The sequence below is a fragment of the Polypterus senegalus genome, chromosome 4 (assembly GCF_016835505.1).
Source record: "Polypterus senegalus isolate Bchr_013 chromosome 4, ASM1683550v1, whole genome shotgun sequence".
In the NCBI taxonomy this organism is placed as follows: domain Eukaryota; kingdom Metazoa; phylum Chordata; class Cladistia; order Polypteriformes; family Polypteridae; genus Polypterus; species Polypterus senegalus.
In genome coordinates, this window is record NC_053157.1 from 153918166 (window position 1) to 154062344 (window position 144179).

At 38.1% G+C, this 144179-nt stretch overlaps 1 long non-coding RNA gene across 1 annotated transcript; it reads left to right on the plus strand.

The window, feature by feature from the left end:
- The first annotated feature begins 44109 nt into the window (after positions 1-44109).
- On the plus strand, positions 44110-106604 carry LOC120528625. Its single transcript, XR_005633567.1, has 4 exons — positions 44110-44364; positions 48893-49114; positions 103572-103629; positions 106278-106604. It is a non-coding gene; the product is annotated as an uncharacterized LOC120528625 (long non-coding RNA).
- The last annotated feature ends 37575 nt before the right edge of the window (positions 106605-144179 follow it).

A 144179-nucleotide genomic window follows, 5' to 3' on the forward strand; every position in this document is an offset into this window, starting at 1 on the left:
TACATTTGATTTCAGTCTGTAACAGCCGGTTAAATTTAAGATACTTGTAAAGGTTAGCTTTTTTATTTTTATTTTTTATTAGTCAGTTTTATTATCTCAGCCGCGTTCACGGGCCCAAACACACCCCACCCCCGCATCTGATACTGCTGTTTTCACATAGACGCGCTATAACAGAGGTAAACTCAGCTCCCTTCTACATCGGAGCAAGAATGCACATACCATTGCTTGCATACTAAAGTGTCAGCAGGCACTTTTTTTGTGGCATTACACATATTTTTGAGCATGCCCTCTGCACACTACTTGTGACTTTAGGCTTTAGGAAGTAAGTAAATGAATAAAGGTAAATCGTGTCATAAAATGATTTCTTCAAAACGTCACATATATTTGTCTCTTTCTTTTTTAAAATGTGCGTTGATCACTGCCAGCATGTTGTAGCATACAGCATCTGGCTACCTGCATGTTCTTGCGTGCACTGAATAAGAGACAAATATACAGTCTGACTGAGAGAATCAGACTGAAAAAAAGCAAACATTTAAAAATGCCATACTTTTACAGCTGATCGGACGCTGTTCGTTTTCAAATAATATTGCCTTTCTCTCTATGCTGTGGTTTCTATTACACACCTGAAAGAAAGAGACAATACTTGTGAAAACATCATCGCACAAATGCAGAATCAGTTGCCGTTACTAAGGTCATCTATATCTGGAGCTGTCAACAACCATTGCTGTCACTTTACTGGTATCATACACCCCATCTTTAAAGTTCTGCATAGTCATTCTACACAATAATTGTCTAACATTCTTCTTTTGCATAATCACACTTCTACCCACCTGAAAAATGTTTGGATAGGACATTACTCCTTTGCTTCTGAGTCATTTTACCTGGTCCCATTTGTCAGCATGCCTGTGTCGATCAAACACAGGAAGCTCAGGCAGTCTACTTGTGACATTACACTGTAAGGAGATAAGGAAATAAGTCAAGGTAAATACCATTTGATCTGGCTTTTATATAAGTAGCATATAACTTTCAGTCAGTCAGTCATCATCCAAATAATTGTTTTTTATATAAAGACCACAACAAAACATAATCAAAAGCAGGACTTTGCATGATACCTTGGTAAGCTCTGTAAGCCCTGCTGCTTCATTGAAGGATGTGTGTGGCAGATTGACTGGCAGGATGACGCCCAAACTGTGCCATCTTTCACTTTTATGCATGGCGCAACTGCATTGTTCTTATGTGTGAATGGACATTTCTTGCAGGGAGGTCTTATTCTCTTTCTCCGATGTTGAACTCTCATCCTCTTCTGAGTTCACCTCTGTCATAGCACGTCTTTATTTGAAAACTAGCAGAGACACATCGGGGGGAGCGTGAACGTGACTGAGAGAATAAAAGTGAATAATGAAACAAAACGTTAACTTTTACAACTTCCATAAATGTACACCGGCTGTTACAGACTCAAATAAATAAAATGTATATTTTTATTCTGTAATAGTAGCAATACATAGCCGCTCACTACTCAAAACAGTGAATGCATGAAAGCCCTGGGATCAAACCCACCACCTCTCGACAGCAATTCTTACCTTTACACCAGCCAAGCAGACATGTGTGTTGTACCCTATCTCAATTTCTCTTACTTTGGTTAAATTCTAGAAAAAAGCACACTTGTTTTATTATATCTGTGTCTTTTGTGAAAATGTTTATTTAATATTTGGACTTCAGTCTTCACACATTATACACTTCACGTCAGCATTTGGCTAATTATTAGTAGAACATGAAAAAAGCTTCTGTTTTAGCTATGTGTTCAATATTTCTTGCCTCGCATTTCCTGTCACCCTACGTTTCACACGGATCATTGTAGACACGGAAGACACATGAAATATATGTTTTCCAAATAATTATATATTATTTACCCTATACAACTCCAGGCACCTCACGCCCAGCTGAACAGATTTGAGCTGGGAGAACTTTTTGACCCACTTGAGCTGCAGCGGTGCTGGGGGATGGGATAGCAGGCTGCTTGCTGCTTGTGTTGATTGAAATAATAACAAAACAAAAGTCCCTGATGGATAGGTGCAAAGGAAATTTAAGATGGCCCAGGATTACAACTTTTTTCGTAGGCTTCGGGGATTCTAGTGTTAAAAGCATGATAATAAAACGGTTCGTTTTCCTGGCAACATCCAGGCAACATAGTAAGATAATATGATTTAAGCCTAATGTACCAAATACTATTGTAATGAACATGACAACAAAAAAATAACATTGACACATTTTGTCTGCTTTATAGAAAAAAAAACTGAACAACAATATCCAGGATGCTCTACTTGTACTAAATGATTTTTCAATAGTTTAAACCAACAGGGAGTTTCCAAAAGTATGTCTAACCAGAAGGGATGAAAGAGCTGTGGCATATCCTCACAATAGCTTTGTTAAGAAGTACCTTTTAATTTTGGTGGAAGATGTGAGATGCTACTATTCTTCTGGAAAATTTGCCCATGTATTTATTGTCTCACAACATATTTGTCCATCTACAAATACCAATATTGCCAATAAGAAAGATTGTAAATTGTTTTCTAAATCAAACACTGCACTTTTTATACTAAACTCTCATGACTTCATGTTTTACTGCCATTGAATCTCATACCAAGTCCAGCATGAAATGGAAGACATTTTCATTTACTATACATCATGTGAAAGAGGCATACCTGTCAAAAACATTGTTTTCTGGCTTGTTCCTCTAACTGTATGATCCACTTACTTCCCAGTCTGAGTTTAACCTGGCAAAATTGCCTGCTCCATTGGTGTGTGTACACCTCAGTTTTATGAAAGACAAGGACTGAGCAGGTCTATTGGAGTTGTTTTTTGAAACATTAAGGATCGGGTCACAATGGACTAAATGAACCTGCTAATGAGTCTATGAATGCATGTTTTCTCATGCCTGTGCCTAAATAGCGTATGCACTGTTTCTCATATAATAGGCTAGTGGTTCTCAAAGTGGGGGGCATGAATAAAATTCTTGGGGCTGTCACAAGTGGTACAATGTTTCTGTAAAAGCATTATGGAAGTAATGGCCTGCAGTGCATCAGTAGTGTGTTGACACTTTCACTGTTTTATTCCTCCACCTTTTAGATAGTGGTGTTTTCTTCAATAAATTTATATTTGTACTGCCGCTCATTGTCACAACAATACTTTTATACTGTAATGAGCGAGGTTATTATCAAAACTGAAACTATTTTTAAAAAAGACATGTTTGTAAACTGAAATAAAATAATTAACAAAACAGAAATGAAAAACTAAAACTAAACAAAACTATTAAAGTAGCTGGAAAGACTAACTGAAATAGAACAATAATATACTAAAAATATTTTTAGTTTTAATTTTTGAATGAATATTCTCACTGTTAGTCTTTATCCCTTGTAACTTTTAACGCTAAAACAGAAAGCAATCGACCGCGAGCCATCTGCATATATTCATTCAGTGAACAGTGGCTGGTGAAGGAGGGCGGGCGTTCACACAGCATTTTTGGTGACAGGCCAAGCTGATAAAGGGCACATAAAGCGTGTGGAATATAAAGTAATTTACTGCATTGCCTTTGGTTGCGCTTGTTGTATATGAAGATGTATTTCAAAAGTCCTGAAATCAGAATGTGCTGGTCAATAAAATCTATACCGTATGGGCAGAAAAATGATGAGTGAGTAATGTTTCAGTTTTTTTCTCAGGTTTCTGCCATTTGCTGACAATAAATCACCTGCCACTTTGCACAGGAGAAATCCTTTCTGAAAATAAAATGGCTCTGATCGAGAGACTGACAGTCATCATACAAGATCAGCATATTGTTACTGACCAATCACTTTTGCTTTAAAAAAAGTCGTTTTAACAACAAAATGATACACACCTTGTAAAATTCCTGAGCTGGCAATGTCTCTACTGAACTATAGGTAGGTAGGAAAAAAGAGTCTCCGCCAACTGGTGAAAAGCTAAATCACTAATGTGTTTTAGTACGTATTCTATATTTATTAATTTATCTTTGTTTAGTTTATTTTCACAGCTCGATGCCTGAGAAGTGGAGACAAAGTGTACTGGTGGTGATATTTAAGAATAAGGTGGATGTGCAGGACTGCAGTAACTACAGGGGAATAAAACTGATGAGCCACTGCATGAAGTTATGGGAAAGAATAGTGGAAGCTAGGTTAAGAAAGGAGGTTTGATGATTAGTGAGCAGCAGTATGGTTTCATGCCAAGAAAGAGCACCACAGATGCAGTGTTTGCTCTGAGGATGTTGATGGAGAAGTTTAGAGAATGCCAGAAGGAGTTGCATTGTGTCTTTGTGGACCTGGAGAAAGCATATGACATGGTGCCTTGAGAGGAGCTGTGGTATTGTATGAGGGAGTGGCAGAGAAGTACCTAAGAGTCGGACAGGATATGTACGAGCTAAGTGTGACAGTGGTGAGATCTGCGGTAGGAGCGACGGATGCATTCCACGTGGAGGTGGGATTACATCAGGGATCAGCTCTGAGCTCTTTCTTATTTGCAATGGTGATGGACAGGTTGACAGACGAGATTAGACAGGAGTCCCCGTCGACTATGATGTTTGCTGATGACATTGTTATCTGTAGCGATAGTAGGGAGCAGGTTGAGGAGACCTTGGAGAGGTGGAAATATGCTCTAGAGAGGAGAGGAATGAAGGTCAGTAGGAACAAGACAGAATACATGTGTGTAAATGAGAGGGAGGTCAGTGGAATGGTGAGGATGTAGGGAGTAGATTTGGCGAAGGTGAATGAGTTTAAATACTTGTGATCAACAGTACACATGAATGGGGATTGTGGAAGAGAGGTGAAAAAGAGAGTACAGGCAGGGTGGAATGGGTGGAGAAGAGTGTCAGAAGTAATTTGTGACAGACGGGTATCAGTAAGAGTGAAAGGGAAGGTCTACAGGATGGTAGTGAGACCAGCTATGTTATATGGGTTGGAGACGGTAGCACTGACCAGAAAGCAGGAGACAGTGCTGGAGGTAGCAGAGTTAAACATGCTAAGATTTGCATTGGGTATGACGAGGATGGATAGGATTAGAAATGATTACATTATAGGGTCAGCTCAAGTTGGACGGTTGGGAGACAAAGTCAGAGAGGTGAGATTGCGTTGGTTTGGACATGTGCAGAGGAGAGATGCTGGATATATTGGGAGAGGGATGCTAAGGATAGACCTGCCAGGGAAGAGGAAAAGAGGAAGCCCTAAGCAAAGGTTTATGGATGTGGTAAGCGAGGACATGGAGGTGATGGGTGTAACTGAACAAGATGCAGAAGACAGAAAGATATGGAAGAAGATAATCCGCTGTGGCAACCCCTAATGGAAGCAGCTGAAAGAAGAAGAAGTTTATTTTCACAGCTGAAAATGCCAGATATTGTGAAAATAATCCAGTAGCATAATTATGTTTTAAAATATTTGTCCTTCTTTTTTCAGTTTCTCTCTCTCTGTCTCTCAAAATAAATAGTTGAAATATCATATTCTTTTTTTTCTTAACATTAACCATATCATACATATTGCATACCAGGGACTTTTCCTGCCTTGCATCCAGACCTGCTGGGTAGGCTTCAGGTTTCCTGCGATCCTGCTCTGGATAAACAGGTTTAGATAATGTATATATTGTTCTTAATGTCAGATGCTGTCCCTGTCATTTTGTGCCCATCCAAACTCTTATTACCTACTCTTGCTCTGTTCATTAAGGGTTTACTCTTCTTATGATGGGCTATTCAAGTCTCACTGCTCCTATCCTTGACACTAAATGCTTGTTTTTCTTTGTTTCCTCAACACAGCTAGGAGGGGTCTGCACACTGATTCAAGTCTAAGAGTCCTGTTCTTCCTAAGTCATAATGATTTTCAACCTGTCAGAACACAGTAGAATCGATTTTCAGGCCTGCAGGTGACAACATTCTGTCTGTAAATTGTGTGTGCCTGAGACGGAATCAGACATCAATATGGCTGGTAGAAAATAACAAAGCCCAGTATGGGAGTTTTTTGATTGCAACATTAAAGTCATTAATCATAAGCATATTGTCTTGGAGTAGGATATGATGTGCGCTGTACACATTTACAGTAAAAAACCCTCAAACCTTAAAATTCACCTAAATTTCATTACAAATTGGCCCATTCTGGACAAAAATAAGAGATGATGAAAAGTGTCAACAGTCAGCACACATTTGTTCAGCACAAATAACATAGAAAATATTTTAAAAATTATAAAATTGTTTATATTGAGTATCTGGTTTTGATTATGCTTGTTGTTATCAGATATAAACAAAACCAGATAGTAAACTATGTAGTATAGCAAGCTTCCACTAACATTAAACTCATATTATATCCAAATCTGTTAAGAGTACAGTACTGTCTGATTGTGACACAAAACTAAATTCATAGCAGCTCTTTAACCACACCATAATTACTAAAACTGAAACTAATAGATATACAAATAAAATAGAAACGTCTTTGTAAAATAAAAACTAAATTAAAACTAAAAGATGAAGCAAAACTTAAATGAAAGTGAATTTCCAAGTAAGGTCAAAATAAACATAGAAATAAAAACTAATATAAAAAGGCAAAACTATAATAACCTTGGTAATGAGCACTGGGTAACAACAGTGAGACACAAACACACATTGTAGTTAGTCATCTTTATTTCAAATCAACAAGGCTGCAACTTAATACACCTACTATGCCTTTCTTGTTTTCTGGGCCACATGAAAGGACTGCCAAAATAACAAATTCTAATAATAGATATATTCCACTGACCGCCTCTCTTAACTCTTCACACCATACTACTCCAAACAAGAATACTCAATCTTACACGGGTACCTACTTATTCTTTTGGGATTCAGACTTTGCCCACCATCCTTCTTCTTCCTGAAGGCTCCCTAAGAAGCACTTGCCTGTCCTGCCTTTCTGTCTTACCTCTGTCAACAGCCCCACCTTTCCTCTCAGGAACCCTCTGCTAAAACATGTACACAGTAATCAAAAGTGGCTCATGTAAAACAAAAGCCTAATAATCCAAAAAAAATGATTACAAATGTAAGGAAAAACAGTGATGGGAATGGAAGTATATAGTAAGAGAAAGTAAGGGAGGCCAGGTAAAGGTGGATGGATAAAGTAAAAGAAGATCTGAAAAAAAGGGCTTGACTGGTAAGGAGGTTTAGGACTGTGCTGTATGGAGATGGTTGAACAAGCACATCGACCCCACCCAGAAGTGGGAAAAGATGATGAAGAAGAAGTGCTTAGAGGAATTTCTTCTCCTGTATTGTATGTTCTTCAGTGGGAAATTAACATTATATGACACTATGTTTTTAGCAATGGATGAAGAAGAAGAAGAATTATATACATAAGGCAAAGAGTAAGCACTTTTTAGAAAAGAAATTGAAAAATCACTGATTTTCTATAGAATGGATTTATATGCTTGCTTACTTAACGTGAACCCTTATCCACTGTGTGTTTTGTTGTCAAAATTCCTCGCCTAGAACGCCTTAAGGCCTGTCAAATCCAAGAGATATTTTGAAATAAGGTATTACACATCAATCCATCCTTTTCCGCTTATCTGAGATCGGGTTGTGGGGGCAGCAGCTTGAGCAGAGATGCCCAGACTTCCCTCTCCCTGGCCACTTCTTCTAGCTCTTCCAGGGAAATCCCGAGGCGTTCCCAGGCTGGCTGGGAGACATAGTCCCTCCAGCGTGTCCTGGGTCTTCTCCAGGGACTCCTCCCGGCTAGATGTGCCCATAACACCTCACAAGGGAGGCATCCAGAAGGCATTCTGATTAGATGCCCGAGCCACCTCATCTGACTCCTTTCGATGCAGAAGAGCAGTGGCTCTACTTTTAGCCCCTCCCAGATGACTGAGCTTCTCACCCTATCTTTAAGGGAAACGCCAAGACACCCTGCGGAGGAAACTCATTTCAGCCGCTTGTTTTCGCGATCTCGTTCTTTCGGTCACTACTCATAGCTCATGACCATAGGTGAGGGTAGGAACATAGATAGACTGGTAAATTGAGAGCTTTGCCTTACGGCTCAGCTACTTTTTCACCACAACAGACCAATGCAGAGCCCACATCAGTGCGTACGGCGCACTGGAGGTGCTGATTCCCATCCCAGCCACTTCACACTCAGCTGCGAACTGATCCAGAGAGAGCTGAAGATCACGGCCTGAGGAAGCAAACAGGACAACATCATCTGCAAAAAGCAGAGACCCAATCCTGAGTCCACCAAACCGAACCTCCTAAATGCCCTGGCTGAGCCTAGAAATTCTGTCCATAAAAGTTAGGGACAGAATCGGTGACAAAGGGCAGCCCTGGCGGAGTCCAACTCTCACTGGAAATGGATTTGACTTACTGCCGGCAAGCGCTGACACCGTTTGTACTTGGGACTGAACAGCCCTTATCAGGGGATCCGGTACCCTGCCTTCGGCCAACACCCAATTCACACTGCACCTGACCTCCTTGGCCCCTCCCATAGGTGGTGAGCCCATGGGAAGGGGGACCCACGTTGCCTCTTAGCATCACACATACAACTGAAAAAAATAAATGTTTTCATTGTTAAGGTCTATGGATTGCATAGTTAGCGAGAAATCAAAATTAAAGAAAGGAACATTCCCAATGCAAAAAAAATCACAAAATTGGTAAGAGCTTCATTCATCTAACTGCCGCTGCAATGAGTAATTTCACACGTGCTGATTGAGTTTGAACCCCAGCTTGATACAGTTGCACAACACATTCATGACCTGGCACAAGATATTAAAGGGTAAAATGACTGAATAAGTCTTGCAGAGTGAAAACCTCTTCCTCCTGTTAAATGAATGAAATAACAGAAGTTTGTCTGCTGAGCAGCTTGTATTTGTGAGATGCTGCTTTGATGCATTTCAAGTCAATCAGTTGCTAAAGAAATAACATTTAAGGGTGGGTATGCCAGTTATTACCTTCATGTTAAAAGGGGGGAGAAAATGTTTGAGAACCATTGCAATAAGTTACTGATGCTGCAAGAAAGGATTTCAAAGATATACTCAACAAAAAAGAAAATACAAAATGAAGAAATCAGACAACTGCTTTAAATAAATGCAGAAATCAAGATGGCTAAAAATAATATTATTAATTTGATTTCTCTTATTTAACAGACAACCAGCAGAACAATACAACTAAAATAGAAATCCTCAATTGCATAAGGAGACAGAGGGTGTGCAAGTGAATTAAATGCATTTTGATGTTAACGACTTGGCAGGAGAGTATTTGACAGGGATTTGTTACACGGAAATGTTGCAGTGGGACAGCAAAAGTGGTTTCAATGTAGTGTTCGAAAACTAGTCACATCAAGCTTTCACCTTGTATACAGAATTTGTGGACTTTCAGACCGAGTCTTAAAAGATCTGGAATGTTTCCATGGAAACACACCTGCATGAAAGGGAAAAAGAGAAAAAGGAAAAGAGAAAGGAGCAACCAAGAAGAGGACCTAAAGGACCAACATGCTTCACTGGGGCTACTGCATTTCAAAAGCTGCTCTTTGCGAGAGTGTTATAGTGAGTTAAAATGCTGCCATTTACAATCTTGTTTTCATGAATTTCACAACAAAACAATGAAAGGGAAGTTTCCTCAGACCTTTGCAAGTCTCCAAATGTGTTCCTATGGCAACTTCTTCATGAGGATGTACTGCAGTGCTGGTTTATGTTGGAAGCCTTGAATGTGTGAGAACAGAGCTGAACCACATAAATTCTGTTGTCATTATTCCTTGAATGTTGAGTACTTATGGACATCAGCTGTTTTATTTTATTTGTTTTTGTTTGCTTGTTTAATTTATTATGAACATCTTATTCCTTTCTCCAAAAAAAATTGTGCATAAGAAACATCCACTCTATCTAACTGTATTATATACCAGAAGTCCTCACCTTACATATCATGGAGATATTTATGTAGAAAATTGTAGCACACTTGAATTTGAGTAATCCCTTTGGAAAAGGCTGAGATCTCAATGAAAACCATGCTTATTCATTTCTTAATTATACTTTTTAACTGCTTTTAACTACATCAATCTGCATTGCCTTTTTATTTGATTTACAGAATTTTAGTATTCCCCAGTGGGAGATTGTATTTTCATATGACCTTTGAGGATCACAGCGCAGGGTCAGTCATTGTACAAGGGGGGAGTAATTTTCAAGTTAAAGGCCATGCTCAAGTGCCCAACAAAGTAGGATCCCTTCTAAAAGTAATGGGGAATGGGAATTGAACTGACAACTTGGCATCCAGATACAAGCACAGATCCTTAGCCAAAAGGCCACCACCCTGCCCTCCATTTGGTGGCAAGGCCATAATTAATAAGTCACAGTGGTTCTGTTCTATGGCTTTATTGAGGTGGCTAAGGACACTGCCCCTTTCTTTTTCACAGTATACACAGTGTTTTCAATTATAATACTCTTTCCAGTCACTTTAACAACATTGCCTCTCAGGATAATGATTTTGAGAATAAAAAACTGATTAGGCAGTTTGATTCTTCTTTTATTCAGCTTATCATTTGAACACATAAAAACTGAATGCAGACTTTAAATGGAATAAAGCATCTGCTATTCCTATTAACAGAAGTTTCCCATTTTTGATATTGATTTGGACAAACGCCTAAGGACCAAGCTAGGCTCTTTTTCTGTAAGAGTTGTTTGTAGAATAATTCACTGCATTTTGTTTTCCAAAATGCATTGTGGCTAATGTATTTTTTTTTATTGCATCTGTATATTGAAGAAAGCATAAACAGTCTCTTGAATAGATTTTTTTGCCTGCAGTCAGTCATGAAAAAAAAAGTTATTAAAAATCAATGTGAATCAATGACTTCCTTTTCTTGTTCCATTTCCTACAAATTTTCTAGTCAAAAATTTAGAGCTCTTGTAAAAATCTAAGGCATCATTTGAAAAAAATAGGAGGTATATTGTAGATGAAAAATTGGAATTATGCCTGTATCACAAAAAGTAAAGCTGTATCTTTATACATGTTAATCCAATCTGGCATAATAAGAAGTGGCAGCATAGAATTATGAATTAATTTTCCACATGAATAAATTACTATTTAAACTTCTAAGAGCCTGTCAACTCAATGTCCATGGGTAATTAAGAGTGAGAATACCAATATGACCTTTTTCTAACTTTTTTATATTTCTGCTTCTAGTAATATTCTGAATAAAATTATGTTACTTACTTTCACTATTTCATTGAAATGCAAAGCACTAAATGTCACCATTTGTATTATTGTAAATAAAACACAGTTCTGGCAAAGTGCTGGGTCTCCCATAGGAAACCCTGTTTAATTGCCAGCATGGTTAGGCAAAAAAGAAAAGGAGAGTTGACAAAGTTGCTCAAAAACAGTCGCAGATGGGACCATCTTTACTGTCTGCTGTCTGCCAGTCAAATGAAGACCATTTTCTGTAACTGAATACTTTTATTTTCCTGAGTGGAAGGGGAGGGGCTAAAGGTGGTATGGAAGTGACACTAGCTGTGTTCTTCTGAGCATTGTTCCTTCATTCTATGGGGTGAAAAGGAGACTGTGTATATAATTGCTCCATGTCAACTCTCCTGCCACAATGTGTCCTTGAATCAGCCCCTGTAATCAGAAAAACTTTATGAATCTCAAAGGAAATTACTTATGTTATAACTTAACAACAGACAAGGGACATGTTACACTAAGATCAAGTATAAAGAAATCATGTAAATATAGATAAAGTATAATAAATGTAAGTATCAAACTAAAGTACAGAGTGTTGCACCTTAAGTTAATATTGCACATTTTGAGAATAAAATAATGTTATTCTCATGTGAAGAGCAGACATTTTATTGCACAAGAACAGATAGTATGTTGCACATTTCAAGTACTTGAAAAAATGCACCTGGATATCAAATAAAGAAAAAGGGTAATAACTTAAAGTGTGGGTGAGTGACCGAAAAAGGAGTTATAGAGTCTGATGACTGTGGGCAGGAAGAATTTCCTGTGCCGTTCAGTGGAGCACTTGCTGCTAGTCAGTCTACTGCTGAAAACGCTCATCTGTCCAACCACAACACTATGAAGTGGGTGATTAGCATTTCACCTTCACTATACTGCCGTATGCAATACTATCTGTTATTTGTTCCGTACTGACCCCTACTCTCTTTTCTGTTTCTTTTTTCCGGTTTCTTTGTGGTGGTGGCCTGCGCCACCTCCAACTACTCAAAGCTTCATGATGCTCCAACAATGATGGATGGATTAAAAGGCAGAAGTCTACGTGACCATTATCATCATCAAGTCCTTCCGTGAGAACCCTAAATCCAAAGAGGACTGTTTGGTTAGGTAGAATGCCCAGAGGGGACTGGGCGGTCTCATGGTCTGGAATCCCTACAGATTTTATTTTTTCTCCAGCCGTCTGGAGTTTTTTTTGTTTTTTCTGTCCCCCCTGGCCATTGAACCTTACTCTTATTCAATGTTAATTAATGTTGATTTATTTTGTTTTATAATTGTGTCTTTCATTTTTCTATTCTTTAATATGTAAAGCACTGAGCTACTGTTTGTATGAAAATGTGCTATATAAATAAATGTTGTTGTTGTTGTTGTTGTGATTGGATTTACTCACCACAGATATTCAAAAGATGTTTTAGGTGTGATTAACAAGAAAGATTGTCAATTTCCATATTCTGCTCAGTTGAATTTATTCTTATTGTTATTTGCTTTTGGGCATCTTCTTTACATTTCTTAAATTTTGCTTTTATGTTTTAGTTGATAGGCTATGTGGTCACAACACTACACACCAGTTAAGCCCTTACCATTTGTGCTGACTCTAGGGTCATATTTGTGGCCAATTCCAAAGAATTACCCAGGGCGGGAGATGCTGAACTAAATTACTAGAGGTGTTATTTTGGAAAAACTATCACTTCTTCCAGAATGTATTGTTGTGGCGTGATTACTTCTCACTGACTCCTGAGAGCTCCGGTCATTGTCAGAAGGAGCCAAGCCAACATAATGCAAATGAATTTTTCCGTGCTGACGTTTATTTTAGTGTGCATATATAATACATTCACTTGTACAGACTTCACTTTACGTTAATAGATAAATTATGAGATGATGCAAGAAGCAATATGAATGATGCTTACTAAGGAGTAGTTTTCTAGAACTAGTAGGATGTATTTGACTGAAACAGAAGTACTGAACATACTTACCTACCCAATATAACCCTCATACATAGGAATAGATGTTCCTTTTAACTTATTTTTGTCTCTCAATAGCATCTTTTACAGATGAAAACTGATGTATATAATATCTGATTATTATGCAGGCACCAGACATACTTACTTACCAACCCAGTAAAACCTTTGTGTACATTAGAGGAATAGATTCCTTTCAAAATCGAAGGATTTTATCTCATGTGTCTATGGACAATATTCCATCTAACATTACGCCTGTGTGTTTTGGCTATAATGTTAGGACCCAAAAAGAAAATACAGCATAAAGGATACTTTGTGGCACTTAGAAATCTCCATATGAATCTACCAGTCATGGCATTCATCACTTACCAAACATATTTACTGTAATAACTCTACCACTGAAAAGACCAAGTTTGCTGAAGGAAAGGGTTAATTTCCATGATGGAAAAAAAGGGCAAAGGAAAGCAGAAAAGCACTAAAGTGTGAGACACACAGTGTGACCATCGACAAACCAACTGACTCAGGGAGGGAAAATGTCAGCTGTGCTATGGGGTATGTCACTGTGGGCCTTTCTCTGAGAGGAGGGGAAGATTGCCGGGAGAGATTAACATAGGATAACATGGCCTAGATGGAGGTATGTTCCGAAGCCAGATTAAATATGCCCTGGGAATGTTTTATGTGTGTACCACATTCATACCTCCTATATGGTGGATACCTAGACTCCAGTCCGAAGCCATATCTCAACCCTCTCTCTGACTATTCGAACTGGTAAAGCCTGCTGCTTGCAGAAGAGGATCACAAGACCTGCTCTGAGAAATCCTGGGAAGACCAAAGCAGTGACTGGCACACACATTTCTTGGATCCTAGTGGTGCATATCCAAACCATCTCTTGCAGGGAAAACAAGGAGACTCAGGACATGTGTTGGGATTCTGATGTTAAATTGTTTCAATCAACTGATCAGGTAGACAACCAGCCCTAACTCCAGTTCCCATGACCCTTTAGGATGCCCAGCTTAGTATGAGGCCTGTGCCACCTGACTCACAGAGCTGTCTGAAGCCCTGGGAGAAATGATATACTATTTTTTAGGGAGCTTTCAAGTTAATGCAACAAGGGCAAAGAAGACCTGCACAATCTGACACGTGAATCACTCCAGCAAGAGCACAAGGGCACTTCTCCATGGGCATCAACAACAACATAGCACGGCAAACTTAGTCAGATCTACTTTGACATTCCTATTGATGCCTGGAAAGTCAAAGAAAATTACATTCTCATTTAAAAAAATATCATACAAATCATGCAGATAACTATATATAAATTGAATGAATATAGATTTACATTCTGGTTTTATTTCATTCAATTCTCCTCCACAAAATAACACACTGAGGAACTTATAAAGTGAAAAGATGAGCTTGATTTTCCCAGCAGTCTAAGAATGTTACATGGTATTATGCTATTTTTCAATCAGACATGTTTTGGCAACATTTTCAGATGAAAACTTTAGGAGTTGCAAAAACTGGTAAGCTCATCGTCAGTTTTCAAGTACACACGTTTATGGGGATTTTTGTATTGCGTATCTAATGTTGCTGTCTTAACATCTAGGTCAGGTTTCCACTAAAAAGGATGAATAACTCCCAATTGACATAATTTACTAAATGCAAAACATATATTAATATATAGGATTGTAGATGTATGATGGGAAACCAAACATATAAATAAATGTCTTAACTATATACTTGATGCAGTTATGAAAGATCAGGTACCCCTACTCTAACACTTCCATTATCAACATTAAATGTAATAGGGCTATTCACGATAATGTCCTGATTAAGTAATGTGGGAACAGCAAGAGACAAATTGGGAACGGACATTTGTCAGAACTGCAGCAAAAGTCATTGTGCACCTCAAATGGGACAGGATTTCTACTTTCAGGTGAGTGGGGTTTCATAAAGTAATAGAGCTGAAGTAATTTCAGTGAATAGTGGTCACAAGTATCATCATTGTTCTACACTTTCAGGATATAATGAACCATGGGACAATTAGAACTCAGCTGTCCCCTGATTCCATGCCAAGGTTCATCAAAAAGGAATCCTGAACATATAGTGCTAATTTGAGGAAAAAGATCAGTGCAACAGGGAAGAGAGTCGACACTGACCCATTAGTCATCCGTTACAATGCTGAGAAGAGATTGCAGATACAGTACCTATCAAAACTATTCACCCCTTTGGGAGTCTTCGCATTTTATTGTTTTACAACATTGAATCGCAGTTGATTTAATTTAGTTTTTTTTTATACTGATCCAGATAAAAAGACTCTACAATGTCAATGTAAAAACAGATCTCCGCAAAGTGATTTAAACTAATTATAAATATAAAACACAAAATAACTAATCACATAAGTATTGTAAGTTATAATTAAACCTAATGTATGGCTATGATTATGACTTGGACCATTGATAATCTAAAAGAATTCGACTGAATTTAACAAATAAGTAAAGCATTTGCTAAAATTGTCAGTTTACACATCAGTGTGTACATTAAAATGTCCCATCAACAATACACAATCATTATTTATAGCCAAATCACATAAACATTTGCCAAAATCGGTCATGAACAATGAATATGGCCATGGTAGTCTGTAGGCTACCACTATAGTTGTGCTGGAATCTGTTTTATTATTTGAAATGAGTGCCCCAAAGGATGCAAAGACACACATATTTTCAGAAGCAATTTGAATTTTTTCACAATGAACTATTCCAAGGCCTCCTCCTTGACCAGTATTTCTAGATTTATGAAGGAATGTGTATCCATCTGGTAACACATCAGCTAGGGGAACAGTGTCAGATTTACTAAGCCAGGTTTCAGTGAGAAGACACAAATACACTACAATTTTGTACTTAATATAATATCATTAACCAAAGCAGCTTTACTTTCAAGAGAGCTAATGTTTAATAAGCAGCATTTAAAACTATTATACTATGTCACACATGCGTGATTAGGAGACAGCTTAAGGGCTTGAATGAATGTAATTCCACGCCGGGCCAGGGTGTGGCGAAGTGTACTAATTCTCTCTCTCAATCCCTTGCAGACTATTCTCGGGAAATCCCGCCTGTTTCTGGGGCAGCCAGCAATGTCACTTCTGGTTCTGGACCTGCTGACATCACTTTCCTTACTGGCCTATAAAACTGCCATCTTGCCTTCAGTATATCAGTTCTGTTTTGGACTCAGTTGTGTGAACATGTCTGTTCGTGATAAGCATTTTTGCAGCCAGGAAATATTATACAGGTGGCTGCCCCAAACCTTCGCAATGTCTTTGTGTCGTCCTTGTGACAGCTATTATAAACTATTATAGGTGCCCCTAGCGGAGGATCTAGTTTTATGTTTTGGTCTAATTATACACATTACTTTTTGGTTTTCAGGTAATTTAAAATTTGCATTAAAACTAAATTTATAAGATGCTCCACAACAGGAATTATGGATAATATCTACAGCATAGTAACAGATGGGATAACAATAGCCTGTCATTTAAGATTACACAAGTGGATGGGGTTATGATCAGTCAGCCAGGCAGTTTTGCTGCCATATTTTGGGAAAAAAAACCAAAAGTTTCCCTCCAGTTAGGATGAAGACCTTCTCTTTTGAAAAATCCATGCCTTTCCCAAAAATCATCCCAATTGTTCACAAAGGCTATGCTTTTATTTTCTCACCAGGTTTCTATCCCACAGTGAACGGAATGCTATCTTCTATAAAGCGCATCCCCTCTATATAATCTTAGTAAGGGGCCAGACACAGTTAAATTCAAACATTTTCTTTTTGCTTTGGAGCATAAAGAGATGAAGTTCCCCATTAATATCTCAGATTGCTGTAAACAAATATTGTTAGAGCCGACATGCAGCAATAAGGTAAATACTTCATTGTCAGCCAGAAGATCCAATTTAGCATCTAAGTCGTTAACTTCTGGTTTAACATAGTTTGAAATTCTAACATTCCTCAATATGGATTCAGCGAGTATGATGATGATTTTTCTCAGGATCTTCAGGCATGCTGTAGAGTGCTGAGAATCTGTTCTGGGTCCAAATTGGTGACCTGGGTGCTGAGGGATTACATTTTGGTTTCTTAGACCCCCGTCTCAATGTTACTTACCTTGTGGCTGAGTTGGTGCTGCTGATTTAGCCATATACTGACTACAGTGGGACCTGGAGAGACTGAAGCCGAATCAGAAATAGTCGAATTATCTAAACAAACTGAGTCGATGGAATTTTTGGTTTACCTAATCACTATCAAGTTCCTAACATGCCCTCCCAGCCTAGCCAACTCTAATTTAACTAAGAATTTTTGGCAGGTGAAGCTATCTGTACTATTGGCCAGAAAACCTAAACTGTACAAGCTGCAGGTCACACAACATATAAACGTGCCCTCAACGGGCAGAGAACAGATGCAAGTGACACTCAGCAACAAGTTCACCTTTATCTCTTTTTGCTGGAGCTTTACTCTGCACAATTATTTTTTACAACATCCCTGCTCAATTTATATTAACCTTTATACTGTATGTTGACTTGCCTAATATTGACCTTTATGTTTGATTTGTCTAAATCTACTGAATGTAATGAATGTAATCAATTGCATCTTTTAACTCAGTCCAAATATATTTCTTAATTTCAACTTGATTTAATTCGTTTCTGATAATTAATATTACTTTCATTTACTAGTATAGCCAAATGCAAGAGACCACATGTATTACTCAGGTTCAGTATGAGTTTTGAAAACAGCAAATATAAAATAAAAGAAAATCTTTCATCTTTTTAGGTTGTAAGTCAGTCAGATATGAATTTTTAAAAAAAACTGTTGTTTTTGTAATGAATAAAACATAAAATATCTAAAATTGATGTGCTTGTACATGACCACAGGAATACAGCTTTATATATTATTATTCTGGAGATGAAAGTAAACATATGGGCAGAACTACACTTCACTTGTCACAGACTGCATTATAAAGCACTTGTTAAAAATATGACAACTTAGTCCCAGGCTTTGCTAAGAAAATAAGAAGTTGAAATACAGGGAAAAAAGACTGAAGGGATCATTTTATAATGTACAATATGGTCAGGCACCAAAAGAACAATATCTTGTTGAAACAAAACTATGTGGTGAAAGAGCCTCAAATGACCTGTTTTATATGCAAGCTGTAACATGATATTCAGAGAAGCAAGCCAGAAAGATATGGCCAGAGTAAGAAACAGAGTATTAAGCTTGAGTTGCCTGCTTTGTAAAATAACACATAAATTTGCATTATTTCTATTTTTTATATTGCTATACTCCTTTGTGTAATTTTCAGTACATGTTCAATTTACATTTTTCCTGCAAAAGCATTTGAGGGACTAAAGATATGCATGCAAATGTACATTCTGTGTGGAAATTAGCTTTTGATATTGGGTTTGCATACTGCTATGTAATATTTTCTGTTAAAAGGTATTCAATTTAATTCAGAGTTATGATTATGTAATTTTAATGAGTGTTTAAAGTGAAATACAGTCAAACACCATTTGTGTAGCCCCTGTCACATTTAAAATAACTTATTTTGTAAATTAATTCCAAATGTATACATTTTTTATACATTTTATATTACTCCTTCACCAGATGTAAAATGTAGATCAGGAGAGAAAAGAGGTCTTTATTTTCAAATATGAAAAAATGATGCTAAATGAAGCAAACTAAAGTTAACATTTAATTTAAATAAGAGATGGAAAACAGGATACAGCGATAACCCATAGAATGTAGAGTGGAAAGAACAACTGGAAGAAGGAAGAGAAGAAGTTAGATGCGGCAAAAATGAGAATGCTGAAATGGATGTGTGGAGTTACAAAAAAGGACAGGGGTACAACAAAAGTGGGAGAGATCTAAGAAAGTACAGGAAAGTAGGTTAATGTGGCTTGAATATGTGATGAGAAGAGACAATGAATATGCAGGCAAAACAGTGATGGGAATGGAAGTGCAAGGGAAGAGAAAGCGAGGCAGGCCAAAGCGGAGGTTGGTGGATAAAGTAAAAGAAGATCTGAATGAAAAGGGCTCGACTGGTAAGGAGGTACAGGACCAAGCTTTTTGGAGAAGGTTGAACAAGCACATCGACCTCACATAGAAGTAGGAAAAGATGAAGAGGACGAAGAAAAAAAGCAGCAGACAAAACACACATTCAAATTTTATTGAGAGGTTTCTTATACAAACAATATAAAAATACTTTTTACAAATACCTACCTTAACTAAACAGTATAAAAATATACGTTTTACAGATTTCTACCATGACTTATAACATTCATTACTTATCTGTTGTAAAATAAGGTAATAGTAAAGCAGCACAATAGTATTAATGAGAGAAATCATCCTGTAATTGGTTGTGTGTTAAAGGTGATGATTGATGAGACAAGCCTCTTAAAAAGAGCAGTTGTGTGAGTGGTAGTTGAAAGAGAAATGTAAGGAGCTAGTTAGGAATCATAGTTCTTCTTTCTGGACATCTTTCTGACCAATTGAACTTTCATTCATTTTGCTCTTTTCTTAGTTTGCTGCCCTGAAAAGGACTGCTTATTATTCTACACTAGGATGGTGACAGAATGGCTGCTGTGGTTTAAAGGTACTTGAATAATGGTCAGATAACTCTTCCAGTCTCGGACCTACTGCTGTACATGTTTCTTGCCTCCTGTCACTGCTAGTAGAGTTATCACCTTTACACAGCTCCCTCTTCATGCTGGGAGCTCAGCACCAGGAGGTAGACATCTCCTGTGGAGGTGGTGCTGCACCTTCATGTAAGTGAGAGTGAGCTATGTTGGGGGCTGAGTGAAAAAGAGTTTAGATTTTGTCACCAAGAAGATCTCCACTTTTCATTGCTTAGTCCCGGAATGAACAGCCATTGAAGTTTGCCATTAGCTTAAGGTTTAAGGAAAGTGTTTCTTAAGGCCCTTGTAATCCAGACATTCCTGGTTTACGTCTGATCACTGGCAGTTGCCACAATGCAAAATTCGTGACCTGGGAAGAATCAGTATATAGCATTGGTTTGTCGGTTAAGATATGCTTTGTAATTGTTATTTTATTGTAACATCTTAACCTACTGCCATGTTGTTTTTTTTGTGTGCCACCATTTTGTAGTATTTGTTTACTGGTTAGCCTGGTTGCTACCTTCTGATAACCACAAACATTGTACTGGTTTAAAGATTGTTTTTGCAGCTCCCTCATTGCCCAAATATTCAGGATAAACAACAATTTTTTACTGTGTTAGATGTGTGTGTTTCACTCTTTTGGATGCAGTATTTTGCTTTTTTCTTTGTTTACATTTGGGCTTAGATATCATGATAGACTTTGATCAAATCTCTTAGCACAGGTGGTTGCATTCTGGGGTCATATATGCCTTGGGCTGCTTAGAAAAAAAATCACACGGGCTCCTGTCTGAAAGGATTTAACAGGAACATTTGACTGAAAGCTATGGCACTTTCGTGCAGTGCAGTTGTTACAGAAGTAGACAAACAATTAACTGCCTGTAGCCTGCCTAGTAAAACTGCTCTGTCTGTTGCCTCAATATTTTTGATACCCCAAAGTGCCCCAACCCCTAGTGGTCATTGAATACTGTGGAGTACCTGGTGGTGGAGGTACTAGCTGTTGTAGAGATGGGCATTGTGGATTTTGCCTTCTTCATCTCTAAAACAGCAGAAGGTCTCATAGATCCAAACTAAACCATTTTTAACCAGTATGCTTTCACTCTGATCTCATGTGGTGTTACTTCAGTGAGTGCTGCCCTGCTACTAGCCATCCTCTAATTGCCACTATCAATGGGTATTTCTCCTGTATGTGCTGGAATTCAGCACACAGCAGTTGCATCTGTGTCCTGGTGTTGTTCAGCTGTAGCACAACAACCAAAAGGCAGGGACTGTGAGAGAAAGAGAGGGCACTGGTGTTGGCATGGTGACTCTCGGCTCTGTGATGAATGGTGAAAACATATCCTTGCAGTGCTTCCAACCACCTCACTACCTGTTTCTCCAGCTCTAAACTCTAGACAGAACTGGTGACCACCGAGGCAGAGCACCTGGTAGGAAATGCTGTAGACTGGAAAACACTGCTGGAACATCAGTGTATGTTAGCAGTAGTTCTGCTCTGGTCTTTTCAAGAATATATAATAGCCGATCTTCCTCTCCATCTCTTCTTCCCTCTGGGACATGATGGCTCCAATGGCCTGATTACTGGCATGTTCTGTCTAAAACAAATATTTTCAGGGTGTTTCCTAGATAGGCTTGGTCAGAACCTCTTTCAGTTTAACAAGTGAAATCTCTCAATCCAGCATCCACAGATGACTATTGCCTTGATTGGCTAATGCATGCACTGCTGCTGCTTTAAATGCAAATTCTCTCATGGTGACAAACATCTCAGGGTGTGTGAATACTTCTGATGCATGAAAAATGTTCCAGAAATGCTGCTTCCCTCGATAGCACGTGTCATTTTGTTGGATTCAGCTTACTTGTTGTGGTGGTCTAGATGTCTTTCCCCGTGTATATGAGGACTTGGTTGAAGTTAGGAGCGTGAACCAAGAGGCTATTCAAATAGACCACTCAATGGTTTAATGAAATGCCGCTTGCACTGAGGTGTTGAATATCAAGGATTTAGAATCAATGGTTATTGTTCTTGATATATTACTTCTCTGATAAAACCATTTGTTAAAATAGAGGTTTTTTTTTTATATTTAGAGATACTATTTTGGTTTTCTGTGGGTGCCACCATTTTGGCCAATTATTACCCTGTAGGGGCCATGGCACCAAAAGGCATGTCATATCATGTCATCAGCATGGCCATATAAAGTTCAGTATCATGGACAACATTTTGTCCAAGGTTGTGGATTAACTTTCAAAACGTATTATGTTGTATGGGAGTTTCTGAAAGTCTCTTTGTTTACTGAATTCCAGCCAAAGTTATTTCTCACATGTTGGTTTTGATGAATGATCTTTTAGTCCTTCTGGTACTCAACTTTTGCTTGTTATTTATACATCATTTATGTCCAGTGTCACACATGTGCACATGGGAGGCACCTAAAGGGTTCAAAATAAGGTAATTCCCTGTCAGACCAGGGTGTGGCAGAGTGCACTAATCCTTTCTCTTATCTCCCCACAGATCAAATGCGGGAAATTCCGCCTGGCTCCCATAATGTCACTTCCAGTTCCGCCCCAGAAGTTGTCACTTCCGGTTCTGCTCCAGAAGATGTCACTTCCATACCAGCAGAAGAGCAAATTTCCTAATGACGTAATTTCTACATCCCAAGAAGTCACAGCCTGATGACCTCATTTCCAGTTCTGGTACCAAGATCCCTCTTTTTCCTGTTTTTCAACTATATATCCACCATGTTTCCTAACCTGTTCAGTTCTGTTTTGGACTCTTATCTGTAAAGACCATTTCATCAAACTTTTGGCATCTGCAGCCAGCTTTCAATTATACAGGAGGCAGCCCCAAACCTTTGTTGTGTCAAGGCTTGATTGTTTACCACACCAGGTACTTCAATTCTGCTGGAATGGCCTGACATATTCCATTGTGTGGTAGTACAGCATGACCATGAAATACCACAAACCATGCCCAGAGTTAAACCGGCTACTCTCAAGATCAAAAGCAATTTGCTAGTAGTTGCTGCATAAGCCCAGTGAGCTGAGCAAGTTGGAGCCACTTATGTGGACTAAGACATTGTCAATCCAATGCACTGGGTATGAGTACATCATTGAAGTGCCAGTTAACATCATCCTTTTTCTAGGCTAGGATATTTGGAGTTTCCACAGCTCAATAAGGTTCAGTCATGACTGTTTCTAATTTTTTTTCTTTCTTTTTATCTAGCATTTTCTGAACAGAAGTCAGTATGGACAATAATGATTCTGGGTAACACTACATGTCCAACTGCTTTTCCAGGAGAGAGTAGACCTGTTGAAATTGGTGGTCTACCAAAATGATTGAGCTGTACTGTACTGGTGGTGTTAGATGGAAGCCATGTATGTAGACATTCTAGTGGAGGCGGTATGCTGATCAGTGGTGATAGCCTCCAAATTCCTCAGACTGGATGACAAGTGTTGCCTAGAGAAGCCTTTGCCAGCATGGATATGGTCTGAGCATAGAATGCTGTTGTCATCTCAGCAGCAGGCACTTCCTACTCAACAAAGTGCAACAACAATGTCATGCTAATGATACAGATGAAGAGACACAACGTTGAAAGGTGGGAAACTCCACAGCTCAACAATGTGCAAGTGAAACACAGTGGAAGGCAAGGCTTGAATTTTTCACTAAAAACATTGTCTATCTGGAGGTCTTTTCTCAAGACAAAGACTCATATACCAGAGATACGGCTAAGATATGGTATTGCCAGTGTCTTCTTACGAAAGCCAATGGGGCAGCAAGCACAAGATGGGTCCATGTTCTCCGCACTGGGTAATTCTTAAGAGTTAGTTGATGGCACTCCAATATAGTAAAACTGCCAGGAAGTCTTTGGGTTGTTTTTTTGACCCGAAGACCACACATGGCTAACAACAAAATAAATAAATACAAATAAAATTGTATAATACATGGAAACAAATGATGCTGCTAACTTTATAGTTCTCCCTCCACATTGGTTAGTTGCCACCATGTTATTAAAATGTGGATGACACATCATCTCCTCAAGCTTATACACTGTGTGCACAATTATTAGGCAAGTTGTATTTTTGAGGATTAATTTTAATATGGAACAAACACAGTGCTATCAGTCAATCCAAAATGTTAATAAACCTGAAACCTGAATGTTTCACAACGGAAATGTGAGTGTGAACATCATCAGGGGAATACATATATGCGCACAATTATTAGGCAACTATTAGTGTGCAGATTTATTATGCAACTAAAGGAAAAATGAAAATTTTCCCATCTCACTTGTTTATTTTCATCTGTTATAGTGAGAATAATAAACAAACACCTCAAAATTTACAAATAAACATCTCTGACATTTCAAAAAAAATCAATCAATCAATCAATGACCAATATAGCCACCCTTCTTTCCAATAACAGTCATAAGCCTTTCCATTCATGGAGTCTGTCAGTTTCTTGATCTGTTGACGATCAGCTTTTTGTGGAGCAGTGACTACAGCCTCCCAGACACTCTTCAGAGAGGTGTATTGTTTTTCTCCCCCGTAAATCTAGCGTTTAAGAAGTGCCCACAAGTTCTCGATAGGGTTTAGGTCAGATGAGGAAGGGGGGCCATGTCATTATTCCTTCATCTTTAAGGCCTTTACTGGCTGGCCACGCAGTGGAGAACTTCGATGCAAGTGATGGAGCATTGGCCTGCATAAAAATCATGGTCTTTGTCCTGTATCACTGTTTGAAGAAAGTGTCTTCGAAAAACTGGCAGTAGGTTTGGGAGTTGATTTTGAGTTCATCTTCAATGCAAAAGGTCCAACTAGCTCATCTTTAAAAATACCAGCTCATACCAGTACCCCACCTCCACGTTGGAGTGGAGCTCTGTGCCCATTACTGATCCACAGGTCCATCCATCTGGTCCATCAAGAGTCACTCTCATCTCATCGGTCCATAAAACCTTTGAAAAAATCTGTCTTCAGATATTTCTTGGCCCAGTTTTGACGTTTCAACTTATGTTTCTTGTTCAGTGGTGGTTGGGTTTCAGCCCTCCTTACCTTGGCCATGTCTTTGAGCACTGAACACCTTGTACTTCTGGGCACTCCAGGTAGGTTGCAGCTCTGGAATATGAAAGTACTGGAGGATAATGGGTTCCTGGTAGCTTCACGTTTGATTCTTCTCAAATCTTTGGCAGCTAATTTGCGTCTTTTGTTCTCAACACGTTTCTTGCGACCCTGTTGACTATTTGCAACAAAATGTTTGATGGTTCTGTGATCACACACCAATATCTTAGCAATTCCAAAAGTGCTGCATCCCTCTGAAAGACTTTTTACAATTTTTGACTTTTCAGAGTCAGTTAAATCTCTTTTTTGGCCCATTTTGCCCGAGGAAAACTAGCTGCCTAATAATTCTGCACACCTTGACATAGGGTGTTGATCTCCTTAGGCCACACCCTCCCTCATTACACAAATACACATCACCTGACGTGCTTAAATCCAATAAGCATTCAAGTTAATACAGCTTGGAGTTGGAATATACGCATAAAAATGATGATATGGTCAAAATACTCACTTGCCTAATAATTGTGCACACAGTGTATATTGCAAGTCTCCTTGTAGACTGCAAAGCTTAATCTGCTTAATCTTGGTATGTTTACTTGAAGAAAATAGTGTCAAAGATATATACACACCATTTCATTCATTTTCACAAACATATTTATTGCAATACATTGTTACGGGGTGATACTCAGGAAACATCAGGCATAAGACTTTATCCTCCTCAAACAAGAGCCAGTTCCTTGACTAGACAAAATCAACCACACATCTTCACACGCCAGCATCGAGTCTCCAATTAATTTGTTCTGCGGGAAAACTTGCAGCATGAATAAACAGTGAATTGTGATAACTGCCTTACAATTTTGAAAGTCATGGCTTTCAGTTTACAAGCTATTGGTGAATTTGCATCTGTTCTCTTCTGTATCCCATTATTGTGCAGGTTAAACTAATCTGCATCTCTAAATTGACCCAGGGAGAACAGCATATGTTTCTAAGTGTGTCCAGAGATTAACTAATGCTATGCCCCAAATTATTTCTTGCAGTTATTGATGCTGGCATTGGCACTGTCAAGACATTTAAGTAGGTTAGAAAAAAGTTAAGTGGAATGATGAATGCTTGCAGAATGTACTCACACTGGAATCTGAACACAGGATTTTAGTGCTTATGAAGCCATGTATAAGATCATTATGCATTTTAAATGCTTTATGAAACTGTGTTAAAGAGATCACACTTTGTTTGAAAACTCATTCATTCAGAAGGATTTTATGTTTAATTACTGATTTCGAATAATGTGTTTACAATAAGTCCTGGTTTGTTTAATTTTAATTATTATGTGGATTATTTGTACAGCTGTGGAATAGCAGCATATCCAGGAATGGTTGCTATGCTATTGCTGCTCTTCATTTTCAGTTAGTGCTGTAGAAACAGCACACCTTATAATTATTTTTATATAGCCAAGTCCTTTATCTAAGCAATTTAGGAAAAATCAATATATATCAACTACATTTGTGTGTTAAGAAAAAAAAAGTGCAAACTTAACAGAAAACAAAATAAAATTTCAGAGTACTGTAAAATCAGCACTATTGTTATTCCCAAGACTTACAGAGAAAAAATTTAGTTGGTTGATTGTGGTAGCTGTAGACCGCCATGAGAAAAGCTGAAGGTAAACAGTTGTAATACACTTTATGAAGATTAAAATTTCCATACTTGAAATACTCTCTGCAGAGTAACTATAAATCATTCTTCACTTTTATTAAACACACTGAGCAAAATATAATTAATCTTGACATCTACCACAATCTTATACTGGAATGTTTAGGCTTGAAAAATACAGTAAATGAAAGAATGAATGAATGACTATGTTAACATAGAGCATTATTCACATAATGATAAGAGGTTATAAGCAATTTGGGAGAACCCTGGCAGAATAAGGGCGTCTCGATTTATTTCTGTGAGTCATACAGTAGGTTTCATGCTTTTCAGCAAATATTATATTCTCATGTTTGCATGTATTAGAAGTTAAATTAACAAGTTGTCAACACATTAGCTTATAGATGGCTCCAGTCACTGCTGCCATTGGTATTGGTTTCCACGGATGCTGAATGGGATTAAGCAGAAATGCATACAGTTACACACAAACAATATATTTCTATCTGCTAAATAAATAAAATTACCATAAGTACCATTAGTTTTTTTTCTACAGAAAGCATGCAAAAATGATTGGCAAGCATTACTTTTTATCCATTACGTTTCATATCATGTGAGGAAATCATTTCTCTCTGTCTCTCTCTCTTCACATTAATCTCACAGCAACATGATTTTAAGTACACAGCAGCAATGAATGCCTGGCTCACTCAGGCGAGGAATGGCATCAGCAAATCAAATGGTAGTAAGATGAACTTGTACATAATGTATAAATTTCTTTATAAAATAAAAATGTCTCCACATTCAATTGACTCTTAGTTTAAATAGTACTTTGTCACAAATTATGTTTACTTGAAAGGGCAAAGTTACCTTTTTGTTGTTTCTGACACATGTAAGTGATTTGCAAATTGGATTAAAATAAACATAAAGTATATTTGTTTCAGTGTCTTACAAAGACATTGATGGGCGGCCACCAAACCTAGAAGCTCCTTGATTAAGCCAAGCTAGACCTCATTGCCACTTTCAGAAAGGCAGTATATGCTGTTAATTAATATCAAGAGTGCAATAATTAAAGAGTATCTGAATCTTTGAACGTATCTGGTTCATTTCTTGCTTTTCCAAAGTGACTTTCTGGTTTACATGTGTAACTGAAATTGCAGTGGTTGTTTCCACAGACTATTTTACCCACTTTATCTGGGGATGTTTCCAAGTTAACCATCTCCACAATGTAGGTAGGATTTGCTAACTGCTCTATTTATTAGATTGACCATTTAATTTCCGTGGTCTGTTGCATTTACAAAAGGGCAGTCCTAAATTCCTAAAAGTTGTGCGAAAGGTTCCAGATCATCAACATCTCAATATTCCATTCATACTTGACAAAACTAAGTTCAAATCAATCCCAACCCATGAGAAAGAGAGAACGGCCACCAGCCAGAGTAAAACATTTTTTAATTTTAAATAAAATGAAATGACAGAGTATGAATATCATCAAGTATTCTGTTTGACCTATTACCTAGATAAATACAAATTGTAGTCACTAGGGGGTGTATCACAACCCCAAACCCTTGACATTAACTTTAAACACACAATTTCAGGTATAAATAATTTAATTTACAAACACTTCACAACTGCAACAATGCAATTCTTCCCTTCTCGACTGCTCCCAGGAGAGCTTACCCAGATGAAGTTGAGCAGGTTCTTTCTTGCTTGACCCAAGAGTACTTCCAGTGCCACGACACTACATCCAGATAGCGCATCAGGTGGAACCTCCTTAAAGAAAGGACTCCCCTTTTCACCAACACCTCCTAGTGACCCCCAAGACACCCAACAGGGATGCCCATAACCACAACTCCCATATCCCATTTGAAATCCACCTAAGAGATGCTGCCATCTAATGTACTAGGGAAGGAATTGTTCTGGATAGACAATCTCCCCTTGTTCATTTATTATGGAGTCCTGGACAGGAAAGGCAGCAGCAGCTAACATGGTCGGGATGCCTGTCCATCCTTGTCTTAGAAATTAGGACCTTCTTTTGGGGAAAGGAACCACCCTCACTCCTGTCTTGAATGCCAGTCCAACCACCCTGGTACCTACAGTATGTTTTACAGTGCACAGCAATTCTAAAAACATGCTTGAGATAAAACAAAATTATTGACATGAATTTGAAAAATAATAGTCACAATGAAATAGCAAAGTTTCAAAAATATATGCTATTATATCCTTCAATGTGCACAAAATTTCCTTAACACCTAGTTTCCAAATATCATTTGAAATCCCTGCTCCTCATGCGCAGCTCCCATAGCTGATCATATATTTTCATTTTTAAATGTAGACAGAGGTCTGAAGTGAACAGTTTGTGGGAGCAATGGGTCATAATCAGGCTTAATCAGATATTTAATTTCTTGAATAATTTTCTTTCATCAAAATGAAATGGTGACAGACTATAATGGGCTATGATTAATTATGTACTGCATGTTTCCTATTTATTATGCCTTTATTAATCAGACACTTAATATAATAGTGATAGAAGTAGGTTCTGGAAAAAAAAAAGAGTAAAGTTTAGGGTTAACTGTATTTTGTTTAGCAATTAGTCTATTATACAATGTTCTGAGCTGCTTGGTTTGCCATATGACTGGCTAGAGCAGGTAAAGAGTGGGGATTTCAGGTTCGTATGCACCAAAGGCAGGACCTAGTCAAGACTGGTTGAGGGGCCTAACAGCTCCTACTCATTGACACCCAATTGGCCTAAAATGCCACAGGGAAGTGTGAAAAATGCAGAAATGCCAGGCAATCTGGGTATAGTGAACTTGAAGTCCCAAAGCGCAAAAAAAGTCCTGCAGTTCTCCAGAATGCCCATGGGGGATGGATTTACCATCAAAACCCAGCTACATTTAAGGAAAAACAAGATCTTTATAAACTAAAAGGTTTATTTTCACAGAAATGCTCTGCTGTACAAAAGAAAGCTCAGTGGATTACAATAGTTGAAAGGAATTGCCATAAAAGGCAAAATCAGTCTTCCCAAGCGAACAAAGTCCCAATACGGAATCCAGAAATGTTGTCAAAAACAGAGCCTGAAGTCAAAAACTCCAAACCCAGAAAAGCATAGTAAAAACACAAATAAAGACGTCACTGACTCCCCAATGATTGAAATGAACTGCTAGGAACTGAAGGAAACCCTCACCTTTATAGGGCTCAGGGCACATAACACAGTCAAAGAAAATAAAGCAGATAATTTACAAAAGTAGCCTTAACATAAATAAATGACACAAAAATGATCAAAAAGAGCATAAAACAAGGAACTGAACCCAGGCCAGGAGAGAAACCCATACTGCATAATGTGAGAAGACCTTCCACGCGAGTATTAGGCAAATTGGGTGGCTAGCCTTGTGACGATGTGGGTTCAGGCTCCACACTCCCTTTGATATTGGAAGCACTCGAACCCAACACCGTCGATAATGTTGCCGAGTGAGCTAGTCAATGGAGGCAAATAAACAATTGAGCAAGGGGTGGTATACAAAAAGTGCAATAGTGCTTTTATTAAAAGCAGTCAACAAAACAAAAACAGTGTTCAAATAAATAGTGCAGTTCTTCATATTCATTAAATAAATAATCCATAAAAAGAACACGTGGAGGTTAAAAATCAATAAATAGAAAAAACAATCCTTAAAATCGTGAGGTTAAAATCTTCTCTTGGAAGCAGTCTTAAAACACTAACAAAATCCGGTGCCTATTTTCTGTATGCGTCTCACCTGCTAATCCCGTTTGGGCATCGCAGCAGGCAAGACGCTCTCTGCAGCTGCCCTCCTGAAACACACGCACGAGACTGGAGACCTCCCGATCCCTGGCTTCGGTATGGCACTCATCCCAGTCCCGGAGAACTTGGTTTCCCACAACGCCAGGTCGCCACGCTGGGGATTCCCACCACCAAGTCTCCGACTTCCGCTGCCTTTCCATGGCCTCTCGCCAGTCGCCTTCCCTGGTCACTCCCGCTACCTGATCGCTCAGCGGGAGCGACATCAACACCAACACGAGGGTGTCGGCCTAACACCCAGCTTCCATGCAGCTGTCCACGGCCGATCGCGCCACCACACTCACGCACCGTCTGCTTCCTCTCCTGCTCCCGGTAACCTCCGTCCTCTCCTTTCCTTTCACTCCCCAATCGTTTCTTTTTTTTCCCCCCTAAAACCGACTCGCGCTTCTTTTTAAAATGACGAGGGCCACAGCAGCTGCAGCATTAGCCACGGGACAATCATGAATGTGGGCAGTTCCTCACCTGTGCACTAGGTAAGAAACGCCCACACCCTACGGATCGTCCCGCGGCTCACTATGGCCCAACGTCCCCTCAATAAGCCGTGAGCACATCAATTATTTATTACAAATGGCCTTTTCTCAACGAGCTGTGGACCCATAACACCACAAGCCTACAATGAGAACTGCTTCTATCCATTCAGATTGTATGATGTAGTAAATGCCACACTCATATGTGATTGATTTGCTTCAGCATTAGGCATTTTTTAGGAATTAAGGATAGTTGTGTGATTAAAGTGTTGCACCCATTCCCCTGCTCGCTTACTATACACTTTGTTTACTGTTTCTAAGTAAATTAATGATAAATGGCATGTGCAGGAAATTCTCTTTTGGTCTGTCTGTTATCTGAGTCAGTGAAAGATATCTGACTAATAAATAAACAGTAGAGGGTAAATTTGTGAAATTATAGGTGAGACTGAATCCCTCTCGACACCTTCAATGACAAAGCACAAGGTTATTGGTTTTGCCTTTCTTTTGCCTTGAATTTTAGTGCTGTCTATTCTTTTCCAGTATCATATGGTGAGTATCATAAAAGCAGACCCTTAATAAATAAAATCCTGGTCGGGCCCTGACTACTCTATCCTTTTTGGCATTGTACTGTACCCTGCTTACTTCTTACAACAGCTAAAACGTTCCTGCCTGTATGAAAAGATTTAATCAGGGGTCTCATCTAGAACTGTTTGGACACTATGAAAGAATAGGAATGGCCTCCTACCATTCCTTCCAGAAATCACAATTAAATACACACATTTCACAATGAAATAAAAATTGTATGACTTTGTACTGTATACTGTTCCCAGTTGGTCAGGAGTAATTCTCTCATCTTTTGCCTTACACTTACTGTAGCAGAGACCTACACTGTTATACAGATTTGAATTTCCACTGTCAATGTGGAATTTTCTTTCTCTCTTGTAGGGCTTTGATAGGCTCTAATCTTGTCCTTTATGACTTTTTGCCATCATATGCACTTACCTAATAAAGTACTTATTTTTTGTTCCATTTACTGTATGTACAGCTTTAACAATTTATAATAATTTCAGCATCCTCTGTTATAATGAATATATTTATTATTCTACACTGCAAACATTTATTGTTTACAATGTATAGTTTTCACAATGCACATGTCTTTGCAGCAATCAGAAGAAAAATACCAAAAGAATTATTGGAATTGTTCCTCATTAGCTTGAAGAAAAATCAAAATCGAACACATTTATCTATTTAAAAATAAACAGATTTAGTATTTTCACCCATGACATTTCAGTAATGATAGTGTCAGTGATGCCATGGAAAAAACTGTTGCCAATTCCAGGGGCATGATAGACTTGACGTATATTACTTCTTCTGAATTTTAAAAATCTTCCAAGCAAGCCTTCTGTACAAAAAGGAAAGATTTATAATAGCCTCTGTGTATTAACACTTTTGACCTGTATCTAATGTGTTCTACTTCTTATCAAGATACAAAGAAAAATAATTATACTTGTAGCTATTTAAATACCTCCAGGAGTTAGAACAAGTTAAGGCTGTAAGACGTTGTCTGAATACCAATTTATTTATGGCAGTGCTCTCAGAGCTTATTTGTTTGAGCTAAGAATGTATCACTCTAAGGGTCTCTTCATGATTCAAAAGACAAAAACACATTTTTTCTTAAGAACATCTCAGTTCTAAACGTGAAATAATAATACAGTATCTCTTAGGACCAAGAAAAAGCACAAGAGCTCAAGACAGTTTTAATTGTCTTTACAGTCTTTCTGTCTTCTAGTTTGAGTTACAGTCTGCATGATACAAAGGGCACACCATGTGCTGGGCATAATTCCTTCTCATCTAAGTTCCAGGAATTAAGTGCCAGAGGATTTACACGGTTCCTTCTTTAATGTTGGATCCAGGCAACACGTGACTGGAAGAGGTGGGTCTTCAGTATGTGATCTTGTTCACTGCTCTTATGGAACTTTTAGTTAATACATATAATCATTTACAAATTATTACAGAGGAGAAGTTGGGAGCATGCGCTGATTACAGTGTGTTGCCTCACTCACCAGACAATGAACCACCTGGATTGGGACCCAAGTGCAGCAGATGACACCCAAGCACTCCAGTGGAACAGTTTGAGGTTTTTTTTATGGTGGCTAGAGTGCCAATCCTGCCACCAACCCCCATGTTTTCCCTGTAAGCTGGAAGACCTGCAGATTAACATCATGCCCAGAACTAAGTAATTGCAGAATAAGGGTCTTGGTCAAGAGCCCAACTCAGTACAGTCACTTCCCAGAGCCACCACTCTGCCCAAATTATTACAGAATATACTTAAATGAAGCAGTAACAATGAATTATTAAAACATTAGGAACAGGACTGAAGGTAACTCAAGGGTTAACTAAATGTATCTTAAAGCCCTGAAGTCTGCCACACCTTAGAGAAACCAGTAAATTGATTTTCGAAGGTTAGAATGAGTATAAATATGTAATGAACACTCCTATTCAAAGCAAGGCTAAACTAATGGGAAACCCAAAACGCCCCTCTTATGAAGCACCACTGAGATTAATAGAACAATCTGATATATACCCCTGTCAACAAGACAGCATTCAGATAAATGGGAGAGTCGATAGAAGTCAGAAAATAATGGTGACACTGGTTGATTGGATAGAATAATAAAGTTCTGCATATTATGCATATTAAGAGTCAGATGATGTGATGTATTAGATGAAGTAATGGTAAAGAAAACTATAAAAAGCAAATTAATTGAATTATTGATTGCTCACTCCATAGACAGACATTTAAGTATGATCTGTGTAAATAAAGAAATGTTCTGCATTCTCATCTGGGCTCTGTGACTGCCTTCTTTGAAGATAGAGGAAGATTTTCTCCACAACACTCCCAGGCACTTCTGCATGCCTTACTGGGTATGCTCTTTGTGATAATTTGTGTCTCCCATGGAGCTGCTCATAGTGGAAAGACTGTAGCACCTTAGCCCAACATGCCCAACATTCTTCTTAGATGCTATGACCACAAGGGGGCACCAGAGAGCCCCAAAGCACCAACACAGCAATTCAGCCCACAATATATGAATAAAATAAAGTATTTTATTCCACAAAGCACTTTTAAACACAATCCTCTCTACAGTAGTAAGCCACCAAATCACAACATATCAATACAATAAATTACCAGTTCTTTCTCGTCCTTTCCTCCTCTGAGTGTTGCCTTCTGACTCCCCAATGTGAGGCAGAGGACTCCTTTCATGTCACACCCAGGAATGCTTCCAGTGCCACTAACTGTCTTCTGAGAAGCACTTACTGGACCATAAAGAAGGTAGGGAGATCGTCTACCGACCGCATCCTCTAGTGAGACCCAGGGAACCCGATAGGGCTGCACTTCCAGACTCCAATTCCCAAGCATCCCTGTGTTTGTCACAACTGGGTTGCCATATGAGGACCATTGCCACTTGGCATATGGGGGATGAAACTGTTCCCAAATCTCAGTTTCCACTGGTCCGTTCACTGTTTACTGCCAGCTAGACACCATGTTATTTCTCTGATCTGATCTGGCCAATTTGCTTTTGTCATCGCACGGGCCTCCTATCTTTAATGCATTTTTCCCCATCTCATCCAGGATGCCCGTTCTCCTTCTACAATATAAAGATTAAGCACAGCGTCATGGTCAAAGAAAACACAAAGGGTCATAATTTGGAATTCTTTCTAAATTAAAAAGTTTTTTATCAGGGAGATCAAATGAATTTAGAGTCAGGATCTTAACCAGATTGTAAAACAGTATTAACCAAGGGGGCAATCTAGAATCTGTGAGACATGGCAGGCAGCTTATCCTGGCCAGTACATCCACACTGCTAGATGGAGTCCTCTCTGCAACATGGAGGTGTCCCGGATTCTCACAGGGCATCATGGAAAATGGAGTTCAGCTTCACAGGCCTGCTTGGTACCGTGGGAGCCACCAGGCGATGCTGCAGGGAGACACGAAGATTGTTGTTTCTATTATAACCCGGAAGTACTCCCAAGTCATGGGGATGGAAGGAAAGAAGTACTTCCAGCCTGAAGAAAAATATAAATCTTCATCTGACCCGGAAGTGTTATTGGATCACGTGGACTGAAGGACAGGAGCACTTCTGGGTCATGGACTATTTAAAGGAATATGGGAAACCCAGCGAGCTGAGCCAGAGTTGGGAGGAAGTGTAACGAAGCTGCTGGGTGGAGAGGAGGATTTATTGGATTGATTATTGTTGATTATTGTGTATTGTGGAGTTGGAGGTGATTTGTGCACATTATAAAAGAAATTACAATTAATTCTGGTACTTTTACCTGGTGTTTGGACATGTTGTCTGTGGGTTTGAAGGAGTGACAGTGCCCTCTACTGTCACAAAGCATATATCTGGAGCTATACCTGGGACAGAATCAAGACTATAAAAATATGAACATGATGGTCAGCAGGAGAATCAAGACATCCACTGTCCTTAGCCAGATGAAAGATTTCACAAAAACAAAATAGTAGTCACCATTTCAGGTGGATGGCGCAATGTAGAGAAAGAAGACAGCTGGTGTTACTCCAAACAACATCTGGCACTAGAGCAAAAAAAAATTAAATGTGACGGCTCTGTAGGTTGTGAATTGGCCAGCTGCTTTGCCTTGGTTAGTGGGAATTCTAATGAAATACTCATAGCATACATAAAAGAACCAGTGTACTTTTTCTTGGTATTATTAACTTTGTCATGCTTTGCACACTAAGATAAATATCTAACAGATATCACTTTGTTTGTTACACATTGATTTCCATGAGGTTCACTTACTGAAATCTCCCTGTGCTCCACACAATCAAATGGTTCTGTGTTACTTACACATGCAGTTTTTCTGAGTTAGTAAAATTTGAATCTATGTAATTCTATGGGCTCTGCCTTCAGTAAAGTTGTAGAACTCCTCTGGCACTGAAATCCTCCTGAAATGATAATGTAACTTGTTCTGTTACACACATAGTAAAGTCAAAATCTATAGCATAACATCATTAAAAAAAAAACCCTTTTCCTACAACTCTGGCTGCTGATCAAAGTTATCCTAATCTAAAACAAAATCTTAAATCTCCTAAATCTATCCTCAGGTTCCTTTGAGGCCTTAAAACCAAAATCAGATTTTTACCAAACTCAAAAGCAGGGTTCAGCCAACACAGAATGTTAATGGGAAAAAGGCACATCCCTACCACTAACCTAACTCAAAATTTTAATAAGTATCAAAAATAAGGAATAAAGTGAAACATTTTAACACTTGGCCCACAATAACAAAACAAAGTTGCTTAATATTTAAGGAATTTACAGGTGCACAGGGGAAAACATTCCCAGATATCCACAGATTACCCAAACCTTCAGACTTTAACTGATGTCTTTATGAAAGTATTATTGTTATGTATATTGTGATAGACGGCTGGCAGTTCAATCTGGCCGGGATGTCCCAGAACTAGAAGAGTGGAGAAGGGCAGCCTTTCCAGGACACTGCCTCCCCCAGGACACTAGGTGGTAGCTCCCCTGGATGGTAACTGTACCCCGGATTCCCTCAGGGCATCATGGGACATGGAGTCCATTTTCTCAGCCCTGTTGGGTGCCATGAGTGATGCCAGGGGGAGCTGATAAAGGACCTGGGGACTCTTACTTTTCTTACAACCCGGTAGTACTTCAGAGTCACGAGGACGGAAGTCCACAGTACTTCCGGGCTAATTGAGGACTGATGATGTGGCATTTGACCTGGAAGAAGAGGAGGAGCACTTCCGGGTCAATGAATATATAAAGGACTGTTCAAGACCCAGCAAGCTGAGCCGGAGTTGGGAGGGAGTGTGACGGAGCTGCTGGGTGGAGAGGAGGATTTATTGGATTGATTATTGTTGATTATTGTGTAGTGTATTGAGAGATGGACTGTTGTACTGTAATTATTGATTATTGGTAATTGTAGCATATGTGGTGCTTTGTGTATTTTATTTAAGAAAAATATAAAAAAAATATACTTGGTGCTTTTACACGTGTGTCCAGGACTTCTGTCTGTTGGGTTTCATGGGGCAACAGCGACCCCTAGCATCCACAATATATATTTTTAACATTATTACTGTAATAACAAAAATGTTGCTAACAACCTTTCATTTTTATATTGATTGTGTATTATTTAGCAGGCTTATTATTTTACAAATATAATTTGGATTTAATAGCTCATTAGTCTTATTTTTAATATTTTTGGAATTGTTCCTGAAAAACTTAGTCAAAAGCAAAACCATGGGACTTAATAAAGTACCACCCAAATTGTTCAAAACCTGAAGTATTCAGCCAAGATGCAAATATGTAAGCAGTATTACAGGTTTTTCAAGCTCCAATGAATTCCACTTTCACCTATATCAATTTTATGATTAATACTATAGCTAAAAGCAATACTCATTACTGGACCTTTTGAACTTGTCTGTTCTATAAATGTTTTGATTCAAATTTTGTTATTTCCTTTGTATTAGTGTGTGTCAGAAAAGTTTGGTAACTGAGTTTTGATTTTTTTTTATTATTTGGCATGTTTTTAATTTTTGTTTCTTAATGTTTCAAATGTTTCTTGTTTTCTGATGATTAACAATTTCTCTGTGAGTTTTTTGTCTTGAGCACTGACTTTTTTACCACTAAAATCATGGTAACCACCATGTTGTAGCTGTGGGCTCCCTGCATTGTAAGGCAATGTGACATTAGCACATCTACACTATAACATATTTTGCCACACAGTAAAAAGCATTTGAACATTGATCAAACATAGGAAAGACCTGCAGTGTTCATTGGATGTTCAGATTGTTCTTTATACAGCTTCCAGTTAATCCAAAATGCTGCTGCAAGAATTATTACAAAAACAAGAAAATACAAATACATACAGTAAGTCCAGTTCTTAAATCCTTACATTGGTTTTCGGTTAAGTTTAGGGCAGATTTCAAAATCCTCCTTTTAACATTGTGGTAAGGTGAGATCCATGGCTGGTTGGTGTATTTAAAATAAGTAAGGTGGTGGCGTGGTAGCATGGTGAGAGCAGTTCCTGTGTGTGATATGGGAGTGGACTGCCCTGCACTGTGCACAGGTCCAGGATTGCCCGTGACCCTAATTGGTGCCGGGAGATGCTAATTGCAGCAGCTGTGCCATGTCGCCACTTTAAAAGGGAAGTACAAGTGCAGGAAGGGTGAAGGAAAGCAGATCGGAGGAAAGGTAATAATGACTGGCCAATGAGAGAGATGAAGGAGGTTGTAAAATGGAGCGAGCGTACAGAAAAAAAGAGAGACAAGAGCAAGATCCCATGCAGTAGAATGGAGGCAGGTGGTTAAGATTGGAGCCTCAAGGCAAGAAGGAGCCAGAGGCTGAACAAGGGGCACTGCTACAGTGGGATCAGCGGGGAAGTAGTAGTTGACCAAGGGCCGAGTGTGAGTGATGAGTAATGAGTGTGGCTTGGTGTGGCTCCCCAGGGTTGCCTCAGGAATGGCAATGGGGACCTGAACCCAGACATAAAGGTTGACTGCGTGGAGGAGATACCAGTATTTAAAGGGAAGCATCGGGGCTTGTGTGTGTGTGTGTTTTTTTAAAGACTGTCTCTATGTGGATTTTAACCTCAGTTTTTTAAATGAATGTTTATTTATTAGATTTTAACTTTTACCAGTATATTTTCCTTTTAATGGATTATATATTTATTGGAGATTTTTGGAAGTAATGCACAATTGTCTTTTAATAAATGCATTGTTCACCTTTTCATCATCTTGCTTTGTGTATGTTTTGTCCTCATCTGCCAAGCTCATTATCAGTTATGTTATCAATGGTGTTGGGTTCAGGAGGCCCCCAGAAAAGAGTGGGAGCATGTAGCCAACCCGCACAGTCACAAACATATAAAGTTTTAAATGGCCAAAGTCTGGCTTACTTCTCTGAAATTATCAACCAGAGTGCACATTAAGATCACAAGATACCAGTCTGCTTATGATTCCAAAGATTAATAAAACAACAATGGGAGGTCAAGCTTTTAGTTACAGGGCCCCTAAACTGTGGAATGGGCTGCCATTTTCTGCCATTTATCAACATCCACTGCACGCCCAAACTACCTGGAAAGGAGTCTCTCTCTGATTTTTTTTTTCTTGTCTTCTTAGAGAGTCAAGGCACTTGTCACAAAACAGGACCTGTTGAAGCCCATTGCGACACTCCTTCTGTCATTTTTGATTCCTTCCTTTCTTATTCCACCCACATGAACCACATTAAGAAACTTTCTTACTTTCACCTCTGTAATGTATCCTGTGTTCACTCAATCATCTCCTTTTCTAATGATGAGGAACTTGTCCATGCTATCACATCCCGCACTGACTACTACAACTCCCTACTGGCAGGTGCCTCTTCAAATTTTATATAAAAAGCTCCAGTTGATTCAAAACTCTGTCCTTACTTGGGCCAGCAACAGCGAAGCTAATCACACCCATCCTGCTTCACCTTTACTGGCTCCCTGTATCTTACAGGATCAAACATAAAATTCTATTCATAACCCACAAAGCTTTAAATGGCCTTGCACTGAACTATATCAGTGACCTTCTCCATTGCTCTGCTCCTGTTCACACACTAATTTCCTCTGATTCTGGCAATTTTGTTGTCCCCACACTAACCTTCACTCTATGGGTGAAAAGGCCTTCAGCTGTATAGCACCCAGACTTTGGAATTACCTCCCAAAATTAATTAGATCAGTTGACTCCATTCATTATTAAAAAAAAACAACTTAAAACTATCCATCCAGATGCTCAGGATAATTTGTGTGTGTATGTTATATAATAAATTATGTTATTTGTTCAAGCATTTCTTTTACTATTGAATCTAGTACAGTGGTACCTCGGTATATGTCCTTAATCCGTTCCAGATCCTTTGACTTATACCAAACAGGACATACAGTATACCAAACTAATTTTTTCCCAAAAGAAATAATGGGAAAATAATTAATCCATTCCCATGAAAAAAAATCCTATTGTTATTGGCATATTATACATTGATGGGGTTGTATAAAATAATTTAAACACTGCTTAATACTAAAATACATAACTACAAAAGCAATTAGATGAAATAAATGAAAATTTAACCTCAGTTTACTTTTTAATAACGTCTTTGTTTTTCACAATTGGAGATACTGTCGTTCTCGGCAAACGGTATGTAACAGCCATGTCCACCTTCATACTTTTCAACAATCAATTCAAATTTACGTGGAAAAACACAAAATCACGTTGTGATGATGTGGGTTTGCTGTATGCTCCCATCTGCTGTCGGGGAGCCCTTGAACCCTACACCGTTGGTAATGTTACCGAAGAGCTTAGCAGTGAGGCACAGCAAAGCAAGGGGATGGTGAAAAAGTGCAAAGTGCTTTTATTAAAACAATCAACAAAACAAGGTATTCAAATGAAAGTGCAGTGTCCAAAGTTTCAATAAATAATCCATAAAATCAGAAGTGAAACGTGGAGGTTAAAAACAATAGAAAAAAATCTTCTTAAAAACAACGAGGTTAAAATACAGCAGAATGCATTCTTTAAAAAAAAAAACAAGAAGCCTGGTGCCTTTTTACCTGGCGGCCCCCCTGCTTCCCAACAGGGGAGTTGCCCTACTTGCAGCTGACCTCCACTATGCCTACTTCAGCTGTTCAGTTCACCTCTCCGATCCCTGGCTCTGGTAGGCTCTCCTGACAGCGACTTGTGATTCACAACGACCAGGGCGCCTATGCTGGGGAATACACTCGCCCAAGTCCTGACTCCCGCGGACTTACGTGGAGAGTCATCCTCCTTCCGGTCAATCCCGCTCCATGATCACTCAGCGGGAGTGACCACTACTACTATTCCCCAGGTGTCAGCCCATTAACCAGGCTCCCTGTTCAGCTGCAACGCTCTCCTGCACCATCTCCGTCTCTCTCTCTCTCTTTCGCAACCTCCCATCCGTTCTTTCTTTTTCCTCCCCTTCTAGCCGACTCGCACTTCTATTTATCAAGATAAGCAGCCCCAGGAACAATCACGAATGCGGATGGTCTCTCACCTGTGCACTTAGGTGAGAAACACCCACATCGCAAATCGCCCTGAGAACCACTTCAGCCACACAATCAGCACGCCCCATCAACAAGCCGCGAGCGTGGTGATTATTTATTTTAAAACTGGCCTTTGACAGGAGCTGTGGACCCGCTATACCAAACACGTGAAAATTCTCAGAGAGTTATAGCGCGGGCTGTTCACTGAATGCTAGCAAGTGGCACACTGATGCTTGTGGGCAATCGTGTCTTTGTCTCGAGAGAGGTAAACAAGGGTAGCACGCGAGTCGTATTCCAAACAAAGGTCGTATACCAAGCAAAATTTTTCGCGTCCAAACAGGACGTATATCAAGTTGGACTTATTCCAAAGCGGACGTATACCAAGATACCACTGTATTTTACTCTGGTTTATTTTGTCTTTTACTCCATTTAATGCTTTGTATATCACTTATTTCTCTGTTTAGTGTTCTGTACAGAAAATATTTGTATCCAATGTTACATATACTATGCCTTTTACATGCCTTGAGCATGGGAAATGGTTCTATATAAATAAAATGTATTTTTATTAACAGAAAGAGCAAATGGGCTGTGACATCCCTGCTAAATGACACTGACCTTCATCATCTCCACCTCTTGATAAATTTTTTTTTTAGCAGGAATATCTGTTTGTCCTACTGAACACATTAGTATGCCTTTGAAATTCTGAGTTTCATTAGCCAAGTTTTATGTACAGGGAGCTTTGTTTTTCTCCTCTGTTTGTGATAGCTTTAATTTTCAATTGAGCATTGACTCAGTCTTTATCCATTGTAAATGAAGATATTCCTTAATGCTTATTTTGTATTGATTTTTTTTTCAAATGCTCTATCAATTATATCATTCTGCAGTATATTCAAGCATAATACTGCTAATATCATAATGAATAGATTTAGTGGCTTATTTCTTTTTTTTTGCAATCAAAATATTTATGGAGGATTAAATAATGTTAATCAACAATATAAATAATGATACCATCAGGTTTCACATAAAATAAACAATCAAAAAAGCATAAGGGCAAAAGCTGTAAAAAGAATAAAAATATCCCCACCCACCCACATAATTTGCCCTGTTAAAAAGTTACCCAAAAAACAGCCTGACCAAAACCTAGCAGTAAAACACTGCCTAGACGCCAGACCCCACCAAATCAGGATTTAAGGAGCAGAAAGAGGAGAGAGACAGCAACCACTGCTCTGCTGTGCAGAATTTCCATAAGAGCATGCCATTTTGTGGTATATGAGCCAGATGACCCATTGATTTCTGTTGCTGAGAGCTGTAGGAGATTAAGATTGAAAAATAAGGACAACCAAGAAGTGAAGGAGATAGAAACATCAGATTTTCAGTGAGAAGCTAAAAATGTTTTGTAGCTATTGTGCCTACACAAAACAGCCTCCATTGAATAATGAGAGTGAGAGATAGAGATAAGAGGTCCAGTAAGAAAATAAATTAGCAATACACAACCACAAAGCCAAGGCTGAGAGAGCATTCCCAATATATTTGCAAATAAGTAACTGGGAAGCTCACTTGGCAGAAGGGACACTAGGGATCAGTGGCCTGACCCATGATCATTTACTTCTTTAGTAGCTGTGCTATCTGTCTAATATGGGTTGGAATATAAGCAATCGACTTAGACCTCATTATTACCATCTGCAGTGTAATATGCAGTGCATGTGCCTCTTTTATATGCTGTGGTCAAGAAAGGAACTGCGCATCACCACTAGAAAATGTAGGGGAGCCAACCTGGTCGTCCCCGTTTAACTCCAAAAAAATTGTTGCAAAGTCAACAAAATTTAGGGCTGCTATACAAGCCAACAGAAAGGAACTTTTCCAAAACAAGATTGCTGTCAGGCTCTGTCACAGAAGTACTGTGGAGAAAGAACTCTGTCCTGTGGTAGGCTCGGCAGAAGACTGAATAACTCCTTCCAGCAGAAGTGGGATTTATAGGTTGGGGACAAAGGGACAAAGTTATTTCACCTCACTGGATGTTTTCTGTGTGGAAACAAAAGAGGAGAAGGTTAGTGTCAGCACCCCTTCTTGGCTTTGAGTGGTAGTACAAATCTCAGATGAGCCCAGAGAGTGGTCCACAAATGTAGATGTGTCACAAGGCCAATTGGTATGGGATTTGTAAGAGCAGTATTAATGTTTGTGTTGCGCCATCTATTGGAATGACAAATACAATGCATTTTATTGCAGTAAACATGTTTGTAATATGTCATCTTTTGGAATAACAGTGACAGAGCCACCAGCCAGAAATGTATCTTTTGTAACACAATTTGTTGCAGGTCATTTTATCAAATTTTCTGCCATTTACTACTTCATTATATACTCCCAAGTCTTAATTTTTTGTAAATCAGTTTCTATGTTGCTTCTGTGTTTCACATTAACATAGATAACAGTAAAGATCTATCCAATCATTTACCTTCTAAACCCACTTTTTCTTATGTAAGTAGCATGGGATTGCAAGTCAGGAAACTATCTTAGATGAAATGCCAGTTCATTGTAGTGTACTTTCTTGCAAACACCCACACTTGCTCATGTAGGACCAGTTTTTTAGATTTCAAGTACCAGGTGAAAGTGCAAAGAGATATTTTTAAGAATTCTTCTTTCGATAAAACAACATAGCATTTATTTAAATGTTATAAATCAGAGCCAAATATTTGAACATTATGATTATTGGCATCCACACCTGATGCGTACATTTCTTTCATTATGATGTTAATTGGATTTTTTTAAAAATTGTGGCTGGCTTGCTGCTACTCCTGGGCATGCCCCAATTTGCTCCTCAAAATCAGTTCTTGTATTCGAAAAGGTATATCAAAGACAACAGCGAGCTTCAAAAAGGAAATTGACTCCCAACTGGTTTGAGTGCATTTGGATGTCTCACTTTGATATAAAAGAAGTAAAACTGTGATGGTCAGCAGAAGAAGGGCCATAAGCCAGAGGAAGAATAAAAGTGTAAACAGTAGAGGTAAAATGAAAAACTCTAAAAGGCTAAAAATTTAAAAACATTACAATCATAAAGCGCTGACATTAACACAAAACATTCTTGGCAGCATACTGTATATTCATATTGCTATTAAGTTAGTTGTTAAGGTTATCAAGGCTTACCACGCTCATAAAGGCAGTTGGCATAGCAACATAGTAGAAATATAACAATTTCTAGAAAAATATTTTTAAAGAAATACCAACAAGGCCCAACTATTGTTAAACAAGCATTAAATTCCCAGCTTTTCTGCAGCCCAGCTTCTTCCCAGGCAAGCATCTGTAATGTCACTATTATCACATTCTTTGATTTTTGTTCTGTTTATTGAGAAGACTTCTTTCACATCCTGTAGGTGTTATTGATTTAAATTAGTTGTGGCACTAAAAGAATACTACAGGACAGCAAGATGCGATGGAGAATGGGGATGTGATCACTGCAAAAGCGCAATTATACTCGGTATAGAATACACTGTGCTAAAGCAAAGGCCCTTCAACTTTGATTTAAATGCCGAGGTTGATGGTCCATCTCTTCAATTGACAGGTAAGACATTGCAGAGTGTAAGCCTATATAAATAAAGGCTGTACCCCTTATAGTGATTTTATTTGTGCTTACAGTTAATTGTTGTAGTGCTGCCTTTGCAGATGCTGTGTAAAGAATAATGAGTTAGTAAGGGAAAGGAGGGCAAAGAAATTTATGGGTTTATATGTCAGGAAAAGGATTTTAACATAAGCTGTCAACTCAGCTGAGAGCCAGTACAGAAAATGAGATGCTTTGTAGTCCTTGCTACAACATTTTGAACTGACAAGAGCTGAGAAAAATGAATAAGTTGAACATGTCTGGGGATAACACATTGCTGTTTTTTATCATACATAATATAATGACTTCTTAATTGTATTTTAAATCTAAACAGAAAAAGCAACTTTTATATGATTATGAGGAACCAATAACAGATCATAATCCAAAATTTAAACTGCAAATGAATTTTGAACATCTAATGTTTCATCCTTTCAAGTTTAAAGATAACAGTAATGCATTGCTTTTTGCAGAATCTCCACCTTTATGTACAGCAGCTTTTTCATTGTCAGTGTTTAAAATGATTTAAACAGCTAAAGTAATGCTTTACTCAGTTGCAGCCCAATCCTCTGAAGAATCTTTTTCTAAGTGGACCTGACAGACAATCTCATGCAGCTCTTTGAATTGTTACTGGTTTTTTTTTGGCGTACTTTTAAGTCTGTGCCCTTATCCTGTAGTTGTTTTAAATTTAAAATGCGTCCCTCTAACTTCAAAAGTCTTGGTTTTGGGAGCTTCCTTGCTCACAAAACTTCTGGTGCACATACATTTAATTTCTCTGTTCTGAAAACATAAGGTCAAAAGTGTAAAATAAGAAACAGCTTGTTTTACTGAAGTGATGCTACCTTTCGAAGAGCATTCATCTGCCACCCAAAAGTCACCAAAGGGAGAAAATACAATATAAAGATAATCCTTGACCCTCAAAAAATTTAAAATGAGATGTAGATGGGCTGTCCTGTCCAGTAAGACTGAGACACCAAAACATACTGTGCCAAAGCTACGTAACACCCTCGGGTGGCTAGTGGGACTCAAATTATTCAGTTTTGTACATCCCCAATTTGTATTAGTAACACACCATGATGAGTACAAATGGTGTCAGAATATATGATTGCTTTACTAACTCATCTCAGACCTGCAGAAATATATTTATCAGCTCATCTCAAAGTACACATTCTTGATAGCTGAAAATGAGTAAAGTATTTTTAACTGATTCGATAAGGTTAAATATTGCAACTGTTAAAACTAGCTATTTTCAAACCTTGATGAAAATTAATTTTATACACTCAGTAAGAAAATTATTAGGAACACCTATACCTCTGCTTATCCATGCAATTATCTAATCAGCCAATCAGCGTATAAAATCCCAGAAAAACAGGTCAGGAGCTTCAGTCAATTTTTATATCAAACACCAGAATGGGGAAAAGATGAGATCTTCATGATTCCAATAGTGGCATGATTGTTGTTGACAGATGAGCTGGCTTGAGTATTTCTGTAACTGCTGATCTCCTGGGATTTTAGCATGAAACAGTCTGTAGAGTTTACCCAAAACACAAAAAACATCTAGTAAGAAGATCCACAGGCAGAAACACCTTATGGATGACAGAGGTCAGGGGAGAATGGCCAGACTGGTCCAAGCTCACTGAAAAGCAAACATAACTTAAATAATCACTCTGTACTAATGTGTGGAGCAGAATAGCATCTCAAAATTCACAACACTTTGAATCTTGAGGTAGATTGATTACAACCCATGTTGGGTTCCTCTTCAGTCAGCTAAGAGCAGAAAGGTGAAGCTGTAGTGGGCACAGGCTCACCAAAACTGGACACTTGAAGACTGGAAAAAATTGCCTTGTTTAATGAATTCCAATTTCTACTGAGGTACTGTATAGAGAAGATTGGGTCAGAAGATGGTGCCAAAAGCATGAATTCATGCATCCAACTTGCCTTGGGTCAACAATCCAAACTAGTGGTGTAATAGTGTGGGGAATGTTATATTGGCACACTTTGGGCCTATTAAAACCAATTAATCATTGCTTGAATGTCATAGTATTGTTGCTGACCATGTCAGGTTCAAAGTTTACCCAACGTCTAAAGGCTACTTCCAGCATGATAATGCACTATATCACAAAGCAAACATAATCTCAAATTAGTTTCATGAACATTACAAAGAGTTCAGTGTTGTTCAGCCTTCCCAGCTACTAGATATGAATCCAGTAGAACACCTTTAGGATATGATAGAATTCAATATTCACAATATAAATGTGCAGTTGAAAAATCTGCAGAAAATGAATGATACAATCATCTAAACATGGGCCAAAATCTGAAAGGAACGTTTCCAACATCTTGGGAAATTCATGACACAAAGAACTGAGGATGTTTTGAGAGCTAAAGGATGCTTAGTATAATGTTCCTAAGAATTTTCTTAGTGATTGTCTTATATGTTAAATAAAGGATATACCGTATTTACTCGTGTACCACGCACCTTCATGTAAGACGCGCATCCTAATTTTTACAAAGAAAATGGCAAAAATCGTTTTGCCCCATGTACGGCGCGCGTTGTGATTGTATAGGAAGCATTTAGAGAGAGAAAGAGTGCAAAAGCATGAGCGAGAGAGAGAGAGCGCAAGCAGGTGAGCGAGAGAGAGAGAGAGAGCACGAGTGCTCAAGCGAGCGAGAGAGAGAGTGCGAGCAAGTGAACGAGTGAGCCCAAGCAGAAGAAGTAAACATTACAGAATTACATTTCCTCGTGTATGACACGCATCTGATTTTCTAATGCTAATTTTCGGGAAAAAATGTGCACGTGGTACATGTGTAAATACGGTGCTTTAACATTCTACGTTTTTCTCAAAATTTCTTTTGGTATTATATTTTTCTTTAATTAACATCAATATTTTTATGTCTGAAATAGAGAAAATAATAAAAAAAAACACACAATAACCTTTATGGGCATGTCATGTGGAAGTGAGAATCTGTCAGATATAATGTTGTATTTATGTGCAGCAGTTAATTATTTATTCTTTATACTGTGGGAAGCAGCCCGGACACAGACAGACGGATATCGTTATGTCACCCAGCACACGTTTATTTTGCAAGTATTTACAAATATTAAAGTGCACAACCCAGTGCCGCAGCACCAATCCCCCCACAAGTCCAGGCCAACACACAATGCCTTTCCTCTCTTCAGACCGCCTCTTTCCTCTCCTAGACCTCGTCTTCTTCCACCGACTCCAGCCCTGAATGAAGGGAGGTGGCCCCTTTTATTGTCCCCTGGATGTGCTCCAGGTGTGTTCCGGCAATCTTCCACCGACACACCACAATGTAGCGGAAGTGCTCGCTGCATCCCCGGAAGCACTCCGGGTGTCCCTGCTCCTCTTCCCCCCAGCACTTCCTGATGTGGTGGAAGTGCTGAGGTCCAGGGCTCTCCAGGTATTGGGGTGCCCCCTGGCGGTGACCACGGCCCTCTACAGGGTTGAGCTTCAAAACTCTGTACCCATTGTCCCCACAACAACCAGGGCAGTTGCCCTCTTGTGGTCTGGAGGAGGCGTGAGCCCTCCTCCGGTCCTCTTGGGCATCCTGGCTGGGTACCACCCCCAGCCATGTGCCACAATACCTTTAGAAATAAAACCACATTTTTTGTGTTTATTTGTATTTCTGTCTTGAGTTATTGCATGCTGATTCATAATTTCAATTTTACATAACATTTCATCATCTGGTGCATGTTTTATGCATATTCATTAATATTACTGTCCTACACTATAAACTAGGTGATTTATAAAACCAGGCCTGTCCTAACCCCTCTGTTGCTTCCCTTACTTAATTCCATAGTTAACAGCTAATCTATGCATACGTCTTCTCAGTAGACTCGTGCCCATCTAGTTTAAATGCAGTATGTCACTTTATTAGTTGTTCAATCTGATATGCATTAAATCATTTACATTCAAAATGTCAATTAACCATTATAACATTAAAAATAGATAAAGATCAACTAGGCCCAGCTTCAACAAAATTAAATTACAAGAATAAAATTTCATCAAAATACTTTATTTTATATAAAAGATAAATCAATTATAATAGTGGGAAACATTTCATATATGTTTTATTTGAAGCCATCAGGAAAAGCTGTAATGTGTCTTACATGTGTTAGTATATATTGAAGTTCTTAGACAATTTTCACTTTGTCATTTGAAGATTCTCCCCGTTAAAATGTTGTAAGGAACAGTGTTTTTTCTGTTTAGTATTTGAAATTTTTGCACATTTTGCATACAAATACATATGCCATGTTTTGGATATTTTAGGCATTGTATTGATTTTTTGACTAGTGATAGCAAGATTTAATGGTCTAAATCTGTTCTTTTCTAATTGAATTCTTCCTGTCATCTCTCTACATTTCCCTCATTTATTCCTTGGACAGTGCCTTTCAGATAACTGGGATTGAACATCAATGCAACGGTCCAGGAGCTGCCAGTGATGCCTCATTCTTTTCTTGTTTTCACTTTCCTAGGGTTCTATGTGGCTGAATCCATTTCCAACTTCACTTTCTTTTTCTCTCAAACATCAGAAACTTTTAATGACTGCAACCATTGCAACTAAGCTGCTTTTAGTCTCTCGCTGGAAATCTCCCACACTTGTCTCTCCTGAAATCTGGAAGTCTTCTTATTCCTCTTGCACTTTCCACATCTTGGGTCAACAACTCTTCCACAACTGGCTTCATACTGTTCAGTTTGTAAGTAGATGGCTAGTAGTTCCTCCATGAGGCAGTTTTCCCGCCCCCTGTTTTCCTTTTAATTTTTTTTAATCCTTAATTATAGTGTTTCTGTTTAATTAGCCGTCTCTGGTGGGTCAGGATGGGATAGGATGGTTGGGTGCTGCTGTGTGTGTGGAGGGTGTTTGTTTTTATTCTGTCATTGTTGGTTTCCTTTTACTTTATTTATTTTTCATTTTATTAATACAAGTTTAATCACAAAACAGAAGAAAACAATGTCTGTATTCCGCTAAGATCAGAGAAAGTCAATTTATGAGCATCATTTTGCTCTTTTTCCTTCAATATGGCCTCAATGATGCATATGCATTTTGACCACAACTGAAAACACATACACAGATGCCCCATTAGAGCCTGACTGAAAGGGGTTCATTGCAATAATGATAATTTAATTTTTATGAATTGTGCGAACAAGACAATAGTTTATGCCTTTGAAAAAATATAAAATTAAAAATGTACATTTAATTTGCTGTGAAACATTAGCATATGGATGTTTTTGGGGTGGGGGAAAACAAGAATATAATACTGTGGACTGATCCACACAGACAGGGAGAGGACATGTGGATTGCACACTGAAAGTGAAAGGGCAGTATCTTGACTGAGCATGTCACACATTGTATGGTCGAAACATCTTATTAAAGAAATAAACATCCCCTAACAGGACAAATCATTTATCAGGCAGGAGGAAAGCTGCTCATTGTATCTTTTAATTACTCCTCAGCAAAGTGCCTTGGAGAGAGCATTCATCAAAAACAGTTACAGCATGGTCAGAATGATTAGAATGGTCAGAGAAACAAAGAATAGAGGTTCATTTTATAAACTGTTGAATTTACATACAGTGTCAATCAATGCATACATTTTACTCTGGTTGGTTTGTTGGTTTATGCCAAAATGATTTATATAAAATAAAAGTCTATTATGTTATATTCTGGTTCTTCTTATACCTTTTAAGATGAGCCACCACCCTTGACATTTCTGCGCATATAACAAACTGTCCATTCTCGTTGTTTATATGACATTTGCTGATTTCTTAGTCATCCTTCAGTACATTTTGTATATTACATCAACCTTTCTTCTGGTACATTCTTTATTTACTTGACCATCTCAGTATTTTCCTAAACCAATTCTTGTATTTCAGTGTACATTTTGTTGTTCACTTGATCTTTATCTCGTTTCCAACTTCTATTAACACTTTATGCTATTTCTTAAAGATAAATGCTATGTTACCCTAAAATTATTCTTCCACATCTGAAGTAGTAGGCTTTAGCAACCCTGGCCATGATATTATTAAATGTTAGTAAAGGTCACAGTGAGAGTTGGATAGCTTTGTTCAGGTCTCTAAGATTAGGCATAGTCTGAATTAGCATGTTCATGGTTTTTTTTTCTTCACAACAGCTAGCATTTGATCTAATGTTTCATTTTGGCAGACATGGTAATAACGCCTCTCTCCTCTAAATTTGTAGCTCTAGTGTAAGATCACCAAGCTGCAGGGGAAATATCAAGCTTCGTATTAAACAGAAAGCCAAAGGTATATTCAGCATTCAATAACCATTCCTGTTAAAATAGTGTAGCTATGAAGTGTCTTCTACCTGACTTTGTGTTTTCCTGACCAAGATGGACACAGATCACATTAGTAACAAATTCAATAGGGCTGACAGACTGTCCTGCTGGACAAATATTTTAAGGAGCAGCAGTTTTTCTAAATAATTTTTATAGGTTGATTAAAAGAATATTTGTAGTCCTTAGCAGAAATCCAAACATGGTATTCATTTTAAGTGTACAGCTCATTATTAGGACTAAACCAAACTTAAACAACACTATAACTATATAAAGTTTAAAGCCAGAATTCATTTTGCTTTGTTTTTTCTTTTAATTGCTTAGTACTTATTCTCTCATGAAAGTCTTTCCTTCATCTTTTAAAGCCCAATCATTTTGACAATACACACAGTCACAAAATGTCAAAGTGATGATATCATCCAGAGAACTGTAAAAAATAAAAAATCATAATACATCAAAGCAAAAGCTACATGTCGATCATTAATGTGTTCCTGACAGCTAGCGTGGGCACATCTAAATGAGATTTTAAACTTTCCAGAGGAGGTGTGCAACACAGGCGTCCATAAACATTTCTTCGACTTCATGTTTACATTTATCCCTGAATGTGCTTTTAACATAAACTGCTCCCTGCCTTAACCTTTCAATATAAAACAATATTTGGGCTGAGTTTTAGCCTCATTTTTTTAGCAATTGTATACAGTATGTATTCAAATGAATACTCTACTGACCGGAGCACTGACAGTCATTTGAAATTTAACACTTATTTTCTCTGGCATGCAAAAAGGAAAAACTTTGTCTATATAACAACTGCTGTTTATCTGTGACATTACATCAATATACAGTTTGCAATTTCAAACTTTGAGCATGTTCTTCTTTGTCTCATACTACCAGAACAAACCATTCTGGGAAAACTGAGAAGCAATCTTAGCCTTTGGCAGGTGAGAACCTTGTTTTGTTTGAGCTTTAATCTTACAGTATCAATATCAACATTTATTTTCCAATTCTGGCTTTGTGCTGCTTGTCAGATTTCTTGGTCATTCTGTTTTACATAAGCTGCATGACTTTCTATTGGAAGAGTGCATACATACACTGTTCATCCTATTATTTTAAACTGTGCATTTATTATTCCAGTCATTTTTTCAGCACTAGAACAGACTTCCCTCTCGACAGCAAAAGCCCTTTAAGATTCTTTTCAAAACAAACAAGAATGCAATTAAAAGTATTACATTACAAGACAATGTGGTAATTCTGAGAGTGGAATACATGCACATTGGGAGGACTGTCATATCTTGCCATCAAGTCAAAGACAATCAAAGCTGTTAAATAACTGTACTGTATATTAAAGTAATTTGATATTAAAGATTTGTTAGATGTAGCTGTTCTGACAAATAAACCGGTCTTACTTTTCAATTTCTAATGTTTTCTTTCTGAATTTACCTATATAGTATTGTAGTGTTGCATATTTGAAGCACTTTGAGATCACTGTATTTTTTCAGCACTGATAAAAATGATTATGGAATTCATCTTTATAAAATTCACCCTCAGAATTATTTTTGTCATATAATAGTTAACAGTATTTTTTCAACATTTTTAAATAAATAGTAACTGAGGCTGGATAAATAAGATAACTTTTTAACTGAAAATACATTAAACATCACGTGTCTTGTGTTTATTGAAGTTTTAGTTTTCAGTTTTATGAAATGACACTGCATTTACAGTTTAAAATAAAAGACTAACAGCATTTGATTTGTTTTCATATATTCTTTTTATTTGGCAGGTTTTACCTGACTATTAGAGATATTTAGATAAAGAAACTTTGATTATACAATTTTAAGCATACAACAGAAATTTAAAAAATGAATATGGTGCAACTAAAAGACTGACTGACTTATGACTTTTTTTCCTGTTGCTGTCAGATTACCGTTGGAACTTCAAAAGTAGGGCACCATCGCCATCTCTGAAGAACACTAGTTATGTTTCAGACAAAGAACCGAAAAGAAATGGAGGCAGGATACAAATATCTCAAATGAATTATTTTCGGTTTATTTTTTAAATTAAAAGCACACCACAAATCTTGGGTCTCAAAATCTTGGCCTTAAAAGAATGGTATAAAAGTGTACAGGTAAAACAAAAACAGAGCAATTATTGCAGAGACTGACACTTTTTTGCTTTATAAGAGAATCCTGGACTAAAATGTATGATATGCAATTTAATTTAGCATGACAATGATATTCTGCAATATGATTTTGTAGTTCATTATTATACAGTAAATGCACAGTTCAAGAGAGGTTGAGGTGGGGCGCTGATAGCGCATTGCCCCCACCCACCACACAATGAGCTATCTGGATTGGGTCCCGAGTGCAGTGGGTGACACCTCAGTGTGACAGTGTGACGCTTCTTACAGTGGCTGGTGTGCCAATCCTGCCACCAACCACCCAGGGGTTCCCTGTAAATTGGAGGAACTGCTTTCAGGGCTGGATGCAGATTAACGTCACAATTGCAGGTTAAGGGTCTTACTCAAGGGCCCAACAGAGTAGATTCACTTGTGGCGTTTACAGGATTTGAACTGGCAAACCTTCTGATTGCCAGTGCAGATGCCCTGCCTCAGTGCCACCAATCTGCCCATGGTAGTGCTTATATAATTTTGCATTACTGCCTCATTTAAATTGGACACAGCTTTTGTTGTGTTAAAGTAGCTGGTATTTAATTCAACTTGTATTGTTCTTACAGAATGGATGGTAAACAGGTTAGGGCCGGTGACATATACCTTCAGGAGAACTGTGTTTTAATCCTGGGCTCAGTCATTTTCAGTGTTGTGTATGTATTTTTTTTTTTTTGTTGTTGTTTCTCTGTGAGTTTTTCTCCCATATCACAAATACATGCAGGTTAGGCTGGCTGAAAACTCCAAACTGGCCCTAAATGTATGAGTCAGACAGTCATTTGCTCTAGCCTCAGTGGTGTGCCTCCTAAGAATGTGCTGTTGCATTGTCATGGAACACTCTCCATTGTGATCAATTTGGCACAGCCATAATCAAGTCACCGATAGTGAAACAGAGTGAGTCAATATATGAAATGAGTGTCCTCAGCAATCGACTAGTGCTGTATTCATTGTTTCCATCTTATCTCTTACATTGACAAGACAGAGTTTTCAGTAATGCTGCTTTGGAATTCTTCTTCTTTCGGCTGCTCTTGTTAGGGGTTGCCACAGTGGATCATCTTTTTCCATATCTTCCTGTTCTTTGCATCTTGCTCTGTCACACCCATCACCTGCATGTCCTCTCTTACCACATCCATAAACCTTCTTATAGGCCTTTCCTCTATTCTTCTTGCCTGGCAGCTCTATTATTAGCATAATGCACATGAATAAACAAATGAATATATTTGTGTTAGGTTAATTTAGGACTGTAAATTAGCTTAGTGAGAATGACTGTGATAGTCCACGTAGTGGTGCATTGCAATGAATGGGCTAGTTCTTGTATTCAATCTCAGTTCCCATCAGATATTGCGATAGACAAGAAGGAGTTTCTAACCAAGAGTTTGATTTCGTTTGTACTTAACATAGTCTAATCAAATGAGTTAAGTTTCTGCTCTGAGTTATATCCCTTAGTGGTCATTTCCAAATTTATAAGGCTATCATAACCTCCAGTTTTGTTCAGGAACCTATGAATGATTTTGCTTTATCTGCTTTACTACTGTATGTAAAAACCTAAATATTGTTTATATACAACTTAAAAAGGTTATTGCTCTACGCAAAATTATCTGAAAGTGTATGCCTAAGACTGCCATCACACTATAAGACTCAAGATATTTTCCAGTCGAAGCAGATGTCATATTAATGACTGCAGTTGTATATGAGATTAGTAGATTATACAACTGAAATCACAAAGGGAAACTGATTTTATGATTCTCATGACTTTTCATTGTGGTTTCAAATGTATCATACCATGAAAGTACCATTAGGTTAACATCCTTTTGACAACCAATTTACATGCAGCACACCAGAGTAGAAAACACTTTGCAAAACAAAAGAAAAATATTGGAGAGACTTAAAGTTTGTGCTGGTTTCAAAGCTCAAAAAGAAGTGTGTCCTCAATTTTCACAGTGCAAAACAATTGCTTTGTTTCTTCTCTGTTTATGGGCATTGTATGGATTGTACTTACATGTGAACACTTAATGGCTGTTAATCCTTTCAGATACAAAATTAAGAAATAAATGGATAGACAGATGACTAAATAACCTAAAGGTAACTAATCTAGTAATCCTATGTAAACCATGTAAACTATTCTAACTGTGTAACTACAAGCACATTGACACTTAGTCTGGAAGAGATCTCTGAGGCACATGGTAACAATAAACCCAGATGTTACAGCACAAAGTACATCATATAAGCTGTTTTTTCTGTTAAAAACATGGGGTTATGTATTTTGATATCTTCTTGTTTATTGTGGTGCCAGAGAGTGAAGGCATGTTGAGTGCTAGTTGGATAAATAAGAAAGAGTATTACTGTACCCTCTACACGTCACAATTATAGGACAAACAAACTGTGATTGCGTTCACTACACTTTTGGCATGCAGATTTATTTTGCTAAACTGGAAGAATCCTAACTCTCCTCTTTTAAGTCAGTGGGAAACCAATGACTTATACTATTTGAAATTGGAAAAAATCAAACTCTCAGTTAGAGGATCTGTACAGAATTTTTTCAAAACCTGCCAGCATCTAATCAATAATATTTTAGAATAAGCTCTTAAAGCACAGAGGAAGCAATTCTTTCCGCATTTCTTTTTCTTCTCCATTCATCTCTATTGCCCTTTTAAACTAATCAGTTTAGGTATGTTTACAAGCTTTAAGTTTTACTCCGTTGGCCATGCTCTGTTTCTTAGGGGTGGGGGTTAATTTGTTTTAATCGTATTTTTTTTTTTATAAAAATTGATCTATTTGTATGGAATGATTACAATAAAATTAATAAAAAAACAATTATAGGAACTTTCCAACATAAAGGGGGGGACTTTGTTGCTTCTTTATTTTTTGATACATGTGATCTTTTCCTAATTTTCTCCCAGTCTTTTTCATTCTAATAGCTAACAGAACTCAGGATAAAGTTATTTGAGGTATACGGTTTAACAAACCTTAATTTAAAATTAGTAATAACTTGATCAACTATCATATAACAGCTAGTTTGTCATGCTCCACCTTTCACCTTAAGGTTTGTTAAATATTGTGTTCATAGTGCAAGAAGGTAAAGCACAAGACAAACGATAGCCATTGGTCTACATGAAAGGATTAGTGCATGTTGAATGCTATTTAATAGCAGTTGTGTTATTATTAACAGGTTTAACAAAGCAAAGGTGTGATAAGTTCCCAAATAATCATGGATTTACTATAATATCATAGCTGCCCAGCAGAAGAACATATAGCATAATAGATATGCTGTCCAAAGTGCAGCTGCAAAACTTCTAGCATATTTCAAAGCATAATAAAAAAGAGGAGTTGGGCAAGGTGCTTTGTATTTAGTTGTAATGTACTGTAAATTGTGACATTTGTCCTGTATTTACCTCTTATGGGACTGAAATAAACTATTTTTCATTATGTCTATTCCCTGTAACAACAATTTAAAGTTAATCATTTACATGGCATGTACTGCCACAAGAATACAAGAAAGGCTGATGACAAGGTCAGATATAAGGGAACAGGAGATAAACGTGAGATAAAAACATAGTGTGGGCAAAAATACAATACAATACAATACAGTTTATTTTTGTATAGCCCAAAATCACACAGGAAGTGCCGCAATGGGCTTTAACAGGCCCTGCCTTTTGACAGCCCCCCAGCCTTGACTCTCTGAGAAGACAAGGAAAAACTCCCAAAAAAAACCTTGTAGGGAAAATGGAAGAAACCTCGGGAAAGGCAGTTCAAAGAGAGACCCCTTTCCAGGTAGGTTGGGGGCGTGCAGTGGGTGTCAAAAGTAGGGGGTCAATACAATACAAATTGGTAAGTCTGAACATTGTTTGTCAATACCATAAGTCAAAATAAATCGAGCCAGAAGTTGGAATACCAGAAAAAACGCTACAGAAACATAAACCAAAGTCTTTTGCGAAATATTGACAGTTTTGGGTGACGCCTGGCATGCAGCTCTGACTTACAAAGTGTCATTTGAACAACGTCACAAGTGTGACCTCCAGGAACCACAATTCCTACAGCAATAGCCTGTTATGGCATAACAATGAACCTAAAAAGTGTCAATGACTGTGAAAAACAACATAGCGATATGGTAAATATAAAATATACAATTATTAAAAATTTACATTGTCCAGAGACAATATACAAAGAAAACAACATTTAATGAGAATTCTCTGCGATCCAGAACCCCTAGAAAGCTATATTTGACCATAAATAATATTATGGGAAAAAAAATGAATGATGGGAATGAGCGTACATCTCATTGAAACTAATGCTAAGATCAGTCATGTGAGAAATGACTGCATTAGATCTGGATAGAGTGCATTTGTTTGTGTTTGTTTAACAGGGAACATTTGCAGATTGGCACAGTTTACAGTTGAACAATTGCCGTGACTGGTAAAAAAGACAGAAATAAGCACGTTCTGTGATCCTTTATGTTGTCTCCTTTGAATGATTGTGCTCGTCTGACCAATACAGTAGTAGTAAGCTGAATGTAACAAATGAACAAGTAATCACCTGAAAAGTCACATATTCTGCTAGCAAGAGAAACAGCCCTTAAGAGGAGGGGAATAATGTATCAGAATATGGTGGGATAAGAAAAAGCATGGCTGCAAATTTAGACATGATCATCCTTTTTATTTTATAATATTACTTTTGGATGGCAAAGAAAAGTGTCAGGTGTTTGAATCTATACTGAATTTCTATATTGACATAAAATGAATTCCATCTGGATGTTGATAGTAAGGTGACCAGAAATTTTTGGGCCAATCCGGGGACATTGGGGGTCGCTAGTGGAGCATGTGACGATGTGGGTTCGGCTCCATGCTCCCATTGCTGTTTGGGAGCCCTTGAACCCTACACCGTCGGCAATGTCACCAATGAGCTAGACAGTTGAGGCAATAACAATTGAGCAAGTGGATGGTAAAAAAGTGCTTTTATTAAAAACCAAATCAACAAAAACAGTGTTCAATAAATAGTGTAGTGATTCAAAGTTCAAATAAATAATCCATAAAAGAAATGTGGAGGTTAAAAAAAATACTACAAAAAAAACAATCCTTTAAAATCAGAGGTTAAAATGTTCTTACGGAAGCAGTCTTTAAAAATCAACAAGCTCAGTGCTTCTTTCTTGTTAACTTTAGTGTCTTACCTGCTTCTCCTGACTAGGCTTTGCAGCAGGCGAGATGCTCTCTCTGCAGCTGCCCTTCAAAATTCACTATCACAGGTCTGGAGACCTCCCGATCCTGGCTTCGGTCTGGCACTCATCCCAGGCCAGAGACTTGGACTCCTTAGTCTCCAGGACGCCCACACCAAGGACTGTAACACCAAGCCTCGCGACTCCCGCTGCCTTTCCAGCCTTCTGCGGCCAGTCACCTTTCCCTGGTCACTCCCGCTACCTGCTCGCTCAGCGGGAGCAACTTCCAGCTCCAACGCCTGGGTGTAGGCCTAACACCCAGGTCCTCGCAGCTGCCCGTGAGCGCTCCTTCGCTCGCTAACCACACACTCCATGTGTCTCTCTCTCGCACCGACCTGCTTCCTCTCTCGCTCCCTGTAACCTCCGATCTTTTCATTTAATTTTTTCATCGATCTTTTCCTGATCTTTTTCATCCCCTCCCAACCGACTCGTGCTTCTTTTATATTGCGAGGGGCCATAGCAGCCGCAGCACATTAGCCACGGGAACAATCATGGATGTGGGCAGTCCCTCACCTGTGCACTAGGTGAGAAACGCCCACATCGCAGATCGCCCCGCGGCTTGCTACGACTACTACGCCCCCTCACGAAGCCACGAGCGCGGTGATTATTTAAATGGCCTTTGCTGAGCGATCTGTGGACCCATAACACCGCAGAGTACAAAGCGAAAGCTTATCATGTGATTTCTCGCCAAAGTTGCAGGATGCGGTAAAGCATAACCTCTGTGAAAACACCTCGCACGCACGCCAAGTTCAAATTATCGTGGTGATGAGATACATTCAAAAAAGTGAACCAGCTGAAACCGGGGACGAAATCTTAAACCGGGGACAAACCGGGGACATGTTTCTGAGTGGGGACAGTTGTCCAAAAAAGGGGACTGTCCCTGGAAAATGGGGACGGATGGTCACCTTATTGGTAGTGTTGATGATTTGATAGTTATGTGGATGAATCAGAGAACAAAGAGAGAAAGAAGAAGATACTTACAATGATCAATTAATGTGTTGGAGAAAAAAATAATTAATCGTTGCATTAATAACAAAAACATTCATTTGGCTTAAGGTGTGAGTGGGTTGGTTTTCAGGAAGGATCAAAAACTTCTTGAATTTAAAAAAGATGGGTCTACAGTAGACAGCTTCCTTCTGCTGGAGTGGAACAGATAGAAGAAACTCCTGTCAGCACCTGCAGTGAGATTTAAAATATTTCTTAAAATTTTTCTCAGAAGTACAGTATACTTAATTATGATTCTGCACTTCATGTTTAGTTTTTTAATTACTTTTAAAGTGCAATGCTGTATTTCCATGCATCCATTATCCAACCCGTTATATCCTAACTACAGGGTCACAAGGGTCTGCTGGAGCCAATCCCAGCCAACACAGGGCGCAAGGCAGGAAACAAACCCCAGGCAGGGCGCACACACACACACCAAGCACGCACTAGGGACAATATAAAATCGCCAATGCTCCTAACTTGCATGTCTTTGGACTGTGGGAGGAAAACGGAGTACCTGGAGGAAACCCACGCAGACACGGGGAGAACATGCTGTATTTTGTTTAGAAAAAAAATATTTTGATGTAAGGCTCACTTATAAAGGGTACTAAATTGTGAATAGATTTCAAAAAGGTTTTTATGAAAAATTACTGAAGAAAGCTAACGTTCATGGCATTTATATTAATATGTTTAGGTATTATTTATTAAAAATATACAGTAAAATTAAATTACAAGTTTTTCCTTCCTTTTCATTTTAGCATACAAAAATACTTTCAATTATTATTCCTTCATGTCATCAGATCTTGCAGGATGAAGAGAAAAGTTGTTTCAACAGTGAATGTTTGAAACAAGAATGCCACTTGATACACTGTGAACTTCCTCATCTCTTTCTCTGCCTATTACAGAGCATGGCATTGTGTTGATGAATTGATTGTAACAGGGTCTGGACTTCTCAGCGATATCCCCAGTGGGATATACTGACTTGGATTTAAAGGTAGGTGTTGACTATGATGAATAGAAGTGTTTACCTTTATCTTCAGAACATTTTAGATAGCTACTGTGTAATGTCTGTTATCGTTATCTTTACATTATTGCCTTGTTTAGATTTAAATTAATCTGTGGGGCACGCACCACTTGCTATACCAACAGTTTCCCCCCTTTCAGTTTTGCAGTGCAAAATTGGAGGACACACGGGGTCAGGAGCAAAGAGCACATTAAAGTACTGGCTAAGGGCAGCGTCCAGGCAGCGTTATGACACAAAGACGGTGCAGGCTGAATGGTGTGTAATCCATGCTTTAACCCCCTTCCCCACATTTTTATTTCCATTAGCAACAAAACTACCTCCGTCTTAGCTCTCTTTAACAATTATTTTCTTTTCCAAAGCTAATTATTTATCATTTTGACACTAAATTAATCAATTTGTGTGACAAAGTAAAAGGAACATATTCATCTTAGACTTTTATTAACATTACTCACATTAAGATGTACAACAAAAGCGGGAGAGATATCTAAGAAAGTACAGAAAAGTAAGTTGAAGTGATATGGACATGTGATGAACTTTGACAATGTATATGTGGGCAAAAGAGTGATGAGAATTGAAGTACAGGCAAGGAAGACCTAAAAGGAAGTTGATGGATACAATACAAGATGATCTGAAGGAAAAGGGTCTGACTGGGGAGAAGCTGCAGTACTGAGCTGTATGGAGAAGGTTGATCAAGCAATATAGAGTTGGGAAAAGATGAAGAGGAACAAGAAGACATCTTAAAGTGTAAAATGTTTCTGATAATTATCTAATATCTTTAGCATTAATTGATAGAAATGGTATAGATTAGAAATTCAGAGTATCATTTGTGAAATTTGCATGTTTTCCCTGTGTCGGTTTTCTTCAGATTCTCTGGTTTCTTCTCATAGTCCATAGACAAGCAAGTTTGTTGAACTATTGATGTTAAATTGTTCTTTGATGTGTGTGTTCTGATTTGGGAATGGCTGGTGCCTTGTTTAGTGATTGTTCCTTGTTCCCATTACAATGATCCCTCGCTATATCGCGCTTCGACCTTCGTGGCTTCACTCCATCGTGGATCTTATATGTAAGCATATCTAAATATAGATCACAGACTTTTTGCTGGTTCGCGGATTTTTGCAGACAATGGGTCTTTTAATTTATGATACATGCTTCCTCAGTTGGTTTGCCCAGTTGATTTCTCGCTCTGCTTTTTGAACTATAAGAGATATTCTTGATGATTGGTTCTGGTGGCTGCTCATTGTGAATATCATGATTGTGCTGATAAATGTGGATGGTCTACTTTTGCTTTGAGCTAACGAGAATCACATTGAGATTGTGGAAGTCATTGAGATATGAATGAGTGCAGAATGAGGCTTATTCAAGTGATATTTACACAGCTAAGTGTGTATCATGGGAAAAAGTACCAGACTTGGTGTCAACTAATGGAAGGTACATTTGTGGACATTTGTTATTAAAGAGAAATTTGTCTGTCTTACATTGGAATTGAACTCATGCTTCCTGGTTGATAATCATTTATGCTAACCAGTACACTACCATAACTGGCCTGGTGTTCTCTCTGAGTTGATAAAAGTACATCAGACTATTCAACTTGAATGAAGAACAAGAGATTGAAGTGGCAGCTAATTGTTTAATTTTACCTCATATTTGTGTTGAGTTCTTTCCTCACTTTTAGTCTATTTGGGTGCAGATGGAGGCCATTTTATGATTGACAAAATTTTGAAAGTTGGTGTAGTGAGTAGGGTACCTGCCCTTAAAGCAGTGGTAATGGGTTCAGTTCCCAGCCATGTAAAACTTGTTTCTGTTTATATTTACGATTGTCTATATTATCAGTGGATGGGGCCTAATCTATCAGCAGAAGCAGGTATGAGGTGTCAGTGTGAAAGTATCATTGTAATCCTTTGGACATCAAGTAACTGGTACATTTTTATCACTTGGATTTTAAATAGATTGGCTGTGATCCTGGACTGTTCCCGGACTGCAAACTGTAAAATGGAATGTGTGTTCTCATGTGTGGTATGCTTATGTAGAAATGACATTAAATGGATAAATAGTGAAAAACCATACATTGCCAAGTATTTTACAGTATTTTGACCACTAGGCCATGGCTACTGCTGCTACATCCCCGCTATCATAACAGATTGTATCTTTGAAGTGTACATGTATGGTATAAGGGGAAAAGGCACACAATGGATGAATTGGAGACGCTTGTTAGATAGGGTTCAACCAATGAGTTTCCACATTGTTACTCTACGTGAGTAGTCAGCTTAATATAAAGGAAACTGAAGAGGCTTCAGTGACTACCTGCTACCCTATGTAGCACCATGGAGGCAAGTGGGGTGGGGTTCATAGTCAGAGCAAGAGGAAGGGCTCTTTGAAGGAGACAGACAGTGTGAAATGAGATGCAGGCAACACTAGCTGACCATGTCATCAACCATGACCTGAACATGAGAGAAGCAGGTCAACGTGTGTGGCCCCTTGTGTCACATTTCACAGTGGCTGGTATAATGTAATATTTTGAAAATTAAAACGGGTACAGTAATGGTAGAGTAAAACGTAAGGTACATGTAGATTGAGATATGGCACATTTCACAAGAAGTACAATAAGATGAGTAAATGTGTGTATTTTCGGAATTGCAAAAAGACCCCGAAAAGGGAGAGGCAGTCTGTCTTTGTTCCTGATCAACAGATTGCAGTAGTAAATATGGTACTGGCCATCAATGCCACTGCACACTGAAATACCAAAATGGATTGCAGTGTTTATCATTTATCCTATCAGTGTGTAGTTAATGTTTAGGACAAGCTATTCATGTGATGGTTTGCGTGTACAGTTCTGATGCAAAAATAACCATTTTTTTTAGAAGAGAATGGTTTTGAATGTAGTGTGTACTTTGTTGTCAGGTGTGTGACATGTTTTGGGTTCTGTGAGTGTTTGTGGCTATTGTGTATAGAGTTTGTATAAGATGAGCTGTAGTTTCAGAGAATATATATAAAAAGTGAGAAAGAACTGCAAATTAATGTAAATGGAGCTGCACTGCAGAATAATACATAGAGCCACTTTACTGTAGGTATTATCACACTGCATTTCATCCTGGAAACTGTATCAATTCAAGTGCAAGCCTGAGCTTTTTAAATATTGAGAAAACGTAATGGCATGAATTTAATAGACCCTGTACGGTGACTACTTTCTTCCATCTTCTATCGGCTCAAGAGGTTTCTAGTTTATAGAACTCTTAGTGAGACAGATGTTATAGAAAATGCATTTTATTTTAGCCTCTCACTTTGAATAGCAAGAGTTTAGATATAAATGTCGAATATATAAGTCTTAAGTGAAATAATTAGAATCACTTTGTTGTTGACACAGAAGTAAAGCATTTGCAGCAAAGTGTGCATCATTGAAAACCCGACGAGCAACAGGGTACAATATTGACAAATATATAATTTTATTTTTCTTAGAGGAAACATTTAAAGTCATGAATGGGACTTGAACTCAGGCTTCTTGGTTGATGGGCATGTATGCTATCCATTATGCTACCACCACTCCTGGTCAGTAGGTCTTTCTCAGTTGATACTGTACATCATACTGTATGATTTGAACAAGATCAAGGGATTGAGGTGGAAGATAAATGTAGAAGTGGAACTCATATGTGGAATAACTTTACAAACTATGGCATACGTTTATTTTGCCCAGTGTGTAACTCTGAAGAAATAGAAAGGTGTGATATTTTTTCCAAAAAAAATAACAAGAAGTGGTGGAGTAGTGGTTAGAATATCTGCCCTTAAAGAAGAAGTTGTGGGTTCAGTTCCTGGGCATGATGTATGTATATTCAATTTTGTTATTGAAGTATCAATCAATTTCTATAGTAAATTTGTATTGTTCTTTATTATCAGGCATTGCCTATTATTCTAGTGTGAGCATCTAAAAGGTGTTTGTTTGGAAAAAAATAGGAATACCAAGAGAGAAAGTAAAATATTGAGGTATACATTAACATTTGGAATGTAATCAGGTTTGGGTGTGATCCTGGGTTATAAGAAAATGGAAATGTGTGAAATGTTTCAGTACAGTAAGTGATCTGTAGAAAAATTGAAAAATCATTTGGGTTTGCAACACCAACTCAGATGGTGAGTTAATCATGTGATATCACCCCTCAGGTTCAAATCCAGGAGGAGGAAGTTCTTGCAGCATCAAGGAGGTAGAGGAGGAGTAAGAAGAAAAGTACAACAACAAAAAAAGAAAGAGTAGTAAGAGTGGAAATGCTAGTGACCTTCCTAAGGCAGCATGCGCTATAAATGTCTTCCAGGGCTTTCTGATTCCACACACAAATACAATGGGTTAAAATACTCTGAATGGGACCCTGAGAGTGACAACGCTAAAGCAGCTATGGTATTGGGAATAATTTGGCCATTGCGTGCTTTGTTATATCCATCACCTGCATGTCCTCACTCACTACATCCATAAACCTTCTCTTAGGCCTTCCTTTTTTCCTCTTTCCTGGCAGCTCTATTCTTGGCATCCTTTTCCCAATATACCTAGCATCTCCCCTTTGCACATGTCCAAACCAATGCAATCTCGCCTCTCTGACTTTGTCTTCAAACCATCCAACCTGACCCAATGCTCTAATGTACTCATTTCTAACCCTGTCTATCCTTGTCACACCCAATGCAAATCTTAGCATCTTTAACTCTGTTACCTCCAGCTCTGTCTCCTGTGTTTTGGTCAGTGCTACCGTCTCCAACCCATATAACATAGCTGGTCTCACTGCCATCTCACTACCAGTACCAATACACTTCTTCTCCACTCCTCAGGCATGCTGTCACTTTCCAAGATTCGATTAAATAATATGGTTAAAAACTCCACTGCCATCTCTCCTAAACACCTCCATGGTTCCACAGGTATGTCATCTGGACCAATGGCCTTTTCATTCTTCATCCTCTTCATAGCAGTCCTTACTTGCTAATCCGGTGCACTTCCTGATTGACTATCTCCACGTCATCCAACCTTCTCTCTCTCTCATTCTATTCACTCATCAGCCTCTCAAAGTATTCTTTCCATCTTCTCAACACACCCTCCTTGCTTGTCAGTATGTTTCTGTCTTTATCCTATATCATCCTAACTTGCTGCAAATCTTTCCCAGCTTGGTCCTTCTGTCTAGCCAATCGGTACAGGCCCTTTTCTCCCTCCTTAGTGTCCAGTCTCTCATACAACTCATCATACCCCTTTTCTTACACCTTATCTCCCAGTACTCTTGTCTACATTCTGCATCTCTCTGACTATCCCACTTCTTCTTTACCAACCTCTTCCACTGGATACGCTCCTGTAATTCCCCATTCCACCACCAGGTTTCCTTTTCTTCCTTCCACTGTCCAGATGTCACGCCAAGCACCCTTCTTACTGTAACACTTACTACTTCTGCTGTAGTTTGGCCCAGCTGTCTGGTAAATCTTCATTGCCACATAGTGTCTGTCTTTCCTCCTCCATGAATTCAACCTTGCAGTCTTCCTTTTACAACTTCCACTATTTAATCCTTGGCTCTGTCTTTACTCTCCTCTTCTTGATCTCCGTCATCCTACAGACCACCACCTTTGCTGCCTAACTACACTTTCTCCTATCACCACTTTGCAGTCTTCAGTCGCCTTCAGATTGATCCTCCTGCATAGGAGATAATCTACCTGAGTGCATCTTCCTCCACTCTTGTACCTCACCTTATGTTCCTCTCTCTTCTTAAAATACATATTCACCACAGCTATGTCCATCCTTTTTGCAAAATCCACTATCATATGACCTTCTTAATTCTTCTCCTTGACACTATACCTACCCATCACCTCCTCATCTGCTCTGTTCCCTTCATTAACATGTCCATTGAAATACGCTCCTATCATCACTTTCTGTCCCATGGGTACACTGTCCATTACTTCATCGAACTCACTCCAGAAATCTTTTTCATCCATCGCACACCAAACTTGTGGGGCATATGCACTAACAATATTCATCATCACACCTTCAATTTCCAGCTTCATAATCATCACTGTGTCTGACATTCTTTTCACCTCCAAAACACTCTTGACATACTGTTCCTTCAGAATATGAATTCATTAATTTTGATATACTTGAAAAATCCAGTGTCATTGATGTGAATCTGAAAAAAGGGAGACCACACAGAAACAGTAGCACTGCTGTGACGCTGGGTGCCACCAGTCTGCAAAACCAAGCAGAAATTTGTGTACTCAAGGGGGAAGTTTGCCATGAAAATGTGTTTGGCTTTACGCTAATTGTGTGTGGAAATGGATGTATGTAATATTATTATGTGTATGCATCGTTTATACATGAGGCCCCAGGTGTGACTTTTCATTTACTCATTCCTCTCCCAGATCCAAGCTTGCCAAATTGAGGCAGAGAGGCAATTATAAGTCTTGTCCTAGGGGTACTTGTGCTCGTACTGCTACTCCCACTAACACTCCAGAAAATGTTACACTTACCAAGAGCCTCTGTGAGAACTTGAATGCTTCTGCCAACCAGCATCTTAGGGGTTTATTGCACCATGAGTTTGTGGCCTCCCAGCCAGGTAATGATATCCTATCCTGGAGGTGTACTGCCTTGTAGTTCCAAGTACCTTACAGCTCTCCTGTATGTAATTTATATTTTAAAAAGTTCTCTAAATAGCCATGAGCAAAATAGCTTGAATAATTATGAGACTGAACATTTTATTCTTAAATAGCCTTTTTTCTCTTTTATAAAGAACTTCCATGACTGTGTATTCTTACTGTGTGAGAATGAGTCATTTCAAGAAAAATGTAATAAATTCAAGTTATGATGATGATGTCAAACTGTGGCCCTTTCAGTGGTAAACAAAAAGCAAGCTAGGAAATGGGCCTGCTACAGCAGCACACACTAGTAATTAACCAGGGAAAATGTTCTCTCCCCTGCTCAAGAATGCATCATGCAAAATGAAAGGCAAAAGAAAAGTCGACCTGACATTTTTGTTTGATATAACCCTTTATCATTCTAGAGCAGCTTCAAGTAATTTAGTTTTGTTTATTTTTTTAAGAGTGAGTCATTAGTAAGTAGGTGTTACAATGATCTCAATTTGCATTTTAAAATGTCATTTACCAGTTACTTCTGAGTTATCTGCAAATATAACTTAATAAATGGAATATACTGGTCATCTGCTGTAAGGATTGTTTATTTGTACCTCTAGAGACTCTACTAAAGGCCAAAATGTAGGAGTTAGAAAAATACTGTTATATTACAAAGATGTAAATAAGCACAATCATTTGGACAATCATTAGAAGTCACAAACATTACAAGATGATTCAGAATGAGAAGTTCTAGTATAGTGTTGAACAAGACAAGGACACAGGCAGGTAGACATTGTATTATGCACCACCACACATTTATTTACAGTTACTAATATTTACAGTCAATAAGTGCACACACAAAAACCCCCAAGACTCCCAAAAAATGTCCAGGCCTCTCTCACTCCAAATGCCTTGCTTCTTCAGGCCGCCTCCACTCCTCTACTTCAAGTTTTGTCTTTCTCCTCACCCGACTCCAGCCCTGAATGAAGGGAGGTGGCCCCTTTTATAAGCACCCAGATGTGCTCGAGGTGTCTTTCGGCAATCTTCCGCCGACACGCCCCAGTGTGACAGAAGTGCTGGCTGCATCCCTGGAAGCACTCTGGGTGTCCCTGCTCTTCTTTCCCCCAGCACTTCCAGGTATGGCGGAAGTGCTGAGGTCCAGGGCTCTCCAGGCATTGGGGCGCCCCTTTTGTGACCTCTGTGCCCCCCGTGTGGGGACATTGGATGGGACTGCACGCACCCCCGTCACCTCAGCCGACTGTGGGGTTTCCTGCAGAGGGCAGCCCTTCTCTGGACGTTAGCACCCAGCAACACGTCCCTTCCTATCAGAGGAACCGGCTCTCTTACTTCGATTCCTCCTTTCCTCTGGGATGCTGTGACGGTCTGGGTCTGCCTATGGCAAAAGCACAGCTCCTGATCTGTCTGCTTCCCTGTAGAACAACGTGAGGCTGCGGCTGGCTCGGGGCGGAGGGCACTAGGGCCTGGGACTGAAGGCACTCCTCTAGCTCACGCAGGGCCCCAGGCAAAGATAGGAAGTCAGCCGGCGGTGGGCTTACCTGTCTGTCAGCAACACACGTCGGCTGCTTCCTGTGTGCCTTTCCCCCTGACCCAGTCGGGTCTCTCCCTGGCAGGTGATTGACATACCTTTGTCCCGCCTCCATCCACTGATCGGCGGGCCCGCAAGACACACCATCCAATCGTGTGCCTGTCACGGGGAGGGACTTCCGGTCCACGGCTATTTTTTGGCCTTTCTTCCTGGCTCTTTGAGTTGCAGCGTCTCCTTCCCAGTAGCTCCTGCTGCTGCTGCCGTGTCAGCAAAGCGCCGCAGATCGACATGCGCCCACCACTGATGCGGATCCGGGCAGCCCCTACCTGCGAAACCCTAAACACACGCGGCTCCATAGGGCCGGTTTCCGGCAAGCAGGGAACTTACCTCCCGGGTCCTGTCTGTCCGGGGAAACGTCCCCGGTATGGCCTCGCTAGGCGACATGCCGTCCTGGGCGCCCTCTGCGGCCGTGTGCTTGCAGGAGCCTGCTGCACTCTGGCTACACCCGTCTTCCTCATACACCAGGGAAAAATGTCCCTTCTGGGTACCGTTGGTGGTCTGTGGGGCGAGTCCATCTCGCGGGGATGTGTGCACACCGCACCCGCAGCACATGGGTGGGCTCCCCTGCTGCGCCGGACCGTCCACAACATTATTTTTTTGTACAGGTCCCCGCCTTGAACCAGGCGGCGCATTCTGCCAGCTACGCCAGTGTGAACGAGCCCAGGACACAGACAGGTAGACATTGTATTATGCACCACCACACATTTATTTACAGTTACTAATATTTACAGTCAATAAGTGCACACACAAAAACCCCCAAGACTCCCAAAAAATGTCCAGGCCTCTCTCACTCCAAATGCCTTGCTTCTTCAGGCCGCCTCCACTCCTCTACTTCAAGCTTTGTCTTTCTCCTCACCCGACTCCAGCCCTGAATGAAGGGAGGTGGCCCCTTTTAAAAGCACCCAGATGTGCTTGAGGTGTCTTTCGGCAATCTTCCGCCGACACGCCCCAGTGTGACAGAAGTGCTGGCTGCATCCCCGGATGCACTCCGGGTGTCCCTGCTCTTCTTCCTCTCCAGGTATTGGGGCGCCCCCTGGCGGAGACCACGAACCCCTACAGGGCTGAGCTTCAAAGCACTGTACTCGTGGCCCCCACAGCAACCAGGGCGGTCGCCCCCTTGTGGTCTGGAGGAGGTGTAAGCCCTTCTCCGGTCCTCTGGGGCATCCCGGCTGAGTACCACCCCCAGCCGCATGCCACAATAGTTTGAAAATCCCTATTGTAATCTCACTCTTCAGGTTGCAACCCTTGATGGCTACTACTTCCTGGACATGCCCTGTCTCAGTGGGTTTGGGCATTTAGTACACCAACAACAGCAACAATTTATTTCTTGTTTAACCCAAAATCACACAAGATATGCCTCAATGGGCTTTAACAGTCCCTGTTTTCTGGCAGTGGTGCTTTGTCTCACTAATAAGACAAGAAAAAACATCCAAAAAAAATTGAAGAAATCTCCTGAAAGGCAATTTGGAGAAAGATCCCTTCCAGGTAGGTTTGGGCATGGAGGAGGTAGAAAAGGTAGACATGCGATGGCTATCAAAAAATGTGGTAATAACATCAAACAAAATAAAACACAAGTATTCCTCTTTACAGAGCTAGATGGCCAATCATCACCTCCGACATACAATACAATAGTAAAAACTATAAGGCAAAATGCAAGAAAACTGTAGATTATAGCACTCACTAAATACAGAGCTATCCAATATGAAGTTACAGATTTATTCAAATACATCAAAAACTAAGTAGAAACTAATTCACATAAATGAAAAACAATATCTGTCAATCGGCTAATTGTAGAACCACTGCTAGATTGTAGAAAAGGAGTCAAACAGGCCAGGCAGATTCCAATTTCTGGAAACCCCTAGCCATTCTACAGCTGTGTCTGTGCTGGACCAGCCAAACGGATTAAAGGACCCTTCTACCCATTGATTCCAGTGCTCCTTTATCGGAGATGACTTTTCCACAGGCAGGCAAACAACTTGGCAGTACAGCAGTGGTACCAAGTGCCACCTGAGGATACCGAGAAGAGAAAAAGAATAGAGGAAGGTTAGAAACAGTTTGTAAATATTTTATTACTTATATTTTAGTACTAATGACTAGCAACTAATCAGCAGCGTTACTCAGGGTATGCTACCCTGAAGTAGTGAGTTTTCAGCCGGGATTTAAAGGCTGAGACTAAAGCGGCAACACCCTCTTATGTCAGTCATTGTTATCATGCACCTTCTTTTTTTTCTCCATGCTGCTAGAACCATCTTTCCTACATTTACAACGTGTGTACCTGTTGCAATGCGCACACTTTTCCCTATGTTGTGGTTTCTGTTACATTGAATGGGCACTTGACACTAACTCAGTTTACTTTCCTGGGGAAGTGGTTGTCTTGGAACGGAAGCTTGTCAATGTTACATCCTCCTTTTCTTTTTCCATTGCCTTTTTTAGTAAGATGCAAATATCATATATACCTACGTCTGTATTTTGTTTTTTTTTTTACATCATACACCATAAGGTGCATACTAATTCTGCGTGAGCAGGAACACTCAGTAAAACTGAAGAAAAAAAAATAAAGTGACGGTGAGATACGAAGAAGGCAGATTCACCAGCGTTTGTGTGTCAGCTTTTATCCCTCCAGATTAGAGAATGTCCAGTTCCATTGCCTCAAAACACTATTCACATCTACAGTTATTCCCAGTTTCAAATAAAAACTAACTAACGATCTATTATTTCCACTATAAAACACCAGCAGTTTACTCCCAGATAATCAAACAAGGCATGAGCTGGGAGAACTTAGTGAACGTTCTGTGATAGTGGGGGATGGAATAGCAGGCTGCTTGCAGCTTGTCTTAATCAGCACATTTACAGGACAAAAGGCGCTAACGGAGAGAAGCGAATGGATTTAAGGTGGGCCAGATTTACGAGTTTTCTCGTAGGATCTGGTAATTCTAGTGATAAAGAACAATTTGAACATCAAGTGAAAATCTCATTATAGTTGTGAATCCTTCTAGAAATAAATGTATGAATTCATTTCTCAGTATCCTGCACATTTAGAAAACACCTTAATATTCCAACATTTTTAAGATGGAAAAGGAAAGTTTGGATAGTTTTGTAATGTGTGCTTTGAATGACATGGTTGTGTCAATGGTAATGTCTAGATTGCAGGCTGTTTCAATAATACTAAAGGTGATTCCAACTGAGTTAAATGATGACAAAATATTGTTGCGATCAACATCATTCCCTCCAGCATTTCTGCTTTGTCTGTGTTCAACAACAAGTAGTTCTCCTCTATTCATTACGTTAACTCACTAACACAACAAATTAAAGACAATATCAGAGAAATGTTATTTGGTCTTAAAGAAAGGCATAATTTGGTGAGAAGTCAAGCAAAATGACACCTTTTATTGGCTAACTAAAAAGACTACAATATGCAAGCTTTCAAAGCAACTCAAGATGAAGAAGGGGCCTGAGTTACCTCGAAAGCTTGCATATTGTAATCTTTTTAGTTAGCCAATAAAAAGTGTCATTTTGCTTGACTTCTCACTACATTCATAATGGCTAACACAGTACAACAGCAACAACAATATTTATTTATATAGCACATTTTCATACAAAAAGTAGCTCAAAGTGCTTTACATAATGAAGAATAGAAAAATAAATAAGTCAACATTAATTAACATAGAATAAGAGTAAGGTCCAATGGCCAAGGTGGACAGAAAAAACAAAAAAATCTCCAGACGGCTGGAGAAAAAAATAAAATCTGTAGAGATGCCAGACAATTAGACTTCTCAGTCCCCTCTGGGCATTCTACCTAACATAAATGAAATAGTCCTCTTTGGATTTAGTGTTCTCACGGAAGGACCTGATGATGATGGTCACGTAGACTTCTGTCTTTTAATCCATCCATCATTGTTGGAGCATGGCCACCACCACAAAGAAACCGGAAAAAGAAACAGAAGAGAGAGTAGGGGTCAGTACGGATTTTAGAGCCACCATGAATAGTTATTATGATGAATTGAACATGCAGAGTATCAGGATTAAGTTAAAGTGAAGTTATGAGAAGGCCATGTTAAAGTAATGTGTTTTCAGCAGTGTTTTAAAGTGCTCCACTGTATTATCCTGACAAATTCCTATTGGCAGGCTATTCCAGATTTTAGGTGCATAGCAGCAGAAGGCCGCCTCACCACTTCTTTTAAGTTTTGTTCTTGGAGTTCTAAGGAGACACTCATTTGAGGATCTAATGTTTTGATTTGAAATATAAGGTGTCAGACATTCCGATATATAAGACGGGGCGAAATTATTTAAGGATTTATAAACCATAAGCAGAATTTTAAAGTCAATCCTGAATGACACAGGTAACCAGTGTAGTGACATCAAAACTGGAGAGATGTGCTCGGATTTTCTTTTCCTAGTTAGGATTCTAGCAGCTGCATTCCTCACTAGTTGCAAACAATTTGTCTTTTTTGGGTAGTCCTGAGAGGAGTGCGTTACAGTAATCTAGTCGACTGAAAACAAAAGCGTGAACTAATTTCTCAGCATCTTTCAGTGATATAAGAGGTCTAACTTTAGCTATGTTTCTTAAGTGAAAAATGCTGTCCTAGTGATCTGATTAATATGCGATTTAAAATTCAGATTACAGTCAACAATTACCCCTAAGCTTTTTACCTCCGTCTTGACTTTTAATCCTAATGTATCCAGTTTATTTCTAATAGCCTCATTGTATCCATTATTGCCAATCACTAAGATTTCAGTTTTCTCTTTATTTAACTTGAGAAAGTTACTATTCATCCATTCTGAGTTACAAGTCAGACATTGTGTTAGTGAATCAAGAGAATTGGGGTCATCAGGTGCTATTGAGAAGTACAGCTGTGTGTCATCGGCATAGCTGTGGTAACTCGCGTTGTGCCCTGAGATAATCTGACCTAAATGAAGCATGTAGATTGAGAAGAGCAGTGGACCCAGGATAGAGCCTTGTGGAACACCATATTGGATATCATGTGTCTTTGAGTTGTAATTACCACAACTAACAAAAATTTTCTCCCTGTCAGGTAGGATTCAAACCAATTTAAGACACTGCCAGAGAGGCCCACCCATTGACTAAGGCGATTTCTAAGAATATTATGATCAATGGTGTCAAATGCAGCACTCAGATCTAAGAGGATGAGAACAGATAAATGGCCTCTGTCTGCATTCACTGCAAATCATTTACTACTTTAACGAGTGCAGTTTCTGTGCTGTGATTTGTTCTAAAACCCGACTGAAATTTATCAAGAATAGCATGTTTATTTAGGTGGTCATTTAACTGCATAATGACTGCCTTCTCCAGAATTTTACTTAAGAAAGGCAGGTTAGAGATGGGTCTAAAATTTTCAAGAGCCGAGGGGTCGAGATTATGTTTCTTAAATAGGGGTTTAACTACAGCAGTCTTAAGACAGTCTGGGAAGACCCTCGTATCTAATGACGAATTCACTATGTCAAGAACATTATCATTTAGCACGCCCGATACTTTGAAATAATTTGTTGGTATTGGATCAAGGACGCAGGTGGAGGGTTTTAATTGAGATGTTATTTTTTGTAAATCAGGTAAATCTATCCTAGTGAAAGAGTTTAATTTGTTTATAACAGAATGCTGGGGTTTAGGAGGATCCTTAGTGTTGGGGAGATATACTATGTTATTTCTAATATCATTAATTTTTTGATTGAAAAATACAGCGATAGCCTCACAGGTTTCACTGGAAGTACTTAGGAGGCATTCCTTTGAGTTACCTGGGTTTAGCAGACGATCAGTCGTAGAAAATAAGACTCTGGGATTGCTAGCATTGTTATTTATAATCTTAGAGAAATAGCAGCACCTCTCAAGATGAACAGTGTTATTGTATTCTGTTATTTTAACTTTTAATATTTCATAGTGGATAGTTAGTTTAGTCTTCCTCCATTTACGCTCAGCCCTACGGCATGTTCTCTTTAAATCCGACACTCTTTGGGTCTTCCTTGGTATAATAATGCTAGAAGATTTTTTAAATCTAAATCTAAACAACACCCTAGTACTAGTGTCATTTGGTGTAATTTGGTGTATGAGAGAAAATTGACATTATGTTTTCTAATGATAGATCCCAGTGGAAGAATGTAAAGTGAAAACAGTAAAGGTCCCAGTACTGAGCCTTGCAAGACACCATATCTCACTTCTGTGTATAATGACGGAGTACTGTCAGCACATTTTTGTAGGTAGTGGATTTGATTTTATAAATAAGAACTAAACCATACAAGCCCAATGACAGTTTCCAGCCTGTCAATACAGTACATTACAGTAGTCCTTTAACTTTTTTTAAAGCAGCTTCTCTTGTTCACCCTTCAGTAATATCCTTTGAATGTGTTACTACCAAGTTTCCTGCTCCCCTATTTTTCTTCCTTGGATTAATCTATTGTTTTTGTCACTGTAAATGCTCCATCATCTTAGATTTTACTTTTTCTCTTCGCTGTATACATCAAGTACATACTCAAGAAAATTTGAGAACATTGATTTATTTTCTGTTTTTTAAAAATGTTCTCTGCAGACAGGGACTTGCTATGCTTAAGTGTCTTCTTATCTCTGACAATAGTTGTCTTTGAGAGTGAATTAATCTACACATAAAGGTATGTAGGGCTTTTAGTATGATCTCAGAAAAGTATTGTAGCCTTCACCATTTGCAATTACCTGACATTGACAATAACTTTGATCATGATGGCGGACCATTTCTCAAAGATCTTCCATTTTATATGACTAAAGAATCTTCCCTCTGCCTGGGTAATAGTAGTATATTTCACAAATGTTCTGACTGCATGTTTTGCCATCTTCCTTAGTTTTAGAGAGGGATCCAGAGCCAAGAATGTTTTATTCCAGACAGGGTTTCAAAACCACCAAAGAGTGAACCTAGAACAGTTTTTGCTGATAAGAATATTTGATTGAATATTGAAGGAATGTCCTTTAGTTTAAAGACATGAACTTTACACTGTTTAAATGTGTCTAACTGTTTAAACTGTTCAGGTTGTATGTGTTCTTGAAAGTTTTAAGTGCTTCATGCTCATCAGGCTATTCAAAATGCATCTTGGCTGAAGTCTACATAAACTTGAGATTAGGTGATGCCTACATAAAATATTCTCAGACCAGACTTCCACAATAGTCAGAGAATATGGGTTTCTTATAATAGTTTAAGACGGATCACTTTATTACATCAGCTTGCCTCTAGATATTTTAAGTCATACAAAATTAGGGAAAGCATGAAGCCTGCTATATATAAATTAGAAATAACACACTTTGTACATTTTCCTCTTTATTCCATCTCAGATGGCTTCATGTTCATTTAGCAGCAACCAAGACTTAAAAATGCAAACATTCCTTAATTCTTGCAAGAGTTGGCGGACAGAGTGATGATTTAATACACTAGTGTGAAGTATCCCTGTTGGGTCACTACGAAGAACCTTTGTGATTCTCATCTGTTGTGTCATCAAATGAAAACTGACGGGCGTGTTTTATTGCACTACAAAAATCTATTGATGCAGCTAACTGTTTTATCAAATGTTCTGTTATGTTTAAAACTTGAACTCCAATTCAGTTATAAATATTCTTTTCTGTAGACTCATAGTTATATGTTTCACCTCTGCTACTACTCCCATTTATCTATTTTTACACTTATCCTCCTTTAGGGACATACAGGTAACAGAGCAGCAATCCTGAAAGCTCTGGAGTTGTAATACTTTAGTGTATTTTTATACTTTTTGTTTAGAGCATAAGCTTACTGTCAGCAGACTGTTTCCTTAACCAGTTCAAGCTCATACCTTAAAGATATTGTACAGACAATTTCCATAAAATGGTAGATATTGCAGATACACAGCAACAAAGTGAAACAGTAGCAAAGCAACATTAACAAAGACATTAACAGAGAAAGTTTCAGAAAACAAGTGTATTTTGTGTAGTCCTCAACTCAGGTAATTAATTGCCATTAGTTTCCATTTTAGAGCTTGTTACATTGTGATTCTTGACATCTTAGTACATTGCTGTGTTGTAGAGATTGAATAGCCATGCACGGTATTCTAGTTTTGACTTTGACTTTCCCAAATTTTCACATCTACTTCATAATCTGTTTTATGACTTTGGCTGGAAAAATATGCTGGTTTAAATTAAAATAGATGATGTTCAAAAAACAGATTCAAACATAGTTAATTGCTAATCTAGATTACTAATGAGAAATCATTTTCTTTTACCTTTATTATTCTTATTTTTGGTAGCAGATCCATTTATCCAAGGCAATTTGCAAAATGACACATTTAAAGCTCCAGTCACATTATACAACTTTTCTAGTGATTTTCTTTGTCTTCAAGTGATATTTTATCTAGTAGTGGCATAAATGTGCTAAATTCACAACTAGTTATACAGCTTTCTTCCCTTTAAACATTATACAAGTATAAAGCTAATTTTACAAATAAAGACTTATGAAATATTTATTATCCTACATGCCAGATATTACTGATTACTCCACCACAAGATCTTATATAGGTTTTACAACTTATCTTCTGTTTTATTTTTCTTGTTACAAAGGAAAGCACAGACAACAACAGCGGGTTGCCCTCCTTTTTTTTGTTAGTCCTGATTCCATTGAGCTTCACATTGTTTGGCTGCCAAAATGTGTCAACCTCATGATACTTTCCTGGTCCAATATGACATTTGAAATTGAGTCATATCAAGACGGGGTCATGTAATCTTCTATTCACCTCAATTTCTAGTCATATAATCTGACATGCTCAAGGCAAAATGATCCAGCACCTACAATCTGTAGGTGTGACTTGCCTTCTGACTCGAAGCCATGTGATGTGATGCTGCATTTATATATCTGAATAACCACAACTCTGAATTGGAGTAGGTGGATTTAAGAATATTATGCCATGTTATGCTGTATATCTGAGTGAATATAAACCTGCTAAATTGAAAAGAAATAAGAAACAAAATTTTAAAACATATGGTGTATTCTAAATTTAGTTCTAATGCCAGATGAACAGTAGCATTTAAAGAAAATTAAAGTCACATGATGGTTTATTGTATAAATGTGATACATGTAGGAAGGTAACCAGGTGGAGTGCAGAGGGGTAGAAATCACAGGCAATATCAAAATGCTTTGTAAAGAGGCACATCATCAAATGGCATCAGAACATTAGTATACTACCACAGTTCAGATGGTTACGACAAAGGTAATTCCAAAGTTTGGGTGCATTAAATGAGTCATTTTACAATTTTACCATGTATAGAAAGAGCATGAATAGTACACAGACAGGCAGAAGCAGAAAAAATACTTCTTATATGTCACTGTGATACCAAGGATTAAACCTGTTAAGAAGCAAGTCATTCTGAAATTCTCAAGAATGAAACGATAGTTTTTGATTTAGAGGAAATCTCAACCAATGAAAAAATAAAGAAAACGTGATGAATTTTTTTGAAAAAGAAACATGCATATAAGCATGAAAAATGCTACTCTAAAGGAGTCAGATTGCCAGCCAAAAAAAGGGGTGTCACAGTAAATGTTTTATTCTCTTCTTTATCTGTATATCATTTAACATATTTTAATGATAAATATCTTAAATGCTGTTTCAATGTGTTTTGGTTTATATAATCCTTTTTAAAATACAGCAAAACACTGTTAAAATAAACTGAAATGATCTAAAGTGACTACAAGTAGCCTAAAACAGACATTCAAGTGGAAAACAAAAATTTGTGAAATTAAATGTTGGAAGATAGTGTCTGACTAAAGTAAGAAACCTCAAAAGGAAAAACATGACCAAAAGGAGACCAGAATATAACAATACAGAAGATGTCAAGAATGTAAAATGATATTCTGGCTGAAAATGGACAGCATTACAATGTGGTTGTGATTCACTCAATTGCTCTATGACTACACTAGCTTCCAGTTTTTTAATTTCAGGTAGGGTCCTTTCCCTGGATCAAGTGTGTCCTTTGTTTACTTAATATTTGTGTTATCTACCAATTCTTTGCCTGTGAAGCCCAAGGAGGCGGGGCCTCCGGATCATGCACCCGGGGTAATGCAGTTTTGCCATATTTAGGATCATAGAAAGCAGGATTTTTGTTAAATTCAGTTGAGGTAAGGGTTCCTGGAAATCAGGCTAATTACATTCCAGAAAATTTGTATTTGTTTACTTTAAAGACAACACCATTTTTGTTGTGCTCTTCTGAAATTCTTCAATAAATATTTAAATATTATGGACACTGGGCTAGCTCCAGCTCCTTAAACTCCCAACACAAACAGGCATGGGCACAAGATAAAAGCACGAAGAATATTTTACTGTGGGAAAGTCTTTGTCTTCTCTCTCTGTCTGTTTCTATCAGTTACTGCCTCCTCCACTCCTCCTCGCAAACATTGTCCATCTTCCTCCTGACTTTGGCTCGTCCATGTGAGGCAGGCAGCTCCTTTTATCTAATCCCTGTTCCTCTGGTGACATGATGGTTCAGCTACAAAGCACTTCTGGGAGAGGCTGGAGTTCTATGGAATAGGAACTCCCAAGATCCCCTGACAGCCCCCACAGGTTCCAACAAGGCTGTCCCCCGATCCGAGCCTAGGTTTACTGCCATTTAGCATCCTGGGGGAGACAGAGCCCTGTGTAATCTGTCTCCCCCTATCCTTCCACCTCAAGGATGTCCTGGCCGGGTAAGAACGTGGGTTGTCCCTCACAATATGAAGGCACTGTGTTTTTGTTTGTCCTTTGGACCAGATGTTTATAGTCTCCTTCAGTGAGGGCAATTTTGAAACACTGAAGTGTGAAAATTTTGGCCTCATTTTTGTGCCTGGGCAGGCTAGAAGCCTGCCATTTGAGTTGGTGGGCTAAGGTGCTATGGGTGAGGTCAATTGGTGTGTCCAGACCTGTAAAGAGTACAATTATAGTTTTTGTTAGTTTTGAGGCCTGCACCTACTTTTGAGCTTTATATGTGACGGAATCATAATACCAGTGTTCTTACCCTGGAATTGTTGCCATGTGAATTCTGGAAATTCATTTGCAATTTGCTACTTTTTCTCCAAAGTTAAAATGGCATTGAAACAGTTATTTGTTTACAAACGCTGCTAAATGTAGAAATATTGTGTTATTCCATTTTTAATGATTGAATAAATATTAATGGTTGCTATTAAAAATGTATGCTAAGCTATTGACCAGGCATTGTACTTAGCCATTTGCCTTTATTATAATGATGTGTTATAAAGCCTCTTTACTTAATGATACTGTAAGACTGCACAGTTAGCTAATTACCTTATAAACTAATGAACCATTACTGCTAGGAAACAAATGCTGAGCAGCAGTGAACAATACATACAGTAAATATGAAAAGTCATGTTCAGAAATGCAAAATCCTTATCTCATATTGGCATGTGTTTTGTAGGTGGAAGGGAACAGAAGGGATTAATTAAGGGGTGAGTAACGAAAGCAAATAAGGTGCCATGCTCAAACATGCACAAGTGCAAAAAGTAGCTAGAAATGTTATTGTAATTTAAAAATACATATTTTTAGGAAATTTACATTATCTACCACAAAAAATATAAGTTGAAAATACAGTACATTTTGTTATTTTAAACATGCAATGTAAATAATAATGTATGTATGAATAATAATGACTTCATGACCTGCACAGTATAATTGAAAACAAATAGTAGACACAATGCCTGTTTAATGTGGCATTTATTATTTACGTGGAATCTAAATCCATTGTCCTTTAGAAAACTTGTATTACATTGCAGAATTAACTTTACTTGATGCTTGCTGTCCTTTTCCAGCCATGTACAGTATTGTAGATGTGATGAAGAAGAACGTGCAACACAAAAAACTGATTCACGGCATGAAACCCGCCTCATTAATTATAGTCTTTAATTAGGAATGAAACCTGCACATGTGGCTGGTTCCCTGTGCAATTTCATTCATTAATCTACCAGGCTGAATTAAAAGCAAGTAAAGAAAAATGAACTTGCTCTTCATCCATTGTCACAGCAGGATCTTAAAAAGGGAGTGGAATCAATCAAATAAGCCCTCAAGGTTTAACTTCCTGAATAATCAACGATTAACCTTTCTGGACCTTGATTCAATTGTGTCAGAAAATGTAATAAATGTTTGGTTATTTATAAATGTTAATTATTAGACAGCAAAGGTGCTCAGTGACACTTGAACATTTTAAAAAGGATGTATACTATCATTTAAACAGATTATATTTGCTCTTGCCTTGCACCTGATGCTGCTGGAATAGGTCCAGCTCTCGGTTAACTGCCATTATGGTCATTTTATACACACAGTGTGAGTTGGGTCCACGAGGGAAATCAAAAACACAGAAAATTTGTTCTTCTCATTCTTAAGGAGGAGACCAGAAGAAGTGTGTTAAGAGGGAGCCATGAAGGCAGTGATCCACACCCAGAACAATAAACAACAGACAATTCTTTTTTATTTCTACCTACTCATGGAGCTGGCTTTTTCACTTGCTCACCACAGCATGCACTCCCTTTACAGTAATCCCTCCTCGATCACGGGGGTTGCTTTCCAGACCCCCTGCTATAGGTGAAAATCCGCGAAGTAGAAACCAAATGTTTGTATGGTTATTTTTATATATTTTAAGCCCTTATAAACTCTCCTACACTGTTTATAAATATCCCCCACACAGTTATACAGCATAAACCCTTTGTATTCTCTTAGATATTAGGTAAGATTCATTGAAATTATGTATGTAAACACACTGTTAATATACAGTAGAACCTAATATTTTAAAGATATCGAGCGTCTCCAATATCACATACGTTACAGACATTACGATAGACAGGCCACCAGCAATAAATATGTACAAGGAAAGAACAATTGTATACAGTAAATGTGTGTACAGTGACACTAAATGTACATACATGTACTAAGTACTGTAAGTAGAAAATTAATTATAGTTACTCACCAACATAATGATGCGTTTAATTTTACTGCACAACAAAGGAGAGCGTTACAGCTCTTCTAAAGGACCCTCTTCAGGCAACTGTGTAGCACCGCCGTTGTTCTTCTTCCGGCAGTATTCAATCCAAATCTCTAAAGCAGATTCTATCCAGACTACTGCCTTATTACATCCACTTACAACTCGTTTTGTGCCCTGGTTCAAAGGACACTGCGGCCGTAGATCTTATATTCTTTTCCTCCTTTTTAAATAAAAAGAATTGTGGACTCATTGATGCCGTAATGGTGTCCTACAGAGGTGTAGCTTTTCCCTTCCTTGAACATATCCGAAACTTTTACCTTTTTGGCAATCGTTAGCATCTTCCGTTGGCGCGTGGGAACGGCCCCTGAAGCAGTAGCAGAAGCAGATCATTTTGGAGCCATAATGAAGGGCTTGACTACGAACAAAGATAAACACAAAAGAGCACAAAAGTTAACTCTTTACACAGTGAAACACATTGATGCTGAATGAGCGAGATAAGACTTCCTGGTTAACACTGCGGAATCGAATTCGGCGCTCCGTCGCTGAGCCAGTCAGCACACAGGAACTTCCGCCAATAGCGTCCCTTGTATGAAATCAACTGGGCAAACCAACTGAGGAAGCATGTACCGGAAGTCCACAGAACCCGCGAAAAATCTGCGTTATATATTTAGATATGCTTACATATAAAATCCGCGATAGAGTGAAGCCACAAAATTTGAAGTGCGATATAGCGAGGGAATACTGTACATCTCTTTTTCTGTCTATCTCTCTCTTTCTCACTCTGTCCACACCCTTTCAAAAATGTAAATGCTTGAAAAATCATCTTAATCTGCAGGGTGTGATATTTTTATGACTTCTCATATTCAGTTAAGCAAATACAAAGTATTATTTTATTTGCTAATTATTATAGAAGATTAATTTAAAAAATAATAATCTCTCAAACAATATAATTAACAAGGAAATCAATGTAGAAATTTCAGTCAGTGGAAGTACAAAAAGTGTGCAATTGAAGAACAATTTTAAGCAGTATTGCTTTTAAGACATTGAAGTACTTTCTTGCAATATAAGGTTGCAAAAGATGCATCTGATAAGGGCAGTGGAGCAATCTCTTTTGTCAGACATTTTCAGATTTAAATAATGGTCATCCCTGTCTTAGAGGAAATGCAAATGTGTTAGAAGGCAATAATGATCTTGTGTTAGTTTTTTTGAAGGCTGTTAAGAAATAATGATTTCTGTTGCATAATGATTGTATATATGCATTCATAATTTAGTTACATAAGCTTCACTAAAACAACACAGTCATTTGCAAAGAATTTCAGACAATAAGGAATTTACCTACATTGCATGATCATAAAATTATTCTTAGCTAAAAAAGGTGAAAAGTTTCAGTCAGACCTACAGTACCTAGGTTGTCCCAGTATCTCTTCCAGATACTTTCAAACATTGTCAGGATGTTCATTACAGTGAGAAACATTACAAGTGCTTTTACTACAAATTCTTGTAGCACTATTTGAATTTCCCAGTGAAAGCTGTGAAGATATGAAAGGAAGATTGTTCTGTAGAAGAGCACATTTAAAGCAGAAAAAGAATGTAAGACAGGAACAAAACTTTTTAGAAATATATTTTATGCTTTTCTGGTGGATTTGTTTTAGCTGAGATAATAATCAGGGACACAGCACCTGAAATTGAACTAACAAATGCTTTGTTTAAGAATTCTTTTCTTGTTTATATCCAGAGAACCACAATAGAGTTTTGCCTGGCAAACTGATAATTCCACATACTCAGTAGATGCCTTGTCAGTTCAATTGGTCAGACCACAATAAATTTACCTTAGCACTGGTAGCCCATTTTCTTTGGCAGCTAGTGGTGCAAAGCTCGATTATTGTTTCTGATTCTTGTATTCCCTGACTATGAAGTCAGTGGATTAGAGGAGCAGAAGGCCAAGTACTTTTTTGTTTTTAATTAAAGCTGATCTATTGGTTTGTTTAAATACCATTCAACTGATGCAATGTCTGAAGGGGAAGAAAATAGTCATGGGGCACCACAGTTTATGCCAACAGACCTCCATTAAAACTCCCAACACAGTCTCCCAGTTTTTGAAACTAAAACCTCAAAAAAAACTTGAACCATTCATAAATGATGCATTTTGTCATATTTTCTTTTCTGAAACATTTTAAAACTTTTAAGTGTGCTTTTGTTTCTTTTTAAATATTCATGTAACAACTTATAGTGCCATGAAGGAAGGATTGATACACATCCGCAGTGGTTCTTGGAACGATCATTAATTAGGTCTTTGAGACAGACCCTGACTAACACCTAATGTAGGTTTAGGAGATGCAGTTTTCTTTCTAAGGTTACTCTATCTTTGACCTTGGGAGATGCCTGATATGTACAGTATATTCCACACTGCTCCTTGCATCTTTTCTTCCATTTCAGTTCTTTTTGCCACATTGTTCAGTGCATTTCCTTTTATGCTGCTCCAGCTTCACCTTACTTTAAACTCTTATCTGTATATATCCTTACATGTCTGAGTTGCTACATTTATCCTTTTTCCTTTGTGAAGTCTGCTGACTAGCTCTACCTGTACCTCCAGAGGAGACAGTACGCTCATTCCATTAATTTAACAGCTTAAACCCTTGGCAAGTAAATAGGCCAAGCAAGTCCAGTGACTTGCATCACATTCATAACCTTTTTTTTTAAATAATCTAAGTGCTGTCAATTTACTAGCAATTCAATTATCCACCAATAATTTAAAATATGGAATCAATGCAGGACACATTTCAAGGTAGAAAATCTCTTATCCATCGCTCATATACAGAATAATTCCCTTTTTCCACATTCTCAAACAAATTCAGTGTTTAACTTGTGGACAATGATAGATAGATAGATAGATAGATAGATAGATAGATAGATAGATAGATAGATAGATAGATAGATAGATAGATACTTTATTAATCCCAAGGGGAAATTCACATAATCCAGCAGCGGTATACTGATACAAAGAAACAATATTAAATTAAATAGTAATAAAATGAAAAAAATTAAAATAAAATTAAGGTTCGCATTTACTCCCCCGGGTGGAATTGAAGAGTCGCATAGTGTGGGGGAGGAACGATCTCCTCAGTCTGTCAGTGGAGCAGGACAGTGACAAAAGTCTGTCACTGAAGCTACTCCTCTGCCTGGAGATGACACTGTTAAGTGGATGCAGTGGATTATTCATGATTGGCAGGAGTTTGCTTAGTGCCCGTCGCTCTGCCACAGATGTTAAACTGTCCAACTTTAATCCTACAATGGAGCCTGCCTTCTTAACAAGTTTGTCAGGCGTGAGGCGTCTTTCATCTTTATGCTGCCACCCCAGCACACCACCGCGTAGAAGAGGGCACTCGCCACAACCGTCTGGTAGAACATCTGCAGCATCTTACTGCAGATGTTGAAGGATGCCAACCTTCTCAGAAAGTATAGTCTGCTTTGACCTTTCTTACATAGAGCATCAGTATTGGCAGTCCAGTCCAATTTGTCATCCAGCTGCACTCCCAGATATTTAAAGGTCTGCACCCTCTGCACACAGTCACCTCTGATGATCACAGGGTCCATGAGGGGCCTAGGCCTCCTAAAATCCACCACCAGCTCCTTGGTCTTGCTGGTGTTCAGGTGTAAGTGGTTTGAGTCGCACCATTTAACAAAGTCTTTGATTAACTTTCTGTACTCCTTCTCCTGCCCACTCCTGATGCAGCCCACAATAGCTGTGTCATCAGCGAACTTTTGCACGTGGCAGGACTCCGAGTCATATTGGAAGTCTGATGTATATAGATTGAACAGGACCGGAGAAAGTACAGTCCCCTGCGGCGCCCTGTATTGCTGCACACGATGTCAGACCTGCAGTTCCCAAGACACACATATTGAGGTCTGTCTGTAAGACAATGCTAGGGATTTAACATTTAACACTTACAGATCATTTTGTAAACAATGCATTTGCATCTTATGAACAGCTACACTGAAAATTGAACTTCTCTATATACAAATTAGAACTTTTTAAACAAAGTATACTGCACTTTCCACATCTTGCACCCATATCAATCTTAGAGGTCATAATGGCTAGTCTTGATAAAGATTCAGAAAGCATTTCAACAAAATATGAAAACATTTCAAGAATTTACCCTTCACAGATCCTAGGAAACAGTTTTAAATGGACCTTACAATTAGTATTTAAGAAAAAGCGTTGAACTCAGCCACACATAGAATACACTCTAGTTCAATATATGACAACCATTCCAATATTCCAGTAATGGTTTTTTCTCATTCACATTTATCTCAGTTAAAACTGTCCAATATGTACCCAGGGTAAAATCTAGTCTGCGAGCATTGCCATCTAGCTATAGGTTAGGCCATTTGTTTTGGGAATGCATTAACTTAACATAATTTTGGGACTAAAATTTTTACACACTTTTTAGATTAGATTATTGTGTAATAATCAGTCCTAATCCATTACCAGAGATATTTGATGCACTACTGTATAGCATTAAAGTACCTAGGGATAAGTTGATTATAGCAGCCTAAACTACACTACTAGCATGTAGACTTATTTGGCTTAACTGGAAGAATTCCAACCCACCATCTTTAACTCAGTGTGTAAGTGGTGTTTTGTAATATTTTCAATTAAAGAAAAATAAACTCTGCCTTGGAAGATATTTACAAAACTTTTCTAAAACATAGAAAAAATTAATTAATATTATCTTACTATAACATGCTCAAATATCTCATGTTATTAATCATTTGATGTAATTTTTAAAAAGATTGATTTTTCTTTTTTTTTTCTATTTCTCTTGATTGGGGTTTAAATTTTGTTTTGTTTTTCACTTTTTAATACTTCATAAATGGCTGTATCTGTTAAGTTATTGTTACTTGTTTAACTAAGTAGCATGTCACTCCAAAACTCTGATTTTTGAAAGCTCCTTTGTCCAGCCTTCTGGATGATCGTCTTTCACATGCACAGTGGTTTGTCAGAAAGGCAGATTGTTCATAAAAGAAACATCAATCCCATGTATTTCGGTGATCAAACATATGTTATATTGTCACACCAGACATGTACAAATGGAAAAACTGCAACTAATAAGTAAAATTAGTTTAACGTATTAGTCAAAAATCTAGTGGCTTCCCTCCAAAAAAAGAATAATAGTAGGAAAAGAAAGCAACACTTCACAAAAGAGGAGTTAAAAAACAGCTTATGGAGGATTTAAAAACAATAAAGAAATGTTGCTTTCTTAGGCTTGTGGAAGCCCATGTGGACTTTTGCAGAACCAGAATAGCATCTTACACATTCCTAGAGTGTGCTTTACAATAATGTGCGTGCTTTGGTATGCGGTGTTCTTCCTTTCCGCAGCCACAGTTCACCCTCCGACTTTAAACAATGTGAATGATTACACAGGAAGTTTGATTAGTTAACTTATTATGTACTAAAATTTTTTACAGGTGTTAAAAGATGCAAAGAGTTCCATTTCCACTAACAGCATACATCTATCAATTCTCTAAACATTATAATTTTATATCGCAGTATTGACCTATATTATTGTTGCTGTTGTTGTTATTATGTTGTCCAAGTAACAGCATCAGTGTTTTCTGTGATCTTCTTAAGGCGACCTCTGTCTTTAGACTTTACACTCACAGGCAAAGTCCAAATAAAGAATGTTAATAATAACAAGAGTGTCAGTTCACTAATTAATTTTTGGACGATATTAAGTACTACTTTAGTTATAAAAGGCTTTGGGAAACACTAAACACTAATTAACAAACAATCTTAAGCACGAGAAAACAAAGTACTTAGCGTTATGACATTTTAGGGACATGCACCCATGAACTCTTCAGGCTTCCAAGTTATGAAAAACTAGCAATCTGTTAATTGTTCCATCCTCTGTTTATTTGACATAAGAAAAAATTGCAAAGTAACCATTGATGTTTAGGACGTAAAGGGATGATGTGAGAATTGAGACAACACTTAAACTCATATTTTAGATGTAGCAGTGGTGTTCCCTACTATTCCTGCTTCACTTCAAACTCTTAACTGATTGGCTGTTAAAGAAATATTTGTACTCACACATGACTTGGAACAACATGGGCAAAATTGCTTTTTAAAATCATTGATGTGCTATGTGCGTGCGATGGGCCACAAAGCATGTCTCCCATCATTTTTAAAGCAAGCAACTATGAAACCAATGGTAACTTTTTTATTATCTTAAAAGTATCGCCAAACATTCATTTTACAAAGTAACATCTATTTTGTGTGACACATGATTTATATATTTGCTATAAAAATAGTGCATTTAAAAATGTGGGTAACTGAACATACATTGCAACTTTATATAAGAAAACATTGTTCTAGATATTGTTAATGTGACAAAGATTGTCCTTAACAGGCATTTGAATACAATATTGGTGCTCAGTTTTCTTTATTGCTATGAGCAGGAAGATCTTAGTTTTCAGAGATTTCACTCCTGTGTGATTTTATGAAAATCATATTGTGTGGGAACATAATAAATAGATCCACTACAGCAGAATGCAAGCAAAACTAAGAGAGGCTTTTTTTTAACTGAATTTTATTAAAGGGTAGGCAAGCCAATGTACAGGGGAAAACAACACTGTAACATTACATATTACATAATCACACAACAATGATATTATAATTATTTATTACTGTTAAACAAAAACATTAATTAAAGGGAATGTTAATACATAGAACAGTAAACCGTGAACTAAAAGAGAAAACTCTTCACTAACAGTAACATATACAGTTATAGTAGCGAAAGAAGAACAACCAAAAAAAAAAAGTGGCCTCCCCTCTTCAAACCCATTGAATACTTGATAATGAGTGCAATCATAGAGTTTAGTCTACAATACCTAATTAAAGTAGCATCTTTATTTAATATATGGCTTAATACAATTGGTTATACCAGTATAACCAAGCCTTTTCATATTTAGGGAAGGTATCATTTTTAATTGCATTCATTTTTTCAAAAGAAGCACAGAGGTCTTTTTCTTCCAAGACGTCAGAAAATATTAAGGCAATAGATGATTTCCAGTGTCGTGCTATAACCAATCTTGCTACCAACAAAGTTTGTAAAATAAAAACTGTGACATTTTGGTTAATCTATATCCAATCCAAGTAATGCCAACTGAGGAGTTAATTTAATATTCAGTTTTAAAGAGTATCGGGATTGCCAAATCAATAATGATAATTGATTTACAGGACGACCACATTTGTATAAAAGTGCCATTTTTGTCACACTGCCTTCAGGGTTTCTGTTTTTCAATCAAACAAACATACAGTGCATCCGGAAAGTCACCTTTCTACATTTTGTTATGTTACAGCCTTATTCCAAAATGGAATAAATTCATTTTTTTCCTCAGAATTCTACACACAACACCCCATAATGATAATGTGAAAAAAGTTTACTTGAGGTTTTTGCAAATTTATTAAAAATAAAAAAACTGAGAAAGCACATGTACATAAGTATTCACAGCCTTTGCCATGAAGCTCAAAATTGAGCTCAGGTGCATCCTGTTTCCCCTGATCATCCTTGAGATGTTTCTGCAGCTTAATTGGAGTCCACCTGTGGTAAATTCAGTTGATTGGACATGATTTGGAAAGGCACACACCTGTCTATAGAAGGTCCCACAGTTGACAGTTCATGTCAGAGCATAAACCAAGCATGAAGTCAAAGGAATTGCCTGTAGACCTCCGAGACAGGATTGTCTTGAGGCACAAATCTGGGGAAGGTTACAGAAAAAATTCTGCTGCTTTGAAGGTCCCAATGAGCACAGTGGCCTCCATCATCCTTAAGTGGAAGAAGTTCAAAACCACCAGGACTCTTGCTAGAGCTGGCCGGCCATCTAAAGCGATCGGAGGAGAAGGGCCTTAGTCAGGAAGGTGACCAAGAACCTGATGGTCACTCTGTCAGAGCATCAGAAGTCCTCTGTGGAGAGAGGAGAGCCTTCCAGAAGGACAACCATCTCTGCAGCAATCCACCAATCAGGCCTGTATGGTAGAGTGGCCAGATGGAAGCCACTCCTTAGTAAAAGGCACATGGCAGCCCGCCTGGAGTTTGCCAAAAGGCACCTGAAGGACTCTCAGACCATGAGAAACAAAATTCTCTGGTCTGATGAGACAAAGATTGAACTCTTTGGTGTGAATGGCAGGCGTCACGTTTGGAGGAAACCAGGCACCGCTCATCACCAGGCCAATACCATACCTACAGTGAAGCATGGTGGTGGTAGCATCATGCTGTGGGGATGATTTTCAGCAGCAGGAACTTGGAGACTAGTCAGTATAAAGGGAAAGATGACTGCAGCAATGTACAGAGACATCCTGGATGAAAACCTGCTCTAGAGCGCTCTTGACCTCAGACTGGGGCGATGGTTCATCTTTCAGCAGGACAACAACCCTAAACACACAGCCAATATATCAAAAGGAGTGGCTTCAGGACAACTCTGAATGTCCTTGAGTGGCCCAGCCAGAGCCCAGACTTGAATCCGATTGAACATCTCTGGAGAGATCTTAAAATGGCTGTGCACCGACGCTTCCCATTCAACCTGATGGAGCTTGAGAGGTGCTGCAAAGAGAACTGGGCGAAACTGGCCAGGGATAGGTGTGCCAAGCTTGTGGCATCATATTCAAAAAGACTTGAGGCTGTAATTGCTGCCAAAGGTGTATCGACAAAGTATTGAGCAAAGGCTGTGAATACTTATGTACATGTGATTTCTCAGTTTTTTTATTTTTAATAAATTTGCAAAAACCTCAAGTAAACTTTGTTCACGTTGTCATTATGGAGTGTTGTGTGTACTGTAGAATTCTGAGGAAAAAAAATAATTTAATCCATTTTGTAATGAAGCTGTAACATAACAAAATGTGCAATAAGTGATGTGCTGTGAATACTTTCTGGATGCACTGTATATGTCCTAACATTATACCAAGCCTTTCATAATTGCGATTTACATGGGAAGGTAGTAAGAAGAGATCTATTATTTAAAAAAACAACAGTGAGTCTTGTTTCAGGTATGCAAACCCACACTCGGGAGCCTATAAAGTCATCTGGAAAAACATTTTGCGGTATAACAAAACCAAGACAGTACTTTTTGACCTGAATACAAAATGTTATTTTTGGCCACCTCCAGAACAGCTCATCACCTGAAGAATAGTTGCCGTACTGTTAATGGTGGAAGCAATATTCTGTTATGGGAGTATTTAATTTCCAAAGGGACTGGAATGAGGCCAAATATAGACAGACTGTTGAAGATGGCCTCTTCATTCTATAAGGTGGATATTGGGATAAAAGTTACCCTTTTATTATGAACAGCTCAGTTGTGACTAAAACAAATGAGTTTACATATGGTGCTTTATCTTTGAACAACCAATTTTAAGCACTGAATTAAAGTCAAATTAAAAAAAAATTTGTGGACTAAAATGAACCTTCTAATTCCTCATTGGCATTACAATTTCACAGATCTTTAACATTGCCAATGTGCTATGACTGGTACATATCAATTTACAAAGTATAGCACATTTAATAAGCAGTAATGCTGAAAATATGCATCACTGTACACATAATACAGCTGTCCTGCTAGTTCTATTTAAAACAGCAGGACTTACACTTAAATAGCTTCAAATAAATCTTTCATCAACACATTATTTTTCTTTTTGTGTAAACAGAGAGGAAAAAAGGGGAACGACCAGATAAGAAAAGTGTAACATCAAAAAGAGAAAAAAGTCCCCAGCTCACTTGCACTCACCCCTTGAATCCAAAAACCTCACCCCATTCGGAGATGACTGGAGAAAAAAAAAAGATAAGTGATTTTTAATAAATGCAGCTCCTTTTTCTAAAGAAAACAATTAATATGAGCAGCTGAAAGTTTCTAAGAATTAAGTTATAAAATACAGCAAGTTCTTCCAGGAACATATAAGATATTGGTCTTGCTTTTTCCAACAAAGATGCCAGGAGGGTCTTAGAAGCTAAAGCACACTCAAACATAAGTTTCTTTTTAGTGAATAAAAAGGAGTACAATGAAAAATTAAGAAGTAACAAAAGCTGTGGAGAGTACAGAATAAAGACATCCAAAACAAGAGAAAGAAAGGTGGAAATGGAGGTCCATAAAGACACGACCTGAGCGCAGGACTAAAACATATGAAAAAAAGAACCAGGCTGTTTAAGAGAGCATAAATTACAAACCGGATCAGAGGCTAAACTTATTAAACATTGCTTCATTGGAAATCAATAAATCCTATGGTCAATTTTATATTGAATAAACTGATACTTCACATTTTTGCAGTTTTTGACTTAAAGATTGCACCCCAATTCAGGGCAGAAGATGGGTGCAGATCTGAATCTCACTTAACTGAAATAGCAAGAGGCTGTTTACTGGCATCCTGTACAACATTGAGACAGGTTTTGATTGAAAACAGCTTGTTGAAATAAAACTGAATAAAGAAAGGACTGACCTTAAGTAAAAGGTAAAAGTAAATAAGGTACTGATAATTTAGAGGAAAGATTGCAGAATGAAAGAAACCCTGAGTGCCCAGAAAGACTGCAGAGTGTATGATTACTTGAAGCAGATAAGCGCGGGTATGAAATGGGATGCCCACCAATATTAAGAGCCTTATTATGAAAAATAGGGGTCTACAAACACCATATCAGCAATAAAGTGAAATTGTGCCTCGACTTTCCTAAAACAATTATTTTTCTTAAAACACTTAATGAAACAGTCATATTTAAAAACTACTATTAAGTAGCGATGATGCAACTTAAGTAACGTAAGTGGAATAGGAAAGACATACTGTATACAGTACTACAAGGTGGTCAGTAAACTGACATGGAATCCCAGAGAACTTCACATAAAATTTGCAGTGGATGTACTCAAGAGTGCTATTAATAATATATAACAAATGGTGAATAATTCACAAAAGTAATTCCCCAGCAAAGAAACTTTCACTTTGTGGGGAAAGCATATTATGTACCAGATTCAGAATAAGAATCAGAATTCACTTTATTGGCCAGGTACTATAATGTGTACTGTACTATGAATTTGTCTTGATAGTATAAGTGAAACATACAAGGACAACACAGAATACAAAAGATAAAAATAAGAAGATAAAATATAAAATGATAAAATATGATCCAGCATACGAGGGCGATAAAAAATAAAGAGATAGTAGGATTAAAATGTCCAGACAGTCTAGTGTGCAGGTATACATAGATACTGAATAGAAACTCAGACCTGATTAGTAAGAAAAACTGCACATGGAAAAAGTTTTTAGATGTTTTATCTTTCACTTCACAAAGACATTCGCCAGAGGGAAGTTTTTGGAACAGAATGCCCTGGGTGAGTTGGATTTCACATAAAAGTCAAAGAGAATTGAAAATGTTTGGTGGTCTTATGTTTGTTGTGGCACAATGCTTTCTGTTTGTTTGTTAACTTTTCTTTTTGAGAAATATAATGGAATTTGTACTCGAACAATACATTCTCTGTAGCTTGGAATGTCTTAGCATTGGTAAAGTCTCCAGTGGTGACACACTGTATTGAAAATCACTGTTCATAAATGGCAGCAGTTATCAGTAGACTGAACTTTTTATATTTTAAGTTTATGTAAGAGACCTCATACTTCAAAAATATACATACAATTAAACATTAATTGAAAAATTAAAGATATGTTCCAAAAATATTTGATCATTTTTATGCTTTCATGATAATCAAATATGTCATACTGCAAAGATTTTGGAGTGGGTCAAACAGCTAATAGGAAGAAAAGTGAGTAACGTCAAAGCTAAGAGAAAAAGAGGAAGGCCATAATTTTAATGCATTAGTTTGGCCAGGGAGACAATATTTAACATGCCGCAGAAATAAAAATTGAAATTACTGGTGCAGCATAGTATAGTGGAGTAAAACTATACTTCAGTACAGTACACACATTTTGCTTCTTTGGGATGGTTGTGAGTCAAAGATGTGTGTTCTTCATATAATGTGCTACAGTGTTTTTTAATTGAATTTATTTATTTATTTAATTATTATTAATTAATTAATTATTATTTATTTAATTTGGGTTTTATTATGTTAAGAGCTGAGCAGGCTCCTGTCAATCATGGAGAATCGATTGCATCCACTGAACAGTGTCATCTCCAGGCAGAGGAGTAGCTCCACTGACAGACTGAGGAGATCATTCTTCCCCCACATTATGCGACTCTTCAGTTCCACTCGGGGGGGTAAACACTAACATTATTCAAAGTTATTGTCTGTTTTTACCTGCATTTTTATTGCTCTTTAATTTAATATTGTTTTTTGTATCAGCTCTTACATTCAAAATGATACAATGAAATCTCCAAACTAGGAGATCACAGGGATGAACAGTGGAATTGGGGGGCAAGCTAGTAACTAAAATAAAGAAGGGTTGCAACTGAGAAATCTGAGATCTAAAGAACACGTTTAGGGTGTGAAATCAAAGTTGTATGTCAAGCGACATAGAGAGAGTGTCAAAAACCAATGCAGATCAACAAACAGGGCCATACTGAAACATGTAGCTGTTAGGAAAACTGAAGAAAAGCAGATATTCTCCTAAGCCCTTTTTAATTCTTTAGACAAATCCACAAACTTGGGCAACAAGAAGTGTACAACGTTGATTTTTATATGATTGGGGTAATGACATCACTTATGGCACATTCCTGGTTTACCTGCTTGGTGACAGTCTGGTATCCATGTATCATAAACAGCAAAACATTCCAACATCCAAGATAAATACAAAATGGTATCTCAGGAAGACGTATTTCACAAATAACATCTTGAAAAACATCCTAAATTAAAAAATGATTCGACCAATTAAATACTTAACCACTAACACCTCAAAACAATATCTCCACTGTTTTTAAAGGCCGAACAAAAGGCTATAAAAAATTAAAACAAAGTCCAGATCGTGACATACAGAAATTCTTAATTTAGCCCAATTTAGACATACTACACAAAGTATAAGATAAAGAAGCAATTAAACACTAAAATATGCACCATGGGTTCAGCTCTGTTCACTTTAAATAGGAACCTAATTTAATGTACCGAGGTCAGTGTTGATAAAGAACTGTCAAATACTGACATGAAACTTACCTCCTAAAGGGGGGTTTGAACAATGAGCCCTGCACTGCGATTTGAACAAAAGGTATTTTTTTTCCTATATTGATTTTTTGAAACCTTAGCTTTCACTTCAGTGTGATTTTTATTTTTCTCACATGATTTTTACTGTCTTGATTGCTTCCTGTTCTAAAACAGATAATTGTTTGACATGAAAACACACAGTGAACAGGTGGCACAGGAGGGCAAAGCCATTCCTCTGCCCTTCTTGGCCTCCAAATCTCAATACTATTCAGCTCTGTGTGACTCAGTATACGTAGCACTTTGTATTCTACAGAAATTGACTGACAGTTTTTTTTTTTATAACTGTCATGTCCCGTTTTCCAAAATTCTGTTTCATTTATATACAATATGAAGGATAAAGTCTGTTTTTTTAGCAGTACATAAATATCAGCTACAATTCAGAAGTCCACCAAAGCTCACTTTCATGTGGAGTCCTATTGGGTACATTGATGAGACACAGTTAGAAGCAACATTTGTATGCAGAGTGTGAAATAGAAGTGACCTTTACATTCAAAAAGGTCACTAAAATCTAGGTAAAATATATGTGTTCAGTTTCCATTTCAAGAATAATGACAACATTTTCTTTTTCCATTCTCAGGGAGAGAAAACGATGAAGTACCTAATATTTAAATCTATAGAATTCAAACTGCCTAAATATAGGCATATACTGAATAAGAAGGATGTATGTAAAACAGATCTTTTTCATTATTCAACCAAATTTGATAGCTCCCAAAAGACATTCAGATGTGATCACTGAATCTAAAATTACACATTTAATACAACAAATTGCATATTTTTTCCATGACAGCCCAAAGGACAAGAGATATATGCACAGTTGTAATTAGCTCGATTACCCTAAAAGACATTACCAGTTGCTATAATACCACTCCAAGGAATGAAGCAATCATTCTTTACGAGAGTACATTGAATAATATGAATTCACATTCAAGTCTGTGCAAAATGATTGAAAATAATGAAAAATTGATCTTTACTTTTACATGCAGGGAGAAATGGTTGAAACATATGCTTTCCATTTTTACCTGCTTTTAACAACTCTTCCAATAAAAAATAAAAAAAATAATAAAAATGTGTGTTGAAAAAGCACATTATCAGCCTGGTGAGCTTTAGTTGGAAGGAGAGACAACTCAGAAGATGGGAAATGCTGTAAATAATAATGAGGGCAAAATAATGCAGGTGACATCGGAGCATTTTGGAAGGTTTCTGTATGTTGTCACACACGTGCGCATGGGAGGCAGCTAAAGGGCTTGAGTAAGAACAGACATACCGGGATATGACAGAGTGCACTGACTCTTTTTCTCCCTTGCCTGCAGACTATTCACTGGAGATTCCACCTGGTCCTCTTGACGTCACTTCCGGGACTGAGCCAATGGAAGGAGACTTTTCCGGCTCCGGCCCCTGTGATGTCACGTCCGGGTTTGCACCAATGGCAGAAGACCTACATGACCCCTTTGACTTCACTTCCTGTCTTCCCCTTTAAAAGCCTCCACCTTTTTTCCTATTCCTTCAGTTCTGTTTTGGACTCGGTTTTGTGCACATCAGTGCTTTATCAATTTAAAAGCAACTTTGCAGCCAGGAAACCAAATTATACGGGTGGCTGCCCCAAACCTTTTTATGACTCTGTCTCGAGTTTGTGACAATGTGAACCATGCTAGCTTCAGTGAAGTCTAAGTAAACGTTGTATGAAGGAGCACATCCTCATTGTATTGTTCCTGTTTTAACTCTTTGCAGCTGTAGCTTTTTCTGAGCTGCACAGTGAGAAAAAGAAGTTACAAATTAACACATTTATCTAGAAGTGAGGTATAAAGTCTAAGTTCTAACAAATAAGTTTTTTAGATAAAGGAAAACTGGAGTGATGTTAAGAATTGTAAAATTATGTTTGCAACGGTATAATAAATAATAATAATACACTTTATTTATATTGCACCTTTCCCATGCTCACGGCGCTTCATAAAGTCTCATAAAGAAACAGCAGGTGTATGTAGCATTGGATACAGATCTATCCTGAACAGAACATTAAAACAGATTGATACAGGATATACAAAGGCATTAAATACAATAAAAGACAATAAACAAGAGTAAAATACTAGATTCAGTATTAAAAGAAAGCCTAGCAAATAACATAATTTATGATATAATACACACACATACATTATACTGAGCATCTGGACAGAGAGGAAGACTGACAGAGGTGGCAGAATGTCAGGTTAAGCTAAAAGCATTCCTGAACATGAGTTTTACGTTGTTTTTTAAAAGAATGAATAGAGTCAGATGATCTAATTAATTTAAGGAGGTCATTCCAAAGTCTGGGTGCTATACAGCTGAAGGCCTTGTCACCCATAGAATGCAGGTTAGTGTGGGGCACAACAAGATTGCCAGAAGCAGAGACCTTAGTGGATGAACAGGAGCATAGCGATGGAGAAGGCCACTGATGTAGTCCAGTGCAAGGCCATTTAAAGCTTTGTGGTTTAATAATGGAATTTTATATTCAATTCTGTAAGACACAGGGAGCTAGTGGAGGTGAAGCAATATGGGTGTTGCTTGTTTGTGTAAGGAGCACAGAGTTGCAGCAGAGTTTTGATTCAACTGAAGCTGTGACATAAGATTAGAAGTAACACCTGCTAGTAGAGAGTTACAGTAATCGATGCAGGATGTGATGAAAGCATGGAAAAGTTTCTCAGCATTAGAAAAGGAGAGGAATGAGCGAACACGGGATATGTTACGGAGGTGAAAGTAAGAAAGTTTCTTAATGGGATGTTATGTGGCTGGAATAAGAAAAGGAGGAATCAAAAATGGCACGAAGATTCTTTGCATTAAAAGAAGGTCTGATGAGATCACTGTCAAGAGTGACTGAGAGGGAGCTCATTTTCTTAAGCTGAGCTTTAGTGCCAAAGTGCAGAAGTTCAGTTTTGTTGCAATTTAATTTTAAAGACTTCTGTTCCATCCAGGTTTTAATTTCACTAAGGCAAGTGGTCTGAGACTTTTCAGATTAGGAGAACAGAAAGTTCAAGGTAACATTGTAATACTAATTATGGTATTGGAGAGAAGCAACATTGCACTTGTTGATTTACTGTTCTTCTTCTTCCTCTTCATATTTTCCCACTTCTCTGTGGCATCAGTGTGAATGAGCTACCTTCTCAATACAGCACAGTCCTCCTCCTCCTCAGTCAAACCATTTTCTTTCGGATCTTCTTTTACTTTATCCATCCACCTCTGGTTTGGCCTCTCTCACTTTCTCTTACCCTCTACTTCCAAGCCCATCACTCTTTTGCCAATATGTTTATTGTCTCTCCTCATCACATGTCCATAGCACTTCAGTCTACTTTCCTGTACTTTCTTAGATACTGTATCTCTCCCAGTTTTGTTGTCTCATTTCTTATTTTGTACTTTTTTTGTAACTCGACACATCCATTCTTATTTCTGCCACATTTAATTTCTACTCTTCTGCTCCCTTTACTACCCTTTTCTCAGTTCCACTAATTATTTCTATAGTGCTATCACTGTTTATAAAATCTTACCTTTAAAAATCGCCTTCATTCTTCGATCACACATTACTCCCGGTACCTTCTTCCAATTGCTCCATCCACAATGCACTCTATGGGTTATCACCTCATCTAGTCTTGAATCTTGGGCTAACACTGATCCTGGATATTTAAATGTATCCATTATTTTCAATAGCTCTCCCTGCATGCTAAATTCAGAATTCTTTTCATCATCAAACCTCATATATTCTGTTGTCTTCCTGGTTATGTTCAGTCCTACATCTTCCAAAGCCCTTCTACATTTTTCCAGTTTCCTTTGCACTTCCTCTTTTCTGGTGCTACACAACACAATGTCATCAGCAAAAACCATGCACCAGGGAGATTGGTCTTTTATCCCATGACTCAACGCATCCATAACCAGATCAAAGAGATAAGGACTTAAAGAAGATTGCTAATGCAGACCTACTCTATCTGGGATCTCGTCTATTACTGTGACGATGCGGGTTCAGCTCCATGCTCCCTTTCAGCTTCTGGGAGCCCTTTTAACCCAACACCGTCTGTAATGTCACCGATGAGCTTAGCAGTGAGGCAACAACAAAGCAAGGGGATGGTGCAAAAAGTGTCAAGTGCTTTTATTAAAAACAAAGTGTTCAAAATAAAGTGCAGTGTTTCAAAAGTTCAATAAATAAATAACCCAATAAAAGCAAGTGAAAACGTGGAGGTTAAAAACAATAGAAAAAAGTCTTCTTAAAACAATGAGGTTAAAATATAGCAGGAAGCATTCTTTTAAAAACCAACAACAAGAAGCCTGGTGCCTTAATACCTGCGACTCCCCTACTACCCCTGTCTGGGCTTCTCAATAGGGGAGTCACCCTACTTGCAGCTGACCTTCTCTGCTACTAACTGGTCAGTCGCCTTTCCGATCCTTGGCTCCGGTAGGCACCACCGAACAGCGACTTGGGATTCCCCTAGCAACCAAGGTTCTCATGTTGGGAACACCATATCCCAAATCCTGACTCCTGCTGCCTTCCACGGCCTTATGCAGAGAGTCCTCTGCCTTCCGGTCACTCCCGTCCTCCAAAGCAAACTCTGTGGGAGTGACCACAACTACTACTCCCCCGGGTGTCAGCCAAACACCCGGGCTGCCTGCTCAGCTGCCACAAGCCTGATTTCGCTCATTTGTTCTCCCGCACCGGCTTTCTCTCTCTCCTCACTGCTTCCTGCTTTTTCCTCCACAACCTCCGTTCTCTTCTCTTTCTCTTTTTCATTCTGCCCTTTCTAGCCAACTCGCACTTCTATATATGTTGAGAGGGCATAGCAGCTGCAACAAATTAGCAGCCCCAGGAACAATCACAGATGTGGGCAGTCTCTCACCTGTGCACTTAGGTGAGAAATGCCCACACCTCAGATTGCCCTGAGAACTGCTTCAACCACACCTACCACGCTCCCTCGCTAAGCCTCAAGCGCCGTGATTATTTATTTAAAATGGGCCTTTGCTATGAGCTGTGGACCCACTATACCACAGTTACCACAACACTCATTTTAACCTGAGACCTCACTCCATCATATATATGGAGTGCTCCTTTCTCTCACGAGCACCTCCAAACCTCTTGATTTCTTTTCCCTTTCCTCTCAACTTCCTTTTATCTGGAACCTTTAAATAAGAACTTTACTGTACCCTATTCACTTGTCAAAAATTACCCTGTAAAATATAATCCATAGCACTAGCATGCAAATCAGAGTAGGAACAAACAGAATTTTGAGAATGTTCCTCTATTAATAGTTTTACAATACAGGCTCTTGTTTAGTGATATCCTGATTGCTGTAAATGTATTCAAAAAAAGGACCCTGGAATTCATTGGCTCCAATATGAAACATTAAGTGGGCTAGTTATGTTTTTTTAATTTATAATATTCTAACCGTCCCCCGCAGCTCCACCCGAGTAGTAATGAAACAGGACAAACTTTAAAAATCAACAAACAGGTATCGCTAGCTAAGCACAGACAAGGTACACTCCAAAATGCAGAGGTAGACCAACTCGAATGAAAGCTGCTACGTGAGTGAGAAGGGCCCTGCCTGGTTCCCCACTCCTGGTGTCACGCTTCCCCCTCCCTTCGGCCTGCTGCCTCTGTCTCAGATTACTGTGAATATATATCACTACTGCAAGTGAACTGTGATCCTTTGCGCGATGAAAGAAGTCGCAAAATCAACGTTCAAGCAAATTATAGTAAAAAAAAAAAACCCTATCTAAATCTGTAAAAGAGTTCTCTCATTTGCTACCTAAGCGGAGGTAATGTTAGAGAGGAGGTCCCGCTCCCCTCCCCTCGACCCACTACATTTCTGTTGGATTAAATAAATCGGTACTGATTTATAGCAAACTATGATACTCAGCGCAATGCGAGTAGTTGCAAAATCAACCGGAATGTTCAAGGAAATTATAGGAAATACCCGATCTAAATCCGTTAGGTAGTTCTCTCATGAAAAGTAGACAGACATACAGACAGACAGACTTTGGATGTCATATATATAAAGATGCTTCACTTTAGACTGCAACTTCATGAGGTAAACTAATACCATGATTATGAAGAAATAATTTCAACTTGAAAAACACCATACTTATACCTTAATGGTTGACTTACTGGAACATATTGGAAGGTTTTTCGCCTGGATAGCTATAGTCCAGATGAACCAATTTTATATATTATGGCATTTTGGAGTTCTGGAGCTTATCCTCATTAGAAGCAAATCAACTATTTGTGCCATCCCACAGGGAACAGACTTGAAGCTTTCTCTTTATATATCACCTTCCTGTTGAACATTAAAGATGTCCTGGAATGGCAGAAGAAAGCTGACTGACACGTACAGAGTGAGAACTCTACGATCTGCTTTCAACAGTTTCTGAGAGATTTGTTTCATCTTGAAGCAGCTGCAAACTATATCAAGTAGAATTATGTTTAATACTGTTACTTTGAAGAAAAAACAAGTAGTACAGTGAGTGCAGTCCTCATCTTATGATGCACAGACAGCCTCCAACAACTCGGCGTGTGCCTCGGGGTGGATGCTATTCTTAGACTATGAAGCTCTATGTTCATTTGAATCTGACAGTGTTTCTCTTTTTATTGTAGTGCTGGCAAACTGTAGGTTAGTTTCTGGCAGGCTGATTGCATCTCTAAACCAATTAACTTGGAACACAGTTTGGACTTTTCAACAGGTGTTGCATTTTTGTCATGGATTTTCTGTTCACAGCTACAATATAAAATATCCTTCAGCTGTGTGGATGCAAACCTTTTAAAGGGAGGCAGATATATTTAATAAACAGTCTTTTATTCTGTATGTTTTTGTCACTGTGTATTTATCTTGCATACTTTTGGTGAGCAATTAGAGCCATTAACCAATCAAGAGTGGAAGCAACTTAGTGATCCTTTCTCTGCAGCCCACAGAAAAACACAGTACAACTACAATGTTGTGCAGAAGGAAATACTGAAAGAGAACAATAGTAAATACTTATTGCCACTTAACCTGGTATCTACAATACAAACATTGGTTTATTCATATATACAGTACAAGCCACTCTACCCTTTGAAATCAGGCAATAAAATAATTTAAAAATATTTACTATCTCTTGCCCTATGTGCACTTTCAGCTACTTTCCTCGGTATTCATGTGTATGTGAATGTTTCTTCAGAAGCACTCCCTTTCTTTGAACAAGTTCCTGTAAAGCCTGCTTTTCAGACTCTGCCATTATTTTCAAGGTGGCTTTCTTACATACTGTTCACTTTTAAACTTGCCATCTTTGAAGGGTGACTCTCTTAGCATGCTTCTCGTGCCGTTTCTCCTCCTTGTGTGTCTTACACTCACACTTCCTCTTTCGTCGCATCACCTAAGTCAAACTGACCAACCAGACTGCTCACAGAGCCTGGTAGCACAGACTTTAGAATTTTATTATATAGTAGATATGGGTTCTGCATTGTGTTAATAATGTATGTAAAGAAAACCGTAAAACAGCTGGCAGTAATATGCTATTTGGACATTAGATTGTTACACTGAAGTGGAGTTTCCCCAGATACTTTGTTTTCCAACTAGGAAAACTTCTCGTTGCATATGATGCTAAAGTAAGTACCACTGAAACTCTGAAAGACAGTAAGTGCCAAAGTAAATTTCTGAGAATTGCAAATCATTTATTTTAATAATAAAAAGAGATGCCATAAAAGGAGCTCTCTTAGTTTCATTGCATTGGAACTTTTCCAGATTAGGATGGTTTGCATTAGATGAAAGTGCTGAAGTTTTAACTTAATATTTTTGGTAATATCCAATTCAACAGTTCAGATTACAGGGTTAAATATTACATTTTAGAAGTAAAATTCTATTTATAGACAGCATCCGAAGCTGCCAGTTATTTAGCTCAACATATTCTGCCACATTGACATTTACTATTCAATGCTTGGAATAATCATTATGGAAATGTAAAGCAATTAAAATAATAACAAAACTGTGTTAAGCTCAGCCTGAATATATTTTCTGCATACTTTTACATTTAGAAATTTAATTGGATACGTTTAATATAACATTTCTACCCATGGGAAAGGCAGGTGCAGAAGCTGTTCAATTCGATGCGATCAGTGTTGTTAAATTACAGGAGGAATGAAAATACAATATTTCCTTTCTTTGAGTTATTTAATTGCAGTATACATATTTTGATTAGTGCAGTCCCTTAAGTACTTAATAAACATACATTGAAACTCACAGTGGATTGTTTAATACATTTTTTAAAGACTAAAGAACAAATTAAAGTGTTTATTTGTAAATATGAATTTTATCATAAATTTTCCATCTACTCAATGGTAACAGTTGAATTTTAAAAGATCTGAGAAATTAAAAAAAAAAAATAACAAACTGAATAACTTAAATATGTAAAAGTAGTCATGGTCAGTGACTTTATCAGCAGACACTGGAGAACGTCCCAGTCTTAACTGGTTCTAAATGGAAGTCAAGATAGTCCTTCAAATAATGGAAGGCCAGAAGGTAACGCACAATAAAATTGAATACATTCCCATCTGTCATGATTTTGTAAGACGTACAATTTTTTATGTATTTAGTATTTTTTGCCAATTTTTACATAAGAATAATTTGTTTTTCAACTGCTATTTAATTTTATCAATATGATTGTGACATCATTGTGTTGCCGTTTGATTCACTCCATTTCACACTTAGTTTTTATTACTGTGGCCTTATTGTGGCCACTAATCTGATTGATACCACATAAAAAAAGTTGTGGTGCAGCATGGATAGCTTCCAAGTTTATGGGTAAATTCAAACAAAATATTGACTCTTTGGCTAGTGGTGTAATTGTTTATGGAATTGACTTTAGATAGTCACAATTTTTAGAATTTTCAATTTGCCTTTAAAGTTGATGCTTTGCAACCAATTTTCTCCTCCCAGTTTAGACCTTCTTGCCCTGCTTTTGACTGCTCTATTCAATCTCCCTAATATATTTTTCATTTCCTTTAACATTTCTTTTGTTAAGCTGTTGAGCTCCTTGAAGCTCATTGCACCACCCTTATAATTGGGGCCTCTTTTATAAGTAAATTTGAATTTGTGTTTTACTTTTAATTTTGAATTATTATTTTTCACATTTTTGTAATTATATACAGTCTTTTTAAATGTGCCTCCATTACTTGTCTTTTGTAGGTGAAGTCCCAGGAGGTGGGAACACCCTGATGTCATTGCTGCTGGTGCCACCCTCTTAGTAAGTTAGCTAGTTAATTTCATTTACTGTATATAGTATATTTATTTAGCTACTCAAATCATTTTACAAAGACAGTGGGTAACAACTTCAGTCACCACCAGTGTGCAATATTCTCCTGGATGATGTGACAGCAGGCACTTTGTGTGCTAGTACACTCACCACACATTAACTATCAGGTGGTGAAAGGGTGACAGAGATATTTACCCTATAAGGGACAGGGGATGATTAGGGGATCAGAATGGCTAGGCTGTTTTGGGTAATTTAGCAAGGATGTTAGGAAAAACCCTACTATTTTTGAAAGATGACCATGGATCTTTTATGTCTATAGAGAGTCAGGACCTAGACTTTATTTCTCATCCAAAAGATGGAGCCTGTTTTCACAGCACAGTATCCCTGTCACTCCACTGGAGCATTGGGATCCACACACAGACCATAGGGTAAGTGCTCCCTTATGGCCTCACCATCACCTGTTCCAGCAGTAAGCCAAGCTTTTCCAAAATTGTCTCTTATCCAAGTACTGGATTATTGGATTGCCTTTTTATAGAAACATTCTTTTTGCTCTTTTGAGTATTTTTGCACATCTTTTTGTATTTTTCTAAATAAATCCCTCATTTGTAAAGACTCATTGTTACCATTCTGCCTACACACAGTGTTTTGTGGTATTCCTCTCTCTTGTAGGGTATTTTGATATATTTTAAGACATTTCTTTATATTTAGAATTATTAAGACAGTTTTCCTTTGGGCCTGGCAGGTAGTCTTGGGCAAACTGGTCTTATGGTGACTCTCTTCTGGGTTGGATAGTGAAGGTTTTCACCTGATTTTGTTTTAAACATTTCACCATGTTTAGAACTTGTCCTCACAACACCTAAAGTAAAATGCAAAACAAATTCAAAATCCTTAAATAACAACTAATATTACAAATAATATAAATGCCAAAATGCTTATGCTTATTAAACTCTCAAATTAAAAATCTCAGGAAGGACAAGACAAATACTTGACAGGAAGCCAAAAACAGATCAACTAATACGATAAAAAGCCACCCCTGAATTTTGAGGCAGACAGGAGTCTTAAAGAGAAGCCTTAGGTGGCCTTGTGACCGTAGGTATAACAAGGCCCTGCCACTGCAGACACAGAACATAGATGGTAAGGGACTAATGAAAATGAAAAACACAAAATAAAATCACTTTGTAGAGATCTGCTTTCTCTTTGATATTAAAGAGTCATTTTCTTTCCATCACTATCCTGAAAAAATCAAATCCACTCTGATTCAATATTGTATAACAATAAACTATGAAAACTCAAAAAAGGATGAATACTTTTCATAGGCACTGTAAATTTTCACTCATGTAGAGGGTATTGGAAATGCAATCTTCGCCTTGTTCCTGTGAATATTGTAGCATAATGTTTGCGCTCTTATGATAGCATGTATATTCTGAGTGAAACAGTCCATCAAGCTTCCTTCTAAGCTCCTTAAAACTTACCGAGGACATGAAGAGCCTCCAAAGCATTTGGATCTGCAATGCCTCTTCATCTAGATGGATCTGTGAATCAGTGAAGTGATGTGTTGAGTTAGGTTGTATTTCACCTAAGTTTATTTTTTCTTGAAATTGCCTCGGAAGCTCTTGAAATATCACTTTTCTTGTGATAATTTTCCAGACTGGTTGATAATCCTTAGTTGCTGAGGTGGGGCACTGCATTAACTTAGCAGGTAGTTTTCAATGCCTTGCCTGCTCTACGATAATATGAGCTCCATCAGTTCCTGCTGCTTCAACTTGAACAGTGTCTTATTGTATTTTTTAATATGTTCTTCAGACCTTTGGTCTTCCAATACAGTAAGAATGCCATTAGCATTGATCCATGTACCTTCCAGGCCCAAGTCTCCATCTGCAGGGCATTTGAGGCACTTGCTGTTTCAAGAAACACGGGATATGTGGACTCCAAACAAGAAATTTAAAATCGATAGGCTGTACCAGTGTCTTGATCGTTTCTGCATCTGTATTAAGTGATTCTTGCTGTTAACTTGTTGAGGAATTTCACAACTGTCAGAAGAACTTTGGTTAAGACTTTTAAGTCTCTCCACATGCCCACAGAATGTATAATAGGTTCCCTATTTTGGGATTGCTAATCTGGGTTTACATCTCTGTGTATTCCCAGAAGAGCTGTTAGGCATATTGGTGAATTTACAATGATGGTGTTATGCTTTTTGACTAAAGCAAACAGTTTTAGACGATGGACATACAAAGCTTTCTCATTTTGCTTTTGTATCCTGGATTAAAATCTTTTGTATTGGCCATTCATTTAAACTGCCCCATCATATCCTTGGCCATAAATGATCCTCATTTAGCATTTTCATTACCATTTTCTCAAGTTCTGTTCTGAGTAGTACAAGGCACATTTCAATGGATCATTCCTTAATTTTCATTTCATTAAGCATTTTGCACTGCAAAAGATTCCTGCTCAGTACATGACACACCAGATAGTTTCATCAAGTAAAATGGAAGACTGAGGCATTCTTGTTTCCTTTTTGAATGACTCTTGTCACATACGTGTGCATGGGGATCAGTTTACAGGTTCAAATAGTGTTATTTGTCAGCCAGACCGCGGGTTGGTGCTCTCACCTGATCCTCCATCCTCTTGTTCCCCTGCAGTTCAGCCAAAGACCCTGCCTCTCGATGACATCACCACCAGTCCACACACTGCTGAAGTCACCTCTGGCGACAGGTACCCAGAATCCATCTTACCACCACATCAGTTCCTCCTCTTCCTTTCTTCCACCATATTTAAGAACAGTATACAACGTTTTAGTCATTTTAGTTGTGAACTCTGCTTATGTTAACCGTGTTTCTTTTATTTTTGCTGATTTTTCAGTATATGAAGTGGCCATCCCCAAACCATTTTCTGTCTGTTGCTTATTTCTCTTTAAATACATAGTGAGCTCACTTAGGAGGCAATTTTGAGTACAGAAATAGATATTTTTTAAACTCTTTGTTTCCTGAAGGGGTCAAGGTGAAGGTGAAGGATATTATTATACTTACCTTGGAGTTCAACCAACTCTAGAAAATTATCCTTATTTGGTAATAGGTTGACAAGGTTCTGTTACATAGCTGAGTTTAATATATGCATAATCACATCTGATATTGTATTTCAACAAAAAAAAACAAAGCATTGATCTGCTGGATACTTAAACCAAACTATTTTTTTTTAATCTATTTGCAGTGCTCACTGTTCTACAATCATTAAACTGCATTTCTTGAGCAACCTTTTTCCATCTCAATTATTTATATTTTCTTAGCCTGTACATCAGTTTTGTCATCTAATTCTTCATCTGTTGTTTCTGTCTCCACATCCACTATGGAAGCTGTCATCATGATAGTCACCACTGCATCTTGTGCTTAATTATCCTCATTTCCTCTTTCTTGATTTCCTCCACCGCAACCTGTTCCCCCCCCTTTTACTCAGCTTTTGTTTGTTTTTCTTTGTGTCTTTTCTAAATGTTAAATGAAATAAATACACTGTTCTTTAATTAATATTTCAAATACCCCACTGTATTATTTCATTATTGTAAAAACAAAATGTATGGATTATGATTTGATTTTTTTGTCCCTACTTTGCATATTAAAAATGGCTTGCCCTATTACCTTGTCTCCTCAGTAATCATCTCATCTGCTTGCATCCAAGAATACAAAGATCCAGAACCTGTATAAGCCTCCTATTTTAATATTTCCTTTTAATTTTGTTCTTCTTTTATTGAAGAGGAAAACTGTAGTCCTGTGTAAAAATTAAACAAGAAAATTAGTAAACTTTGGCTTTTTTGCTAAGAGGATGAAACTGAACTGAAGCCCTTAGCTTATTAAGTTTCTCCACTTAAAATTTTAAAACATGGTATACCCTTGCATATTGTTGAGAAACAACTCCCTCTTTAGTCTCCTTTTGTGGTATGTGAGATCTCTGTTTCACCTTCCAGCCGGGATGCCAGAACTATGAAGAGAGCTGTGCAAAATGTATAAAGTTCATAAATTGGCAAAAGTCTGTATTAAATAACTTTTTCTTTTTGTGGTTTAGATGTGATGATAGACTATTTTTCAACTAATAACCCAGACACACTTGCCTCAATAAACTAAATAATACAATGTATTCATAAATAAGGATATATATATATATATATATATATATATATATATATATATATATATATATATATATATAAAGTATACAGTATATAGAAAACAGCACAAAACATAATTTTACTCGAGGCTAATTTGTAAATTTTTTCTATAGGAAATGACACGTAACTTATGAATTCTGATCTTTCCTTTAATGTTCATGATAGATAAGTTCTTTAGCTAGTTATTAAGTTTCTAGCATCTGCACCATGATGGTGGAGTTGATTTGCTCACAGTCTACACTGGTTTACCCTGCCACCACAGTTCATCTGTGTGTGTGTGTGTCTGTGTGTGAAGCTGATTTGACCTTTCAGCTGAATTTAGGAATATAAACTCATAACTGCTAAAAACTTTTCATTCACAAAGGAGTTTACTTTTTAGTTACAGTGATATCAATATTATAATACATTAGTTCGCTTTATCATAACTATTAAGTTACTGTACATTTCACAGTTCTCAGAAACAGAGCATATATATTTATGGTTTGGGTCTGTTTGACTCTGGGTATAGCCGATACTTTGTTCCAAACTTCTGGGTCTTCTTTCCATGGCACATGGTGAAGGATGTTCAGAATGCTTAATTCTTTCTTTGTTAAGGTGATCTTCTGCTTCTTAGCTTTGGTTGCAAGTGATGCTGCAGTTTTCTCCAAGGTTTCACAAACTGAGGTCCTCATATTGTTAGCCTAAAATGTATGCTTGTTTAGTAGTTGGTGATCAGTCAACCTCTATTTTTAGCAAGACAAACACGTGGTTTTACATATGGTCTCTCTTGCTTGTGAATGTTGCTTTACTTTAGGTACCCTCATCTAGCTCAGTTACAGTCTTCCAACCCATTAAAGTAAAATGGATCGCTGCAGACTTTATTGTGGCCACAACCAATAACAGGGGGTCCTGCTATAGAGCAGATCTGCAGCCAGACTGTGAGCACTGAACATATACAGAGCACAAGATTAGTGCTTGCAACTGGTTATAAAGGAATTATTTTTTGCTATTTGGTAGATAATTAGTCCAAAGTTTTACCCATTAAGGTTAACATTTGTTGAGTCATTTCCCTTTGTCTAAATGACCTGGGGTCTCATGTATAAACGGTGCGTATGAACAAAAATGTTTCCTATGCCTGTTTCCACGCTCACACAGCGATGTATAAAAACTAAACTTGTCATAAAGCCACACACATTTTCACACCAGGTCAATCCCATGTGTATGCAAGTTCTCCACTCAGTTTGGCAAACTGGTGGCACCCAGTGTCAAAGCAGTGCTATTGTTCCTGTGTGGTTTCCCTTTATTTTTTAGATTCACATCCCTGATGCGGCTTTACCAAAGACACTGAAATTAACCGCAAATCGTTTATTAGTTTAAGGTATCTGATTGTAATACAGCAGCTGATCGGATTATTGGAATACAACATCCAGCACACACTGTTTCAGCCATGCACACAGTCTATTTGAACTTTTCTCATACAGTACGGCAAATGCTTTAGAGTCTTTCCTGTAGGGAACTTGAGCTAGAGAAACAGTTTCATCCTAAGAGCTCTAAATGCACTCAATGAGTCCATCAAGTGTTCCTGGTAGAACTGTTTGTACTTATAAGTACAATCACCTCACTGTAAACTTGTGATACAGTTATAATATTGCTCAACCTGAGCCACTTTATATTGCGTATAAGTCGATTTAAATTTCCAAGCGCTTATTTTATTCGAGCTCTTGATATCATTTTTAAGATGAAATGCAGTAAAACATGTTTATTACATTATACAGGTAAGTTTTAAACTTCATTAAAATAATGTATATTGTTCATAATTAAACATGTGAGGACACGGTGGACAGCGACTGTGACGAGCTGGCACCCCATTCAGGGATTGTTCCTGCCTCACGCTGTATGCTTACTAGGATTGGCGTGACCCTGGATGAATAGATGGATGGCATAATTAAACATGTACTATGAAGATATTTCAATGTTCCATAAAATGGGACGGAGCTGTCAACTGATCATCACCTGGTGGTGAGTTGGCTTTAATGGTGGGGGAAGATACCGGTCAGGCCTGGTAGGCCCAAACGTGTTGTGAGGGTCTGCTGGGAACGGCTGGCAGAGTCCCCTGTCAGAAGCAGCTTCAACTCCCACCTTCGGCATAACTTCGACCACGTCCCAAGGGAGGTGGTGGACATTGAGTCCGAATGGGCCATGTTCCGTGCCTCTATTGTTGAGGCGGCTGACCGGAGCTGTGGCCGTAAGGTGGTCGGTGCCTGTTGTGGCGGCAATCCTCGAACCCGTTGGTGGACACTGCCGGTGAGGGATGCCGTCAAGCTGAAGAAGGAGTCCTATAGGACCTTTTTGTCCTGTGGGTCTCTGGAGGCAGCTGATAGGTACCGGCAGGCCAAGCGGAATGTGGCTTCGGTGGTTGCTGAGGCAAAAACTCAGGCATGGGAGAAGTTTGGCGAGGCCATGTAGAATGACTTTCGGACAGTTTCGAGGAGATTCTGGTCCACCGTCCGGCGTCTCAGGAGGGGGAAGCAGTGCAGTGTCAACACCGTATATGGTGGGGATGGTGCGCTACTGACCTCGACTTGGGAGGTTGTGGGTCGGTGGGGGGAGTATTTCGAAGACCTCCTCAATCCCACCAACATGCCTTCCAACGAGGAAGCAGAGCCTGGGGACTCTGAGGTGGGCTCTCCCATCTCTGGGACTGAGGTCACCAAGGTGGTCAAAAAACTCCTTGGTGGCAGGGCCCCAGGTGTGGATGAGATACCGGAGTTCCTCAAGGATCTGGGTGTTGTAGGACTGTCTTGGTTGACACATCTCTGCAACATCGCATGGACATTGGGGACAGTGCCTCTGGATTGGCAGACTGGGGTGGTGATCCCCCTCTTTAAAAAGGTGGACCGGAGGGTGTGTTCCAAGTACAGAGGGATCACACTCCTCAGCCTCCCTGGAAAAGTCTATTCGGGGGTTCTGGAGAGGAGGGTCCGTCGGATAGTCAAACCTCGGATTCAGGAGGAACAGTGTGGTTTTCGTCCTGGTCGCAAAGCAGTGGACCAGCTCTACACCCTTGGCAGAATCCTGGAGGGTGCATGGGAGTTTGCCCAACCAGTCTACATGTGTTTTGTGGACTTGGAAAAGGCGTTCGACCATGTCCCACGGGGAATCCTGTGGGGGGTGCTTCGGGAGTATGGAGTACCGGACCCCCTGATAAGAGCTGTTCGGTCCCTGTACAACTGGTGTCAGAACTTTGTCCGCATTGCCGGCAGTAAGTAGAGCCTGTTTCCAGTGAGAGTTGGACTCCGCCAACTTTTATGGACAGAATTTCTAGGTGCAGCCAGGGTGTTGAAGGGGTCCGGTTTGGTGGACTCAGGATTGGGTCACTGCTTTATGCAGATGATGTTGTCCTGTTTGCTTCATCAGGCCGTGATCTTCAGCTCTCTGGAACGGTTCGCAGCTGAGTGTGAAGCGGCTGGGATGAGAATCAGCACCTCCAAATCCGAGAGCATGGTCCTCAGCCGGAAAAGGGTGGAGTGCCCTCTCAGGGTTGGGGGAGAGATCCTGCCCCAAGTGGAGGAGTTTAAGTATCTCGGGGTCTTGTTCACGAGTGAGGGAAGAATGGACCGTGAGATCGATAGGCGGATTGGTGCGGCATCCACAGTGATGCGGGCTCTGCATCGGTCTGTCGTGGTGAAAAAAAAGCTGAGCCATAAGGCAAAGCTCTCAATTTACCAGTCGATCTACGTTCCTACCCTCACCTATGGTCATGAGCTATGGGTAGTGACCGAAAGAACGAGATCGCAAATACAAGCGGCTAAAATGAGTTTCCTCCGCAGGGTGTCTGGGCTTTCCCTTAAAGATGAGGAGAGAAGCTCAGTCATCCTGGAGGGGCACAGAGTAGAGCTGCTGCTCCTCCGCATCGAGAGGAGTCAGATGAGGTGGCTCGGGCATCTGATCAGGATGCCTCCTGGACACCTCCCTGGTGAGGTGTTCCGGGCACTTCCAACCGGGAGGAGGCCCCGGGGAACACGCTGGAGGGACTATGTTTCCCGGCTGGCCTGGGAACGCCTTGGGATTCTCCCAGAAGAGCTGGAAGAAGTGGCCGGGAGAGGGAAGTCTGGGCCTCTCTGCTTAAGCTGCTGCCCCCGCGACCCGACCCCGGATAAGCGGAATAGGATGAATGGATGGATGGATGGATGCATATTAAAAGAAGTGTAATTCTGGGAGGAGTCTGGAAGGGGTAGCAGGTGTATGCGTGATCGTTACATTTCACGCAGACCGGGATTTATGTAGCAGAAGAACATGGAAGTTGGCGTACACACAGATTTATGCATCTGGACTTTTTTTGTGCATACACACATTTCCATTTTTGTCTGTACACCATGTTTTAGTGTGAATTCTACGCACACCATTATGCATGAGGCCTCAGGTGTTTGAATGAAGAGTTATGGAGACATCTCTGAATATCTTCGCTCATGATTGATTAGTGTTATCAGATAAGACCCAGAAACTGCAATTCAAAGAGTGACCCTCTGAGGAGAACTACCTCCTGAGCTGAAGTTAAATGTCCATGAAAGAGAGTCTGGCAGTTGCTTCTTAAGCAAAGGACTTGTGTGTCAAAGCAAAGAAAAATGGGTCTGTCCCACATTTTAAATCAGTGAAAAACTGTAAAACAATAAAAAGTTTCTAAATTAAACTGCTTTATTTGTTGTAATGTTCTGAAAAGCAGAATTTTACATGATCAGAAGCATCCATCCATCCATTATCCAACCCGCTATATCCTAATACAAGGTCACGGGGGTCTGCTGAAGCTAATCCCAGCCAGCACAAGGCAGAAATAAACCCCGGGCAGGGTGCCAGCCCACCGCAGGGCGCACACACACTAGGGACAATTTAGGATCGCCAGTGCAACTAACCCGCACGTCTTTGTAATGTGTGTGGAAACTGGAGGAAACCCATGGGATGAACATGCAAACTCCACGCAGGGAGGACCCAGGAAGCGAACCTAGGTCTCCTTACTGCGAGGCAGCAGTGCTACCACTGCGCCACCGTGATCAGAAACAACAATTTAAATAAGGTATGGGTTGAAAGCAATGTAGTTATCTTTTAACAAATGGCTCCAGCTAGTCACTTATTTATTTAACAAACTGATACCTTTCTCACAGCTGTCCTCTCCTCAATCAGCGTGCTCTGCCTCAGATTCACAGACAAACCTGGAAGAAGAAGGGAGATTAGATACAGTGGACAAACAGGATGGTACTCTGCTGACAAATTTAATTTAAATGTTATATTTTTCTTGCATGACACTCCTTGTTACATTATGAATTTAATGTTAATTATTTAATAAAAATATTTCATATTTATTTTGTTGCAAATTTCAGGTGCTTAAGCACCTACAGTGCTCTAGTGTGTGGTCTGGTATAGACTCTGGCATAGTCACTGAATGCATGAAGTCTGCACATTCTCACTGTGCATGCATGGGTTTTCTCAGGGTACCCATTCAAAAGGAGATTTAAGCCAGGAGAATTAAGTCAGGATGCAAAGGTTTTTCATAATTTTGTTTATTTTTTGCACATCTGAAGAAAATTAGATCATTTATTTATATGGCATCTTTTCATACACAAAAGTGCTTTACAATAGTAATTAATACCTCAACAAGGGTGCCAAAAACAAAGTTAAAAAATAGGATAATTATTTATAAAATGTTATTTTAACACTGTAACATCGAGAACATAAATGTCAGGTTTAATATGCAATTCTACGGTCAGAAGTCAGAGAGGAGAGGAAAACAAAAATTCCAGTCAGCAAGGCCAATGGATAAAATAAACTCTTAATGGTTCCAAAGAGAAAAGTCTGGCAATCCTCAGTTCTCTGTAATTTATTCTAAGGGTTTGGTACATGAACCATTAAAAAAATAATTGAATTGTTTAGAGTTTCAGCTGTACTGCTACATATATCACATCACAATGTCAAAAATGGTAAATTGTAATATAAACTTACAATATGAAGTCTCACTTACAATATTACATTTATAATTATAATACTTCAGTTTATGTACTGCAAAAATGCGTCTTTTACTCATTTACTCTTATGTAACAAGACTTCTTTTACTCTTCATAACACTTATAAAACATCAATAGACAGGTTGTTTATCTCTGTGCAGTGTGGTATATTAACATGATGGTAAAATGTCCTGTTAATATAAAGATTCACAGGTCTTATACTAAAAATGTAATATCAAGAAAAAGGCATCTCAGCCAAGCTACCTCAGACCACTCCTAAGTGAAGATTTGTTAGTAGGTCACATTGCAAAGATTAATAAACACCTTACTGATGTTTTGTATGTGTTATGAAGACCAAAAAAAGCCTTTGTTAAGGTCTTGTTACATAAGAGTAAATGAGAAATACAGTAGATGCATTTTTGCAGTACCTAAACTAAAGTGTAACGAAAATTACAAAATTACTCAAAAGTACACAAATATAGAGATTTAAATAACAGAAAGCATTTTTTTTGTTTGTCTACATATTTTAATTGTGGCAAAGTAAACACTTTATTATTTTAACAAGTTAGAAAATATACACATACCGTAAACTTCAGGTGGGTTTGGGATGATTACTGATTTGAACTATGGAGAATTTTCTGTTATTTATTTGCTTCATGACAGGTACATATATCACTTTTTTTTTAAAGTTCTTTCCCAGTGGTATTTGTGAATTTTGCTAGATTTTTGCCCAGATTGCTGCACTGCTGTTTGTATAGACAGGCATAAATGCCAGACAAAGTTTATGAAAAACTTTTTGGTCCAAGGTGCTGTGGTACAAGGTACAATACACTTATGACCAGAATTAGCTATCTTACGGGTGCTGTAACAGTCCATGCTAATGTGCTGGAATTGAGTCTAAAGACAAAACCTTTGGTTTACTTGTCAGATCTACAATCCTGTTCTCACCTGTGTTCATTATCTGTGGGAAATGACTGAAAGAATAAGATCACCAGTACACCAGGCAGAAATGAGGATTGTTCGCTGAGTCACTGGGCTAACACTCAATGATAGGGTGAGGAGTTCTACAATTTGGAAAATCGAGAGGAACCATTTGACGTTTTTTGGCAGTGTCATGGGGTGCCCCTCTACCTACCAACCAACTCTTGGATGGCTCACCCTCTAGATGCTATAGGTAGGTCTTACTGAGCTGAGACACTGCAGCACACGCAGGACAACACTAAAAGGATTAAATCTCATGGCTGGCTTGGGAACACCTGAAAATTCCCAAAAAGAGCTGGCTGTGGATAAAGATAATGAAGTCTTGGGACGCTGACCTGCTGTTGCTGTGAACCTTACCAGGAAAAGCAGCCTAAGATGATGAGTCGATGATGTTTTTGCCTCCTATTCCTGTGTGATATCCTCTTTTGGATAGTCGGTAATAAAATACAGTATTATTATGACTAGCCCTCATACTTTCACCATCCCTACCTTGATCTTCTTTTTTTTAAACTCCAGTCTCTTTGAACATACTTTGGTACTGCTTAGTTTCCTACCACAACCCCACCAACATTCAGTTTGCTCTGTTTTTGTTTTTATCTTGTGCCATGTAGTATTTGGACTAACTGCACATCTTCTTACACTCTACATACCTACTATTTTTGACTTTCTTGTAATGCAGTCATGCATATTGTGCATGAACTAAGTTTTGTAAACTGCCTTAGGTAAAGACAATTGCTGAATAAGGAATAATAATATTCCTTGATAATGCAAAGGATTAAACATTGTGCCAGTTAATCACACAAGTGGAGATATTTAAATATTATGCTGTGTCATTGCTACTTTAAGTTTTGCTGATCTTGTTACTTTATCTTAATAAATATATTGCTTCTGTAAGTAATTTGGAACAAAATGGTGTCTGCACACAGTGTACGGAGAATGAGGTGACGTGATTGGCAGCTGAACTCACTCTTGCTGTGGGAAAGTAAAACAATCGATTTACAGCAGACCTTCTCCAGTAATAAAAAAGCAAAATGGGAAGCTTTTATGTGAGCACCTATTGCAAGTATTTAAGAGAATAAAAGTGGAGGATTTCAGGATATTATTATTTTTAACATAAAAATGTTTTTTCATAGCTCATATGTAACTGCAATTAAATCATAAATAAAGAACAAATTTTCTGGATTTAATGGAGATGTGATTGTATATATTGTCACGCTTAGGTCACAGATTTGCACAGAGACACAGGTGGTTGTAAAAAACAGGAATTTTATTCAAACACTGCAAACAAACATTTCTTTCTTTTTTCAAAAGCTTAAACGTGATCCATGACAAGTCAGAGATGACAGTTCCGCTAGGAGCAGAAAATGTCAGAGAGAGAGAAAGAGAGATAAAAGCAAACAATCAATTTTAAAACTGACAGGTGCTGCACAAGGCTTTTAAGTTGGTGGAGTATCGCGCAAGGTTTGTATTACGCGTTATAGCGCAATGATAAGGAGCCATGTAAGGGTAGTCTGTGTTTCAGGGGTTGTGGTTTTCCCAGGGGTGTCTGTATCTTCTTGGGGTGTGATCAGCCCTCCAGCTCACATATATATATTGCGTCTTCCCTGCAGTCTAGAGGTGCCCCGGATTCCCGCAGGACATCATGGGAGATGGAGTTCTGCTTCACAGTCCTGCTGGGTGCCGTGTGACGCTGCAGGGAGACATGGGGATTTTTATTTTCCCTATAGCCTGGAAGTACTCCCAAGTCACGAGGATGGAAGAACAGAAGTACTTCCGGGTTGAAGAAAAAATGTAAGTCTTCATCTGACCCAGAAGTGCTATTAAATCACATGGACAGAAGAATAGCAGCACTTCTGGTCAAGGACTATATAAGGACTATGCAAGACCCAGCAAGGGGAGCGGGAGTTGGGTGGTAGAGTGACGGAGCTGCTGGGAGAGTTATTGTATTTTGATTATTGATTTATTTGTTTACTGTATGGTGGTGTTAGTGGTGTCTACTGTGGCACAATATCAAAAAGAAGAAATTAAAATATTTCTAAGTGCTTTTACTTGCTGTCTTGGACGTTTGTCTGCGGGGTTTGAGGAGTGACAGCGCCCTCTAGTGTCACTATATATATATATATAACTTCATTTAATTCTGATACTCTGTATATTCAATTAATTGTCATAACTATTCATGGTGGCTCTAAAATCCGTACTAACGCCTACTCTCTCTCCTGTTTCTTTCCCAGTTTTCTGTGGTGGTCACCACCACCTACACTGCATGAAAAGAGGTGTATCTGTACTAGGAAACTCCTATATACACCACTGATTTTCGGAAGTACCACTGAGCGTACACATCAAATTCCACCAACCTAGGATACTTCTGGATTGATACCAATTCGGATGTATCTTGCTGAGGGATTCTTCCATGGTACAGCCATTTGTTGCCATGGCAAATAATCCACTCAAGGCTCTTTCAAGGAAACATTCACACCTCAAGAACCATTTGCATTTTACACCTCTGCACAACTCTGCTGTTCTACATTGGTCTTTTATCTCAACATTGATTGATTGATTTAAAAAAAAAACAAAAAAAAAAACACTTCCACAACCCTGACATCTATTGGGACATTACCCAATGACTTTCCTGTTATTATTTGATTGGTCACACTTTTTATTTAGCCCAACCCAAGCCCTCATAGCTTAGTGACTTGATTGCTTATTGGGCAGGTATGTAGACGGACCATATACACTCCCCACACCCACCCCCACCCCCACCCCCACTGTACTATACATCCCCTACACCATTTAAAAATGAGAATAAAATTGATTCAGAAATGTTTTTATTAAAATAAAACCAAACACTAATAAATATACAACGTAAGAATAAGAAAAAACTGAAAATATGGAGAAAAAAATGTAAATATGACGGTGCAAGTAAATTAAGAGCAATGAAATAAACTGAAACAAACACATGCACCAGTGCTTATTAAAGTTCCAAAAATGAATCTTCTTCTGGCCCGATTCCATCAAATCTTACAAGCTGACGGTGTGCAAGAGCATAGCACATATCCACCTCCAATCTGGACTGAAGCTGCTGGCAAAGCTCAGACAATTGTGGGTTCCTGTGAGGTGGAGACCTCACAACCCACACCGGTCTTCCATCAACGATGGTATCCTCTTCATTGGACATCAGGTCCAGAATTGCAGTCTGCCACAGTTCTCTCTCTGCATCTGCTTGGATGACTCTAGACCTGGACTCCAGCAACTGCAAAACACACCATATGTTAACCCCTAAAAACACCCAGAGATGTACCAAACTTAATATATATATATATATTGTGACAGAATTAGGGTTTTCTCGCACACTTGTACCCTCAGACCACTCGTCAGACACCAGATGAAAAGTCCAATTATTATTTATTGTAAGAGCCAATCTTAGAAATTTAAAGTTTTGAGGTAAACTCATATTGATGTTTGCTTAATTTGAATAGAATATTAATGTCTTTCATAGTCATAGCTTATGGTATAGTCTTTTCCCCCTATAAATTAACAAGAGATAGAACCTTCTTACTATAACTGAATAATGTGTGATAATAAGCTCTTTTTTGTTAGGAACAGGTCCCAGTAAAGAGGGACTTGAAAGACCCATTTTTTGCTTAGAAATGGGATAAGCATACAGTTTTCTGACCGTCTTGAAATGGTTCAGAAATGTTAAGTAAATAGTAACGATTTGAGATGTAACAAGATTAAGCTTAGAATTGAACTTTTCTTACATTCATTTTTCCTTTTTTTGCTATTTCAATTTTCTCCTTTTGTGTGTAAACTGTTTTACTTTAAAACTTAACTAAACTTCAAAAACGAAGATATTTTGTCTGTGGAATCATTTCTGCGTCAGGCTTTTGTTGAATCCCATTTTTTGAGTTGAAGCTGCAGTACTTTGGTAATTTTTGAAAAACGCAGCTATATTTATTATAATAATAATGTGCAGCCACCCTGCCTCCCAACTCAGCTCGTCCGTCTGGGATTTCCCACAGTCCTTTATACTGCTTAACCCGGAAGTGTTTCACCCTCTCTGTCCATGTGACCTGGAACACTTCGGTCAGATAAAAATTCTTTTTTTCACCCAGGAAGCACATCGTTCTCTTTGTCCATGTGACTATGACGTACTTCCTGGGCGTAAGGTAAATAGTCTCTGGGCCTCCCTGCAGTGACTCCTGGCTGCCCCCATGGTATCCAGCAGGGCTGTGAATAAAGACTCCAATGTCCATAATGCCCTGCTGGTCTTCGGGGCACCTCCATACTGCAGGGAGTGCTCCACCTGGGGGTATTGGCTGGGATGAACACCTGGCCATACATCACAATATATATATATATATATATATATATATATATATATATATATATATATATATATATATATATATATATATATATACTAATAAAAGGCAAAGCCCTCACTCACTCACTCACTGACTCACTCTCACTCACTCACTGACTCATCACTAATTCTCCAACTTCCCGTGTAGGTAGAAGGCTGAAATTTGGCAGGCTCATTCCTTACAGCTTACTTACAAAAGTTGGGCAGGTTTCATTTCGAAATTCTACGCCTAATGGTCATAACTGGAAGGTATTTTTCTCCATTAACTGTAATGGAGTTGAGCTGGAATGACGTGGGGGAGTTTCGTGTGACATCATCACGCCTCCCACGTAATCACGTGAACTGATTGTCAACGCAGTGCGTAGAAAACCAGGAAGACCTCCAAAAGCGCTTAAGAAAACATGCATTATATAATTGAGAAGGCAGCGAAAAACAATAAGAAGCGGCGAAAGTGACATATACTACCATATTCATGAGTGTTGCTGCCTCGAAAGAAAGCAAGGTGTAAACCTAAACTTTAAATTAAGTTCATAGACAGGCTACGCTGGCGTTTCACATGCCCACAGGTAATGCGGGATACAAGTTTAATGAGAGGACGAGGATATAAACGAGAGTTTTGATCACTTTGTAACTAAGTTAAAATTGTAGGTGAAGGGGTGTGCTTATGCAAATTCAGAGAGACTGTGTTTGTGGGGGATTGACAGTTAAGGCGGGTGGGGAGTCACGCCATCATCTCCCTCCCATTCATCTAATTTCGGTCTGAGCTGAGCTCAGGCTAATGCCGTCTTCAAGCAACTTCGCAGACTGCCACCAAATACTCACAGAAAAATCCACAAGTTAATACACACGCTGTCTCTCGAGTTTCTCCACACTGAATCCTCCAGGCACTACTTACAAAAGGTCACATTGACAATCGTGTTACGTTATTTTTAAAATCTTTCCTTTTCTTAGCACAAGCACAGCTGAGAAGCTTCGATGCATGTGCTCCATAACGCTTAAAAATAATGCATTTAATCACACTTTGCATTACAAGCAAAGGGAGCTTTTGTCAATGCATGATTTCCTGGTACACGATTACATTGATCAGCGCATCCCGATTCATTTTACCCTCGCACCACCTTAGTTTGAGAAGAAGTCTGAAAAATATGAGGTTAACACAGAAAAACATCACCAATTCAAGCTTTATGAATAATCGATTCGCCATCAATAATTGTTTTGGTAAAGCCATCCTCCTTCCATTTTATAATTTTTCCGCCAATAGCCATGATTAAATGAACGGTAAATAAAGTAAGAGCAAAGCGAGGGTGACTTATTTAGGCAGGCATATATATGACAGCAACACTCATGACAATGTCAATCATGTTACGTTATTATTAAAATGTTTCCTTTTCTTTTCATTACTTCTTTAACACACTACTTCTCCGCTGCGGCGCTGGATTTTGCTATATATATAATATATGAATGACCTCCAAAGAGCGCTGAGACTTTTGATATCATGAACGTGTCTGCAAAACTGTGGTCTCCTGCCCAGCAAAAGTCGAGCAGCCAGCGCGCATAGCATAGCTGTGCCGGCCTTTGAGACGCTGACTGCGCTTCTGCCTTAAGTCAAAGTGAGCACTTTTAATTTTTTTCATCCTCCCCCTGCGCTATAGCCCAGACAAGTGCAAACACGGGACCCCTTTTCTACACCACGGCAAAATAATATTAAGGCGATTCACACTTTCTTTTGCACGTGATACGATTATGAGGTCATCACCTCGGATTATGAAGACACGCACACGAGTGGAGGACTGACAGTGCCATCACAGCTGATTAATGGCAGGGACGTCTCACCAGTCTACACAAGACCCACGCGACTGTCCCCAAAAGGCGATCATAACGTCAGCGAACACATCTCTCTATACTATATAAAAGAAAAGGCAACTTTCCTTTCTTTACACCTTTTATCCCAAACCAAAGCCTTTCTCTTAACAGTGCAGAGGACACAAAACTAATTTTCTTTAAATGCCGGTAAGGCACATTACCAGAGGCACAAATTTGAGCGTTCACATAGAAAATGTAATTTCTATACCACAGCCGTCGTGTAGCGCCTTTCAAAAGGGATCTACTACCGAGAGATGATCCATATATATTTTAGCTGCTGTTAGTTACTTACCTGTTGTGTTACACAGTCTGTAGTTTACCAAACCACTCCAGTAGGCTCAATGTACCTGTACTTCTTAAAACGTTAATGTTTTACTGTTTAATAACTTATAGACTATATTTTATTATTTTTCCCTTGCACTCAGTGACCAAAGCTATACACACACATATAGACACATACAAACATACACACAAGTATATATATGTGTATATATATATATATGTATGTGTATATATATATATATATACACACACACACACCCTATCTACATTATATATATATATATATATATATATATATACACACACACACACACATACATACATACATACATACATACATACATACATACATACATACATACATATATATAATTTGTGTGTGTTTATGTATGTATGTGTGTGTATATATGATGTAGATAGGTATGTATATATATATATGTGTATATGTAGATATGTATATAGATATGTAGATATGAAGATATGTATGTGTATATATATGTGTATATATATATATATATGTATGTGTGTGTGTGTGTGTGTATATATATATGACAGCAGCAATCCAAGCTTTGAGAAAACAGTAAAAAGGAGGCATGTCAGACGTTGTGGTACATTTTCTGATGCAGCTACCGAAAACAACTTCGTGACGCTGCTGCCAAATACACAAAACAATTACTTTGACAATCATGTTACATTATTTTTAAAATGTTTCCTTTTCTTTTTCATAACTTCTTAAACACATGACATCGCTGCGAAGCGCGGGTATTTTGCTATATATATATATATATCACAGCGACACTCATAACAGTGACAAAACAATTACATTGACAATCATGTTACGTTATTTTCAAAATGTTTCCTTTTCTTTCTCTTTCCTTCTTTAACACACTACTTCTCCGCTGCCAAGCGTATATATATATATATATATATATATATATATATATATATATATATATATATAGATAGATATGAGAACAACATATATATATATAGATACTGTAGATAGATATATATATATATATATATAGATAGATATGAGAGCAACACTCATATCAATGACAAAACAATTACATTAACAATCATTTTACGTTATTTTTAAAATTTTTCCTTTTCTTTTTCGTACCTTCTTTAACACACTACTTCTCCGCTGCGAAGCGCGGGTATTCTGCTAGTATATATATATATTAATTTGTACACTTACTCGTCTTTTCCTTTGTCGGTTTTTAGCTCCTATCTTAATGGAGTCTCTTAGCTGGGACTTTCCTGGCTGAGACAAAGAGTATTTCCTCCCCAATGTCTGCATCTGCAAAAGTCGTCTTCAATTCCTCCAGGAGATATGTCATTACTGCCTGGTTATGAGGTGAACTTATTCTGTGTGGAAAGAGAGTAGTGTCATTATCCATCCATCCATTTTCTAACCCGCGGAATCCGAATACAGGGTCACGGGGGTCTGCTGGAGCCAATCCCAGCCAACACAGGGCACGAACCAATCCAGGGCAGGGTGCCAACCCACCGCAGGACACACACAAACACACCCACACACCAAGCACACACTAGGGCCAATTTAGAATCACCAATCCACCTAACCTGCATGTCTTTGGACTGTGGGAGGAAACCGAGCGCCGGAGGAAACCCACGCAGACACGGGGAGAACATGCAAACTCCACGCAGGGAAGACCCGGGAAGCGAACCCAGGCCTCCTAACTGCGAGGCAGCAGTGCTACCGCTGTGCCACCGTGCCGCCTGTAGTGTCATTAATTACATTTAAAATGATTACATAAAACCCCATACATAGCATATAAAAAAAACACTGCTTACCCAGTTTGTGGATCATATTTATGCGGCTGTTTTCCGAATTATGGAGGCGCCTTACAGCTTCCTGTAACATTGAATTAAAAACGCTTTAGTAGATACACGCATGCATGCATGCATAGGAAACAAAGAATTTTCAAACAACATCGTATAATTCAGACGTGACAAACTGTTAAATAAGCTAGACGCAAGGAACAAAAGTAGATGTATAGCCAAGCGCTAACTTAGGCTAACTTGGCAAGGTATCATTTTCTACTATATTGTCGGCTAACATAAAGCTCAACTTACCGCAATGCCCACGTTATGCGCCCTCTTGACTCTTTTAAGTGCATGGCTTGACTCTTCCTGCGGTTTTTGCTCGTCGAACTTGCGCTCAAGCGCATCAAGACGCTGGATAGCCTCTTCGAGAAGAACAGTATGTGCAGCCTGCTTCTCTTGCAAAGTCACAAGCTGAAGTGGCAAAGTGTTCTAACCGGAGATCAGCTTCTTCATCAAGTCATTCATGCTCAGTGGACTTGATGCTGGTTGCTGACCCTTAGTCACAGGAGTAGAAAAGCTTAGGTTTCTTTTGCACGCCATCACAAGTAGTATTTCGTACTTCCACCAAGTCACAATTCAGACGTCACCGACGTAATGCACTGAACTGTTTTTGAGTGGATGCTTTACAAATACAACCATTCGATGCTTTCCATGACACCCCGCCCACCCCAGTCAATGAATTGTTTGTATTTATTCTGGGGGAAAATATCATACTGGACATGTTGCCTGACACAGAGTTAGAAGATTATGCACGTGATGAAAGCCTTGATTAAATGTAAACCTTCACAATAAAACTTTTTCATGATATTCTGAAACGTTTGTTGCATTCCTCTTGACTACTATAATCCACGAAGTGTCAGACACATGTACAAAAGTAATTTTCACACATTAAAAAAGGTAATCATGTCTATTGAATTTAAATTATTTTGAATGATGTACACATTTTTTAAAAAACACAAATGAAGCTATCCTAATATTAAACGTATGTAGTAAACACATTTGTACAAACAGGGTGTTTTATCCAGTTTTTATGTACAATAATGAAGTATCTGCTGTCCCATGACTAATCCGCCCACCCTGCTATGATAACAAAGACAACACCTCTACTTGATAGTCATTAACATATGAAAGGCTCTTACACCTCACAGCCATCACACCTCATTGCTAGCTGTGAGGATTCCTGGAAACTTCCACCGATTCCTGTATACATCCACATACGTAAGGTATCTGGTTGTTTCACAAAATTTCCTTTTGCATGCTACCTTTCCAAGCACTCTACCTCATACATCTGGCAAACGTAGAGTTTAGCGGAGATTTCCCATACCATATTTGTCCGGATACAGCTCTTTTCATGCAGTGCTAATCAAAGCACCATGATGTTCCTACATTGATGGATTAAAAGCCAGAAGTTTACATGACCATCATCATCAAGTCCTTCCATGAGAACCCTGGACTGTTTCATTTATGTCAGGTAGAATGCCCAGAGGGGTTGGGCGGTCTCATAGTCTGGAACCCCCGCAGGTTTTATTTTGTCTCTCCAGCTGTCTGGAGTTTTTTTTTTTGTTTTTTCTGTCCTCCCTGGGCATCCGATCTTACTCCTATTCTATGTTAATTAGTGTTGTCTTATTTTAATTCTTACTTTGTCTTTTTTTTTCTCTTTTCTTCATTATGTAAAGCATTTTGAGCTACATTATTTGTATGAAAATGTGCTATATAAATAAATGTTGTTGTTATATACTACCTGTGTAAATAACAATGAACAATAAACAATGGCTTATAAAAATAAGTTAAGCAATCAATAATGGTGTACAAAAACTAGCCACCTTTAGTTAATATAATAGTTTCCAATTGCCTTTGGACTGTGTAGAACACCATTGTACTCACTGACATGTTGATTTTGTTTTTTTTTTTTTGCAATTTCCTTTAAGTGAAAGGCCTACATTTCAGAGGGTAATAATGTTCTGTGTCATTGTATCTGTTAATTGTCCTTTTCTTACCATTATCACCAGAATTTACATACATTTCTACATTGTAATATCGTCCAAGTAGTACTTCAAAGGGTGTAGTGACATTGTCTGTTCGAACTCTGCTTTAAGACAGACAGAGGGTTTTTAAATAATCAAAAGAAGTTGTGACAACTGTGCAAACTGCTTGCTTCAACCTGAGAGACTTAATTTAATTTAATTGCTGCAGAACATCTGTAGGTTGTAACCTATTAGTTGTTCCCTGAAGAAGGACAACTTTTTTTAGGGGTGTGGTCTCTGGGGTAGTGGGCCTCGAATGAATCAACAAATGGGATAAAAGGTCAGCCTATGCCCTCAACCTTATCCAATCTATAGATAAAACATTCAAAATCCCTTTGGATTCTCTTTGTAATTTTTTCTCATGTCCTGCCTGGTTTTCAACTTCTTATCTGATTATTGACTGTGAATTTTGCTTTTTGTCTGGGTTTTGGTCGCTTTATTTTACTTTTATTTTTGTTGGTTTTGCCTTTTACACACATATTCCTGTTTAACTCAAGAAACGAGTTCTCTGTTTTTCTGCTGAATCAGGAGAAATAGATGGATTTTTGCAGTACCTAAACTAAAGCATTACCAGTCTTTCCTTCATTAATAAACTATCCAGGCAATCTGTACAGTATACTATACTGTTGCTTGCAAAAGTTTGGGTACCCTTGAATAAAATGTCTTTTATTGTGAATAGTTAGTTGTTTAAAGTACAGTGATCCCTTGCTATATCGCGCTTTGACTTTCGCGGCTTCACTCCATCGCGGATTTTAAATGTAAGCATATCTAAATATATATCACGGATTTTTCTCTGGTTCGCAGATTTCTGCGGACAATGGGTCTTTTAATTTATGGCACATGTTTCCTCAGTTTGTTTGCCCAGTTGATTTCATACAAGGGACGCTATTGGCGGATGGCTGAGAAGGTACTCAATCAGAGCACGTATTACGTATTAAATAAAACTCCTCAATGATATACGATATGCTTCCCGCGCGGTGCTTCGCACACTTAAAAGCTCTAACAGCCCATATTGATTTTTGATTGTTTGCTTTTCTCTGTCTCTCTCACTCTCTCTGACATTCTCTGCTACTGACGGAGGGGGTGTGAGCAGAGGGGCTGTTTGCACAGAAGCTGTTTGCCTAGAAGATACGGAAGCTTCTCTGAAAAATGCTGAAAGACTACCTTCACATTGATCCCTTCATTGCGGCCGCTTTATCGCGGTGCTTCGCATACATAAAAGCCCAATAGCCCTATTGATTTTTGTTTGTTTACTTTTCTCTCCCTCTCTGACATTCTCTGCTACTCACACTCCTTTGAAGAGGAAGTTATGTTTGCATTCTTTTAATTGTGAGAAAGAACTGTCATCTCTGTCTTGTCATGGAGCACAGTTTAAACTTTTGACTAAAGGGTGTTATTTCATGTCTAGAGGGCTCTAATAATGTTAAAAAACATATTTAGAAGGTCGTAAACAGGTTTTCAATACTCTAACTGCAAAAATATTCGATTTATAATTAAAGAATCCTACTTCGTGGAAATCCATTTATCTGTCTGGAGCGGATCAACCGCTATAAACAAGGGTTTACTGTATAACTGTGCGGAGAATATTTATAAACAGTGTGGGAGAGTTTCTAAGGGCTTAAAATATATAAAAATAACCATACAAACATATGGTTTCTACTTTGCGGATTTTCACCTATCGTGGGTGGGGGTCTGGAACGCAACCCCCGCGATCGAGGAGGGATTAGTGTAAATAGTTTAAAGATGACACATTTCTTTAATATTTTAAGTAAAATTACATATTTATTTCCATCATTCACAGGTACAAAATACCAAAATAATGAAAAGGGCCTGAAGCAAAAGTTTAGGCACCCAACACGGTCAATGCATAGTAACACGCCTTTGGCAAGTATCACAGCTTGTAAACACTTTTTTTTGCCAATTAAATAGTCTTTCAATTCTTACTTGAGGAATGTTTTATGTTCAGCCTGTCCTTACATGACATGGCAACACACTCTGTATTGTGCAAAGCATGCATCTGGGAAAAAAAATATCTTAGCAACCATTCCCTAAATGATGAAGCCTGAGGTATCATCACAGAGTGACTAATGATGGCTAAATATAAAAAAGAAAACAATAAAAATGGAGAAATGCTTGGTTGGTGATGTCATGTGTATGGCTACAAAGACTGCAGGCTAGAACTCCCTCATATTATCACTCTGAGTCTAAAGCTCCTTACCCTCTCTGTTGAGTTGTAAAGACTTGCCTCCTCTAGCTGTAATCTGGCACCAACCAGCAGGAATCATGCCTGGGAGTCCTCTGCATATTCACTTTATTGGTAATTGAGTCAGTTACCCTTAGTGTCATTTATTTGACTCTAGAATCATACTGGAGTATTGCCTCACAGGATACCACCTTCTCTTTCTTGCTCTTAATCTTTACTAATTATAACACAGCCTTTTGTCCTATTGTAGCCACTGGCTTCCCAAAATGGCAAGTGGAGGGTTTTTTCTTTGCTCTTAATATGGGACTTCTTAGACCATTTTCTTTGAGACTGTAATCTGGTATTTCCAGCCCTGGTGGTGCCCTGGTCATATAACTAGCACATTATAAGAGTTTATTTAAAGTTGTTACCTATATAACCCATTGCATTGTCTTCATTTGTAATAAATGTAGTATTTCAGCTCATTACTGCTAAACTTTTTAAGCATTGGGACACCTGTTTCTTTTTGTATTACTTTATAAAATAAAAAACAATGCCAGAGATTGTATTTTAAAGGTTATGTAGAAGTTACTCAGAAAATTGCTGTGACTGCATCCTATCACAAAAAATACAAAATATAAATCCATATTAATAAAAAAAAATACCAATATATTTTCCCATCATTTACCCTTTTCTCTGACTAAGTTTCTATACACTGTTCAATAATGCTACCTTTTGATTGTAGTGTGGGAGATGGGAGCAAGGCTGTTTTTGTGTTGGGATCCTTTATGGTGATTCATCTCCTTTATTTTTGTTGGTTACAATTATGAACAGGGAAGGATACTCATTACAGCTTGCAATCAGCTGAAAGAGTGAATATTGAAGGAGATATTCCCCTTGGTAAAAGGGCACTCTAAAATGACAATTGGTTTTAAATAGAAGAGTAGTCAGGGATATCTGAGATGTGTCAGACATGGGCCAAAACAGAAGCTTATACATTGAGGAAATGAAGCTGTATTCATCTACATGGTACACGAACAAGAGAGTTCATGTAACGAGGCAATAAAGGCATTATTGTTTCTAAGATCTTCAGTACTTGCTGTAAAATGTCTTTAGTGTCTCAAATGATGTAAATGTAAGTATAATTTAGCACAACAGCCAACTATCATGTGTCAAAGGACAGAAACCTAGACTTTCAGAGAATTTAATAAATGACTGGAAATTTTGACTTTTTGCCCAGTTCTGAGTCTTTGGACACAGTGTGTTTTGAGTCATAAATGTACATAAATAAATGCTTTTATCATATTTACACTAATTCTACTCACTGTGTAGTGATTGAGCTTTATGTGGAACTAGGAAAGTTTTCACTAATGTTTACATGTGCTATAAAATATGACCAACTTACATTCAAGAGAAATTTAATACAGCGCAGCACTTTCCAAATAAATCATAACGTGCTACAGTATTTGCACTTCATAAGTCTTTCTTACAAATTAACCAATTTACAAATGAGAATGAGCTTTTCAGAAACTTTGATCTGACACAAAATAAGAGAAAAGATCATTTTCACCCTCTAACCAATACTGATTTGGTTTCTATAGGAACACAATCATCCACACCTTTCATTATATCACCACAAAGACCTCTTAGCACTCTTCTTATTGTAGTGAGTGTTATTATCAGGAAGACTAGATAAGAGCGAGAATATAGCCTTTTTCATTAACACACAGTCTTTTATTACTGGAACACACAAGTAGATTTTCTTCTTTCGATTAAACTATTCAATTCCTAAACCCAACTAATTCAATCACAACAAACTGGGTTAAATATTTTCATCACCAGACCAAAGGTATGAACCACACCACATATGGTGCCAGTCCATTACTGTGAACATTTGTGCCCACACTTGTACTGAATGAGTTTAGAGTCACAATCCCAAGGACATACAAGATAGGTGGATTGGTGACTTTAAGTTAGAGTGTGGAACTGTGCGTGTGAGAGTTGGTTCTTCTATTGCAGTGCTTCCCAGAAAAATGTTAAATGGAGACTTCCAGAAAAAATAGCTCAAATCATAAACAGGAAACACAGGCAGCACTTTTGAACTGAAGACAGTTCTTTTGACCAATGAATGAGAGGCGGAGATGGATCATCAATATAACTCCAAACCCCTTGTTTAGATAACATTTTTTATGTATTTTTATGTATTACTTACTGTATTTTTGCTTTTTACCTGTGAGCTAGAAATTTCAAAGGTAACTCCCTCCCCAATATATTATTGCTCCTCCATTTCAAAACTGTAATGGCAGTAGAAGTTCCATCTGCTGCAGAAGGAGTCCCAATGGCACATCAACATATGCCCATCTATCATACACCTTCTAATCTGCTCAATCTTAGCTAGAATTGTGCATAGCACCAACAGGACTTCAGAGAAGACCTCCTTGTCAGTTCAGTTCTCAGTGTTGCACCTAACTCTTTGAATTTGGAGTGTAGAACAGGCAGCTGGCTCTGATATACAGTATATCCAGCTTGACAGCTTTTTTTTTGAATTGCCTCAAATCACAATGCTGTATTGGCATCTAAGCTTAAAATTATAACTGTCTTATCATAAAATGGACTTAAATAAATGTCTACCTACAAGAAAACATAAAAGTTTCTAATAACATCCACAGTCAGTAAATCTTTTTCAACTATATTCTGCAAAAGGATGAATCACAAAAAAAAAATAGTGCTTAGTCCGGTTTCATTGTGGTTTAGCCCTATTGTACTTAGTAACGATATTCAAGTGTTTAACAGTGTTTGTCTTTTTTGAAAAAAGTAAGGCTTTTGTTTGACAGACAAGGGATGGTGTACGTCCGGAGTGCTTCCAGGTTCAAGAGCAGCACTTCCGCCACACTAGGGAGTACTGCCAGAAGTTTATCATCAGGCACCTGGAGCACATCCGGGGCATTATAAAAGGGGCTGCCTCACTCCATTCGGGGAGCTGGAGTCGGGTGGAAGTGGACAGAGCTTGCGAGAGAGGAGTGGGGGTGGCCCGAAGGACGAAGGACTAAGCAAACTGTAAACAGTTGTGTAAATAATTGTAAATAAACGTTTGTGTTGTGGACATTGTGGTGTCGTGTCTGTCTGTGGCCAGGCTAGCTCCTACAATATATTATTCATATTTTATATGTTAATCAATTGTCACAGAGAAATATCATACAGGCAGTATGGTGTAGTGGTTAAAGCTTTGGATTTCAAAGCCTGAGGTTGCGGGTTCAAATTCTGCTACTGACACCGTGTGACCCTGAGCAAGTCACTTGACCTGCCTGTGCTCCATCTGGAAAAACAAAAGAAATTTAACCAATTGTATCATAAATGTTGTAAGTCGCCTTGGATAAAGGCATCAGCCAAATAAGTAAATGTAACCATAGCAATCCGCTAAGGCAGCAGTGATGGCGTCAGTATGCAGCAACAATGTCCAGTTACCTGCCCTGGATATATGTAAAAGAAAAGACTGCTAAGCCAGCCATGTACATGGTTGGCAATGCCTATTTTTATTCTTATTTAAGGTAGCATATTGAATAGCCTCTGTTCTGTATGCAGCCATTTGCATCCATTCAGCAAGGTGATGTCTATCTTTGGTTTATCAAGCCCACTTACGCACATATAGTGGTGGTGTTCTTTCTTTCTTGTCTGTTCATCTATCCAAACATAGACTGCAAGTTGACTGTTATTGTAGAATAAAGATTCCTGATTGGCATGCTAAAGCATCCTATTAATTTGATATTTAGAGTTTTCCCCTTTGTTAAAGAAAAATAACTTTTGATCACCTGTTTCCTCCACTGTGTTGTTATTCAGTCACATTTTGCTTGTTTGCTACCAAGTCCTTTTTTTACTCTGCAGTGTTATCTTTTGTTCTTCCAACTATACTTAAATCGCTCCCATCTTTCTGACTCATAATTTTGAGTGTGCCTTCAAATAATCCAAGTATTTTGGATTGGTTTTCAGGTTTTATTCTAGTAAGAAGTTAAGCAAAATGACACCTTTTATTGGCTAACTAAAATGATTACAATATACAAGCTTTCAAGGCAACTCAGTACATTCATAATGGCTAACATGGTACAACACTATAGGTTTTATTCTACCAACACTATTATAGACATGCTGTTGAACATGGATGCATTTCATGTTGTGCTTTTCAAATTCAGAATTCAAGATTTGGAAGAGTTACATGCTGGTTATCTTGGGAAACTTACAATGAAGGCTTTTGTCTGGTGGCAGGGGACAGACTACCAAACTGAACAGTCTTCCAAGCATGAATGTTCATGCCAGCAAATCCAAACTGTGCCAAATGTTTACCACCCCAGGGAATATCCTGTATTACCATGATAAAGAATTTATGTATAGTACATAGACTCATTAGGATTCAGAGGGAGTATTTAAAGAGTGTAATCTCTTTCTTGAGTCATTTGTGTTTGCTGCATCCCCCTCCAATCCAAACTCCTGGGAACTCATAGTAGTGACTATCCTTCAATATGAAGCTTGACTCATTTTGTTATGGCTTATCAATACGTATTAAAATTTTGCATAATAACAATTCATATCATTATCAATAAAAGTGACCATAATTGATAAAAGTAGCTAAATGCAACAGACATATTTTGAAAAGAATTTAATTAAGATTAAAAATTGTAATCATTTAAGCACACAAGAAAGAGTGTGGTCCCCAATTTATATTATTAGTGCAGTATGCATTTTTCCTTGATATTGGTCATGGATATTCTGCTTTTTTAATTTAACTGTTATTGCTTTAATTTTACTCACATTGTCTATAGATTTTGTACACCATGTCACATACATCAATAACACTGCATTTAAAAGAGAAAGACAATACATGCAAAAGCGCCTACTAAATGCACCATAAAAGAACCACTGAGATTAACAAGTAAGACTGTGTCATTCAGCATTGTGGAAGCAAGATGTTCTTTTGTTTTTAAACCAGTATCACAAAACTTTCAGGCAATAGTGTATCTGAGGTCTACAAATATTTGGGTTTGATGCTAATATTACATTTTACCTAATTTTTGTTGCCTTATGGGATGTCAAATACACCATTATGAACAGTAATTGTTTGCATTTCTTGAAGCAGAATCAAGTGAATACTGAGAAGATGACATAATTTATCAGAGATGTTGGAGCTGTACACATTTATTAATTTCCTGATGATTTATTTTGCTTTTAAGTAACATTAAACCACATTCTAGCATGTTCAAGAATATCATTATGATTAGTGCTACATTTTTATTTAAATTGAACAAATAAGGTATTCCACTAATAATAATAGAAAAATTATAGATTCAGACATTGCTTAGACATTCATCTGTATAGCAGTTGTAGCCAGACAAAGTATAGCGGTGCTATTGATTCCTTCCTTTCTTAGATAGATAGATAGATAGAGACAGATGCTGTAGAAGGACACCATAAAAGAAAAGTTAATTCTTTACATAGAAGGCTGTTCTTCGGATGTTTTTGTGATACTTTATGACTTCCTGGATGATTTTAAAATGCATCCTTGGAGTAATTTTGTCAGGCTGGGAAGATTCACTTCTGTTCTAAGTGTTACAGAAATTATGGCTCCCACTAGAAGAAATCAGGAAGAGGCTAACTTTTTTAATTAGGTAATGGGAATAATGCAGTGTACAGGAAAGGAATGCCAGAAATGTTTCATTGTGCGACTGCAATCTGATAATCAGTAGTAGAGAAATTTGGAGTAACAGTGTGGAGTGACTGCTAATAAAAGAGGTGATGCTGACGATTTGTGTGAAAGTGCAAACATAATTGTGTGGCAAATATACTATAAAAGTAGTGCAAATACTTTTCTTATTTGTTGATATACTCATATATTTAATTTGATTTCCATTCCACTTTTTTTAGTTATTTTTTGTGCTAATTTTAATGGTGTGTTGTATCTTCAATATCAATGCAGCATTCTGAGCTAATCTGCTGTAAATTATTGGAAATTAAAAGAAAAGTTATATAAAGTCCATTGTAGTTTCAGCTAATGTCATCATTTAAACCAGTTAGGCCAAACAGACAATATAGGATAAAGTTAGATTTTTCTTTATTGATAGCCCTTTTGTTCAACAAGATACAAAATTTTACTTAAGGACTTTAACTGGATCAACATGTCTTAGCCAAGCAAGTGTTAATCCATTAAAATTTTATCAGAAGGAAGATGCAGCAAACATAGTCTGTGGCCACTTTAAAATATAAAACAAAAAAGACATTATAGTTTCTTGAATAAATGGTGGCCTTCAAAAAAACCTTTGCTGTAAAAGTAAAGAGAAAAATTGAACATTCGGTGTGAGCAATATGACTTCCAAGTAATACAATCAGTGTATTCATTGAGGTGTCAGTAAACAGAAATAGTAACTGCTGGGAATTGAAATTGTAAATGTTTTGAAAAGGCAAAAAGCAAATCTAATAGGACAAACAGAAAAGAATGTGATGAAATTCTTATTAGAATTAAAAATACATGAAGGTAAAATAGTTGGGCAGGCTGTGGTATATAAATGTGAGAAAGGTAAGCCATAAGATATAAACCAGATATGGATATGGAAAAGTAAGCATTGCCTGATATTTACAGAGTGCACAGGAGCCTCTGCATTTGTCTCAAATATAAAACACAATAATACATTTTATATTACCAAAGCATTTAATATTACATAAATAAATGTATACAATAAAAATAGCCATGCATTTTCTTAATGCACTTAGTCTGCTGGAGCTCATGAGAAGTCACAGCCTCACAAGGAATCAATCCTAGATGGAATAGCCTATACAAAAAGCCTGCATTACGTCATGAAATGGTGAACACAAAAGTAGACCAAACAAGAGAATTAGGATATTTTAAGTTGTGAAGGTATAAGTGGTGGTGACTGGTGGCTTTTCATAAACCACATAGAACACTACTACTACAGTCTTGGCCCAGAACTTTAGCTATTTCTATTACCACTAGATGGCAGGGTGGCATATGTCTATAATAGTAATGGAAATGACAACCAGTATGCTACTTCCAGAATAACTGTGTGGCACAGGGAACATGCTATGGTATCTGGTGCTGATAGGGGATGATCATCAAAGACTTCATTAAGAGTCAGAATGGACATTGCATAACCCAAAGTACTTCTACAGGTTTACCTGTAAGTGTTACTGACCCCAAGGTTAGATTGATGTGGAGAGGTGCCTAGGGTTATGTTACAGTTAGGATTTATGCATATTTTCTCTTTTATTGTTGCTTTTCTACTTTTAAAATTTTCTTCATATTTTTAAATACATTCTGTTATGTTTGCATATTAAGTACAGTCTCTTTGACACTAGAATTACCAAAGCCTACAAAAAAACCCTTAAATCCGGCCCACCTTAAATCCCTTCGCACTTCTCCATCAGTGTCTTTTGTCTTGTAAATGTGCCGATCAAAACAAGCAGCAAGCAGCCTACTATGATATGCCCCAAGCCACCACCACCCCCGCAACGCCGTCGCAGAACGGCCACAAAGTTCTCCCTTTTCCAGCCTTCATTATCTAGGAGTAAAGTGCTGGAGTTTTACAAAGGAAATAATAGATTGTTATTTGGGACACATGCATTTAATGTGTGTTCCTTTTCTACAATAATCTGTGTAAACACATCGTTAAAACAGAAACTTTTTCATATTTTAGTAATAAATGACAAAATGTAGACATAAACTATAGAATGTGTGAAGCCTGAAGTGCAAAGATCAAATAAACACTTTCACATAAGGTTCAAGGATGGCACAACAGCTTCTGTGGTGCAGCGATAAGAATTGCTGACTTTTAATCAAAGTCCCCCGGTTCAATCCTGACTGCCTCATATATTTACCGTTTTGAGTAGTGAGCTGCTCTTATTGTTAATATTATACCATAAACACATACATTTGATTTGCATCTGTAACAGCTGCTGTAAATTTATAGTACTTGTAAAAGTTACCATTTTATTTTTCACTTTTATTCTCTTAGTCACGATCATGATACATACTATGGCCCCAAGCCCCCCCGGATCTGACGCTGTTACTTTTTATCTGAAACTGGGAATAACTGTAGATGTGAGTGATGTTGATGTACATCAACGTAATCGTGTACCAGGAAATCATGCATTGCCAGAAGTTCCCTTTGCTTGGTATGCAAAGTGTGATTAAATGCGTTATTTTTAACGTTATGGAGCACATGCATCAAAGCTTCTCAGCTGTGCTTGTGCTAAGAAAAGGAAACATTTTAAAAATAACGTAACATGATTGTCAATGTAACCTTTTGTAAGTAGTGCCTGGAGAATTCAGTGTGGAGAAACTCTAGACAGCGTGTGTATTAACTTGTGGATTTTTCTGTGAGTATTTGGTGGCAGCGTCACAAAGTTGGTTCCTCAAATTGCGTTAGCTGCGAGCTCAGCTCACAGCGAAATGAGTGACTCCCCCACCCACCTTAACTGTCAATCCCCACAAAGACAGTCTCGGAATTTGCATAAGCACAGCCCTTCACCAGTAATTTTAACTTAGTTACAAAGTGATCAAAACTCTCATTTATATCCTGCGTCCTGTCATTAAACTTGTATCCCGCATTAGCCGTGGGCATGACAAACGCCAGCGGCACCCTGTCTATGAACTTAATTTAAACTTTAGGTTTACACTGTGCTTTGTTTCCGAAGTAGCTGTACTCATTAATATGGTTGTATGTGTGACTCAGTCGCTTCTTATTGTTTCGCTGCCTTCTCAATTGTATAATGCATGTTTTCTTCAGCGCTTTTTGGAGTTCTTCCTTGTTTTCTACGTATTACATTGACAGTCAGTTCACATGATTACGTGGGAGGCGTGATGATGTCACGGCCATCAAGCTCAACTCCATTATATTATATGGAGAAAAATAGGTTCCAGTTATGACCGTTACGTGTAGAACTTCGAAATGAAACCTGCCCAACTTTTGTTAGTAAGCTGTAAGGAATGAGCCTGCCAAATTTCAGCCTTCCACCTACACGGGAAGTTGGAGAATTAGTGATGAGTCAGTCAGTCAGTCAGTGAGTGAGGGCTTTGCCTTTTATTAGTATAGATTTAGATATATTTTTGTTTTTTTCTAAAGCTATAAATGCTTAACTCACTTTTGTTGTTTTCCTATTAATTTCACCTTTTCCTGTTTAGTTAGCTCCCTTCATTTAACTTTAATAGTGGCAATTAACAACCAGCATAGCAGACACCCAAGTTGATGAAAGCTAAAACGACTTCAGTGTCAGACCCACTAATTAGTAAATAATCGATTAAATAACCAGAACGCTTGGAAAAGCAGAATGAAAATTAGGTTGACAATACAGTTAATAACTTCAAAAAAACTACATTTTCCCCAAATAACTACTTATTACATTTTAATAAAAATCTAGCTTAGTTTGTAATTTCTACATTGACTCCAAAACACAGAAACTGGAAAATAATAACTCACTTAATTAGGCTAAGAGTCCAATGAAAAACAGAAGTTGGTTTGAACAAAAACCTGCAGCCACAGTGGGTCCCCAGGACCGAGTTAGGGAACCACTGAATTAGGGAATTCCTTATCACAGAATACCAAAAACTGTTGCAAAAACCCACTAGTGGAAGTGTCTATCACCTGTAACAAAAAAATCTCAGAGGAGCACAAAAGCACAGAAGGAGTTGCCTCCAAAATAGGCAATCCATTAAAAAAACAAGTCCAAATACACAAATCCAGAGAAAGGTAAAAACAGAGCTAAAAAGGTCAATATTCAGTTAATCTAAGAAAACTCAAAAATCAAAGTGAACACCCAGTGTATATATAGAATTTTAATCAAATATTTTTAATCAATGTATGATAATTTTTACAATTTAATATAAGCATATACTTAAATTACGTTGTAACAATGGATTATTAAAAGCATAAGTAAAAGGACTGAAAGTAACTAAAGGTTTAACTAAACACTGTTTAAAGCTTGTGAACATTAGGCTTTTGCCTTATCTAGATGAGCCACCAAGATAGTTGCTAAAGTTAAAATAAAGTACTATAAATGTATAATGACCCTCCTTAAAAAGCAAGAACAAACTAGTCAGAAAGCCCAAACACCCCTTTTATCAAGCGGTGATAAGATCAATGGGAAATCCTGCAGGACACCGATATTAATGAAGCAGTGTTTAGAATAATAGAAGAATCTACATGTACTGTATACAAAGTTACTGGTGACTGTAGTCGATTAATTTCTCAACATAGTATTCAGCCTATTTAGAGTCAAATGACATGATGTATTAGATAAGGTGATGGTAATAGAAACGTATAAAAGGAAATTAATTGTATTAATGATTGCTCACTCCATGGACTGAGACATTTGTGCATATCTATTTACATATAAAGAACCGTTCTACATTTTCATGTGGTCTCCGAGAATGACTTCTTTAAAAGCAGAGGAAAGTTTTTTTTCCACTACACATACAATGTACTAGAAAGTACTACCATGTTTTTCTTCAACCTTTATAGGGTTTAGAGCAGTTTGTTAATGGAGATGGACAGGTGGCCTGCCTCTGGTGGAACCAACCACAAAATACACATACAGAATATAGTATAAACATGGACACACAGAAATAAAATAATACACAAAACTAAAACAAAATACAGAATAGCACAATAATTAACATAAATAGCATTTAATATAAACAAATGAATGAAATATGAGCAGAAAAGACAAAAAAGCTGTTTGAACACCAGCCAGTTGAAGAACACTGGCTCAAACATAACGCTGCTGGCAGTAGTTGAAGACTGGCTTCCTTTGTTTGAGGTTACAGTGGATTCAGAAAGTCTTCAGGATCTTTCACTTTTTGCACATTTTATTTAGTTGTAGATTTCATTTTTAATTTTTGTGCCATCAATCAAAACTCAATAACACAAAATGGCAAAGTGAGAACATATTTTTAGAAAGGTTTGCATATTTATTAAAATCAAAAACTGAAATCTCTCATTTACACTTAAGTATTCAGACTCTTTTCTGTGGCACTCCAATGGTGCTTGAGATATTTCTAAAATTGATTGGACCCCATGGCAGACTGAATTGATTCGAAAGTCACACACCAGTGTATATACTGTTAGGTCCCAGAATTCACATTGCATTTCAAGACAAAAACCAAACCCTGAGGTTCAAGGAACTCTGGGAAAGAGTACAAAGCCATTTCTATATCTTTCAGTGTTCCAAGGGGGGTGGCACAGTGGGTAGCCCTGCTGCCTCGCAGTTAGGGGACTTGGGTTCGCTTCTCGGGTCCTCCCTGTGTGGAGTTTGCATGTTCTCCCCCTATCTGTGTGAGTTTCCTCCCACAGTCCAAAGGCATGCAGGTTAGGTGCATTGGCGATTCTAAATTGTCCCTAGTGTGTGCTTGGTATGTGGGTGTGTGTGCCCTGCGGTGGGCTGGTGCCCTGCCCGGGGTTGTTTCCTGCCTTGTGCCCTGGGATAGGCTCCAGCAGACCCCTGTGACCCTGTAGTTAGGATATAGCGGGTTGGATAATGGATGGATGGATGTTCCCAGGAGTGGGGTGGCTTCAATTATTTTGAAATGGAAGAGGTTTTGAACCACTGGAACTCCATCCAGCCAAAGTGAGTAACCAGACAAAAAGGGCAATGATGAGGGAGATGAGCAAAAATACAATTATCACTCTAACAGAACCTTTTGGAAGGACAACAATCTCAGCAGCACTCCGTTTATGGTAGAGTGGAGAACCTTTGCTTGCAGACTGCAAGATGGCATTAAAAGTACTTTGACAGCATGAGGAAAAAGATTCTCAGGTCTAATGAGGCAGAAATTGAACTTATGGATCAGAACCTCAATCACTTTGTCTGGCAAAGACCAGGGGCTTGACATCATCTGCCTAATACCATCTCTACGATGAAGCATAGTGGTGGCAGCAGTGTGCCATGTGGTGTTTCCCAGTAGCAAAAACAGGGAGATTGGTCGGAATTGAAGGAAGGATGTATGTAGCCAAAAACAGAGAGGTCCTTGAAGAAAACCTGCTTTAAGCTTTTGGTGACCTCAGGCTGGGATGACAGTTCACTTTTCATTATAATAATCACCCAAAGCATACAGCCAAGGCAACACAGAAGTGACTTTGGGACATGATTCTGACTGTCCTTGAGTGGCCCAACCAAAGCCTAGACTTAAATCACTTAGGTTATCTGGAGAGACCTGAAGATGGTAGTTTACACATTCTTCCCAATCCTATCTAACAGAGCTTGAGAGTATCTGGGAGGAAGAATAAAATAACTTGCTTGAATCCAGTTGTGCAAAGAGAATTACCCAGGAAGGCTCAAAGACATACTTGCTGTCAAAGGGTCAACTACAAAGTACTGAATTAAAGGTATGAATAAGTGTGAATGGCAGATTTCAGTTTATTGTTATGGATTATTGAGTATGAACTAGTCAAAAATGACAGATTTATTCATCTAAAATTAAAGTATTTTAGAGGCTCCACACACCCTTTTTGCCATGTCAGGAATTCCTTTTCAGCTAGTGGACAAGGATTCAATTAGCAGAACAAGGAAAGGCCAGACAACTGGAGAATGAATGGAATCTATTGTGAAGTTGAGCTAAGTGAAGTATGATCAAAGTAAGCGTACAGGCAAACCGTGATGCAGAGAGAGCCCCATAGACATAGCTTTGGTACATTATCCTTGTGTTGATCTTACCTCTTCTATGCTGTTGGTATTCATTCTTTGTACTAATAAATGTTCCTTTTTAGGTGCATTAATATACAGTATAATGTGCAAAGCACCTATTGCAACAGTCGTATTTATCTGTCTGTCCACATAAAACAATTATGTTAAAATGTGGCACATTTCTTCTTCAAGAAAATTTGTTGAGACAGTACAATTTTCATTGAGATATCCTGAACAGATCACTCTATACTCAGTTTTAAAATTCCAAAATCTCCCATTGAAAAGCATTGGTGAATTTCCACACTCATTTGTCTTAAAACGGAGAAAGATTCTGTGTGACTACAAATTAGTCTACTGTGTCAATTTTACTTTGACAGTGGTTACGGCAACTTGTATATTTTTTAGATTTTCATCTCAAGCAGATGGTATAGACGGCAAACAGATCTCTAGTAAATGTTAATCAAAAACCAACAGCCTGCCTGTGCGGGGTAGGAAGTTTCTGTCATTAGTTGATTGCACACATGCAGAATGGCAGCCCTTTACTGGCAAGTCTAGTTCAATACCTGCAGAAACCTCTATATGCATCTCCCTCCCCCAATGGTTTAAGTCATTAAGGGTTAGTTAAATGATTTTACTAACCCTAAAAGTATTTAAATGAAAGCAAGAAAAACAAAGGGTTATCTAGAAAGGAATGAAATACCCTGTGGCATGTAGGCTGTTGTACACAAAACAAGTAAATAAACATTTAGTTAGCACTATTTACCTTATACTATACCAGACTCATTGCTCCAATATCTGCAACTTATAATGATTTACTATTTCACAGTCAGGTAACATTCAAGTGACAAAGACATTCTCAATTTCAGGCTATTTTACCTGATACGTATGTGAACAATATCAAAATGTCCTGGCCCATCTAATAAAACGTCGCTTCACCAAAACAAACATCCTCACAAAATATTTAGAACAGCGCATATGAAACTTCAAGTGTAATCCCTATCCCCCCATATTCCAGCTCCCAGTTTGATATAATATACATACTTTATAATAGAGTGATCTAAACTCTGAAGAGGAAAGCTACATTAAGAACATGTGTTAAAGTGAAGTTGTACAGCATCTCAAAAATGAACAAGAAACTTATAAAAACAGACAGCACTGTCATTAATTTGTTTCCAATTCAAGCATTGTGTGGGCTCCTGTGCCTTCAGTTTTTTTTCCCTGTAACCTGATTATTAAATAAAGCAGGCATTAAACAAGTGAGGGTGGGCTTTATATATGGATTTACATGCTACACAATCGGATTACCACATTCTCGCTGTAATAAAGTTTGTCATTCACTTCTGATTAACATTGCATGTTCCATTTTATGAAAGTTACTATGGTGAGACATGCTCAAACAAGGAAGAAATTAATTACAAAAGTTTATTTTTGCTTATTTTTCCTTTCTTATTTAAGGTATGTTAATTGGCAATTGCACATCATCACTGTGAGTGAATATGAGGTGTGTGTCTTTGTGCGTGTGTATGTGTGTTTATATGTGCGTGAGTGAAAGTGGTGTTTGTAATGGACTATAGTCCTGTCAAGGTCTGTTTTAAGCCTTTTGCCCAATCCTGGTAAGATAATGTTTGGCCCCCACAACTCTGACAAGAAATTAAGAAGGTTCTAGAACCTACCTGCTGAACTCAGTGCTCTGAGGGTGACAGTGCCTGCAAAGCCCTCATACACATCTGAATGTTACATCATATATACATTTTCTAACTTGTTCAGTATTACAGTGTTCTTACTGGTCATTGTTTGGACTTAGGATCAACTTTTGAGTGCCAGCTAAACATTTTTTTTTAACGTGTACAGTACTCTAGATTCAATTTCCGAGCTTGGCTTTGATTTATCTCACCTTATGAAAAAGTTCTCCATTTTAACTTTATGAAGTATAGGGAAACTACTGGAATCCTCCAAAAATTCAATGTTGAGAATTTGATGAATCTCGACATTTTAGACCTCCCTGACTTTCTTGTATATGAAGTACAGTATAGGGAAACTACTGGAATCCTCCAAAAATTCCATTTTGAGATTTTGACGAATCTCGATGTTATAGATCTCCCTGAGTCTGAAAATACCATTTTTGGAATTATGTCTGTGTGTGTGTATGTAAACACAATAACTTGAGTAAGCTTTCACTTAAGTCAACCAAATTTTGAATAGAAGTATTAGATACAAAACGTAGATTTATATCAACTTTTGGGCTATTTCTGCTAACCCAAAATGGTACTTTACCTTTTATTCATGCAGGTGCAGAGTCCAATTTATTCAACATTACTTTTATTATAATTGTTCTATATATTATTAATTTGATTTGATTTGTTGTTGATGGTTCTTTAATGTACATAGTCTAAAAATGTAATCATTGTCGTGTGGTTTATTCCACAAATATCCATCCCCATATCTGAGTATACAAGAAAGTCTAGGGGAGACCGCAATTTTTATTGTAATATTTTTCTTGTTGTTGTGCTGCCATTTTGTGCTTTGTATTTAGTATGGGGTGCACTATTTTAAGTTTATTGTGGTCGTTTTGTTTTCAGTTACAGTTGCCATTCCTATCCAGAGCTAATGCACTATAAAAGATGGTGACCCATTATTAACTGTGTCAACGTTTGTGGATAAATTCAATACATCTTTGTGACTGGTAGTCTAAATATAAGAATTTCTTGTAGTCAGGACTCTTGCTTGTTTTTCAGCTTTGTCTTTGGATAACATATTGGACTCTTGTGTTTTGGTGTCTTAGATTTCTTTGGTTTTGACTCAACATTCCTTAAAGTAAATGCTTTTGTTTTAATTTCAGTAAGTAGTCTAGTGTGCTGATATTTGTGTTCTCTTAGCTGTACTCTGTTATGCATTTCAGATGTAACACAAACAGCTGAGTTTCAAGAACAGTTTGTGGACATGTCTTGTGTTTAATGGTACCAGTTATACCATTTGTCTTCTAGAGTGGTTCAGAATTTATATGTTATAAAAAGCAGTCAACTTCATAATCTATACATATAAAGGAGAGTTGGGATCTGAGAGACTGTGTTTCTGTGTTTGTGGAGGGATGGAGAGTTAAGGCGGGTGAGGGAGTCACGTGATCATCTCCCCTCCCATTCACCACATTTCATTCACTTCATTTCACTCCAAGCTGAGCTCCGCAGCTGATGCGATCTTGCCGTTCTTTTTCCTTAGTGTTTAGTCCTCTCTCCTTTACTGATTTACTGTTTACTAGATGCAGTACTTACTGAATAGTATTTTTTCCTTTAGTGTTTCTACTTAGTGTTTCTTAGTGTTTAGTAGAGGCAGTGTACTGGTGTTCCCGGTGGTTGTGCGGTTTACTGTTACTTTCTATTTCCGTTTTTGTACTTTAGTGTTTGGTAGACTTTTACTTTATCTCATTTACTGTTTTTTTTTACTGTTGTTCCCGATGCTGTTGCCCTTTTTTACTTTATCTCATTTAGTGTTTGGGAGACTTTTACTTTATCTCATTTACTGTTGTTCCCGACGGTGTTGCCGTTTTTCCCGTTTCTATTTTTTATGAAGCATGTTCATGAATTAGTCATAGAGAAAATTGATATATTTTGGCTCCAGGAGGACAAACCAAAAATGCTGTATATAAAAAAGCTCTATAAGTTGCATGTAGATACATAATTATTCCAACTACAGCGACTGCAGCGAAGCGCACGTGGTCTGTTAGTTTACTATAAGATAATCTTTGGAGAGTACTGGTATCACAGAGATGAATTAGAAGTTTCATTTTACTAAAGAGTTTTTTAGTTTAGTAAAAAGTCATCCATGCATTGTGGTTTAGATCCTTATTTGCCAAATTAAAAATCCCCAGTTCATTTATTTTTAAACTGAAATCAGTGAAGCTGGTTATATTTTCAGAGATATATTGTTTATGGTAAAATAGTCTGTGCTTATTTTTTTCTATAAACATAAAATCCTAGTCTGGTCAGTGTTTTCTGTCAGGCTGCATGTGTAATAATAGTTTAAGAGGCCACTTAAGCTGGTGAGTCTAGTTCAGGTAGTAAATCAGAACTACATAGTAAAATGCAGAAAGAGACAATATGCCCATGATGGAAATAAAAGCCATTGCACTGCAAAATTCTGAGGTAAAGCTCAAGTCGTCTCCCCCTGCACCAATTCATCTTACTTA